This window comes from Cibotium barometz, chromosome 16 (assembly GCF_041138505.1).
Source record: "Cibotium barometz isolate CiBa-2024 chromosome 16, ASM4113850v1, whole genome shotgun sequence".
Classification (NCBI taxonomy): domain Eukaryota; kingdom Viridiplantae; phylum Streptophyta; class Polypodiopsida; order Cyatheales; family Cibotiaceae; genus Cibotium; species Cibotium barometz.
In genome coordinates this window covers 803,790-947,968 of record NC_141061.1, presented here as the reverse complement: position 1 = coordinate 947,968, position 144,179 = coordinate 803,790, and the positions used below count along the sequence as shown (strand labels likewise).

Here is a 144,179-nt window from a genome sequence, read left to right as displayed (position 1 = left end):
CCAAGAAGCCCATTTTTACCATCACCTATGTGACGTGCTAAACTAGTCAGATTAGTGAATGGTGGGTTATCTAAGGTTAATGGGTCACACACCATCAACCCATAACTCTACATGTTTCTTTTCCTAATCCCTACTTAGTGAAGAAGTGGATGCATTATCCAATGGTTGTCTTACGTAAGGACATTTGATTTTGATGCATATTCCTCTTCTACACGAATATGAAGATCTATCTTACATTTTCTTGCATTAGTAATATCTTTTAAATGAGGCATGGTTTAGACTAAGGTCAACAATGAAGGAAGGATTAGAGTAAGGTCAGCAATGAAGGAAGGATTAGAGTAAGATGAAAGGATGATTAATGAAAGACGAGGTAGTTATTGTTGAAAATGGCCTTGAAAAGGTAGTGAGGGTTACATATGATTGAGGGAACCTTTTTTGACTAAAAATGTTAATTTTTTTTAAAAAAACCCTAATTTTAGGATCCTTTATATCCACATTTTGCAAATTTGGAGAAGGGAGAGGTGTGGGACCACATATATATGCATGAGATATAATGGAAAAGGTATGGGGCTTAAAGAGGTAGTTATTTGTGTAAAAATAACTTTGAAAAGGTACTTTTGGAGGTTACATATGATTGAGGGACCCTTTTTTTATTAAACAATGTAAAAATTTAAAATTTTCAAAAAAACCCTAATTTTAGGGTCCCTCTTATACCCGCATTTTTCAAATTTGGGAAAGAGAGAGGTGTGGGACCACATTAAAAAGGCAAGTGGTCCAAGGAATCTCACACATAAAAAATAATAATAAATGAGAATGGACTCTATAAATAGTGGCAACGTTTTCAAAAAGTGAGTGGACCACCCTAGAGTAACAATAAGAGATGATCTAGGAGTTACTAGTCTAAAAAGGGACCCAAAAGAAAGGTATTCATTATCTTTTCCCCTACTATGGAGCCAAGTTTAGCATTCTAAACCCAAAAAATTAGCAACTTATGTGGACCATGCATGATTGGCCAGGCTATGGAGAGTACTCTAGTAAGTTAATTATTTTACAATTTCTTGATAAATATAATTTCACGATTTTTGTATTATTTGCATATCTCATCACAATGATTAGAATTTTTGGTAGGGCTTTCAATATCTGGTTGAAATGCATTCCCTATATGTGGGCCTAGATTAGAAGCCTAGTACTCAACATCTTTGAGGAAAGTTGTTTACAAAGGCCACAAAAAGTATCTCCCCAATAACCATGAGTTGCGAGAGAGATTTCTAGGAACGCCTCCTCGTGTGCTAATGCCAAGTGATCAGAAGAGGGCATGGGAAGTGGATCCTAGTTGTTCACCTCCTAGAATGAAGCGGCTATCCATCTTCCATCTACTCCCATACTAGAGTGATCTTATAGTCAATCATTTTCTTAACCCTACACACATATTCAAGAACATAGCCGATATACTGTGGAAAACCATCACAGGTGCTAAAGAGAGCAAGGCACAAATGGATAATCTACAAGAGGTGGATTGCATGCAACGCTTATGGGCATGGAGCATACCTGATAAGAAGGTGATTCTCCCTAGAGAACCTTGGGTCTTAACCAAAGAAGAGCAACGACATGTAAATAATTTCATCAGTGAGTTTCGTACTGCCATTGGTTGTATGCATTTCTTGAAGAGAGAATTCACAAATAATGAAGAGCTTAGTGGCTTGAAGTCTCATGACTGGCATAAAATCTTATAGTTTGTGATGCCAATAGCCATTAAGGATTACCTCACCAAGGACATAAGAGCAATAATATACAAGATTAGTGCAGTGGTATGGTGGCTCTATCAAAGAAGGAGATTAGAAGAAATACATTGGAAGCAGCTCGTATAAACTCCATTGAAGCAACTCATCTAAACTCCATTGAATAAGTTACAATGGTGGAGAAATTCTTTCCAACAAGTTTTTTGACTATTCAATTACACCTACTGGTTCATGTGGTTGATGAGATTACTATAGTAGGTGTTGTTCATAGAGCAGATGGATGTTTTTCCTTGAGAGATTTATAAAGACACTGAAAGGTTTTGTTCGTTTTGAAAGAGCTCACCCTGAGGGAAATATGGCAATGGGATGGCTTGTTCAAGAATCTCTTGTATACATAACATAATTTCTTAGTATTTCAAACCCTGATATGCCATGACTCTGGACACAAGAAGAGGATGATCGACTCATTGGGGAAGAGCCTCAAGGACAATGCCTTCACAGAATAATGGATATGGAATTGTGAGATAAGATTAATAAATTTTGCATCCTCAACTCATGTGCTATATGGAGAAATGAATTGAGAGGTATAACCTAGGAAAGAGAGAAAGAGATCGAGATAATTTGAATCTTAGAAAGAGTCAAACAATCATAGCATTTCCATACCCATATTCACTCCCTCAACTTCCAAGATTTCCTTCTAGTAAATGGTTTCAACAAACCATACGACAAGCAAAACATAGTGGCGAGATTATAAGCGATGAGGAGGAGGAGCTTGCATATGGTTCTGATTACCATGTCAATGATTTTTTATATGTACATAAGAAACCATATAAGACATAGTCTTGTATAAGTTTTCATTCTTGATACAATTTCATGATATTCTTTTGCTTACAATATCACAAATTTAGTGCACTTTGGTTATGCATTTTTCACTTTTTAGTGGAGCGAATAGATAAGAAGAGAAGCACATTTGATTGCGGTGTCAAGGCAAATATCATGCAAGAAAGTCTTTTAAGTGCAAGTGACCTGAGTGAAGTTGGCATGCTTGTATACTATGGAACAATATAAGACATTATCAAGGCTGGGCTCAAAAAGTTGTCTATGTTTATTTTTGACTCTTTTTTATGTGAAGTGGTTCAAGGTGGTGACTCAAGGATGATAAGAAACCATGCACAGAGATAAGAGCGGACTTGTTCAAGTAGACTCCACAAAGATATGGACAAACCAAAGGGACACATTTGTGCTACCAGAGCATTGTGCGTAGGTCATCTTCAAGGCGAACCCAAGACATCATAGTTGGTTGTTTGTAATCCAAATTGATGCACGAAGTAAACAAATATTTGAATTTATGAAAATATCAGATGAAGTACAGGTTGACAAACCCGAGAGATCATAGGTGATTGTTCATAATCCAAATTGACCCACGAAGTAAACAAATATTTGAAGATATGTAAATATCAGATAAAGTAGAGGTTGAGGAACCCACTCAAGAAGCACAAGAAGAAGATATTGATCCAATTGAACAACTAGAAGAAGGATCAAATGAAGGTATAGTAATTCAACAACTAGAACTTGAACCAGAAGCAAAAATAAAGGCTAATTCAGAATTCAAAGAAGAAATAGAAGAACAATTTTCAACATAACCACCTTCAATGCTTGAAATAGAAGAGGATGATATGGATGAACTACCTTCTAGTCCTACAGCAAACAAGGCTACACCCATTAATGAAGATGCAGATGGAGAGGGCTTTCTAGAAATAGACGTATTTGGAGCCATGGATCTAGCTGACGAATGAGCTATAACGTCTTATTTCTTTTTTATTTAGCAAGAAATATTTTATTTTTTTCATAGTTTTCTTGTTTGGGACTATTAATGTAATCTTTAGTAGCAGACAATTATCATAATTTCTTGTAAATATTGCTACAAATATCCTTGTATTTGGGATCATTAGTCAAAAAATGGGCATGTGGTAAAAGTTTTACAAATCAATTCTAAATTTTTTGAAGTTGGCATATTTAGAATCTACTCTTCAAGAGCTTCCCGTTAATATATAGCATGATTGGGCTCTACCAACACTACAAGAGGATGATGATGTAGCCCGTGACGTAGTGAGAAAGTAGTGAGAGAGTCCTAGTTGCATGCAAAGAGAATTTTTTTCCTAGTATGCAGCTATAGCCACACATGGCTATGTATGTGTGTATAGCTGTGCATGGCTATAGTCACGCACTGTTACAAAATCAATTCTCTCACCCGGTGCACATGCTTTCTTTGTTCTCCCAAAAACCTACCCTAAACGCGTTTATTCTCCTCCCTTCATCTTCCATAACTGAAGCACCTCAAGGACCCCAAGCATGAAATTCATGCTCTCCTCCTTCATTTATGTGTTTTTATGGTTTCATGGTGAAGGTAAGGGTTTATATTCTCTATTCTCTCCCCTTTTTTCAATTACTATGTGCATACTTAGGTTTGGTTTCTTATCTTCATCTTTTTCTTATTCTTCTCAATAGTCTTCACTTGCATAGCTCTAATTTACTTATTTTTGTGCTTTTACTTGTAGATCAGAACTTGTCTTTCAACAAAAACTCTATTTCTCAACAAACACTTAACTCCTCTAAATTAAGGTAAGAGAACTTGTCTTTCACAAACCCTTTCTTTACTTGTTTATGGTGCACTATCGGGTGCTTGGGAGAATTTTCTTATTATGTATACAATCATTTTTTAAAGCTTATGCATAAAGCTGATGAAGGCTTTATGCACGAAGCCTTTATGCATTATGGCTCTATGTATAAAGCCTTTATGCTTAAGCCTTTATGCATTATGGCTCTATGTATAAAGCCTTTATGCTTAAGCCTTATGCATATAGGCCTAAGCATAAGGTCTTAATGCATGAAGCCTTATGTAACATGCATTATGGCTTAATGTGCATGAAGCCTTTAGCATAAGGCCTTATTGAATGATTCTTTTATTCATAAGCCTATGCATAAAAGCTATGTACATATTGCATGTTGCATAAGGCTTCATGGATTAAGCTGTTATGCATTAGGCTTAGGCCTTCTACATAAATCCCTTATGCACAAAGGCTTTATGTAGGCTTTATGCATAAAGATTTGAGGCGTAAGCATTAAGCCTCTATGTATAAGGCTTAAGCATAATGCATAGAGAATCAAGAATAAGGGCTTTATGAATAAGGCTTAAGCCTTATGAATAAGGTCTTGATGCATGAAGCCTTATGTAACATGCATTATAGCTTCATGCATGAAGCCTTAAGGGCTTATTACACGAAGCCTTTATGCTTAACCTTTATGCATAAGGACTTATTGCATGAAGTCTTATGCAAAAAGGCTTTATGCATAGAGCCTTTATGCTCAAAGATTAAGCATAATGTTTAAGCCTTATGTGTAGAGGCTTAACTATTAAATCTCAATGTTCGAGGCTTAAGCATAATGTTTAAGCCTTATGCATAAAGACTGTATGCATAAATCTTTGAGGCTTATGCATTAAGCCTCTATGCTCAAGGCTTAATCATAATGTTTAAGCCTTATGCATAGAGTCTTAAGCATAAAGGCTTTATGTATGAGGTCATTAACTGTTAATCCAATTCTAGGATTAACAAGAGCTACTGCCATTATCTTACATCAAGGAGTCACAGTAGATATACCAAAGGGTCATGCATTCATGATATGAAGCAATAGTGTCCAAAGCTACAACTTGGACGAGCACCCGTAATGGTGTGACAGAGTATTTATGGCGATTCTCGCTTCAAGAGCGTCTGGTAGTAAGTTAGGATGAAGTCCTAAGTGATGTACTTCATGGATATATTATGAGAGTAGTCATTGTAATAGCATTAGGCCTCTTATGAGCCTAAAGTGCCCGATCGGCCACAGTTTAAGTGAGTGTGAATACTTATGGCCATGTATATAAGAGAATTTCTCTCATAATACAATATACTCTCCCATTGTGCACTTGAGTCTTGCTCTTGCTTGCTAATCCTCTTGCTAATCTCTCTCCCTAATGCATTCTAGCGAGTGTGTGTGAGTGAAGTGAGGTGAGAGGAGAGACGAGGACCCGTAGTGCAACACGGCGGTGTGACAACACTCGGCAAGAGACATGGTGGAATTGTTTCTCAAGGAGTTGTAGAGCTTGGAGACCTCAAGGGTTATGAGCTTGGCCATTGGAAAGATCATCACGAGGATGACAGTTTGCAGTTCACCAGGTAATCTCTTTTTGGATGTGTTTTAAGGAGGGTTAGGGTGAGCCTTAACATTTTTGGTGTCTGCCGAGGAGTCATCCCTTCGCTTTTTCCATCATTTTGTCTCTAATCTACGCATAACCCATTGCCCGTTATCTTGATTAGGGGTTTTCCATGATGAAAAAGATGTGGATTTGATGGTGATTTGTGTGAGATTTAGTGTAGAATAGCTCTCTTTTTTGTTTTTGAAAAGAATGTTTTTTACTTAATTTTTAGATTAATTTGTTATTTTTGTTATTATTTTTGTGGTTTTTCATGTTCTTAGAGCTTGCACATAGTTTGTATTAGGCATAGTTTGCAATCCATTGCATCAAATAATGCAAGAGAATGCATTTTTTAGTGAATGTTAGCTCTCTTTATTTTAAACATAGATCTAAGATCATTAATTTTAGTTTAATTGTGTGTTTTTTGTTGAAATTGTTTGGATTAGAGTGTTAGCAAGCATTAGGAGTAATTAAGAGTCTAATTAATCTCCTAATTTAGATTAATTTATACAATTCTTGATGCACATAGATTAGTTTTTCCTTGCTCTATCCAATGGTGTGCTCAATTGTATGAATTAATTAGGGATTAGGAGTTAATTAGAGTCCTTGATTAGTTTAAAAGAGGGAAAGATTAATCTTGCATTAATCCTTAATCACCTTTTTACATAACTCATTAAGGCTAATGAGCATTCAATGAGAAGATGCTCATGAGTTGTTAATTTGTCCATTTTGGGGGTCATTTATGAAGGGTGTAAGGTGTGTCATTTAAAGGGTTGACTTTTTTTAATCCACTTATCTTTTTTGGGAAAATGCCCATACCCCTTTCATTCTAAATTCAAAAAATATTCCCCCCAAAAAGGGAAATTCGTATTTCCCACTAGACTCCAAAAAATAAAAATAAAAAAAATCCGACGTCTGACAATTCACGTCTTAGACTCTTACGTCTGCTAATTCAAGTCTTAGACTTTCACGTCTGATAATTCACGTCTTCTCACTCACGTCTTAGACTTTCACATCTTAAACTCTCATGTCTTAGACTTTCACATCCTGGACTTTCACGTCATTTTCATGCCTAGTAACTCAGCACTAACATACTATACATTCACAAATTAACATACTAACACTAAATTACTAACAAAAAAAAAACTGTAATTTCTCATTTAGGCACTCCGACATGGCCACGATGGAAGGATGGCTTGGGGTCACACCAGGACTAAACCCAATGGCTGACATCTTCGAGCTATTGAGACCCATGCCACAAATTCACCTCCCAATGCCATTGGCCATGCCTATAACAAGCGTGTCATCGGGTTTTACACCCCCTATGACTTCAATCCTACCAGGCTTTGGCCCTTTGCCTAACATTCCCGCAAGTCCTATAAGTACCAACCCTTTCCTGGATCCCCACACCTTGGACATACTGACTAGCCTAGGAAGGGGGTGGCCCAAGGACTCAGTGAGTCTCTTCCAACAAGAGCACTCACATACGGCCTCAATGATTCATACAGAAATACGTCGGTACAAATTTCTAAGATTTTGGGCAAGTACAACGGAACAAGATACCCTGTTCAATTCATTCAAAGGTTTGAACAGAGATGTGAAGCCTTTGGAAATCCCAACTGCCCCACTAAGGTACATGCATTGAACTTATGCTTAGAGGGAAAAGCTAGTCGGCGATGGTTCATCGCATTGATGCCAACGATCAAGACCAACTTCAAAACCTTGAAATCAGCCTTTATACCTAGCTTTTCCAGACAAGGTGATCGGTGGAGTGTAACAACAGAACTTTATTCAATTAAATGCTAACCCAATGAATCCATTAGAGATTTTATCCTTTGGATAAAACTCTTGGACTCACATTGTGAGTCATGGAAAAAATTAAACGATTCTCAATTGAAGCAATGTTTCATGATGGGCTTGAAGAATAACAGCTTACACAACTTGATCATTGTATCCAATCTGAAAACATTCGATCAATGTTGTAAAGAGGCAATACGTTTAGATGACAACATGCTAGAAGATGATCATGCTACGAGATGTTCCTCATCTAAACCAGGTGAAGCAATGGCAAAAGAAATATCGATCTCGGAATTAACATTCCCCGAATTCTATGCAGCCTTGCTTAAAACATCACAGCAGACATCTATAAGACATGATGAAAACCTTCAAAACCAAACATCCTTAATGCTTAGGAGCAAAATGCTTTGTGTTGAATGCAATCACTACGACCATCCCAATCCTCATTGTGCATACAAGGCACCTGTTTTTCTATACTGCATGTATTGTAAAACCTTTGATCTTGATACTAAAAAGGGTTGTTGCAAGATCAGGGTGTCCAGTTTTATCCAGTTTATGCTAGATTAGGACAATGCTTGGAGAACAAATTTTGGGAGGCAAGGTACTTAAAATGAGATCAAGCAAATAATAGTAAAAATGCTTGCCCTAAATTAACCCAATATAACTTAAATTAATATAAATTACTCTAATTAATCAAAATTAATCAAAAATATGATGAAATGATAAACAAATAATCTTTCCATACTTAGAGTGATCCAATTTATTTTTCCATAGATGCACCATTATAAGTACACTAGTCCCTATAGGTTTTAGATGATTCACATCAAAAATGTAATTTTACTAATTAGATTATTAATATTTGCAGACCTTCTGATAGTCTGGAAGAATTTTAAAAAAGAGATCATTAAAAATCCAACCATTGGATTTGCAATTTTTACTAACCACCACATTCTACTAATGTCTCAATATCTACCCACTCTTTTGATCTACAAGATTGAGGATTTTAAGTGGTAGATATTGTGGGTATAAAAAGTGGCGTATATTATAACACTTTAAAGACTTTGAAATATTTAAAGAAAATAGACAAATATCTTAAAATTTTCTCAAAAAATCAAGCTCCATATTATGTGAAGATTTAAGGTACAAAGTGGGAATCTCATATGAGTTTATTTGTAAAAGATATTAGCATTTTATGGAATCAGTTCAAATTTGGAATAGGGTGTATACATTGACTTTGTACCTAAGAAAATGAGGACTTTTGACTATCTAATGCTTAATCAAATTATGCAAATATATTTTCAACTTTGAATATGATGTTCCAACAAAAGAACTTGCAATGAAATTCCTTCATTTACTGGGAGAGATTAGCCGTTAAAGGTAAACAAATGCCTGTTTTTTTACTGTTTACAGGGTGCCTGAGTGGACAAAATTGGGCACCCTGATCTTGAAACCACCCAAAAGTGTCCTGCTTCATCCACAATGGACTCAAAGCCTCCATCTCTTGTGCACAAAATAGAAACAGTCCAAAGGGTAGAAACTGCTTAGGAAGCAGTTAATTGGACACTTCAGTGTTTCTATTATCGTGGACCTCACAAGGTGGCAGACTGCACAGTTTGGAATACTTCCATGCCCATAGTCACTAACACCTTGCGACCAATGTGTGAACGATATGGCATTGATCACATGTTCTAAGATTGCCCAAGACGAGTTGCTTCAATGCAACTTGTCTCACAAAATACAACTCTTAATATCTTAAGTGTACAAAACAGACAATTGTCCACACAACCATTGAATGTGCTTACACATTTACAAGCCAAGGTACGACAAACAGTCCAAAAGAATGTAAAAGACAACATCTCACATTGGGTAGAAGAATATGCTTTAAAACAGAACCCAAAAGAGAAAACAAAACCTTTTAAACCCAAGAAAGACAAGGGACAAAAAACTGTCGAAACCAAGGTCGAAGTAAAAGACAGGGAAAAGGACTCTATAGAGGACATAAACCCAAAAGGGGACATAAACACAAAAGAGCCAAAAGCTATACATGATGCAGATGCATCCACCTCAAAGACCGCCACACAAGCCTCAACTCCCATATGTGTGACACATGATACAAAAAACCAAAAGAAAATTCGATCTCGTCCAATGGGTAAACATAGTGAAAAAGTGACAAACCAAAGAAAGTCAGAGAACGAAACAAGTTCTAGAACATCACTAAAGTGAGGAAGAGACAAGTTCTTACTCTTCGCTCAGTGCACCACATAGACCAATCAAGAAACTAGAACCCACACAACCACCCCAAATGGATAATAATGATCACATGACATATGCAAAATGCAAAAAACGAGCTCAAGAGTGCATGCTTAGCATGGTTGAATGTCTTACAGGGTCACCGGTTGTGGCTGAGCCTCATAATGCCAAACCCACACCAGCAACAACCAAGATACAAATTCTAGAAGAGTGCCGCTTTCCCTTTCAAGAGGAAGACATACTCTCTATACAGAAGAGTCATTTGAGACAGATTGTACAAACTATAGGCTTGAGAAAGCACATGAGGAATTCGATAATTCCCTTACAAGATTAAAACAGTCTCTCAAAACCTCATTCGAAGGAATGCTCTTCTCTCATGAATAAAGCCAGCATCATATCAACACTTGCACCCTTAATGGCTCAACCTGAGTTATACAAGGACATAAGAAACTACATAGACCAGGAATGTTAGGATTCGCAAGTTTTCAAATAGTCCTCATTAAGAAGAGGGCCAAGTGTGCCATTGTATGCATTAGGTACTCTTGAAAAAGCTGAGACCCAAACACCACAGCTCAAGCACAGCTTTATCCAACATGAGAACACAATCTCATAACCCTAGAGCTATGGAATTTGTTAGGTCAACCAACACTCACGGCCCATCCTGAAAGGATTACCTTTACACAAGACTTGAACATGCCATGTCTGGGGTACTTTGAACATACAATGTATATTGAAAAAAAATCCCTTCACTTGCAAGTTTTTTGTGGTTGAGTATGTGTTGGAAGCAGATTTGATCTTGGGACATAAATGGACTATTGTTACCAAAGCACCACTGTGCTTTGCTAGCGATAGAGTTATCATGATGGTCAACGAGACAAAAAGTTGACAATACCATACTGCGAGGAAGAGAATCCAACTTTCATGGATATCTATGATGCTGAATGCAAAAGGATACAAGCCTCTTCCACAAAAGCCCCTCTACACAAGGACCTGCCATCAACAACCAACTCTGATAAAGCCTCTACTCCTTCAACCCCATCCTCAATTACGAAGTTCGATGCCAAATTCTCGCAATCAGCAGCTATTCATGAAGAATTTCCCAGATCCCAACCATCTATCCCTAATAGGGAACTCAAAGGAAAGACCTCGGAGCCTATGCATCTTCACTCATCAACAAACTTCACCAAAAAGGAGACAACCACATGCTCAAAGGCCTCGTCATCGACAGCCACTTCACAAGAGACTCTAACCTCATCATAAAAAATGCCAATGAGTCTCAAACCTATAGCCTCAGCGCCAACCAAAGTCAAGGAGGGCCCCAAACCTTCCACATCACCCCAAAAGAAAACTCCACCACGACAACTACAATCAAGATATCTTAATAGTATTAAAATGTGGGTGGAAAAGTAGCCACTTGTAGCTCAAGGAGGCCACTATGAAGGTGCCAATCAAACTTGGGTGCCTCGACAGTCAAAACCTCTTCCTCAACGTAGCACTCGAAAGCCAAGGAAGAAGAAAAGTAATCCACAACAGCATCCACAAAAGCCTATGCAAGATATGACCTGTAGAAGGCGGTGGAGGTCCTCCAATAATACAGGTGGGTATAGTTTTGGGAAAGCTTATTTTGGCTCCACTAATGGTGGGTTTTTAATAACTTGATTAATATTCTAAGCAACTAGTAAATTAACCTAATGATGGCCTTGGGAACATAATTGGCTCTGATACCATGAAAGAAATCAAGGTGGGAAGAGATTTGAGCCATTCATAATATGAGAAATAACTTCATTGCTTTAGACATAGAAGGAATTAAATTCGAGAGTAATGATGATGATGACATTGAGTCCACTAGTAGCGGGATAGATCTTTTTGTTGATCTTACAATGGGACATATGGATCTTGAGATAGACCAATTAGCATGTATGGACTTGATGGAAGATACGACAGATGTTGGGCCAAGATCACCCTAATTCATAAATCAATTTCTTAGTTTACCAATCCTGATTTCGTCCATATTTGATTGTATCACAATACATTTTGTGCTTCTTCTTTTGTGATATTGGGATATTTTTAGCTCTCGGGAATGCCCTTGTTGAGAATTTCTAGAGTTTTTTCCCAATACACAACTATGCTCATTGTGAGACCCCCGCTCCCCCGTCCGAGGGGCGCTGGCAGCGGAAGCAACGTCTGCCTCTTGTGTGCGGGGCGGGGATCCACACTCGGGGCCTTGCCTGCAGATATTCGGACAAGAGACTAGTCCGGCGGTTCCTCCAAAACTGAGCCCAGAAAAACTTCCCTCGCCCGGAAGGCACAGGCGATTCCTCTAGGGAAAATCTTCTAAACGGGGGAATTAATCTAATGAGTCAAAGTCTTAACTAGTTAAACTGATCCGACCGAACCTGAAGTCACATGGTCAGATCAAAGAAGAGACTTGCACTTGGTCCATAGAATCATCGCTTTTTTCCTCCTTTACGAGGCACAGTCGCTGATTCCCTCCCACAGAACAAGGGTCTTCTGAGGACTTAATCTAACTAACATAACTAATCGTATCTTAATTGTTTTGCAAGAACCCCAACTGGCCCATGGATTAGCCAACCACCCGACCAATGTATTGGTGGGATTACTTTATGAAGATTTGGTTATGTTTTTCTCGGGCACCAACAAAGGAAAAGAGTTCCTAGGCCCCCTAGCCAGTTTTCAAGCAAAATTTAAAGTAGGCATACCATGTACACACCCGATATGAAATTGCCATTTATAACAGATTCGACTGTCTTTAAAACAATCCTTCAATGAAAATCATAATATTACTGATCATCATTCTCCAAAATTCTAAGTCCATTGTATTACAAAATGTGTCCTCTGGACTCTCCGATGAAGACCAGCTAGCCAACCAACGAGATCCCATATCAAAATTTGATTCAAAAAAGTCATTCTTTTTAGTCTATCCGAATCTTCCTCGACGCACGCATGGGTGTCCTAGCAACCACGAGCCTGTGCATCACCTGGTCAGAACCCTCTAGGATCCTACTTAGGTGTCCTAGCACTTCACTCAGGGACCGCTTCGTCGGTCCTCGCCCATTGTACCAGAAGCGCACCATTTTAACCGTACCAAGACTAGTCAAGACCTCAATAGGCTTTGCCGCCGCGAGCGACGTCCCTCAACGACTCCCTGCAAGCTGTTGCAACAAACCTCCTCTTAGTAAAACACATGCCAAATGCTTCCTCAAGCATTCTCACGTAAAACAGTCCTTTAAATGAAAAATAGAGGTTCTATGCAAGTAAAATTCCTAGTTTGAGATTGGTTCCACAAAACCCCTTTTTCTTTAATTCCCGATTTCATAATGAGAATCCTTGGTCTCTCATCAAGGTAATCTACCCATCATTTGACGGATTGTTCAACTAGATTCTTGGTGATTTCGGTCAAAGGAAAATAATGAGAATCCTTGGTCTCTCATCAAGGTAATCTACCCATCATTTGACGGATTGTTCAGCTAGATTCTTGGTGATTTCAGTCAAAGGAAAACTAGTTTAATTCAGCGGTAGTCTATTCTTTGTATTTAGGAACTGGAATTGGTCACGAAGTTTTTGCTTGATTTAGATCGAGAGATGGACAAGAAGGTTTATTGTCTGTCTCTCTCGTAGTCTAACCAAAATCATTCGGTGTAGTTCTAACAAGGATTTTCTCAGATAAACAACTCTACTGAACTTCTAATCATAAGAAAATTCCAACTTTGTGAATTTCATTCTTTCTTTTCCATAGTAGATTAAGAAATGATCTTATTAGAGAATATTGGGTTTTAATGAAAATACTCTTCTTTCATTTAATCTAATTTTTGGTTAAATACCAATTTGGTGATTTAACCACATTAAATATCTAAAGATATTGTTTCTACCATTTAATTTCTCAACCTTAATTCCCTAGGTGGAATTATGGTGAAAATTCCTCTTTTGTCATTAAAATTTAATTCACATCTTTCTCTACTTAAATATCATAAAAATTTTTCTTTTAATTAAATACCATTATCCATTTTTTTAAATAAGCTTAAAATTCCTCTTTTCCTCATTTAATGATTAGATTCCAATTGTCATGGGAATTCCTCTTTTATCATAAAATGAATTTATCTAAAATTTCTCTTGAAATTAAATAAAAATATGCATTATTCCAAATATACCAAGAATTCCTCTTTTTCCATTTAAATGGTTGAATTCTAAATATGATGGGAATTCCTCTTTCATCATTTAAATTTATTCATGCATAAAATAATTTTAACTAAAATTTCTCTTAAAAATTAAATAAAAATATCCATTAATTTAAATATGACAAGAATTTCACTTTTTCCATTTAAATGACATTTGGAATCCCATCATTTAGATGGGAAAAGAGAAATTTCTAGCATATAGAAATAATGGATGTTTTAATTTAGATAAATTTATTTTATGAGAAATAATTGATGGAAAAAGAGGAATTCCCATGACATTGGAATGTAAATAATTAAATGCAAAAAAGAGGAATTCCCATGGTAATTGGGATCCAAGAAATTAAATAGGAAGAAGAGGAATTTTTAGTATAATTTGATTTATGATTATTTACCAAAAGTGGAAATATGGGTAGAATTGATTTCTACAAATCCCATGAATTCTTTTATTCAAAAGAAGAATATTGAATATCATTCATTTGAGGAATTGAGAAGGAATATGTAAATAGTTGTCAGAAAAAGAATCTTTAATTAGGCCAAGCAATTGGCAAAATTTTAGAAAAAAATCCTCTTTCATCATTTAAATTTATTCATGTATAAAAATATTTTATCTAAATTTTCTCTTTAATTTTTAATAAAAATATTCATTATTTTAATATACCCAGTTTTCTCTTTCTCTATTGAAAATACATGGATCTCCATTATCATGGGAATTCCTCTTTTATCATAAAAATGAAATTACTAAAAATTTATCTTTTTCTCTAATTAACTATTTATGCATAAACATTAAAAATTAATTTTCTATGGATATGATGAGAATTATTGTTTAAGCATAGGATGACTAATCCTAGAATATGGTAGGAAGTCCTCTTTTTACATTATGCATAAAAATGTCTTATTTATCAATTTCTAAAAATTTTGCCAGAGCTCCGCTGTTATTACTGATAATTTTTAATAATTTTGAAAAGAATAAAACTTAGTAATACTATTATGATATATTAACTATAAATAGATCTAAATCCAATTTGTGGGTCTAAATCATAAGTTCATCATAATTTATGTAACATAAAAGCATTAAAAAGCCGTTTCTTTAGCCTCTAGCTTAACTAGCATAGAGTTTGATTTTAGAATTAAGAATTGCTCCATGAGAAGCATCATTTGAATAGAGAATTGGTCATAGGAATGACCATTCTTTGGGGGAGAGAGAGATATACTTAAAAAACATCCTAAATTAAGCATAATAAAATAATATTTTTGTGATTAATCATTAGAATTCATTAGAGAGCTTCATTTGCATTGAAAAACCATTCATTTGAATACTTCTCAAGCTTGAGAGGGGTTGAGAAGTGAAAACATTTAGAATATTAGAGAAAAAACCATAAAATCACATCTTACCTCTTGATTTGCTTGCTTCTCTCTCATAATCTCCCTTGACTTCTCAAGAAATGCATTGAATGGCTCCCTCCCTGCACGGCTAGGAGATCTTCACGGCATGGTGTCCCTCAACCTCGCCAGAAACCAACTCACGGGGCTCATCCCAGCGGCTCTCTCCAACCTCACCAACCTAGAATCTCTGGACCTCTCTTACAACTCTCTAGAAGGTCCCATTCCAGCTGATTTCACCAACCTCGATGATCTTGGATACTTCAATGTGTCCTACAATCCTCGCCCTTCTGGGAAAGTCCCTGTAGGACGCCATTTCTTGACATTCTCCAACGCTTCCTACATAGGAGACACCAATTTATGTGGACCTCCAATACTGCCAGCGTGTAGAGTGGAATCCTCCGCACCTCCGATTGCACAAGCTCAATGCATTGCACCGTTTCATCGAAGAGTGGATCTCGATTCCGGCTATCATTATAGCAACCTCAATCACCTTCGTTGTAACCATCATCATGATTCACTTCTCGATTTTCAAGAGGATCTGCAGAACATGCTTCTCCTTTCTTCTTACTTTAAGATGAGACTACTAGTTTATAGTCGCTTGATTGTATATTTCTTCTTGAGGATTATATATGCATATGTAGATATTCCACCAAAGTAAATCTTCTTTTTGTATATACTAATGGAAATCCACTTCATGTTGGTCTTAAGAGAGAGACACACTCTCTCCCACTTCCCCCTCCAAGACAAAAATGCAATAAATTTACTTTTGCAACATTGATCCAGGCATAATCTAGTTTAGTCTTTTGGCCTTAAGATCTCTCTCTCTCTCTCTCTCTCTCTCTCTCTCTCTCTCTCTCTCTCTCTCTCTCTCTCTCTCTCCCCCCCGGTCTCTCTTATGCAATTGTACCTAGAGACTTACACAAGTGGGTCGTAGTATGATCTAAACCATGTACCCCAAGCCATACAAAAAGAAAATAGCCATTCAATCTTCATAAAAGCCATAAAGTAATGGTGGTGTCTTCTAGGCCTTTAGCTACTGGTTTGAGTTCAGGAGTTTCCAAAGGGAGGTTTTAGATTCAAATCCTTGGGACACCATCCCCTTTCTAAAGCAGGGTTCACATGCTCTAAACCATACAAAAAGAAAATGGTCATTCAACCTTCATAAAAGCCATAAAGCAATGGTGGTGTCTTCTAGGCCTTTAGCTATTGGTTTGAGTTTGGGAGTTTCCAAAGGGAGGTTTTGGATTCAAATCCTTGGGACACCATCCCCTTTCTAAAGTAGGGTCCACATGCTTTAAGCCATACAAAAAGAAAATGATCATTCAACCTTCATAAAAGCCATAAAGTACTGGTGGTGTCTTCTAGGGCTTTAGGTTCACATGCTTTAAGCCATACAAAAAGAAAATGGTCATTCAACCTTCATAAACGCCATAAAGAAATGATGTTGTCTTCTAGGCCTTTAGCTACTCGTTTGAGTTTAGGAGTTTTGAAAGGGAGGTTTTGGATTCAAATCCTTGGGACACCATCCCCTTTCTAAAGCAGGGTTCACATGCTTTAATGTGTGTTTCATGCAGGTGTGGCCGTGAGGGTTGCCATAGCCACACACCATGCATTATTCATTATTTTCCCATCCCTATCTACAAAAACATTTAACGACAACAACAATGTGCAAATGTTCAAGTCAAGAGCTTACCAGGGTAAAAATGCCTCCATGAATATATAAGCGTAGGTGGGTTGGCGATTATTCCTCCTATATAAATCTAAAATTATAAAAAAATGGGGAGAATGTTTTCAAAAAAAGCCCTAAAATATCCAAAATTGTGCGAATATTTTCCAAAACCCTTCAAAACGGCCAAATTTGGGCGAATGTTTTAAGATATGTGGCAAATGTTTTTATGAAAAACCCCCCCAAAGATAGCCAATTGGTGAAGATTAGCCCCTCTTTTTTTGCCTTGGAGCTTACCTTAGCCTTGCCGAAGCATATGTCATTGGGCCTTGCTTTCTTCCAACCATAAATGCCACTTTCCAATGTGGGTGGAGTAGCTTGTTATCGTGTCCTCACTCAATTGTCACACCAGAATGCTCCTTGTTGATGGGGTCAAGGCACTACTACATGATGCCTATGTTTCGACAACGGTTTTCGACGGCTGTGTGACATCTGAATAAGCGTTTATAATAGGGTCTATACAACGTGACCAGGCATGGAAACTAAGCGTGGAAAAACAATGATTCTCTTGTAGTGCCTTCTTCTAGCCCTTGCTCTTGATGTAGTTTGACATGTAGTGAAACTTGATCTTGCTGGCCCACACCAATCTTTGCTTCATCTCTGCCTATTTCCATGTTTTCATATATTTGTTTACTACATAGTGCCACTTGGATTACAAATCAACATCTTAGATCTCTTGGGTCCTCCTTAAAGATTATTTGCTCACAATGCTCTGGTAGTACAAATGTGTCTTTTTGGTCTATCCATATCTTTGTGGAGTCCACTTGAACTAATCCGGATTTGTCTCTTCATATGGTTGCATATGCTCCTGTTGTGAGACTACCTTGAACCACTTAACATCAAAGATAAACATATGAAACTTTCTAAAGCCAACCTTGATGATATCTGGGATGGTTTCAAAGTAATGGAGCATGTTCACATCCATATTTGAATCACTTGCACTAGTCTCGCTTTCCTGCATAAAATTTGCTTTAACACCACAATCGAATGTTGTTCTCTTCTTATCGATACGCTCCACTCAAAAATGGCGTCCATATGACTACAGTGCTATAAATTTTTGATACTAAAAGAAAATAACACATCATTAGATTATAGAGAAGTTGTAAACAATATTTAGAAAACATGTGAACATATTGAGGCTTAGAATGAATGAAATCACCTACACGGTAGTCACAACCATATGCAGGCTTCTCTTCCTCATCCGTAATAACTTCATTACAAAGTTGTAAGGTTTGTTGGAGCCATCTACTTGATGGAAATTCTAGAAGTATAGCAAGCAATTGAGGGTATGGTTGGCAAGCCATAGTCCGACTCCTTTGAAAAGCTTGACGAGCTCGATTCCTTTCGTTCTTGGCCTCTCCATACCGCTCGATACACTTTTGCATACTCTTTGATTTTAAGATGCGAAATTTATTGATCTTCTCATAAGGCCATAGCCATGCTTCTCTCAATCCCTTGTCCTTGTGGTTATTCTCCAACTACCCTATTATCCTCTTCCGTTGACCACAGTTTAGGCATTTCAGGGTCTACGGTACTAAGAAACTCTATGATGTACACGAGGGATTCTTGCACAAGCCATCCCATTGCCATACTTTCCTCTGGGTGAGCTCTTTGACGAACAAATCTTTTTACCGTCTTCATGAACCTCTCCAAAAAGAACATCCAATGTGAATGGACGACCCCTGCCCACAACCACCCCATCCACAACATGAACTAGGAGATGCATTTGTATGGTTAAGATGTTTGTTGGAGGAAATTTCTCCACTAATGTAATTGCTTTAGTATGGCATTTAAGCGGGCTACTTCTAAAGTGTCTTTTCTTATCTCCTTCAATGAACTCCAATGGACCACGGTGCCAATCTTGTATATTGTATCCCTTATGTTATCGGTGAGGCAACCTTTTATGGCCACAAACAAGACAAATTGCAAGAACTTGTGCCAATCATGTGATTTTAAGTCAGAGAGCTTGTTATCCTAGACGCCCCCTTTAGGCAATGCATACATCCAGACGGAGTATAAAACTCCTAAATGCACTTCTTAACCTAAGCTTTATCTTCTTTTGTCAATACCCACAAGGAGCTTTAGGTAATAGCAACTTACCATCACCTCTGGTTCGGGGCCATAAGTGTCGCATACAATCACTTATTTGTAAATCCTCCCTTTGGCCCTTGTTCTTTGTGACCCCATTAATAGTCTTCCAAAGCACTATGGCTATATTTTTAAAAATATGCATAGGGTCAAGCAAATGGTTAATTAGAAGACCTTCCCAATATGGTAGTCGGTAAAATATGGACAGCCGCTTCATTCCAGGGGTGGAGACCCTTTGTTGTCCTCCCATGCTCTCTTCCAATCGCTTGCCTTTAGTGTAGGAGGAGGTCGACCCAAATAGCTTTCACACAGCTCATGGTCCTCTGGTAGATACTTCTTGTGACCCTCATACACCATCTTTCTCAAGCCTCTTGAATGATGAGAATCTAGTCTAGGTCCACACAAAGGGCATACATTGTATCCAGAGATTGATAGTCCTGTATTAAAACAAATAATATTACAAAACCATCCACATATATATCAATAGCTATTACATAATAACAAAATAGCTTACCACTACATTCTCCGTAGCCTGGCCAATCATGCATAGTCCACATTAGTATTCCTTGTAATGAGAACTCCCTTTGTCCAAACCTCTTTGACATGTCATGAACATCAATTCCTTCCAACTTTGTAGCTCCTCTATCAGCGGGGCTAAGTACACATCCATGTTGGCCACCTTGTACTTCCCAGGGACTATTAATGAGAGAAAAAGATGTCCCTTCTTTATTGCTAACCACGGTGGAAGAATGTAGTTCACAAGAAAAACTGGCCATGTACTCCATGTTGAACTTTTAAGACCAAACGGCGGGCTCACACCATCCAGGTGAATATTACAAGATTCCTCATTAAATTTTGGCCACTTCTCTTCAATGTGTCTCCATGCAGGGCAATCAGCGGGGCACACGCATAACATCGTCCGTGGATCTAGTGGTTCGATGCCAAGACATCATAGATGCCATGGATTTACACTTGAACATGGTTTGAATTTGTGGAATGATAGGAAAATGCCTAAGTACTTTTGTAGGAATCCTTTCTCCTATCAGCATTCTCCACACTATGGACATTGTGCAATGCTTGCATGCTCGTGCCGATAAAGCACACAATCATTTGGACAAGCGCGGTAGGAATTGTAGTCCATTCTAATGAATTGTAATATGGGTTTTGCATGCGTACGGTCCGCATGCATCTCATTGCCTTCTGGCAATATTTGATCTCTCAATGACCTGTCATATTAAAAATGATGATTTAAAAAAGGTAAAAGAAAGAGATTAAAAATGGAAAGGGTGATAAGTACTTACGCAACAAGTTATGATATGCTAGTATCGGACCATCCAAATATTGATGCAAGTTTAGTATTACGAGACATGTACACAAAATAGATATACGTGTACCATGATACAGAGGCATATACGAGCCAGTCTACACAACTCTTGCTCTTCTCTTGAGGCCTGATCCATACGTCGATGGACACCGCCCATCTCTTGTGTTGTTTCTTGCTCGATATCTCCTGTGTCATGTAGGGTGTCTATCATGTCATCCATGTCTTGCTCCGAATACGTCAGAGAGTCCACCATAGTTTCTTCTTCACCACCATGAGGCTGATTAGTACTTGCTTATGTCGTTATCCTTCTAGTACGATGAAGGTCCAAGTAATCGATTTGTTGCTCATTTTGAGGACACACATTTGCAACACCAAGTAATGCATTTAGATGCTCAACTAGAAATATACCGTTTTTCTTTACATGGTCATTGCAAATTCTTCGTCGTCTCGAGAGATTTGGTACTTGCACCTGATTGCAAGGGCACAAGCATTTCTCCTCTACGTTTGGGTGTACGCCCGTGTTTGTAGTGTTCACACCATCCATGACTGTAAATTTGTGTTTTTTGGGAGAGGAGGAATGGCCCTTTATATATTAGGCCATAGTCTAGTCAACCAAAGTTTAAATTCTAATGGGAAATGTGTCGGGGCAGGAAATTTCAAAGCTTATAAACATTTTCACAATATAATATCTTTCGTCGTCAGAAAATATGTCTTAAAAATAGTTAAAAATGACATCAGTAATAATTTGGACACGTATTTCGACGCATTTATTGACTTTTTTAGCACCGTCTATACTGACACTTCTACCGACGAAATCTCTGACGCATATTCTGACACTAGAAAAAATAATAGAGCTGAAACGCGAACTTTGTTTTTCTCATTTTTGGGTTCCCTTCTCTTATGCGCGGTGAGTTAATCACCCATCCCCCCCTATTTGCATTTGCTCTCTCTCTCTCTCCTACATCCCTACACTCTCCTACTCTAGCATTTTGCTTCCTTCCTAATTTTTGGCAAATTAAATGTTCTAATCTCTTTTTTTGGGGTTTTTTTTGCAGGTTGCATATCTTCAACCCCCCGATGAGCTTTTGTTGGTTTTCCTCTCTCTCTCTCTCTCTCTCTCTCTCTCTCTCTCTCTCTCTGTCTCTCTCTCTCTGCTACATATCCGCACTCTCCTATGTTTCCATCTTTCTTTCTTTCATGTTTTCTTATTTTTGAAGGTTTTTTTTGTGTTCTAATTTTTATTTTTTGGTTTTTTTTGCAGGTTGTATATCACTACTATCTATCCCTAATCTCTTAGAGGTAAGCCCCTTTTTTCTCTCCTTAATAATATCTTCATATTATTTTGATTTTGTGCTTTTAAAATGAAGTTGATTAGTGTGTTGATTAATCCTAATCATAACTTGCATATCCACCATATTCATGCACATATGCAGATGGAAGACCATACATATATCTTAAAAATCACTCTCGGAATTATCCCCAACCAACTGTCCCACCTCCTCTGTGCGATCCCCGTCCCCACCGCGCAACGGATTCTGGGTGCTAGCAGCGGAAGTAGCACTTCTTGCGCGGGGCAGGGTCCCACACTCGGGGCCTCGCCCACGGATATCCGGACAAGAGACTAATCCGTCAGTTTTTCCAAAACCGAACCCGAAAAAACTTCCTTTGCCCGGAAAGCACGGGCGATTCCACCAGGATAACTTTTTCCTAACGTAGTCAAAAGCCTTAACTAACTCAACTGATCTGACTGAACTCATAAGTTCCATAGTCAGATCAAGGGACAAATTGCACTTGGATCATAGAGACCAATGCTTTTTTCCTCATCGAGAGGCACAGCCGTTGATTCTTTTTCCATAGAACAATTTTTGTCCGGGATTTACTTCATCTATCGAACTAAACAGAAATTGAGTCTCGATTTACGGAACCATCAGTCCAGCCTAACCCCATCCAGTCCCATGGGTTAGCCAACCACTGTAGTGATGGGATCCAATTAGGAATTTGGTTAGGTTTTGTCCCAGGTACCAGGGAAAAGAGTTCCCATGCCCCCTAGCCGGATGTTCATGCAAACATAAAACTAGTCACACCACTTACACACCCAATATGAAATTACCTTTTTCTCAGTATCAGCTATCTTTAAAACAATCCTTTAATGAAACCATTGTGTCACTAATCACAATCCTCAAAATCTCTTATTTCCAATCATTCCTTCATCGGTGTACTTATGGCATCATTGGCAACCAGAACGCTCCCACCTGTTCACTCAGGGGTCTTTTCCATAGTTCCTAGCTCATAGTACCCGGCAATATAATCACTTATAAAAATCAAGACGGAATCTTCGTTGAAGATCAGCAAGATCAACCAACAGATCCATATAAAAGAGCCATGGACTCATCCGTTTGAGGACCAGCAAGGTCAATCAACCAGATCCATGCCCCGTTTCAGAAAACAACTCTTACTCCTTGTTCTAAATATCTTCCTCGACGCACGTGTGGGTATCTTCGGCAACCCAGAGCCTTAGCACCGTATGGTCAGCACCCTCTAGGATCCTTCGCAGGTCACCTAGCGCTTCACTCATAGGCCGCTTCCTTGGTCCCTCATCCACCATACCGGAAGCTCACCATTTAAATCGAATCGAGGCTGGTCAAGACCTTGGCCGACCTTGCTACGCGAGACGTCCTCCGTTGACTCTCTGTCAGCTATTGCAACTTTATTAGGTAGGTCTCCACGACCACATTCTTAAGACAGTCAAAATGCTTTCCCAGCATTCTTGACATAAAACAGTCATTTACAAATAGTTCACAAATACAGTTTCTATAATGAACTCACATCTTTCTAGATTGTTCCACATCAATCCATACTACTTAACCCAAATCCAAATCATATGTATATCCATTCTTGACCAGATACATCATTTTTCCATCCCATCACATCAGATTCATTCACTTCACATAACATCCATTCCTATCTTTCTTAATTTACATTACTACTCATCACATCCATTTCTCATTACATCTCATTCGTTCACATCTTATATTATTCATTCACATTCTGATTCATATGACATCTCATCTCATCCATTCGCTCATATCGACTTTATATCCATTCACATACATATTTGCATTCATTATTCCATATACACATCCACATTCACATCTACATCCATACATCCATTTTCACATCCACATTCATACATCCACATCCACATCCACATTCATACATCCACATCCACATCCACATCCATATCTACATCCATACATCCATTTTCACATCTACATTCATACATCTACATCCACATCCATACATCCACATCCACATCCACATTCATATATCCATATCTATATCCATATCTACATCCATACATCCACATTCACATCTACATCCATACATCCACATCCACATTCACATCCATACATCCACATCCATATCTACATCCATACATCCACATTCACATCTACATCCATACATCCATTTTCACATTCATACATCCACATCCACATCCACATCCACATTCACATCCATACATCTATATCATACATTCACATCCGCGTTCACATTCATACATCCACATCCATACATCCACATCCACATTCATATCCATACATCTATATCATACATTCACATCCGCGTTCATACATCCACATCCATACATCCATATCCACATTCCACATTCATACATCTCCATCTATTCCTCGTTCATTTTCATCTATCTGATTCGTTTCACATCCTCATATCTATTTATAGAATACAAGAGAATTCTTATTTTTGATATAATATTTCTTTACGCATCTATTTATGCATAAATTCCATTTTAAGAAAAATAACACTTTCAAAATAAAAATCAATCTTTTATGCATCTTCCTATGCATAAATTCATTTTAAATAAGAATGACACTTTTGGATTAAAATAAATTCTTTATGCATCTTTCCATGCATAAATCCAATTTAGTAGGAATTACACTTTTAGAATAAAAGAATTTCTCTTATGCATCTAATTTATGCATAAAATCCATTTATGATGAAAATCACACTTTTAATATAAAAAAATTATCTTCTATGCACCCGTTTATGCATAAAAATCATTTATGATGAAAATCACACTTTTAATATAAAAAAATATCTTCTATGCATATGTTTATGCATAAAAATCTTTTATGATAAAAATCACACTTTTAATATATAAAAAATATCTTCTATGCATATGTTTATGCATAAAAATCTTTTATGATGAAAATCACACTTTTAATATAAAAAATATCTTCTATGCATATGTTTATGCATAAAAATCTTTTATGATGAAAATCACACTTTTAATATAAAAACAATATCTTCTATGCATATGTTTATGCATAAAAATCTTTTATGATGAAAATCACACTTTTAATATATAAAAAATATCTTCTATGCATATGTTTATGCATAAAAATCTTTTATGATGAAAAACACACTTTTAATATAAAAAATATATCTTCTATGCATATGTTTATGCATAAAAATCATTTATGATGAAAATCACACTTTTAATATAAAAAAATATCTTCTATGCATATGTTTATGCATAAAAATCATTTATGATAAAAATCACACTTTTAATATAAAAAAATATCTTCTATGCATATGTTTATGCATAAAAATCTTTTATGATAAAAATCACACTTTTAATATTAAAAAATATCTTCTATGCACCCATTTATGCATAAAAATTATTTATGATAAAAATCACACTTTTATAATAAAAAATAATCTTTTATGCATACTTTATGCATGAAAATCAAATATGATAAAAGTAACACTTTTATGATAAAAGTAACACTTTTATAATAAAAAATAATCTTTTATGCACCCATTTATGCATAAAAATCAATTATGATAAAAGTAACACTTTTACAATAAAAAAATAATCTTTTATGCATACTTTATGCATGAAAATCAAATATGATAAAAGCAACACTTTTATAAAAAAATAATCTTTTATGCATACTTTATGCATGAAAATCAATTATAAATGAAAGTAATACTTTTATAACAAAACTAAATTTCTTTTATACAAATAATCAAAATGCATCTTCTATGCATGAAAATGACACTTTAGGATATAGAAATCATAAGGATTACTCTTTTAGAATAATGAAAGATAATACTTATTTCCAAATTTTTAAAAAAATTTGCCATAACCTCCTTTGTATGGCTGACCATTTTTCAATTTTAAGTCTCTAAAATTAATTAGAAATGCATCAAGAGTATTTAAATCATTCTAAAGTAACATTTTTCTACTTATTTAAGAGAAACATTATGAAAAACTTGATTTTATTCATTAATCATTCACCTAGGATAAAGAATGGTTGGATTTACTAGAGAAGAGAGGGGAATGCCTTTTGCAATGAGGCATAACATCATTTGCAATGTAGAGAAGACAAAAATCATAAAAAACCATAAAAACCATAAAATAAATGAAAAAGAGAAGAATCTCCAACTTACATTGATAATTTGAGAGCTTTCCTTTGGCTTGATGGTTTGAGGGTTCTACTCTTGTTTGGAAACAAGAGTAGCCACCAATCTTTTGGAAGAGGGAAGGTCAAAAACTAATGAATTATGAGTAAAATTCAGTGTTTTGGCACTTGGGAGAGGCAGGGTAACAGTGCAAAACACTATTGAACTTCAACAAAGCGGGAGGATTCTATTTATAGGAAAAAGTGAGCCTCTAACCAAGCAAACTGATTCTAGAATTTTCTGGATCAGTTTGGTCAATTTTTGACCATTTTTAGCTCACTTTTTGGATCTAGTTGAAACAGGAGAGAGGAGAGATAAAAATATCTCATTATTTGGGAGTTTAAAACTCATTCAAGCATGTGAAATAGGCGCCTCCTTCATGAGGGGAATTCCCCCATACTGAGGTGTCAAAAATGCATCATTTCACCTAAATATCTCTCTTTTTTAACTCTTAACCATGTCCTTAGTCAACTCTTCATCTTATGTGAGTATTTACTCATTTTTGGGAGATTTTCCTTTTATTCTTCTATTTATATCCTCCCTACATTTGGATGAATCTTATTGGTCCATAGGAACCTTAATTTAAAATTTCGAAAAAATCTTCACTCCCAGGATAATGCCTCTTGAACAGATTATACTTAATTTCTAATGCACCTTCTGAAAATCTTTTTGAACTTCTGTTTCAGGGGAACTTATTTTAATAAGATGAGATATTTTTCTATCCAAAAATATTTAAAAATTGAATTACCACTCTCTAGAAGATTTTCTCTCTCTAGGCCAAAATTGATAGAAACAAGATCTTTTATATTTCTAAAGAGGGATTTGACTATAGGGGAAGATATTGGACATCATGAGGACCTGGGGGAGGAATCTTACATTCTACCCCTTTTAAAAAACGCGAGATGTCCTTATCTCGCAGGTGGAGTATGATCTTTTTCATCTTCTTCTTCTTCTTCAATCACTTCCAATGTTACTGCTTTGGAAGTGGACGGCCGATTTGGGAACAACTCTCTTTGACTTCCCCTATTCTGAGGTGGAGATCTTGCATTACTTTGGATTGAGAGTGCAGGTTGGATAGAGGGTCTACCTCTGGGATTTCCCTGATTTTGGCGGATAGAACCCTGATTACTCTGGAAGGAAGGGGCTGGAGTCTGGAATCTTGACCCATGATTTCCCTGCCCTGAAAACCTTGATCCAAAAGGAGTTGAGCAATCCATACTGCGATGTCCAAATCCTTGACAGTTATAGCATTTCACTCTCTTGTTCAAGGGTGGAACTTCTGAAGTTGAAATCCAGGGAATTGAGTCTCGAGAAAAGGACATTTCTTCCATTCTGGAACTTCCCATATCCTGGGTTTCACCCTGATATCTCTCAGGCAGAGGAAGGTTAGAATCACCTTCTTGGAATAAAAACCTTTTGAAAAGTGATGGTGCTGGCTTTGGCGGGACTTCGACCCTGATCAAAAGTTAACAGTAGTAATCTGGCAGCACAATCCACTAATCTCATAGTGATTGGTTGAAGTCATTAACATCATTCTAGCTACGAACATTATCACAAGGACTCGTCCCATTCATCCTCATTGTGGTTTTCTTGGCTTATTACATTTCAACCAAATTTCAGGAATCATCATTTTTCAATCAGAATCCAAATCAATTCATCAGTTCACAACCAGAATTTAAAAATCATATCAATCACATTCGAATTCATCACCTGGATAGCATTAATGCTTATAATTTCAAGTCTTAGATTTACTCGTATATACTGCCAGTCAAGAGCTACAGTTATACCCTCGGTATATACGGGTAGTCATGGTTCTTGGAACTATAAGGTAAATACCATCATGTCTAGGCCTCAAGCAAGTCAGGGATTCCATACAATTACGGTACTTCCATCTGAAGACCCAATTACCAATTTACGAATTTCAGTTTGAATATCAAATTGTATGAATTTTATTACACAATTACAACCTTTTAGTGCTTCTTGATAAATTTTTGACATAATTGGCTTCTCGATTGATCCTCATTAGCCAAATAGCTTTGATACCAACTGTGAGATCCCTGTCCCCACCGCGCAACGGATTTTGTGTGCTAGCAGCGAACGAAAGTAGCACTTCTTGCGCGGGGCAGGGTCCCACACTCGGGGCCTCGCCCACGGATATCCAGACAAGAGACTAATCCGTCGGTTTTTCCAAAACCGAACTCGGAAAAACTTCCTTTGCCCGGAAAGCACGGGCGATTCCACCAGGATAACTTTTCCCTAACGTAGTCAAAAGCCTTAACTAACTCAACTGATCTGACCGAACTCGTAAGTTCCATAGTCAGATCAAGGGACAAATTGCACTTGGATCATAGAGACCAACGCTTTTTTCCTCATCGAGAGGCATAGCCGTTGTTTCTTTTTCCATAGAACAATTTTTGTCCGAGATTTACTTCATCTATCGAACTAAACAGAAATTGAGTCTCAATTTACAGATCCATCAGTCCAACCTAACCCCATCCAGTCCCATGGGTTAGCCAACCACCCAACCACTATAGTGATGGGATCCAATTAGGAATTTGGTTAGGTTTTATCCCGGGTAGTACCAAGGAAAAGAGTTCCCAGGTCCCCTAGCTATTTCATAGAGAAATTATGAATCAATCCATAATTGGATAATGATCTAATTAGTGGTCATTCTAATCATACTAATAATATTAAGCTTCATTCTCTCAATCAAATTGAGAATTATCAGTAATAGTAGCGGAGCTATGGTAAAATTTTTGTAAAATAAACACATAAAACATTTTTTATTCATAATATGAAAAGAGGACTTCCTACCATATTCTAGGAATTATCATCCTAGATTAATTGAATAATTCTCATTTGAATCATGAAGAAATTTATTTTTTATAATTATGCATAATTAGTAAATTATAAAAAGAGAAATTTTTTGTAATTTATTTTTATGTTAAAAGAGTAATCCCCAAGACATTGGAAATCCATGTATTCCAATGATTTAGAGAATAAAATTGGAATGCTAAAATAATGTATAATTTATGAAAGATTTTAGTTAAATTTATCTTTTTGTATAGATAAACTTTTATGATGAAAGAGGAATTCCCACCATATTGAAATTCAAATATTTAAATTTAAGGAAATTATAATTCCTAGTGCAAAGAAATTAATGAAGATTTTTATTTAATTTTTAAGAGAAATTATAGTTAAATCTATCTTTCTATATAGATAAATTTTTATGATGAAAGAGGAATTCCCACCATATTGGAATCCAATTAATTAAATGAAGAAAGTGTAATTCCTATTGCAAAGGAATTAATAGATATTTTTATTTAAATTTTAAGAGAAAAAATTAATTAAATTTATCTTTTTGCGTAGATAAGTTTACATGATAAAAGAGGAATTCCTACGATATTGGAATTCAAATGTTTAGATGAGAAAAGTCGAATTTTTAGCTTAAAGGAATTAATGGTTATTTTTATGTAATTTTTAAGATAAATTTTAATAGATTTAATTTAGGAAAAAAAGGAATTCCCATGATAATTGGATTGCACTCATTGAAATGAGAAAAAGAAGGATTTCAAGTTTATTCAAAAAAAATAGGTATTGATATTTTAGTTAAAAGATGAATTTCCATGATAATTGAGAAAAGATGGATTTGAATTAAGTTCTAATGTCAAAAGATGAATTTCCATCATAATTCTATCTAATGAATTAAGGTTGAGAATTTACGTCGAAAAAAGAAAATCTTGGATAAATGAATTGGTAAAATCACTAAATGGATATTTTTCCAAAAACTAGATGTTTAGTTGAAAGTAATCCTGGTAGAACTAAACTGAATGAATTTAGTTAGACTACGTGAGGTCGGACAGTAAACCTAATTGTCCTTCTCTCGAACTAAATCAGACAAAAACTTTGTGACCAATTCCAGTTACTAAATCCAAAAATTAGACTACCGGAACTAATCTAGTGTTTCCCTGACCAATCTCACCAAGAATCTAGTTGGATAAATGGATAAAATGACGAGTAGATTACCCTCATGAGAGATCAAGGATCCTCATTATTGAAACTGAGAATTATTGGAAAAAGGGTCTTTGGAACCAATCTCAAACTGGAATCTCACTTGCATTGGAAACTCTGTTTTTCATTCAAAGGACTGTTTTACACCAGAATGCTGTGGAGGAAGCATTTGGCTTATGTTTTTCTAAAGGAGGTTTGTTGGGAATAGCTGGTGGGGAGTCGTCAAGGGACGTCGCCCGCGGCAAAGCCTGCCGAGGTCTTGACCAGCCTCGGTAGTACGGTTAAAATGGTGCGCTTCCGGTACAATGGGTGAGGGCCGACGAAACGGTCTCCCTGAGTGAAGTGCTAGGACACCTAAGGAGGATCAGGTAGAGGGTTCTGATGACTAGGCGATGCACGGGCTTGCGGTTGCTAGGACACCCAGGCGTACGTCGAGGAAGATATCTGATGAACAAAAAGGAAAGGTTTTTGGGAACAAAAATTTGATACTGGATCTCGTTGGTTGGCCAGTTGGTCTTCAACGAAGAGTTCAGATGATGCATTTTTGTAATACAATGGACTTGGAATTTTGGAAAATGATGATCGAAAATATTATGATTTTATTCAAGGATTGTCTTAAAGCTAGTCAAATCTGTTATAAATGGCAATTTCATATTGGGTGTGTATGTGGTGTGCCTATTTGATTTTTGTATGAATCGCTGGCTAGGGGGCCTAGGAACTCTTTTCCTCGGTACCCAGGCAGAAACCCAATCAAATCTTTATAAAGGAATCCCACCAATTCAGTGGTCGGGTGGTTGGCTAACCCATGGGCCGGATGGGGTTAGGCTGGATCAGAGGATTCTTGAGAAACAACTAGATATTATTAGTTACATTAATCAGTTTAAATCGTGAGAAGACCTTGTTCTGTGTGGAAAGGGATCATCGGTTGTGCCTCGAAAATGAGGAAAAAAACGGTGATTCCATGGACCAAGTGCAAGTCTCTTCTTGATCTGACCATGTGACTTCAGGCTTGGTCAGATCAGTTTAATTTAGTCAAGACTTGACTCGTTAGAGTAATCTCCTAGTTAAAAGATTTTTCACCTTCCTAGCAGAATTGCCCGTGCCTTCCGGGCGAGGGGAGTCTTCCGGGCCCGGTCTCGGAGGGACCGCCCGCCCCCCAGGCTAGCCTCTCGTCCCTCCCGGACATCCGCGGGCAAGGCCCCGAGTGTGCAGGACCCCCGCCCCACGCGAGAGGCCGACGCCGCTTCCGTCGCCCCGGCAGGAGCCCCGGAGAGCGGGCGGGCAGGAACCTCACAGCTGGTATCAGAGCATTGTTGAAAGCTAATAATGATAAACAAATTCTTATCAGAAATCGATAGTAAACACTCAGAAAAAGCATTTTTTATAATGTATTTTCATTCCGTAAGCTTCTTTAATGAAGAATTTTTAGTCAAAGAAATTGTTTTTATAGATGGAAGTTCCCTATTTATCTGGTATTCCCGACCTCACCCAGTCTCAAGATATGACTACATTCGCCTTCGAGCATCTCATCTCTTCCGCTTCAACTCGAACAAGCCAAGCAAGACTCGCACGGCATTTCGAGGATTTATATTTTCCTGACCCAGCGGAGAGACGACAGCATAAGTGGTTTGCAGGGTAGTATGTCCACGCCTCTTGCGACCGGCATGCTGAGGCAGAACCTCTCATTGGCAATGATTCTATTAAAGCTGAAAATGGTGCGTAGTGTCGTTCTATATCATTCAATGCCTCGAAATTTTAGACTTTCATGTGCCAAGTCTACAGACTCCTTAGTTACTTTATTCCTAAGGAGAAGATAATAGCTCCCTTGTCATTAAGTGAACGTTTGTATCAGGGGGGCGACATGGCTATGGCCCAGTATCGTTGTCTTATGCATCTCCCGAGGAGATTTTGAATTCTGGAGCCGAGCTGCTCTATGTACATATTGCAACTTTTATATAAATAAAGAAATGTTTTCTAGAGAAAAATTCCCTGTTGTATAAACTGTGATTGTTTATGGACGAACTGTTAAAAAAAATCTGTTATCAGACATATGTCATAGATCTCCAATAAGATCATTGTCTTGTTTAAGAAATTGTTTTCCAAACCTCTTAAGTCTTAGGATCTCATGGACGATATCAAAATAAAAATTTAATAATATATATTTTTGGCAGAATCATGAGACGAGGAAACCGTGGCCATCAGCCAGACCCTCTCTCTGAAGATGATGAGCTTGATCCTAATGTTTGCAAGGCTCTTCATAGGACTCAGCCAGGACCCTTCAAAGGAGAAGGGGAGAACCTGGGCGAGGCCGTTGAGAAATGGGTGGAAGCCATGGAAGAATATTTTGACATCACAAGCTACAATGAGCGGAGCAAAATGGCTCTTACCAGGCTGAAAATAGTGGAAATAGCCAAGGTGGCATGGAGGAACCACTGTGACACCAACCGTCTGGACAGAAATACTCAGTCCTGGAACGACCTTAAAACCTATTTGAGAAAGAGATTTTGTCCCCCTAGATTTTTGAAAACCAAAATGTATGAATTCTTAGAGCTAAAGCAGAGGAGCAAAACCATCGAGGAATATCACCAGGCCTTTGCTCTTCTACTCAAATATTCACCACCTCTAGATAAAGAGCAACTCATGGCCAGGTTCATTCGGGGAATGAACGAACCCTTGGATACACTGGTCAAAAATGCCAAGCAAGTGTCCATGACAGAAGCTATCAAAATGGTGAAGGACTTTGCTAAAGCCTTCATCGTAAAAGTCCCGCCAAAGCTAGCTCCCTCATCCTTCAAGAGCGATTTCAGACACCGGGAAGTTCTTCCAACTTTCCGCCTCCAAAGAGACGCCGAAAAGTTCTTCCAACTTTCTGCCTCCAAAGAGACACCAAGGTCCTAACCAAAATGTGGAGACGGGAAGCTTCAGAAATGAAGGAAGACCTTTCCCCCGAAGTTCATTCTCAGGAACTCCGGCTCTCTCTAGAATGCAAAAGGAAGACCTTCGAAGCAAGAACAGATGCTTCGGATGTCAGGGACTTGGGCACCAGCTCAAGGATTGCCCATCTCCTTCTGTGGGCCAGCAAAGCCAGGGTCCCAGAGTTCCGAGACAGACTCCTTCATATCAGTCCAATCAGGATCCCCAGTGCCAAAATCAGGGTAACCCCAAAAGAGTGCCAGCTCAGCCTGCAACCTCCATGCAAAGCAGTCTCCGAACTCCCTCCCAAAATTGGAATAACCAAAGAGAGAGAGTTCCACCTCAGACTGCAACAGCCAGAGCAGTCACCATAGCTGAGGAAGTGGAGGAAGAGAAAGGATAGATATATGCAGCAATTGAGCATCAGGGGAATAACCGTCTCAATTCTCAGTCGCCAGACTGCAACAGAGTACCAAGGTAAGAAATTCAAGCTTTTGATTGATTCAGGCAGTACTCATTCTTTTATTTCCCCAGGATGTCTGCTCAAATTAGTCCTAAATCAAAAATCAGGGAAACCTATGCAAGTGGAATTAGCCAGTGGGAAGATTCTTTTCACTCACCTTAAGACTGACCTTATTCAGTTTATCTTAGCTGGGAATGTAACAAAGTGCCAGTTCAGAGTCCTACCCCTGGGAATATATGACGGAATCCTTGGAATGGATTGGCTCCAAAAGAATGAGGCTGACATTCATTGTCACAAAGGAACCATCTCTTTCCTAGACCTTCACGGGAATAAAGTTCAAGAAATTGGAATTTCTGGATCCCCAGTGCTACAATTAGTCAAGGCTTCCAAATTATTAAAAGGGCTCAGAAAAAGGCAAGCTGTGTATGTCGTTAAAATGAATCCGCTAGACATAAAATGCAAGGCTAAAGGACCAGAGTGGTTAAGTGAGTATGCATATGTATTTCCTGAAGAGCTGACTGAGATGCCTCCATCTCGTGAAGTAGATCATGAGATCGAATTAACCCCCGAAGCTCAGCCAGTAGCCCAGCGTGCATACAAAATGCCAGTCCCTGAAGCCATAGAACTTAAGGAGCAGTTAAGACAACTGTTAGAGAAGGGATTTGTCAGACCTAGTGTCTCACCTTGGGGGGGCGCCCGTTCTCTTTCAAAAGAAGAAAGATGGAACGTTAAGACTCTGTATTGACTACAGAGGACTGAATCAATTAACAATTAAGAATAAGTATCCTATTCCTAGGATTGATGAACATCTGGATCAGTTAGTTTACAAAGATAGATCTCAAATCCGGGTACTACCAGATCAGAATCAAGGAGCAAGACATCCCAAAGACAAATGTGTGAGTTTGATTGTGAATGAATCCAATCAACTCTTTTGAATTAATGAGGGTGACCCTAGTTGGTTGTGAGTGAGTCCAACTAGCTGTGACACGTGTGAGACGTGTGGTATACTTTGTGAATACGTGTGATGCGTATGAAAACATTGTGAGTGAATCCAATGTACGAGTTTGATTATGAGTGAATCCAATCAACTCTTTTAAATTAATGAAGGTGACCCTAGTTGGTTGTGAGTGAGTTCAACCAGTGCCTGGCACGAGGAGCTAGAAGCTTCATGTGGCTCCCCCCTTCCTCTCATTAGCTTCTTTTCCACCCACCCACCTTTTGTGAGAGAGAACAACCATGAAGGCTAAAGGAAGCTCTACCTTCACCCCCTAACAAAAGAGCATTTCGGTGAGACAACAAACTGGGGATACGACAAACAACCCAATGCATCCACATGGGAAGTTGCATTTTGTGGCTCTATGACAAAGAGATACTTGATTCACCAAGGCACCACGTATGCTTGCCTACCCAAAATCACCCCAAGAAGTTGCCTGCTTACGCATGCGGTCGCTTGCCCCCGAAATCATTTTGCATGTCCACCTTCCACTGAAGGGGACACAACCCGAGAGTTCTCATCCCGATAGTCATGACATTATTATCCTTGACAATCGATTGTGCATTACATTTTTATGTGCTCTTTGAGGTCTTCTTTTGTGTGCTCTTTGAGATCTTCTTCTTTTGGACCTCTATTTCTAGTTCATTAACCTTTTTAGGGACCACTATAGCCTTTGTTGGGGCTTGCACCTTAGGCTCTTTAGCTACTTGCTTTGAGGTTGAAGCTTCATATTTCTTCTTATTTGTAGCCTTGGATGTTCCCTTGGCTATTGCCTTGGTCTTGGCTTGGAGCCTTGTAATAGCATTAAGGGTGACTGTATGAATAAGTCTTCCTTGTACATGCAACAAGTTAAGGCTCATCGAAGTGGTTGATGCTTCTACCATTAGGGTAATTCACTACTCTGTCTGGAAATACTTGAAAGCATGTTTGAATCCACCCTTATAACATGTGCCTCCCTAAGGAATAACATTAGGTTTTGGCATTGGATTCAGGGATAGAGTTGGAGTACTTGGTGTGACAACTTGAAGTTTCAAAAATGCGTCTACCAACGTGTGTATATTGGCATCTAAATTCGCGTGTATACTTACATGTGTCACACATGTCACAGTTAGTTGGATTCACTCACAAACAAATTAATCACATTTGGGTCACCCAAGATATTCTTTTCGCTTATTGGATCACCCAATAATAAATTAATTATCATAACATTCCCTCTTGTTCAAGTTGCACAACTGACCTCAATTTAGCAAGTGAAGGGAGTCAGAATGTAAATTCATCACAGATAGAATCCCTCTCAACACTAGATTGTGATAAGTTATCCGTCGCCCAACCACAGATAAATATCACTTAGATCATCCGTCTCTCGGACATCAAAAGAGTATCCTTTACATACACCAATACGAGTATCTTTCACAAACACTAACATGAGTATCTTTCAGAAACACCAACACAAGTATCTGTCACAGACACGTAGTTAACCTTATTTGAAATAGAAAAGAGAATAATTTGAAGAAAGTGTATTAAATGAGGTGTTAAAGTTTAAAGGTTGAATGTGAAATAACAATAAGTTACATACACAGTCCTTCTGCATATAGTGGCCCGACAGAGGGGTTCACTTTCATCTTGGGATTTGTGGAGATTTTTACTTTCTTTTTCACTTCTCTGATTGATTTGCTCCCTGTGCCAATTGTGTTTGATCTTGTCTTGTTGGAGCCATGATCTTTCCAACAGCATTAGGTATGACGCCTCATTTTCCATTTGGAAAACGAGAAAACTGATTGGGAATTCATATCCAACGATTTGAATGTGTTATCCTCGGACTAATCCTAGGGGCTGGACTTTGCATTAACATGCCATCTTCACAACAAAAGGAACATGGTCATATTTTGTGAGGCCGAGTTCCTTCGCTCTAGATTCTCACATTATGTTTACTCTTGAGCCTCCATCTAGTATGAGCATACACATTCATATGCTGCCCATGGTGACTCTTTATGATTGTCTCTGTGTTCAGACCTTGGAGTTTCCATATCAGCAGACAATTTTGTTTAATGCACTTCATTGCGTTTTTTAAGTTTCCCCATAAATTCTAAATCAACATTCATTAAAAGACAAGGAAAACTCGCGTTTTTTATTTTGTCACTTTTAAATGCATAAAACATAAAAAGTTTAATTTAAATTTAAATTTTCGGATAGGCTAGCAACACTACAAGACAGCAGAAAAGCCTCGTTGCTTGCAATTATAGTGGTGTCAAATGAGAGTGGTAAATCAAAATTCTAGAGAGTGGTAAATCAAAATTGGGATATTTTTAGATAGATAAATTCTTCAAATATCAAAAAAATATTTCCCTGAAACAGAAAAGCAAAATAGATTTTCCAAGGTGCAATTGGAATTAATTAAAATTGATTGAGAAGACCTTAGCCTAAGGGTCCAGATTTTTGAAAATTTTTTGATTATGGTCCAATTAAGGTTCCTATGGACCAATAAGATTAATCCAAGTGTTGCGCGACAAGATAAATCTAAAGAATAAAAAAAATACCCAAAAATGAGTAAATGCCCACATAAGATGAAGAGTTGACCAAGTACTAGGTTTATTAGTTAAAAATTATGGTGTATTAATTAAAAAAATGAGATATTTTGGAGTAATCATTCATTTTTGACACATGTGTAAGGAAAAGGGTGACCTTCAAGGAGGTGCCTATTTCACATGCTTGGATGAGTTTAAAACTCAAAATAATAGGATATTTTTATTTCTCCTCTCTCCTAAATCAAACCAAATCAAAAAGGGAGCCAAACTGGTCCAAAACTTGTCCAAACTCAGCCAAACTGAAGCTGGAAAATTCTAGAACTCAGTTGGACTCAGTTAGTGGCCTCCCTCTCCTATAAATAGACCCTCATTCCTTTGTATTATTATATGTGAACTAAACTATGCCGGTATTACTCTAAACTAAGCTTAATTTCTATTATCCTCTAAAACCCTCTACAAAATTGAAGAGATTGGAGCTTTTCTCTCTCTTCAATCTTCCTTGGTGACTCCTACGACATACCAAACCAATTGATTGGTTGGGGGCCTCTACAGTGACTAAAGAATCAAGAATTTTAGGAGGTAAAGAGTGGATTATGGTCTTTCTTCTATAATTTCTAAATGTTTCTTTCTTCTCAACCCCTCTCAAGCTTGAGAAGCTTTAATTTGAATGGCTTTTGAATATTATTGAAATGTTTTAATGTATTGTAATAAAGAAACACATAAATTTTCATTTATACTTAATTTTAATGGTTTTTAAGCATCTCTCTCTCCCCCCAAAGAAAGGTCATTCCTATGACCTATTCTCAATCCAAATGAAGCTTCTCATGAAGCATTTCTCTAATCCAAAAGTAATTTTTATGCTTGTTTAATTGGAGGCCAAAATAATGGCTTTTTAATGCTTTTATGATATTTATTTCATATAGAAATTATGAATCAATCCATAATTGTATAATGATCCAATTAGTGGTCATTCTAATCATACTAATAATATTAAACTTCATTCTCTCAATTAAATTGAGAATTATCAATAATAGTAGCGGAGCTATGGTAAAATTTCTGTAAAATAAACACATAAAACATTTTTATTCATAATATGAAAAGAGGACTTCCTACCATATTCTAGGAATTATCATCCTAGATTAATTGAATGATTCTCATTGTAATCATGAAGAAATTTATTTTTTATGATTATGCATAATTAGTAAATTAAGAAAAGAGAAATTTTTTGTAATTTATTTTTATGTTAAAAGAGTAATCCCCAAGACATTGGAAATCGATGTATTCCAATGATTTAGAGAATAAAATTGGAATGCTAAAATAATGTATAATTTATGAAAGATTTTAGTTAAATTTATCTTTTTGTATAGATAAACTTTTATGATGAAAGAGGAATTCCCACCATATTGAAATTCAAATATTTAAATAAGGGAAGTATAATTCCTAGTGCAAAGGAATTAATGAAGATTTTTATTTAATTTTTAAGAAAAATTATAGTTAAATTTATCTTTTTATATAGATAAATTTTTATGATGAAAGTGGAATTCCCACCATATTGGAATCCAATTAATTAAATGAAGAAAGTGTAATTCCTAGTGCAAAGGAATTAATGGAGATTTTTATTTAAATTTTAAGAGAAAAATTTAATTAAATTTATCTTTTTGCATAGATAAGAAAAATCTCCTAAAATTTTATCTTTTTGCATAGTTTAAATGATAAAAGAGGAATTTCTACTATATTGGAATTCAAATGTTTAGATGAGAAAAGTGGAATTTTTAGCTTAAAGGAATTAATGGTTATTTTTATGTAATTTTTAAGAAAAATTTTAATAGATTTAATTTAGGGAAAAGAGGAATTCCCATGATAATTGGATTGCACTCATTGAAATGAGAAAAAGAAGGATTTCAAGTTTAATCAAAAAAAATAGGTATTGATATTTTAGTTAAAAGATGGATTTCCATGATAATTGAGAAAAGATGGATTTGAATTAAATTCTAATGTCAAAAGATGAATTTCCATCATAATTCTACCTAATGAATTAAGGTTGAGAATTTATGCGAGAAAAAGAAAATCTTGGATAATTGAATTGGTAAAATCACTAAATGGATATTTTTCCAAAAACTAGATGTTTAGTTGAAAGTAATCCTGGTAGAGCTAAACTGAATGAATTTAGTTAGACTACGTGAGGTCGGACAATAAACCTAATTGTCCGTCTCTCGAACTAAATCAAACAAAAACTTCGTGACCAATTCCAGTTACTAAATCCAAAGAATAGACTACCGGAACTAATCTAGTTTTTCCCTGACCAATCTCACCAAGAATCTAGTTGGATAAATGGATAAAATGACGAGTAGATTACCCTCATGAGAGATCAAGGATCCTCATTATTGAAACTGGGAATTATTGGAAAAAGGGTCTTTGGAACCAATCTCAAACCGGAATCTCACTTGCATTGGAAACTCTATTTTTCATTCAAAGGATTGTTTTACGCCAGAATGCTGGAGGAAGCATTTGGCTTATGTTTTTCTAAAGGAGGCTCATTGGAACAGCTCGCGGGGGGAGTCATCAAGGGACGTCGCCCACGGCAAAGCCTAACGAGGTCTTGACCAGCCTCGATACGGTTAAAATGGTGCACTTTCGGTACGATGGGCGAGGGCTGACGAAGCGATCTCCCTAAGTGAAGTGCAAGGACACCTAAGAAGGATCCTAGAGGGTTATGACCAGGCGATGCACAGGCTCGCGGTTGCTAGGACACCCAGGCATACGTCGAGGAAGATATCTAATGAACAAAAAGGAAAGGTTTTTGGAAACAAAAATTTGATACTGGATCTCATTGTTGGTTGGCTAGGTGGTCTTCAAAACGGAGAGTTCAGATGATGCATTTTTGTAATACAATGGACTTGGAATTTTGGAAAATGATGATCGAAAATATTATGATTTTATTCAAGGATTGTCTTAAGGCCAGTCGAATCTGTTATAAATGGCAATTTCATATTGGGTGTGTATGTGGTGTGCCTATTTGATTTTTGTATGAATCGCCAGCTAGGGGGCCTAGGAACTCTTTTCCTCGGTACCCGGGCAAAAACTCAATCAAATCTTTATAAAGGAATCCCACCAATTCAGTGGTTAGGTGGTTGGCTAACCCATGGGCCGGATGGGCTGGATCAGAGGATTCCTGAGAAACAACTAGATACGATTAGTTACGTTAATCAGTTTAAATCCTTAGAAGACCTTGTTCTGTGGGAAGGGATCATCGACTGTGCCTCAAAAATGAGGAAAAAAGCGGTGATTCCATGGACCAAGTGCAAGTCTCTTCTTGATTTGACCATGTGACTTCAGGCTTGGTTAGATCAGTTTAATTTAGTCAAGACTTGACTCGTTAAAGTAATCTCCTAGTTAAAAGATTTTTCACCTTCCTGGCAGAATCACTCGTGCCTTCTAGGCAAGGGGAGTCTTCCGGGCCCGGTCTCGGAGGGACCGCCCCCATAGTCACTGAGACTTTGCAACCCATGTGTGAATGATGTGACACTGACCAGATATTCCAAGATTTTCCAAGGCAAGTTTCTACAATGCAACTTCTCACAAAATACAACTCTTAATATCTTAAGTGTACAAACTCTATACAAAACAAGTAATTGTCCACAGTACCCTTGAATGTGCTTACACACTTATAAGCCAAGCCATGAGAGACAGTAAAAAAGAATGCAAAAGATAACACTTCAAAATGGGTAGAAGAACATGCCTTAAAGCAAAAACCAAAAGAGAAAACAAAACCTTCTAAACCCAAGAAAAGCAAGGAACAACAAACTATCAAAACCAAGGTTGAAAAAGAGTTCTAGTACGTCACTTATTGAGGATAAAACAAGTTTTGATTCATCACTGTTAGTTTGGAACCGTGAGACTGCAGGGTGTGAAACCTGTGAGACTATTATTCCGTGATCTCGTTAAACCCGTGAAATAGTTTGTCCATGAGATAGGTTAAAGCCGTGAGATGGGCTAACATCATGAAAGTGCAGGGTGTGAAACCCGTGAGTGAGTTTGGAATCGTGAGACTGCAGGGTGTGAAACCCGTGAGACTATTATTCCGTGAATTGGTTAAACAAGTGAAATAGTTTGTCCCTGAGATAGGTTAAAGCCATGAGATGGGCTAAAACCGTCAAAGTGTAGGGTGTGAATCCCGTGAGTTAGTTTGGAACCGTGAGACTGCAGGGTGTGAAACTTGGAGACTGTTAGTGCATGTATCCTATTTTTTTGTATTTTTTGAGAGTTAATTGGTGAGTGTAGGTTTATGTCGTGTTTAGGGAAAAGGAACAAAACACTAGTATATGCAGCAATCAGACTTCATGAAAACGTAGAACCGTGAGTGCAAGGTGCAAGTTACAAATGTGATTGTGAGGTTTTGTGAAATGATGAGAATATAGGTTTATGCAGACAAGGGAAGCAAATACACACACATGCACAATTAAATAAATTCGTGTACTTGTATGACTTTCCTATCATGCACTTTTGATTATGTTAAAAAAGGAAAGAAACGTAAAAACAGAAAGAAAACGCGAAGGCAAGGCACAAGCTCCCACCTTAACTCGGATATGTCAATTGCGCAGGCAGATGATCCGGCCGTCGAAAAGCGAGTGCGTGTGGAGATGCAAGCTCGGGGATATCACATGATGCATAATGACAAATGAAGAATGCATAAAAAAGGAAAGAATTTCGATTTTATGGCACTTCCATCGGACTGGGCAGCTGCCTTAATGAAGTATGCCACATGGCCTCCCATGATTGGTCGAAGAAAAAGTGATCGTTTCATGGCGTGAACCATTTAGAACCAGTTCACGACGTGAAAACAGGTTCGTATAGAGTGCATGCAAGGTTGATACTGTATATTTCTTTCATGCACAAACACTCGATTATGTAATCAAATGTTGGTTGAATGAAGTGAATGATCGTGTTTCATTTTAAACCATTTTTACCTTGTATCCACTTTTGAGTAATGGATACCTTTTTACTTCGTTTTTGTTTATTTCCATGGAAACCAAGGTAGTACTTTGACACTTCTGGACATTTGTTGTTACAATCGTTTTAACTCCATGCGAGAATGCTTGATCTTTCCTTCCATCCAACTGAAGAGTGCCTCTTCTAAATCTTGTTGATTGTGATTTGTCTCTGTCTCCATTTGTTGCACCTTTTCTTTTTCCTTCTCATCAATACCATTGCCCAACTCCTCTATTTTGGTGGGTGCAATTGGTGGGTTTGCTATCTTTAATTCATCTTGTTGAATTGGTTTCTTTCTTCACACCAATGTTTGTGCATTCCTAGCATTTGTTTTAGCCAAGATTTGGCTTTAGTTGCTCTTACTATTCCTTTCTTTGTTTTTGCAACAACGATGGACTTTGGGTGGGATTTGGGCACCCATATTGTTGTATTGCCCTGGTAATAGCCTTGTGTCGCTAGCAATTCTCTTCGAATTCATTGCTTACGAGTGCCTTGTGGATTGCGGCTTCGTTTGGAATACTGCCGGCTAACATTTGAAGGCCATCTTTGTCCCTTGTCTGTAATTTGAACTTTTTTTCCCAATTCTTTAATTACTGCCTTTGCATCAATATATAGCTGGTTTCCAAGTTGATCCTTAGGCACCCACTGCTGAGTACCTGGTGACTTTGGCTATTTTTTGTGTATGGATTGTGGGGTCAATGTCTTCTTTGGTACGTGAGCTGCTGTGTTACCATCCTTGGCGTTTCCATACCATCAATCATAGCTTGCTTCCCTTTGTTTATTGGGCTCCATAGGGCACGATAATAACATTGTTGCCCTTGTCCACTTGTACCGTTCTCTTATTGGCACAAATCCAAGATCGTCTCAGGATCATTTCTTCCTCCATAGATCCTGCAGGTATCATAAACACCTTTCCAACCAAAAGATTATTTCTGATGAAAACATTAACATTTAGAGATCCCTCAGATTTCGTAGTTGACAAGTGCACACTTTGTACTTGTGCATTGGTGGCATCAAGGTGTGGTTTTGTCTAGAGCTACCCATGTCTCATAAGAGATCAGATTATGACGATCCTCTATCTATTAATGCAATGCTCGTCGTATGACTTTAGTTGTAGTAGAGACTTTCACCCTAAGTCATGTTGGCTCAATGTCCAATTCATCCTCATCAAGGAGGGCTAGTGAAGCCATGTTCGTGCATGCAATACTCTCTTTTAGAGTATCTGTTTGGCCTTGGCCTCTGTTGCCTTAGCTTCTTCCTGATCTTGCTTTTTTTTTTCTTTTGCTAGCTCCTTCCGTTGTTTAAAAAGATGCTCTTGCACGAGAATCTCTTGGGTCAGTGGTCCATAATATTTTTAAAGCTTGCTTCCATTGATGTAACCCTCCATTTGTACACCCTCAATTGTTTCAATTCTAACTCCGACCCTTGAGGTGTGATTTCGGACACTCGAAAAGGTCCTAATCCTCTGTACTTGAGTTTCTTTTTTCTGGTGCTTCCCACACCATACATGAGGACAAGGTTCCCTATTTCTAGTTCATTTTGTTTCAAGTTATTGTCAAACCAACGTTTTCTTCATAATTTTTCAACCATAAGACCATGTGATGCAATTAGTTGGGTTTCATCAAGTTTCTCTAAATCAACTAGCCTTTCGGCTAATGCATTCTCAATCAATCGTTCTTGCACCACAATTCTCAGGCTAGGAACTAGGTCTCTATAGGCATTACTGCTTCAACACCATAAGCTAGATGGAAGGGAGTATATCCTGTCACTACCTTATATGATGTTCGATATGCCCATAAAGCTGCCGTTAGCTTATGTTCCCAATCCGTTCAACTTGCTTGTAATGTTTTTGTCAAGATAGTACACAAAATCTTGTTTGTACTCTCCGCTTGACAATTAGCCCGTGGGATAATAAGGGGATGACTTCTGGTGGACTACAAGGAATCCAGCAAGTAAGTGATCAATCACCTCATTAATGAAATGTGAACCACGATCACTGACTAATTCTAATGGATAGCCGAATCTCTAAATGATTTGTTCATATATAAGAACTTAGCTGTTGTTCGTGCATTAGCTCGCTTAGAGGCTCTGACCTCTGCCCATTTCGTGAAATAGATGCACAATTGGACAAAATCAATTTCCCATTTCTCAAAAGGTTGTCTTACAATAACGGGGGTAAGTGGCATCCTATCCCTTTGTGACGGAATAATGTAGGCCACCATAATCCTACTTGCAAATCGCTAACACTCTTTGCAACTTTTAATAAATTCCATGGCATCCCCGAATAATGTAGGCCACCATAATCCTACTTGAAGCACCTTGCGAGCTGTATTTTCCCCAGTGAAATGTCCTCCAGCTATCCCTGATGTGAGTGTGCCTCATCTAATATTGTGTTTGTGACAAATTCGTCTTCCCGCACACATCTCCTTAAGACATTATCCTTACCCAGCTTGTATAGCTCTCCAGCGATTAATTGATAAGGTGCAGCCAGCTTAACAAGCTGACGCATTTTATCCTTGTTCAAGGGTCATTCTTGCAGAAAACCATAAGCTAGATAATCTGATACTCCTTCACTCCATTCGGGCACCATGTCTAGTTTGAACAAACGAGCATCTGGGAGGTCATCTCAACACCAGTTTTCGGTTCCCCATTTGGAATTCTCGACCTATGATTGGCCAACACATGCTGTGTTCCCTTTCTTACCAGACCATGAAGTTGAATTCCAATAGTAATAACAACCAATGTGTGATTCTTCTTGTGGTACAAGGCTTGTTCACCAAGTATAATAAGGCATGATGGTCCACAAAGAATACGCATTTGTTAGCCAATAGGTAATGTCAATACTTTTTGATAGCCTAAACCATGGCCAACCCTTCTCGTTCTGTGGTGGTATAATTCACCTCTGCATCATTCAATGGGCCACTAGTGAAGCAGACTGTGTAGTCTAGTTTAAACTCACCAGGCTGTGCCAATACGCATCCAATAGTAAAGTTCAAGGCATCGATATGCACATGAAATATAAGGTCCTAGCAGTTAGGTGGTCTCAAAATTGGCGCATTGGTCAGTGCTTACTTCAATCTATCATATGCTTCCTGGTATTCTTCAGTCCATTCAAAGATAATGAGTAGCTTATATAATGATCTGGCAATTTCAGCATAAAATATTATGAAGCGGCGATAATACCCAACGTGGCCCATAAATCTCTGCACACCTTTGTAATTAATGGGTGGGGGCAATTCCCAGAACAACCTGACTTTGCCTTCACATCAGTGGAGATACCATTCTTAGAAATAATGTGTCCCAATAATATCACACCGTGCTTGACCCAAAATTGGCTCTTTAAAGGGTTTAAGGATATACGATACAATCGACATCGCTCAAATACTTTTCTCAAGCAAGCCAAATGGTCTGTTCATCGAGAGTGTGCACACAGATCATTAATGAATACCTCCAACCACTTTTGCAAGTAGTCTTTCAAGGCTATGCACATTCATCGTTGGAATATTACTGGGGCCTTGGTGAGAACAAAAGGCATGACTTTGTAAGCAAATGTCCCCCACATTGTATTGAAAGTTGTCTTATGCTGATCTTCGGGCGCTATAGACACCTGATTGTAACCTGAAAATCCATCTAAGAAGATGTAAGCTTCTTCACCAGCTACTCTCTCCAAAAAATGTTCCATATAAGGCAATGGATAATGGTCCTTCCTAGTAGCTGCATTGACTTTTTTGAGATTGACACAAAACCTAAGTTTCCTATTCTTCTTTGGCACTATTACAATTGGTGACAATCGATCCATATGTTCTATCTCATAGATGAAGTCCGCAGTAATGAGTTTATCAATTTCCTCCTTTATAGTTGCTACATATTTAGGATTCATCTGGTATGGTTTTTGCTTGGTTGGTCTTGATCCGTCCATGATTGGGATCGTGTGTTGCACCAATTTAGGTGGTACACCCTTCATCTCTTTGTAGTTCCACGCGAAACAATCCTTAAAGTCCTTAAGGAGAGTAACCATCTCCTTTTCTTTAGAGCCAAAGTCAAGTCCTTAGCGATATAAACAAGTTTGGTTTTCTCCCCTGGCTCTACAATATCAACTTCCTTGACTTCAGCTAGGCCATCGTACGATGTGGATAAACCATTTTCCTTAACCCTTTTTGTCGTCAATCGGACCACTTTTCTTTCGTCAATTGTGTATGTTTTGAAATGGTCCAGCATTGAAAGTGGGTCTGGTTTATTTGTACCCTCACTTTTTATTTTAGCCATCACCTTCTTAGCCTCGCGTCGCTCGCCTTCCATCAAAGCTTTGTTTCATTTTTGGCACCCAACTTTCGTAAGCTTAGGCGTTTTCGGTTCTCGAAGGGTGACTTCCTCTCTATGTTTCCCTTCAAGGGATATCTTGCTCAATTCCTCACCCCAATTCTTAGAAAACTCGTCGTGTACCTTAATAGCTTCAAGGTATCTCAGCCGCCGCCGTCGCTGGGCATCCGTGGGTTTTCTTCTCATAGTAGGGCCTTTCGTCGAGCGATATACCATTTCTTCTTCCACCATCTTCTAAGGCGTCGGGAACTAGTATGGCCTTGTGATCCAATCCCTTCCATGCTTGAAACTTCCTCCTCTTCAATGGGTTGCCAATTGACCGTACAGACAGAGGTAGTGAGAATAATCCCATATTCAACATATTGGGTTCCTCGGGGTTGCATCAAATCTATGGTAGCTAGCATATGCATCTAGTTTTCATTGAAATCTGGAGGAGGAAGTGATGCATACATTTCCACTTCCTCTTCCTTTTTTTAAGCTTCCACCATGGGCTGGTATATTTGTACGGATGTGGGTTGCTCAGTTATGATCGAATCATTAGCAAAACAATTACCTTTCCATGGGGTGTGCTTTCCATGTTCGCAGATCTATCTTTAGAATTTGTGAGTCCCTTCGAACATACACATGGTCTAATGCCCAATTGTGCACCAATTTGGATTCCCTCATGAAGGGTCTCCCCAATATTATGTCATATGAGTCTTGTTGGCGGGCAGAAAGTCCATTACCCCATAAATGTATGATGGTAGCGGAACGTAAAGAGTTTAAGTCGCACATTCTCTAAAAGCCCAATGGGTCTTGAAGATGTTATGCCTGCCATTTTAACAATAAGATCTGCTCTTTTCAAATCGGGTTTTCCCCAATTTTCCTAACATCATTTTGTGATGATGCTGGCTCCCGCCCCACCATCTAGGATAGCCACTGCTTAGTATCCGTTATGATGAATTAGGATTGTAGCATTAGTGTCGTCACTTTCATAAATGGTAACGCCCCAATTGATTAACCAATATTTTGACGAATCTAGGCATTCTTTCCCTTGCATGTTTTAAGTTTCTTTCTGCTAGAGATGACGGAATCTCCTCTGCAGTGTCTACTAGCTTTAGTCCCACCCTCTACCCAGTCTTTTATATCTTCCCACAATGTTGGTAAAATGCGTAGCAGTTGTCCCAATGGAATTTACACGGAAGTGGACAGTACAGCTGCGAGACTGCCTATGTCTCTGGGCTCCCTGACAAGTGAGGGTTCCTTCCATATGCGCATCTCATATCCATACATGAGGGTTCCTTCCATATGTGCATCTCATATCCATCCCTAGGGAATGAATGAATGGACTCATCCTACGCAACCTCCTCAAACATTCTTGACATAAGGTTTCCTTGAGATCCCTCTTCCGACTCTTCTAGAATTGGAGTAGGTACGTCCAATTCTCTTTCCCTTGTCAGTTTGTTTCTTGGATACATTGTATCCCTGGCCCAGTTAGCTTATAATTTGGCTTTGTTTCTTGGATACATTGTATCCCTGGCCCAGCTAGCTTGTAATTTGGCTTTGTGATGTCATTGACACTCTTCTACTAGGGCCTTGGCTTCTTCAAGCTTTCTTATCTCTTCTTCAGCATTTGGGTATTCACCAATTCCTTTAGGGATTGATGGTTTTTCTCCTTGCCTCTTGGTTAGGCTCATTTGGTTTTAGCGCTTGATCACTCTCTTCTCTTAATTGAGTGGATCCATGTCGATAGTATCTTCTTCAGAGCCATCCTGAATTGTGACCCTCGTGTCACCTTTACGCACTTTTTTCACCCTCCTTCTCCTGGAAATTCTAGAAGTGGTGGCATCTGTTGGGTTATTTCCTTTGTCCCCTAGTCGTGTCAGGACATTCAATGGCATGATGTTTCTAGGTTGCACACTTATGGTCCGGATGGTGACCTAGTTAGAAGTGGAAGCAGAACCACTTGCGCGGTATGGGCAATCTTTGATCAAATGATCAATCCCACATTTAGTACAAGTAAGTACTGGCATGTCATTAGGTGGTGTAGTTAATTATTGAGTTTGATGTGTATGAACCACATTCTTGTTAGGACATTCAGCTATTTAATGAGGTCCACCGCAACCAAAACATTGTAATGGCCCCCTCCTCATGTTTGCGTTTATGTCCTTACCTTTCTACTATACCGTGGTTTGAAACATAGGTACTGGCGTGTATAAGACATAAAATTCTAGTGCAATCTTTGCAGCTTCCTCATAGTAATCACCATTGATTTCTACCTCACACATCATTTCAATATCCTCTCATGGCTCCTCAATCAGTATACCTGGTTAATTTTAGCCTGTGGTAGTTGTGGTGGTAGACTCAAGTGGCTCCAGAGGTGACATGTCCTATATTCGAAACATCCCCCTAGGTAAATCGGAAGGGCTTGGCTCTCCAGCAACTACAATAATTTGCACGAGTGGTGTTTGTAAAGGCAGTGGTGCTCTAGGTGCCGGCAACTATACTACGGTAGTGGAATGATTGATCATTTGCTCAATGTCCTTCTTGGTGTACAGGCAGTCCTCTACTTCACCAGTTTCCCTCGGTAGGTTATCCCCTTCATCTTGGGTCATGATCCCTTCCTCCGCTCTTGGCTCTTCATTAATGGGCTCTACCTTTGGAATGTCTCCCTCCGTCCTGCCCATAACTATTTCTGGTTCTTTGCCACGTGATTTAAATAGATTCACATTTCTCATTTCCTTTTGTTTAGCCCTAGTAGTCCTTTGAGTATCGAGCTCTTGTTTAGCCCTAGTAGTCCTTCGAGTATCGAGCTCTTGTTTCCTTAAGCTCAATTCTCGTTGTTTTTATTCTACTTCAATTCTTTTCAAATCTAATTCCACTTCCTCTGAGGTTGGGAAGAATACTTGACCTGTCCTGGCTGCTGCGATTTCCAAGTCTCTTCTCATTCTAGGGGTGCCAGTGTTAGACAGCCTAGAACTTGAAGGATGGGTTAGTAATTCTTACCTTGGACCAAGTCTAGCGTTGGTTGATGGACCTATGCCCACAGATTGGGCTTCCTCATCGTTGCTCATTTGGAGATCGAAATATCTCTAAGCTATATCAATGATACCACTAGATCTTATAGGGGAGGGTGGTTTCTCCTCTTCCCCAAACCCAGAGAATCATGGCCCTTCTTCCATGGATTCTTCACTACTTGTCTCTCGACTGTGGTTAGATTTCTTAAGACACTCAATTGAGTGCTCACTGAGATGAGTAGCCCGAACCAACACTCTTTTGATAGGAAGATTTTGGGTGATTTTATGCACTGTCGTCGGGAGTGAGGTTGTCTCCGATGAGCTTTACAAACCTCAAGTGCATGTGAATGGGATTTGATAAGCTAATTTGCTACCCCAATTAACTTTTGGTAAGGTACTATCGATCTAATTTTCTTTGTTTTTTGTGGCCGTGAGACTGCAAATAACAGTTCACGGCATGGGATGTCAGAGAATCGTTCACATCGTGAAATGGTAAGTAGTTCACGTCGTGAACTAATTTCTGTATTCTCACGTGCTTCAATAATTAATTTGGTCTCACAAATCAATGTTTTCTTGATCAAATTTTACTGGTTTCAATGTGCTCAATTAAGGCACTTCCTTAGCCTTTATCTAACAATACTAGGTTCGTGAACTAGATCTGGTTACGTCATGAAACTGTAGAAACAGTTCACATTGTGAATTGGAAACCGTTCATGTCGTGAGATTCTATGTAGTTCTTGCACCAGGAGAGAGGAGAGATGAAATATCTTGATTAAATTGAATTAAAAAACCCAAACAATGATGAAGAAAAAGGTGCCTACCTCAAGTGGATTTCCCATCTTACTGAGGTGTCAAAAATGCATCATTTCACCTAAATATCTCATTTTTTTACATAATATGCCTTAATTTTTAACTATCTCTTCTCTATTAATCAGAGGTTAACATTGGATTAAAAAAACTAATCATAATCAATGATATTAATTATGATTAAAGTTTAATCAAATTATACCAACTAAGAGGTGTTCACATGGGCGAGAGAAGAAATAGAAGAAAAAATTAGAATTGAGAGGCGAAGAGGGTCCCACGCACACGCGAGAGCATTTCATACATCAACATGCTGCCCCCTACTGCATCTCAGCAAAAAATCGGTAGAAATTTGATAGCATACTCGCGGAAAAACCCGCAAAAATGTATAAAAAATATATTTTTAACCATAAAAATGCTCAAAAAATTTATAAAAAATTAAGAAAAATTTCCTAAAAATTATAAAAATTCAGGAAATCCATTCTACCAGAAATATCTGTAATAAAATATGTGGTATCTTGGTAAAAATTTCCATTAATGCTTATTTTAAACCACAAAAATAGAAAAAATTTTGCATTAAACTCACGAAATTTCCCCACAACATCGATTCGTCCATTGAATAGTAGTAACACGTGTTCCAACTGCCATATCGACGATCCACGTGCAAAATCATCAAAACAAATCAACAAAGTAATATTTTTATTTAGTAAATATTAAAATTTACTTTAAAAAATACCAAAAATTACAATAAGAAAGAAAAAATAACAACAATAACTAGAGATTGCTCTGCTACCCCTGTTAAAACCCTAAGATCTCTCTAAATAATTGTTATACATAAACATGCATAAATCAAGCAGGCATAAACTCATCCACCTGACCACCCCCGAGCCCAAGGGATGCACACATGAATTATAATGAAGTACATCACACCTTTACCTTGATATCCCATATCATCAAGAGGTATAACTCCAATCCAGTAGCATGTAACTATAGTGTGAAATGGTAGGTGAGTAGTTATGATCCTCTACACAAGAGAGCATAACATAACCTAGCCTCAAGATAGCATCAAGAGACCATAGTCTAAGCCCCCCTTGAGTGTGCCCCATGCCCCTATTATATAGGAGGGCCCTCAAGTGACTCTTGACTCTCCATTTCCCATGTGTGACCCTTGGATGCCTAACCCTAACCTTAACCCTTAAGGTTAGTCCTAACCCATGCTCCACTAGAGCTTGTTCCCATGCTCCCATGCTCACAAGCCTAATGTGGGTTAGCCTCCTAGTATATGCACTCATAATGTGCATATAACAGTTAGGCCATTTTCTCACAACCAAGTTTACTCAGTAGAACAATCTAAGTTATCAACCTCAGGAAGAGGCGCATACTTTGACTCTTATGGATATTACTGAGAAGAGCAACACCTGGTACACAAGAGAATCGAGGAGAGGGTGTTCATGCCTGTACTCGAGAGGAGCTTTTCTACTTATAGCTAATTTGGGCTCACTTCAAGCTACTCAAACAAATTGGTGAGAACTCTACTCTGTGCCTATTATGTGTTATTTGTTGAGTGTCAACAACTTTCTAGACCCTAAAGTAGCTATGCGGTGCTAATGGAAACGAATGCCGTAATAAGACTCTTGCAAAAGTAAGATTAGCAAGCACTGTGGTGAGCACGGTTTTGTGATAGCTCATATATCCTCTTGCACTCTAGTTTTTTTTCTAGGTAGCTATTACAAATCTATAAGGTTTTCTCACTCATTGGAAGTTGAGATATATATGATTGCAAGGAGGAAGTTGCAAGGAGGAAGTTGAGATATATACGATTGCAAGGAGGAAGTTGTTATGTTCTACTAAGAGCATTTTTGTAGTTGGGAGGCACTCCAAAGTAAGTTGTTGCTTGCTAAAAGTATTATTAATAGGATCTACTGCCTGAACAATTAGAGCTGCTCCAATATGCCATGCTTTTCAAACCATTATTGGCATGTTGTGTATTTGCTACTACAAATAGAAAGATAAGAGATTGGGTAAGTGCAAATTGCAAGGCTATGGCTATGAGCCTTCTCTCTCTCTCTCTCTCTCTCTCTCTCTCTCTCTCTCTCTCTCTCTCTCTCTCTCTCTCTCTCTCTCTCCAGAGCCTCTTCAATCAACTCAAGATTTCTCTACCATGGAGACAGGGTACTCTCTCAAGCCTTTAGAGACTTGAAGTTGATCACTATGAGTCTTTCCTTTATTAGGTATTTATCTAGATGCGACATCACTATAGAAAGAAGATGATAAAGAATCATAGTCTTTTTGAAAGTCATTTGAATGGTGATTCCATCATCACCTTTCCCTATGTGACTGAGTTTTCTAGTCTTCTTCATCTGCCATTCCTTTGGCATGCATTTCCTTCTAAATTGTAATGATTACTACTACTTCTTTTGCGTGACTCTAGAGTTGGCTTAGTCTAATGACTATATTTAATGGAATCATTACTTACCAATTCGGATTAGTTTAGACACCGAAGTAGTAGATGCTATCAATGGGAAATCTTTGTATAGGTGTTGTTAAAGGGAAATCTTTGTATAGGTACTTAATACCACAACCATTCCATGGGAAATCTTTGTATAGGTGTTGTCAATGGGAAATCTTTGTAGAGGTGGTCAATACCATCTTTGTATAGGTGTTGTCAAAGGGCAATCTTTGTATAGATGGTCAATACGAGTGTTCGGGTTTACTGTTGAGTTCTCTACAAAAAAAGCATGAGGATCAGGCATTCATTTTGGCCTTTGCATTGTGTGTCTTTCTTTTGGCCATATAGAAAACAAGGACTTGGCCTGAATATTTGTCTTGAACAAGATAATGGCTCAATCCTAGTTACTCATAAAACTCCATGCTTTTGGGTTCATTTGACTTTGTGTCAAGCACCTCTTGTGTTGTAAGTTCATCAATTCTCAACTCGCTAATCATGGTTCCTTCCTTTTTAGGTTAGGGTGCTTTTTAGGTTAGGATGCCTTTTTCAAAGATAAAGTCTAAAAGGAGACTTCTGAGAATGCACTTGTTGGTTAGTTGCTTATGGCATTGCTTGAAAAGGTTATGCCTAGACTTGTAGGGTTGTTCATGATTTTTTTCCCCTTTAATCACAAGAGAAATCCTAAGAGGAAACTTGATAATAATGCATCATCATCAAGGTTTTCTCACTCATTGGATCTTTGGTTGAGATATTGGGTCTCCAAGAAATGTAATCTCAAATCTATTCTCTTCCTTTTGCTTCTTTTTGCTTAAGGGCATATTAAGCTTTGAGCAACAGGAGTCCATCTGGCTACACCTGGAGCAAAATTGAATGTGAAAGTAGACTTAAGCATGTAAAAATCAACCTTTTCATTTGGATTGAGAGATTTGAATGATTGTTCGGCCTTGACATCAAGACATAATCCAAAAGCTCTTATTTTGAGATGTTTAATCATCTTTATGCTTGAAAGACTCTAGCTTCTTGTACAACTTGTATGGCTTCCCCACTTCCATTTTGTGTGACATCCTAAGCATACTTTCTATGTATTCACTTGGTGGCACAAAGCATTTGGAGTTACACAAGCATAAATAATTGGAGTTCCATGTTGTGTCCTATTTGGTAGTGTTTGTTAGTTGGATCCGTGTATCCCATAAAATTGTATTTAAAGAGGTGGAATATGGCCTCTTGTATATAGAAAGCCTCTAGCTTCTTGTGCAACTTGTATGGCTACCCCCCTTTTCCATTTTGTGTGCCATCCTAAGCACAAGTTTCGCGTATTCTCTTGGTGAAAAAAACATTCAGAGTTGCACGAGCACAAACAATTGGAGTTGCATAGGTAGGAGCTTTCTAGTCCACCCTCCATAGTCCACGGGAGGGTGGACTAGGGAATGTGGAGAGTTTCAGGTGCCTTGAGAGGGGGCACTGATAGTGGAAGCACCCAGGTGTAGATACATCAAAGAATTGATGGGTGAACACAAAAGGTTTTATAAAGAGGAGTTACTAAAATTTGAGGGGGCCACACAAAAGGTGAGATACTTACAATTAAGAGGGAGAGGCTTAAGGTTGAGGAGTGTTAATCCCAACAAAGATTAACAATTATGCTCCTCAAATTGAGGACATTAATAAGTGTTATGCAAAGGCACTATAAAAGTTGTAACACTATGAGATATTGGCCACCCAAGGCCTTAGTTAGTAAGGTTTGGGCGCCCAAGTGTGAATAAGGGCCAATTGTATATAAGGTATTTTCTCATAATGAATGGACACAATCCCCCTTTGTGCTATTAGAGTTCTTGCTTTTGTCTTGAGAGAGAGAGTGAGAGAGAGTACTCTAGCACATGTGCCTTCTATATACTTGTATGCTTGTGTGGAGAAGTGAGAGAGAGCGATTGCCTTGTGTGGTGGTGTGAGAGACTCTACGGTGACAGCGTGTAGGTGAAAAGGATTGGATCTTCTCAAGTGAGCTTGGAGACCTTAAGGGACACGAGCTCGAAGCATTGGTAAGTTCCCTACGATAGTTGTGTTCTATTGCTTCTTCCAAAGGTGAATGCATAGAGTTCCTTCTTGGAGGTGTAGTAGCCCATAACATTTTTGGCACCGCTGTGCCGGGGAAACACCTTTGTTTCTTCTATCCTCTTTGAGTTTCAACTCCCATTAGACAAGTTTCATCATTGCCTTTGCATTTTGGTAGTGCATTGTGTATGGAGGAATGAATGGATAAGGTTTGAGTGGAAGTAAAGGTTTGTGAGAAATTGGTCGTTTTGTTGTGTGGGTGTGAAAATCACAAAAAAGGAGCCATTGGTTGTGTTTTGAACTCGCATTACATTCCTTATGTCTAGCACAATCATTTTGAAGCATCTAGATAGGTAATTTGCACCCAAACTCCTCTATGTCAACACAGGAACTTTACACGTGAAAGTGCAAGAAAACAGTTCACGATGTGAACTACTTCTTGCTATCTCACGGCGTGAACTGCTCCCACAATCAGCGCCACAATCAGCGTCGCAAATCACGAGATTACCTTGTTAAAAATAGGTCATATTATCCTGACGACACAACGGGTCCCACAAAATTGTAATATGTGAACTAGCAAAAATATATTTTTTGACCCAAAAAATTAAAAAATTTATTAAAATTATAAATTTCATTGGATTTGAGAATTGTCGAGCGAAATTGGAAATTTCGTGAACGATGGGATTCTCACGAAATTGGAAATTTTGGTGAACGATGGGATTCTCATGAAAAAATAGAAATTTTCTAGAAATAATTTTAGACATCTTGGAAATTGGTATTTTTAAAATATCAATGGTATTTTGGCAAATCTAATTGCTTTTTTTTTTTTGAAAAAATATAGGTTTGGAATGCCATAAGATAGGTTTGATGGAATTTTAAATTATGAGGCCTTATAAAATTAGAAAAAAAATAGAAAAAAATCATGGTAGTTCTTTTTTTGGAGAATTTAATATTTTCGAGGGTTATTTAATGTTGAAGTACATTTTCTCGTGCTGACATTAGATAGATGCAGGTTATTCACATATTATTACGATTATACCTCGTATTAGTAGATATTTCTATTTAGATTAATTCTGAACGATATTTTCATGATTTTTTACCATTGTTTAGCCATTCTTTTTGGACATGTTCCTTACTTTCTTCAATGATGGCTAGAATCTGTGTTCAAAGTGTGTCTCACCTTTGACACTTTTCCATGATAATTTATTTTGCACTTGTTTAAGTGTGGTCTGTGCTTAATTTCTTAAGCCTAAGACAAATTCTATCATGGGTTAGTTGATCTGTTTGTTTTGGTGGATCTGATTGGATGTTTTCCAAGTTTTATTTGGACTCATCAAGTTCTGCCTAGATCACTTGTGTCTAGGGGTTTTTAATGAGTGCTACACAAATGTGTTTCACTTTTTCACTTGGAGTTTTGTTTGAACAACACCACATTCATATACTCCGGAGGATTGATAAGTTGGCCACCAATTTTAATACTTCTTTTGGCATGATTAATGACCATTAGATGGCATGCATTGATTTTTATGATCAACTATGATTTTCATGGATTCGAGGAGCTTCTATGCTTTTATCCATGGTTTTATAAGGATCTTTTGATCTTTTGGATAATTTCATGTGCTTTGAGGGTAGCATTTGTCTTCATTTTTTACACGTAATTTTGGATTGTGTTCCTTGTACTCTTGTACATATTCCAACTTGGATACCTAGTTGCTTATGTATCTAGGTGAGTTATTTTTCTACCCTAGCTTTATTGTGTTTATTGGGTATTTATCATTAGAAAGGCGCCAATAATTCAAATTCTTTTCTAATGATGTACTCGGAAAGAGTTATTCCTTGATGTAGTCTCAGGTATATAGAGACAGGTTTTAGTATGTGAAAGTCTGGGATAAGGCCATCTTATTCCTTTTATATAGGATTTTATTCATATTGCCTAGACGGCATACTAGGGAGTTTCAAATTGGTAAGGTATGTATGGGTGGTATCATGGTGGTATGGGACGCTAGAGATCCCTCACATATATTATCTTATGGGATAATTTGGACTCAGGATTGTTACTTTGCTTACATTACTTGGCATGTTGACCTCAACATTCAAAGACAATCTCATTTTTTGAATTCACTTGAACTTGTAGTGTAGGCATTCTCTAGATAAACTTCTTTTATCCATAGCCTGCATGTATTGATGAGTGTAATCTCGTCGGCATATTCATTTGTTGAAACCTCTTTCTTTAGAGTTCAACAAGTTTATCTTGTTGTATTCGGATTAAGGAAATTTGGATTCTTCCTTTGTTGGCATTAGTTCCGTCCTCTAGGTGATTTATACAATCCACCTGATAGGTTTATGGATGGACATATGTGACTCATCGAGACGTTGATGACTCTCTATGTTGATATGGGTAACTCGGGACGCCGATAATTCCATGAGCAGATGTGGGGTACATCGGGCCGCTGATGGATACCTGGTTCCTACTGTTATAATGTCATGTTTTCCTACTTTATTTCGAATGGTTCACAACAACGGAGGAAACTACTTTGAGTATGAATTCCTCTGATCATCCGTAGTCTGATGGGCAAACAGAGTGTATAAATCAGATTGTAGAGGATATGCTTCATGCATATGTCTTTGGAAAAGCATCAAATTGGAAAAAATATCTTCCAATGATGGAATTTGCCTATAACAGTTTTAAACATAGGCTATTGGTTTTAGTCCATTCGTGCTTATGTATGGGTATCAACCTAGGGCACCTATTGATGTCGGTCTTAAGGACATCGAGGGATTTCTTGCGTGATATGCAGGAAATGCTGACCAAAGCTCGAGATTCTATCAGGAGTGCTCAGGATAGGGCACGGTACTATGCTGATAGAGGATGCTCAACTTGGTCTTTTGAATCAGGAGCGTTGGTTTATTTAAAAGTTCCTAAAGATTTTCAGACTTTGTTTTAAGGAAAATGCTAGATATTGTGGTCCATTTCGATTTATACATCGGATTGGCATGGTTGCGTATGAACTAAAACTACCTCCAATTGTTAGAGTTTATCCAATCTTTCATATCAATAGATTGAAAGGGAAACTGGGAGGTGAGGATAACACAGTTACTCCTCCTCAAGAACTCGTTGAAGTCAAAGAATTATCCTATGTTCCACATGAACCTGATAAGGTACTTGAATTCAGGGAAAGGGAACTTTGTAGTTGACTAATCCCTGAGATTAAAATTAGGTGGAAAGATAGGGAAATAGAGGATTCGACTTGGGAGTCGGTTGATATTGTTCAGTGCAGTTCTTCTTCTTTTCATTGCAAGAGTGCAATGTTTTGAGAGAGGGAAAATATGTTATATGCACATTATGAGTGCATATACTAGGAGGCTAACCCACATTAGGCTTGTGAGCATGGGAGCATGTAAACAAGCTCTAGTGGAGCATGGGTTAGGACTAACCTTAAGGGTTAAGGTTAGGGTCAGGCATCCAAGGGTCACACATGGGAAATGGAGAGTCAAGAGTCACTTGAGGGCCCTCCTATATAATAGGGGCATGGGGCACACTCAAGGGGGGCTTAGGCTATGGTCTCTTGATGTTATCTTGAGGCTAGGTTATGTCATGCTCTCTTGTGTAGAGGATCATAACTACTCACCTACCATTTCACACTATAGCTACATGCTACTGGATTGGAGTTATACCTCTTGATGGTATGGGACATCAAGGTAAGGTATGATGTACTTCATTATAATTCATGTGTGCATCCCTTGGGCTCGGGGGTGGTCGAGTGGATGAGTTTATGTATGATTTATGCATGTTTATGCTTAACAATTATCTAGAGAGATCTTAGGGTTTTAACACTAACTTGGTACGAAGACAAATCATGATTGTAGGACCTCTAGGGCCCCCTCCACAAGCAATTAAAAAATAATAGAGAAATATGCTAGCATCTCAAATTTTTGTAAAAGGTTTTAGGAGTCAAGACTCCATATTTTAACAAAAAAATATACGGTGATCTTCTTCTTTAGGCATGTTTGATTCTAGTCATGCATGTGATGAACTCTCTCTCTCTCTCTCTCTCTCTCTCTCTCTCTCTCTCTCTCTCTCTAGTGCTTAAATGCTCTCCTCACTACTAATGTTCATGTTGCAAAATCGGGTCTTAATGTCTATGGTGCTTGCGTTATGGTTTTGCCGTCTACTTGTTGCTAGGCTTGCTCTCTTAGCATTGGGATGATGCAATTCCCTCTCTCTAGTTGTCATGCTATAGTGTAAGTACCTAGCAACCCCCCCTCCCCCTCATGAGTCCTCGTCACATTAGGATTTCAGATCTTAAGTGGGAGGTTGTAAGAAAACATGATGCATCTCTCTCTCTCTCTCTCTCTCTCTCTCTCTCTCTCTCTCTCTCTCTCTTCTCTCAAATCACATCCAATTTCATCATAGATCACATGTAACAGCTTTTTAGTCTCATAGACTGTGCGCTTTTGCCGCACAGGTCGTAGCTGGGGACTTGCCGGACACCGTATGCGAGCCACGAATGGCTGCAAGCATACAACCAGGAAGGCAAGCTCAAAACAGAATGCAAAAGGTGTGTCACTCACCGCTTAACTGCCGCCTTGAAGGATTCCCGCGTCGCAGCCGTGAAGGAGGAGCCGCCGTCGCCGCTCTACCGCCTCTCCGCCACCGCCGTGCCGCTACACAGTGCTCGATCGCTCTCTCACTCACTCTCTCTCTCTCTCACAAACGCAGGAGAAGGAAACCAAAGAGATAAGGCAAGAGCACTCTTGTATTCACAACACATGAGAATGAGGATTTTAGGGTTACATTTGACTCATATAGGTGACTTGGCCGTTCACACTTGGGCGCCCATACATGGCCGGCCGACCCTAACCCTTATCCTACTGATATCCAAGGTGCGCCTCTCATCGGCGATCACCCAATCCCTTCATCCTTAACATATGGTGCCGACAAGCCCGGCCCATGACTCAGAATATTTAAATTCATGACGTAAAATATAGTATGTCGCAATGTCCGCCATGGGTTAACATACCCCCCTTCCTGATGTAGATTCCGTCCTCGGAAGCTATGGTATGGTAAGCTCGAGAGGGTTGTTGTGGTAGACCGTCTGCAAAACAGGGAAGTAGAGTGAAGGTATGCTGGAATTCAAAAGATATAAAGTGTATAAATTCAAGCGTGTGAGACCACAATGGATGTTGCTATTAGAACTTAGTTTAAGGGTACATGAGTGAGCTAGTGTAGCAAATTAATAGGAGTTTAAAATTATTGAAAGGAATTCAAGAGTTAGCAAGGTGTCAAAGGTTAATCAAGGTTTATAACTGGCCTAAGTCAAGGAAAATAACCAAGCTTAATAAATAAACAGATGACCATACTGTGTCTACTCTAAGAACAAGTAGTTACCACGAGCCTAGGGACACAAGAAACATCATAGTTACAGGAGCCTTTTGCCTTTTTTTTTTTTTTTTTTGCACATGACAATTTTTATACACAATGGCGACCTTCCTAAGGCAAAACTAACATCGATCCTGGTACCATGTTTAACACAAGGCATTATCCAGGAATCTATTAGCTCACTTTAGGCAAGGCTACCCCCTACCAACCAAGGCATCGGTTTGGAGTAGAATACTCCTCGCCTACCAAGTATCAATAAGGCGATAGGCCAACATTAAAGCACATCATAGACTTGTATCGCCATTTATTGTAGGCTTTTTTTTTTTTTAAAGTTTGTTTTGATCTTCGCTCCTAAACTAAAATGTGTTCTTACATCTTTTCGACAAGGGGTAAAATCTATGTCCTAGAGGTCAACACACACACAGCCAGGTGTTCAAACATTAAGATGGTTTGACCCTAGACCTAAGACAATCGTATTCCAAGGTTAACTAAAGACGTCATGCTGCCTAGGAATATTTCCAATAAAGTTAAGCTCATTAATGATTTACACTAGCATGCAAGCAACTTCAAAAACTAAGTAGTACATTGATAATTTCCATGTGGTCATGCATTATAGTTTATGCAATTGATTGAACAGTAAAAACGAAAGAGAGTGGGTATGGAAGAATTACACCTGTAATTGGAGATCTCCTTGATTTGACGAGACAGCTTGCAATTTGATGTAGATATATTTTGATAAACGTTGCGGCAGTCTCTGGACTTGGAAGCGAACCCACCTCAAACTTTTTAACCTGTACAATCAACTAACAAGCACTATACCTCGAGAGGCACATGAGTGTGAAAATTCAAGACTCGTTTAAAGAATCTAAACTAGAAAAAACTTGAAAACACTAACCTACCTACCAGTCACCACACTACTACTGAGGATACGGTAAGAGGATGTTGTAGAGTCCTGGCTCTAGCCCTAAGGCTAAGCCTCTATCCGCATCATCCAAATAAATAAAATCAACCTCAGTAGTGCCATGAGTTTCATCCGTCCATTCATCATTGTCAGATATTTCCTTTTCATTTTCCCATCCACATAGACTCATCAAGAATGTAACGATGCGAGGATAGTCATCTTGTGGAAAAGGAAAGCATTGGGCTATCGGGGATATGTCCTCTACGGAGTAGGGGTCAGTCATGGTTAATAGGCGAATTAGCCATTCTAATTCCTCAACATTCTCCTCTCTGGCTAATACATCTATATGATCCCATTCAGTTTCAATTACAGGATAGCACATGTGAAATATCTGAGAAAGATACAGATGATACCTCTCATCAAAGGCGGGAGTGGATGAAGTGTATGATGATCGTGCATCTGCCATATCTGCAAACACAGATATAGCATCAGTAGGTTTGTGAGACAGGTCAATCTAGTTCTTGATTGTATACGGATATTTATCCTCTTTTTGTGCTCTTGCTCTTTTTACTATTTTTTGTTTTTCTTTTCTTTGTTTTGTTTTTTTTTGTTTTTTATAATGTATGAAGCTATATATATACATCCCCTTGAATTTGGCAATTACATGGTCAGGGGAGAAGGTTAAGGAGGAAGCATTAGAATGTCGAGCGTGAGTACATGCTCCCCCTTTCCTTGGGTAGATCATATTATTTGCAATGATGTTGCAGCCTCTTGGAACCAATTTGTCCAGCGGGTCATAGGTTGTGATGTGGGCAGATAGCTTTTTATGACCCTTGTGGCCACATCCAATTGCAGAGATGGTAGTGTACGCTCCCATTGACGAATGGAGAAAATAGTTTCCATCGATACTATTACAAGGGGAGATGTAGGCTCATCGGTTTTTTGTTGGGTGTTGACAAGAGTAGGTGTAGAGCATGTAGAAACTTCTATATGAGTTTGTGCCTGGCATGAGGAGCTAGAAGCTTCATGTGGCTCCCCCCTTCCTGAGCTAGGTGGTAATGATCGATATCGTTTGGGAATCCAAACTAACTCTGGAAGTGGTGCGGAGCACTCTGTTACCTTTCCCTTACCACGGTCTTGAATTGTCATTGGGGTGGCAACAATTGGTTTGCAAGGTTTTACAGGTGATGTAGAGGGATTCACCTTATGTTTAGGGACCCAAATCTGGTCATTCCCCTCGTAGTACCCTTGGGCTACTAATAATTTTTTAGGGATCCATCGCGATGTTACATTGCCCTTTCTCGGGTAGGTAGCTGCTTTCCTCTTACGAGGCTTCTTGGTGGCTGAACGAGATTGAGCAGGGGAAGTAGCTATTAACGAAGCTTTGGGGACCCATTTGTATGTACTCTTTGGCATAGTAAGTAAAGCTTTAGGGACCACCTTGCCTGTTTCCACTCTTGGCATTGAAGCGTTAGAGGGGTGGCCAACAATCGAAGATGGTTTTGCCACTGGACTTTGTGATTTTTCGTTATCTAATATTTGAGTGGATGACTTAGGTGCGGGATTTTGAGCGGTCAGACCTAGTGTTGGTTCTTGCGTTGTGACTTGTCTGGTTGCCCAATCGATATTGCACTTGGTGGCCATCATCCATTTGCGCCCTAAGATTACAGTCCCTCCCATGGTACCAGTAGGCATAACCAAAAAGCTTTGAATTATGGTTCCCTTGTCATAGGCAACCGGAGTGTGCAGAATTCCTGATACAGGGGTTTTCTTCTTGTTGATTCCTTGAACTTGGATAGAACTCTTGGTTACAGGTGGTTTTCCCAGTTGACACCACACGCCATATGATAGCAAATTATGTTGAGCTCCTGTATCCAATAATGCATTATACAGCACCTCCCCGTAAGGACTCTGTAACTCAATTGGGTATCTTAGAGGTGGGTCAGATTCTAGTGCATCCTCCTCTGCTTCCTCGAAAAATACTTGCGTAATTCCCAAGTTGGCTTCTCGTTGTCGCCTAGCACGCTGTTGACGTTCTTTGGCTTCGACTCTCGCTTGTATCTTTTTAAGCTCAGCTTGTTCTTTAGCTGCCTTCTTTTGATGGATTGCATGTAACTCCTCCTGGCTTAGGGGGTCATAGTATCTTTTGAATTTACTCCCATTAAGGAATCCAATGGTTTCAACTCCGTCGAGAGTCTCCACTCTGATGGTACCTTGCGGGGTAATTTCACATACTCTATATGGTCCCTTACCAGCATATTTGAGCTTCTTCTTTTCGTTTCGCACTCCATACATCAGGACTTTATCCCCAACCTTGATGTCCTTTTCCTTTAGATGGCGATCAAACCATTTTTTCCTCCTATCCTTCTCCACAAGGGCATTGTATACAGCCAATTGTCTTTCTTCATTTAGCCGCTCAAGGATATACAGACGTTCTGCTAAGGGATTACCATCCCAACCCTCTTGAGTAGCAACACGAAGACTTGGAATGACAAATTCCCACGGCATGACTGCTTCTTGGCCATATACCATTTTGAATGGTGTACAATTAATAGCCACTTTGTATGCAGTACGATAGGCCCATAAAGCTGTCGTAAGCTTTAGATCCCAATCCGTGCGATGAGCTTCAACTGTCTTTGTCAAAACAGAGATTAAAGTCTTGTTGGTACTCTCGGCTTGGCCATTCGCTTGCGGATAGTAAGGAGTAGATTTATGATGGGATATCATGAAATTTGTTGTGAGCTCCTTAATCACTTCATTTATAAAATGCGTACCATTGTCGCTCACAAGTTCAAAAGGACAACCGAATCGTGTGATTATATTTTCAAAGAGGAACTTGGCTGTTGTCCTTGCATCTGCCTTACGTGTCGCTTTCGCTTCAGCCCATTTGGTCATATAGTCAGTGGCCACAATAATATAGCGAGATTGTGTGTTTCGGGCCGCTGGACTAATTGGACCTACAAAGTCTAAACCCCACTTTTCAAATGGTTGGTTTACTTTGATCGGATGTAGGGGCATCTGATCTTTCCTCTGCGGTTTCTTGTATCGTTGGCATTCATCGCAACCCTTCACAAAGAGTGATGCATCTTGGAACATAGTGGGCCACCAATACCCTGATTGTAAGATCTTTCGCGCAGTTAAGTCTCCTGAGAAGTGACCACCGGCTACGCCCATATGTGCCTCTTGTAAAATGTATAGATACTCATCCTCTCGGGCACAACGCCTAAGAACGTCATCCTTTCCTCTTTTATAAAGAGTCCCGGCTATCAGGCAATAGGGTTCGCATTCTTTGATCAGCTTTCGAGCTAGATCTTTACGAAGCTCCTTGGGTGGAAAGCCATTAACCAAAAAGTTAACAATCTTCTCACTCCATTCAGGCATTGTCTCCACCATGAACAGGGAAGTGTCAGGTAAGTCATCATCAACCCCTGTAGGAGCCTCACCATTGGGTATGCGAGACAAATGATCAGCCATAACATGTTTCTTACCAGGTCTCACAACAACCGTGAAATCAAACTCAAGAAGAATCAATAGCCATCGTGTGATTCTTCCTGTGGAGCATGGTTTGTTTACCAGATACAACAATGCTTGATGATCCACATAGAAAACAAACTTAGTGGCAAGGAGGTAATAACGAAATTTCCTTACTGCATATATCATTGCCAACCCTTCTCGCTCCGTAGTGGTGTAGTTCATCTCAGCATCGTTCAACTGGCGACTGGCAAAGCTAATGGGGTAGTCTAGCTTGTGTTCTCCAGGTTGAGTTAACACACACCCAATAGCAAAGTTTGATGCATCAATATGCACATGGAAGAGTAAATCCCAGTTAGGCATTCTCAAGATTGGAGCACTCGCCAAGGCCTTCTTTAATAGCTCATAGGCACGGTCACATTCTTCGGTCCAAATAAACTCGATGAGAAGCTTATACAATGGTCGAGCTATCTCGGCGAAGAAGAGAATAAACCTTCGATAATAACCAACGTGGCCCATAAAGCGTTGGACTCCCTTGTAGTTGGTGGGTGGGGGTAATTCCAGAATGACCTTGATTTTACTCTCATCAGTGGAAATCCCATTTTTGGACACTATATGCCCTAAGATAACTCCGTGTTTAACCCAGAATTGGCATTTGAAAGGATTCAAGGAGATGCGATATAATCTACACCTTTCAAATATTTTTCGTAAACACATCAAGTGCTCGTCCCAAGAGGAATGAACACAAAGATCATCTAAGAAAGCTTCACAGAAGTCCCTTAGATATTCCTTAAAGGCCGTGTTTATCAATCGTTGGAATGTTGCAGGTGCATTGGTCAGGCCAAAAGCCATGACGCGAAAGGCAAACACTCCAAACTACGTGATAAATGCTGTTTTAGCTTGGTCCTCGTCTGCAATTGTGATCTGATTGTAACCCGAGTACCCATCTAAAAAGCTATATGCCTCCTTGCCTGCCACTCTTTCAAGCACATGTTCAGAATATGGCAAGGGGTAATGATCCCTTCTGGTGGCTGCATTAACCTTTTTGAGATCAACGCACACTCTGAGTTTCCCATTCTTCTTTGGCACGATGACTATCGGAGAAACCCATTCTGAGTGCTCAATTGGGTATATGAATCCACATTTTACCAGCTTTTCAATTTCCTCTTGTACAATCTTTGCGTACTTAGGATTCATTGGGTAGGGACGTTGCTGGACTGGTTTAGCAGTGCTAATCATTGGAATCGTGTGTTGCACCACCGAGGGTGGAACACCCTTCATATCATGATATGTCCAAGCAAATATGTCCTTGAATTCTTTAAGAAGCTTCGTAAGTGCAGCTTCTTCTGCCTTGGTGAGGTCTTGAGCAATATAAACTGGTTTAGACTCCTCACCCGGATCTGCTAGGTCTATCTCCTTAACTACCGCAGGGCCATCGTAGACACCGCTACTCCCATTGGTAGGCGTTCGTTGGGCTTTTGTGTAGACTACTTTACGTTCCCCTGTGGTGAATGATTTGAAATGCCCGGGTGCGGGGTGTAAGTCTACTGGTTCTTGTTGTGCCAGACTTTTTTCTTTCAATTCCGCTTCCTTTTGTTGTTGAGCCAACTCTTGGTTTTGCCGCCTTCTTGCAGTACGACTTAGTTTCGGCTTCTCTTCGATTTCTAATTGGGCGACGTCATGAGGTTGCGGAATACACCACATGACACTTTGGAGGTATTGTCCCCAATTATCCGCTATCTTCCGATGAGCATCAATGGCTCCTACATAACTAAGCCATTCTGCAGTGGATCTTTCCTTGTTTATTGCAGTTCGTACATTAGCTCGATAGCGTTGGCGCTTATGTCTCGTTTTCTTCTTACCAAGTTTTTGATTTTTGTTTCTATCCGATTCGGACTCACTTGGTCGATCTTCACTTTCGGATGAACTGCAGGAGGCCACTGTCCTAGGCCTTGAGCACCTTGCTTCCACATTTGGGTGAATATTTGATTCATTTTCTCCATCAGGCTCAGGGTCAGTTTCTTCTTGAGATTCATACTCAGAGTTGCATTGGTCAGAGTCTTCGCTACTTTCAGTGTCGGTGGAGTTTGCCACGTTCTCGCCATCAGGAGTCATGTGCATAACACCTATCATGTTTATTGGCACTAACGGTGGCATATCTTGCCCCTCAGGTGTTACCCAACTTGTGCCTCTATTTCCCCATGTGTCTATGGTTGCCGCTAGGTGTACCCAATCCACGTTATCCGACTCAGTCATACCCGGTAGGACATCCATGTAAGGAGAATCTTTTCCATCATCAGTCTCTTTTTTGCATGTATAGCAATACCTTAATGGGACGGAGTGAATAGTGGTATCTGATCGATTATCAATGATAACCTTGCTTCCTAAAGGATGCGCACGACCATTCTCAAGATCAACTCGAATGACAGAGTCCTGGAATTGTAGATAGACATGGTTTTTCGACCAGTCATGCACCATTTGTGCTTCCCTCATGAAAGGACGTCCTAAGATCATTTGATATGACATAGGATGCTTGGAGAAATCCATTACAATGAAGGTATGTTTTACCTTGTATCCCAGGACCTTGATCTTGAGGTCCCTTAACATTCCAATAGGTTTGGCTATGGTTCCGTTTGCCATCTTAACCACTATGTTTGTGACTTCGAGGTGAGGCCTTCCCATAGATTCCCAACAGTTTTTAGTCACAATGCTCACTCCAGCACCACCATCAAGGATTCCCTTTAGAGTTAATCCCTTGGTAGTAATGGGGAGGGTGGCATTAGATTCGTCACCTTCAAAGTACTGTCCCAACTTGTTCACAGGTATTTCAACGACCGAATCTTCATCTAGGTTGGGTTGTAGATCCCAATGCTCCCCTTCATCTTGAAGCGTGTCGGGTCTATCAATATTTGCAAATTGTGGTAGCCCCGCCTTTAGTTCTCCATTGAGAAATGCCCGAAGAGCTAAGAATAGCTCAGGATCTCCGTATAATTTGGATATGATCGTGGTTCTGATCTCAGAGGACATGAAATCCATTAGCTTAGACACATTCAACGGTACTTTTCGAGACATCGCCCCTTGACTAGGGACTGGTGAAGATGGAATCACTTTCTCTTCGATGGGGTCAGGCATTCCCTCACTAAACATTCTTTCCAGCAAGAAGGGTGTTTGCCCACTTCCGGATGTTCTATCCTCACTTTCTTCTCGAATGATACTCGGTATAGCTAACGGTTTATGGTTCCTGTGAGGCTGAACTTGCGTAGGAAACACTGTGTCTGGAATTTTGATTTTTCTCGGGTTTGGCTCCAGTTCTCTTTGTGTTTCTTCCACCAAACCCCTTAAGTGTTGCACTTGTTCAATCTCCTCAACTGGGTTTGGGTAAGTTCCAATCTTTTTCTTGAGGGTTTTTGGCCCACGTGGCTTGTCTTGGGGAGTCTCAGTCAGCTTGGGTGGTCGAGAGGGCATTAACTGACTTGGTTGTGGGGCCGAGGAAGTTTCCTTCTGTTTCCCCTTATTTTTGTACTCGCTTGATTCTCCTTCATTGAGCTCCCGAGTGGGTTCCTCCCTTAAGGTAGTGGCTTTGGTCCCCATGGTTTCTATTGAATCGGAATCATCTTCAGGATCATTCATATACACGGGGTCGTCTCCTGTCCCTATGTTAGTCTTTGAACTAGGCTTGGAGCTCGTGGCATTAAGCGATCTCTTCCGCCGTGTTTTCTTTTTCTTTGCCTGAGCGATTGATGCAGTATCCCTTTCTTCAAGAATGTAGTTTTGATTTTGAAGCATTGACCGTGTAACTACATTCGCGGGTACAACGGGTGTGGTTCTTCGTGCTTGGTTGGTGACCTCAACCAAATTCAATGGCGTAATCTTGGGTGCATTAGGATTATGTGGACATTGAGCGATCAAATGATCTATGCCACAACGATTACATGTAAGTACCGGCATTCCCGATGTGCTCCCTTGATTTGGTTGCATCTGAGTAGCGATCTTTTGTAACCTATTAGGGCACTCCGCTACACGATGCGGTCCACCACACTCGTAACATTGAAGAGGTGGTCTCCTCGCCATGGTATTAAGGTTTTGCCCTCTTGTGGCAAGAGCAGCCGCTTGATATACAGGCTTGACTTGCCCGAAATGATCCTCCATGTAGTACTGGGGAATCATTTCAAACGTATCAATCCCGTATGGAGCAGTGGGGTCTATCTCCTCTTCATAATCTCCACATGCACTATGTGACTCACAACCCATCTGGTTTACAGGGGTAATCCTTGGATGTGGAGGTTGTGGTCCTAGCACTGGCGGTGGTAACGGCACAGACTGGACTACATTCGGATTCCTTGGAACTATGTGCTGTGACGGTTGCTCGATAGGTTGTGCAGGCATTAGCGCGGGTACTTGAGGTGTGTTTGACCAAGCTAGTGGTGCCTGGTTTGCCAATATTCGCTTAAGTGTTAGGCAATCTTTAGATTGATGGCCATACTTACCACATGCATTGCAATTCCCATTGAATTTGACTCTAAATGTGGGACATTCACTCGTGCTATGTGGTCCTAAGCACACCGAACACCATTGTTGCTCTCTCCTTGGGTACATATGGCTATTCTGAGGAGCTCGATTACCCCTAAAGTATTCTTGGAGAGCCTTAGTAAGGTCGGTCACAGACATTTTAGATATCTTGGGCTCCTTGGCAATAGGTTTTACCGTCATTGGCTCGTGCCCAGATACTTGCGAACTAACAGATTTTGTTTCTGAAGACACCTTTTTACCTGCAATCATCAAGTTGTCTTCTAACTGGATTGCATTGGCAGTGACTGCTTCCCACGTTGTAAGACCTCTAATGACTAGGCCATTGTAAATGTCCTCGTGGCGCAATCCTCGGATGAATCTATCGAGGAGTTGGTTGTTATTGAAGCGTTCATCGGGAGTGCATCGAGAATTTAGATGTTTCAATCGACTTATAAAGTCTCTCACTGACTCCCCTTCCTCGCGTTCAGCTTTTTGGAGTTGAGATGCTACCCCCCAAAGCACACCCTCGCGTATGTATTCTTTCAAGAACAATCTCTTGAGAGTGGGGTAGTGAGTGCGCTCTTCAACCCTTAAGGTTCGATACCAATCTCCGGCCTTCCCACTCAAGGTTAAGCCTAAGGCTTTACACTTGTGCAGCTCATTGTGCTCTTCCAAGGAATCACACACGTGTTCAAAGACTTCAATGTGCTTCCTAACATCCTCGTTACCACTGAAGTTTTGAGTGAGCTTAGCCACTTGTACTGCCTTGCTTCTAGGTTCTCTCTCAGGCATACCCCGCATGTTTTCTGCAATGGATCGTCCGATCGTCTGAGCAAATGCTGCGAGATCACCTAAGTGAGCAGGCATAGTTGGTGGAGGCACTTCTGGGATAGACTGGCTGATAGGAGTTGGCGTTGGTCTGAGTAAGTTGGCAAATGACGTAGGATATGATATGTGGCTAGGCCTAGCTCCCCTTGGATAATGGTTATGATAAGGCAGTCTTGGAGCATACGCCATCGGCATACTAGGAGGCGTAGGAGCTACATGAGCATGAGTAGCAATAGGTACATAAGGCCGATAGGCACTGCCACGCACTGTTGTAGGTACTGTTCCACTAGGTAGTGGTGTCGTACTAACTACAGTGGTAACAGGTGCGCTTTCTGTCATGCTCATCATTGGGGTAGGCATTGCGGATTCCTTAATGGAAAGTTGAGCCAAGGTTGGAAAACTAAAGTTACTACTCGTGGGCTCAACCTACATTGAGACTCCAGGCGAAACAACATATGAAGGGTCTATGGGACTCACCGAGGGAGTCTCCAAATTGTGATAGGGTTGGTTGTTTGGCCTTGCCCGTATCCAAAAACCTCATAGGGCCAGTGGAAACTAGGTCCACTCCCCTATTTTGCCTCTCAATTTGGATAATTCTATGAATCACCTCACATATCATGTGTTGTTGCTCCTCTAGATTAGTGGCACTAGATGTAGATCGTAGGACTTCTAACCAACCTACATGGTATGTGTAACCCGTGTATAGGTCCGTTAGAGTCTCTGTGTGTAGATCATATTCCCAATTTTCATTGAGAAATATCCCATCTAGACTTGGTGTGCCAAACGGTTCTCTTGAAGTGGACGCAATGTCACTTCTTATGGATTGGCTTCTAGGGACCTCTACTTTAGGAAGAGCATCGGAATGTGGTAGCTCAGTAGGGCCCTCATTAAACGAAGTGGGTAGAATATCCACATGGACACTCTTTGGGAGGGTAGGGTCCACATAAGATGTGAATGGCGAATCTACTACCCCTCCTTCCTCATTTACTTCGCTTGTCGCATGCTCAGAGCGTGTAGCTCTACTAAAGGTCTCTATTAAACGACTAAACATGCTAGATCCGGGCTGTGGGGCCCACACTGGCATGTTTTGGCTTGTCTCCTCAGGGTTCTTGGTAGGGTGCCCTTCCATGGCTTCTGAGTCGGAGGATGAGTCACTATCCACTATTCGTGGATCTTGGGTTGCACTCCCTTGGGTTCCAGCCGAAGGCCAAGATGCCAACGTGGAGGGATGGTGTGAGCCTGCGTAGACTGAAACGCTTTCTAGTGGCTCAGACTCCAGCACCCGACCAGAGCGTAGATGCATGTGACGTGGGTACCCTACGTGCGTTGGTAACTACCCTTGAAACTCACACAAGTGGTTTCTTAGGTGTTTCGCACCCCGTTTTTACTTGTTTTTGTGTTGTTTTTAACCCGTTTTTGACCCCCTTACCTACGGTCGAACTTGGACTAGGGCGTGTGATAGCTCGAAACGAGCGTATCGTTTAAAGGGTCCTAGTGTGCTTTACAGCACCGTGTTCGCCTATCTAGAGCTCCTGTAGTCCTCAAAACAGTCCGTTTCCTTTGGGGAAAAGGGCAAAAGCCTATTTGCTTGTGGAGGAAAGGGTGAGGGCTTTATCCCACATGCTCACTTTACTCCTTGGGGAGTGGGCTACATATAGGGCACAACTTCCCATAAGCTCTCACTTGAGAGAAAGCTATGGAGGCTCACTCTCCTATATATATATATCAAAAGACCGAGGCCGAGGCCGAGGCCGGGGTCGTGGGTCAATTGGGGTTCTTTCTTTTCAAAAATTTTTTCTCCAATTAGAAAATCTTTCCTCTCCACATGTTCGGTTCTTTCTTTGAAAATAAAATTTAATTTTTTGTTTTTTATTTTTTATAATTTTTTTTATTTTTTATTTTCTGTTTTTTTTGTGAGATAAGTTTTCTAGGGTTTCCTTAGGGTTCAGCCTTGGTCGCGGTGCAGTTCGCACACACAGCACAGATCTGGGGATTCAGAAATCCCTCTCACACGCGGAAACCAGATAACAGAATGCACGCCCACACGCGGAGCGGAAAAATAACAAAAAGAAACAGAAATGCAGAAGACAACTTGCAGAAACAGAGATTGAAAACCACAGAAACACCACAACAGCAACACAGACGCCTTTCCTACAGTAGTGTAAATTAAACTTCACGCAGCAGCAGCCGAGCTGCAAACTGGAGCTTGGTGCAGGGCAACTCCCCGGCAGCGGCGCCAAAAATGTGCGCTTTTGCCGCACAGGTCGTAGCTGGGGACTTGCCGGACACCGTATGCGAGCCACGAATGGCTGCAAGCATACAACCAGGAAGGCAAGCTCAAAACAGAATGCAAAAGGTGTGTCACTCACCGCTTAACTGCCGCCTTGAAGGATTCCCGCGTCGCAGCCGTGAAGGAGGAGCCGCCGTCGCCGCTCTACTGCCTCTCCGCCACCGCCGTGCCGCTACACAGTGCTCGATCGCTCTCTCACTCACTCTCTCTCTCTCTCACAAACGCAGGAGAAGGAAACCAAAGAGATAAGGCAAGAGCACTCTTGTATTCACAACACATGAGAATGAGGATTTTAGGGTTACATTTGACTCATATAGGTGACTTGGCCGTTCACACTTGGGCGCCCATACATGGCCGGCCGACCCTAACCCTTATCCTACTGATATCCAAGGTGCGCCTCTCATCGGCGATCACCCAATCCCTTCATCCTTAACATATGGTGCCGACAAGCCCGACCCATGACTCAGAATATTTAAATTAATGACGTAAAATATAGTATGTCGCAATGTCCGCCATGGGTTAACATAGACCCTATGGTACCCTTTGGGTCTTTCGTAGACATTAATAACACACACACACACACACACACACACACACATCTCAATGCTACAGGTATAGTACGAAGGCTATGTTGTTGGAGCAATCTCTTTATCTCTATGTTGAGGGGAGGGGAGCCTTTAGTTTTGTATTTGCAAGTGCATCTAAGTGTAATTTCAGTACCATCAATTGGTTCTTGTGTGTAGATGAGTGGATTTTGATAATGGTTTACGAGCTTAGCAGTATGAAATTAGAACTATGAAAATAAAACTTTGACACACTCATTTTCAAATGGTTTGAACTCTATTTTCTCCTAGGTTGATCACTATTTACTTTATGAACAAGTGCCATTTTTTTGGGCTTCCCTTTATGTAAATATCGATCCATAATAGCTGAGATAGCACTTGTTGCTAAAGCAACAAGTTTGTGGGTGATTGGCTACACCTCAACATCTCTTGTGGGCTAGTGGGCGGAATCGAACCTAGGTTTATTGGTTCCCTTTATGTAAGTATCGATTCGTAATACCCAAGATGGCCCTTGTTACCGAAGCAACAAGTTTGCAGGTGATTGGCTACACTTCAACATCTCTTGCGGGCCAGAAAGTGGAATAGAAGTCAGGTTTGTTGGTCCCTTTATGTAAGTATAGATCCGTAATAGCGAAGATGGCATAAGAGAAATATAGTACATAAACAAGAAACTATTGGACAATAGCATGGAAATAAAACAACTTCCGTTTGAAATTGCCAGGTTGGTTGTACTTTTGATGCTAGCCGTTCAGCTGACACACTGGAAGTGCCAGGAGTTAGCCGCCGGTAGCTAACATACCTTTATAATTTTAGGCAGATTCACATTAATGAACCGCACGTAGATGTAATAAGGCATACGTGCTGATTCGAATCTTCGATGTAAACACTATATATACATGTGCATTGTAACACAATCACACAATTGCTTGCTAGTTTTACTTTTGTGGAAATTGGTCCTTACACATTTTAATGTGAGGTTCGAACTATGTCACACGTTCCAAAAAGTGGAGGTTACTTCCGTGGTGGAAAAAGCAAAAAAAAAAAGAAAAAAAGAAATCAACTCGACTAAAAATTCAAGGACCTGACCTGCCAGTGTCTGGCCCCCCCGGCACACTAGTTGCAGAGCTAGCTACGTAGCTTACGGATAGATCTGTTCACTTTTCCCTAACTTTTATCTAAACTTATCTCTGATGGGTTCCAACAACGATGGCGAGATCTCGTCAGTCAGCGCGAGGAGCAAGGAAGACGAGCCAAAGGTTAGTCTGTATTTTCATGTTTGCTCTCTTTGCCCTTTCAGGTCTTCTCTGCAAAATTCGTGGAATTTCGCCCCTTAGCTTGCTTCCCTTCTCAGTTTTCTCTTTAGATCAGGTTGGAAGATGTATTTCAGGTGCCCATTAACTGATTTTTCTTGTTTCATCATGAAGATCTGGTCCATGATTAGCAACTGCCCTTTTTTTTTTTCTTTGGCTTTCATTTGAGGTTCCTCAGCTCATTTTAGACGCCTAGAATTGAGCTTTGAGGCTCTCATTTATTGCCTGCTTCTGATTTGGCATTCCCATCTTTGCCCCCTCCCAAAAGCAGCAGGCACCATCCACACACCTCACAGTGGGCCACGTCTGGTCCCACACACGGGTCGTTAGGCCATGTCTGGGCCCACACCCCGCCAAAAAAAGAAAAAAAGAAAAAAAAAAGAAAACCACATGGGCCCGGATCCAGGCTACCTGCAATCCCAGCCTGGGCCCTGGCACTTTGGGTTTAAAACCATCCAGAGGGGGCTCAGATTTTACAAGCATTAAACATCATTAAGTTTTCAGCATGGCGGCATTGCAAATGTATGCAATCCTGAAATAGGAGAAATGAAACAGATTCACAACACCATGTCATAGTGCCGCATCACTCTACCCAAGCACTCTCGAGCAAAGTTAGTGCTATATGTATTGAAATATTACAAAACCTCTGCCACTATCCTATATGAAGTTTTGATACTCAACATAAAATGTTGATGCAATCATGGTCACAGATCCATAGACATAAGATGGAAGGGTCAGATTTCTTCAAAACCTTTTTTCAAAATTTTGGACAACCCTATCCTTCTGTAGATATACACTGCCAATTTCTATACCTCTTCGAAAGGTGTTATTTTTGAAGTTTCTTGCCTCTTCGAAAGGTGTTATTTTTGACGTTTCTTGTGAAAGGATTACCCCTCTCTTCGAGGTGTATTGCAACCTTTGGATTTGAGGCTAGGTTGGCTGAGATTGTCCATTGGTTGGACAGCCTCACTGAGATGGCCCACTGCTTGGACAGCCTCAACGGCCTCCAAAGATAGAGAAAGGCTTGTCTGAGTGTTGCGCCTCCACTCTGTGTGTGGTACTCTATGGTTATGTGTTCTTTCATGGTATCAGAGCCTTGTTGGCTCTTGCTCGGCATTGGGCTTCACATCCAGGGGGGTGTTGGAACGAATTCTTGCCCTTCTGCTCCTCACGCTACCATGTGGCGGTGTAATATCCTACATAGTGGGTTGGGGTCTAATTGACTCCTCTAAATAGGGCTAAATAGCCCTTCATCACACAATTTGCTATGTTTTCGAATGCTGTGAGAATATTCTGAGTGGTCGAATCAATTCTTTACATCATTATATTCATCTTGTCACTCAATTTTGATGGTGGTGGTGATTGTTGGATTTTCTCCTGTGTTGTCTCTTCTGTTGGTTCTTCTCTGAGAGGGGATAATCCTCTTATGATTAGCTTTTTGCCTATGTCTTTGAGTTGTTGCTTCTTCTTCTCCTTTTGTTGTTTGTTTGCTTGGGCCACATGAGAACTTGTATTATCAATCGTCAATGCATCCAATGTACAACTCTTTGCTTCTCATATTTGCTGAGAAAGTTTGATAAAACATTTTGCAAGATTGACCGGTGGGGGGGGGGGGGACCTGGCCGGTTGTTGGCCTTTGTTCGCGTGCTGTGCCTCCACTTTGCACGTGGTACTCTCAGGTTTTCTTTGTTCATATGGTACCAAAAGGTGGCTTATGCTTGTACATGGCTGAGGCTTGTGGTCAGCCCATAAGGGTTGATCCATGGCCCTTCTACATGATGCTTTACTGATTCTATGAATGAATGATGACTGAATGACTGAATTCTTTGCTGATTTTATGAGTTATGCTTATATATGAATATGGGATGCCAGTTGGCCAGCTGATTCTCTGTCGGCCTGATGCTTGGACAAAACCTGGCTTAATTACTGAATTAAATGCTGATTATATCTCTGGTTTCTGCCCACACATGCTGCCCTTTTTGTAGCCCATGGCCGACTGCAGTATGGAGCATTGGCTGCCAGCTGACAGCACCTTGTGAACCCATGAGGTGGGTGATGATGCATATGATGGTGCTGTGCTACTTATGATGATGATGCTGTAGACCATGCTGAGGGTTATGTTGATGTGCTGCTGATGCTACTGAAGATGATGCTTATACTACTGCTAATGATTCTTAGGATACTGACTAAGATATTGACTGATCAGGGATTTAGAATGTTCATGCTGAAGATTAAGCCATGGCACGGGCCTGCATGTGACATATTAATGCATGCCCGCAAAATAAATTGAGATCTATCACTCATCCCCTCTGGGGTGGAGGACTAGACCGCTAGTCTGGGTGGTGGGTGTTAGAATTTTATGTGCATCTCTAGTGTGGGATCTGGACCGTATATTGACAGACATGTATTTTCCCAGCTTTACTAGGTCGTGGGCTGCTGTCAGCCAGCTCTTGACCTCCCTATATAAAGGGCCTCTCTCCCACTTGTTGTAATCAATTCATTCCCAGCGCATCTTGTGTAATGCCCATCTGCTAGCTGCTTCAACCCCTTGTAATCTCATGCCATGACAATAGAACTTGATCATTGCCTACTCTCTCTGACTCTCTCTACTTTGTCTATATGTTGATCTTCCGCCTGAGCATACTTTCACATGATATCAGACATCTAGGTCTTGGCTCTCCACCTCTCGGCGACCCCTTCCCTCCCTCATCTGTGTTTTTTAGAGCAAGAAGTGCTGCTGTGTTTTTCAACAGGTGGCTGCATTTTTCTTCTCCGAAGTGTCTTCCACATCAGCGCTTCTTCTCTGGGGCTGCCCCTGCTACAAAGCTTCTGGCTAGGCGTCAAGGGGCAAGCTACAAGTGGCTGCGTTTTCTTCTGGAGGCTGTGTTTTCTGCTGTATTGCCCCTTCTTCATCAAGTGTTTTCTCTGCTGGTGTTCTTGTCTTGCGTTTTCCTCGCAGAGTCCAGGTGCAATCTAGGGGGGGTTGTGTTGGTGATTGGTGGGCTGTTTTACAGCTTGGACAACAGTGAAAGGCGATTTCTTTGCATGTGGTGCAGCCTGATGTCATGTGCATGTTTGCCCATGGACATATCTTGATGCTAGTCTAGAAGGGGCAGCCAGAAAAAGATGATAAGAACTAGAATTTAGGAGCATGAGGTGCAGTAGTGGCCAGCGTTGGACTTGGAGAAGGACCTAGGTACCAGAAGTCCTGTCGGCTGCAAGGAAAGCTGTCGGCTATATAGGAGGGGCACAAGTCGTGAGGCGAAGTTGCATTTATTGCCCAGGCAGCTGGCCGACCAGCAGTCGGCCAGCACTTCCTTTGTCCAAAGGCCTATAAATAGGCACATGTGCTCATTGTTGGACTCATTGACTCCCCTTTTGGGTGTGGGTCAAGTACTAGGAGTATTTTGGTGTATTCCACCTTTTATGAAAGGCAGCCTATGGCTGTAGATGTAGGGTACCTTTTTGTACCATATGAATATACTGAATTTCCAGCTCTCTCTCTCTCTCTCTCTCTCTCCCTTCTATCTGTGTTTTTGCATCAGCATGTTCTAAGTGGTGTTTAGGGCTGAAAGAAGACCCCCAGACCTTCCGCGTGTTACATTGGTATCAGAGCATCAGGCTCAGCAAAGCTAAACACTAATTCAGTCCCATATGATGGTGTACAAGTCCAAGGTACATGAAAGTGCACGGGTACGAAGCCCAAGGCAAGGAACACAAGATCGGGAAGAGCTCCCAGGAGGTTTGTTGGTGGTGTTCCACAAAGCCAGAGGAGGGGATGGCAGTCCTGTGAGCCAGATAGGTTCTCGGGCAACGGTCCCAAGGGAGGATTATCCTCCAAGGGGTGATGTGAGAGTGCGAGACTCATTTCTTAGGAATGAAGACCAAGACAATGTTCAGAGTCAGGGCAGGAACGGATTGGGGACTGGATGGAACAGATGCATAGATCTTATTCAGAGTCAGAGTGGTGTTGGAGACCGGGCCAGGTTTTCAGTGAAAGGGGTTGCCAGAGATGGATGGATGACAGAGGGACTCAGGGAACAGAGGGAGATGATGACAATCATCCAAGAACAGGTTGGAATCCCGTCATCAAGTTTAGTAGAGGGGGATGTCATGTGCATGTTTGCCCATGGACATATCCTGATGCTAGTGTAGAAGGGGCAGCCAAAAAAAGATGATAAGAACCAGAATTTAGGAGCATGAGGTGTAGTAGTGGCTAGCGTTGGACTTGGAGAAGGACCTAGGAGACCAATCATGCGCAGAAGAGCAAGATGGATGCTGTCGGTTGTACTAGAAGTCTTGTCGGTTGCAAGGAAAGTTGTCGGCTACAGGAGGGGCACAAGTCGTGAGGCGAAGTTGCATTTATTGCCCAGTCGGCAAGCACTTCCTTTGTCCAAAGGCCTATAAATAGGCGCATGTGCTCATTGTTGGACTCATTCACTCCCCCTTTGGGTGTGGGTCAAGTACTAGGAGTATTTTGGTGTATTCCACCTTTTATGAAAGGCAGCCTATGGCTGTAGATGTAGGGTACCTTTTTGTACCATATGAATATACTGAATTTCCAGCTCTCTCTCTCTCTCTACTCTCCCTTCTGTCTGCGTTTTTGCATCAGCATGTTGTAAGTGGTGTTTAGGGCTGAAAGAAGACCCCCGAGCTTCCGCGTGTTACACCTGACAAGTGGGTTCGACAGTTCCTCTTCCTCCCCGGCTTTCCTCCCTTCTCGTTGGGTGTTTTCCAGAGGTTTTATGTGGACGGTTTTGCTGCTGTCCAGCCCTTTCTTTCCTCAGTTTTCTGAGGGGTCTGATTGGTCCTCGTGCTCTTATCCGTTGGATGTGCTTGAGAGAAGTCTTGGAGTGTTGAGATTCGAGGTTTTCAGGTGGTTTTCTTGCAGTAGTGGTGTTTCTTTTGCTGTGGATATGGCTCCCCCGTGCATGACAAAGGAGGACAAGCTTGTTGGGGCAAATTTGGTCGCGAGAGCTTTGCGATGCGAGGTCACTACCAGTCTTTTAGATTTTGATGACCTAAGTTCCCTCCTATTGGAAGAGGAATCAGTCTTCATGGCACAGGGTAAGTTAAAGGTTTTGTCTCGTGATTCGGATCATGCCTTAGCATCAGTGCTGAAGAAGATTTGGAGTCGTTGCTACTCGTGTGGGAAGAAAGGACATTTATCTAAGGATTGCTTGTCCAAGAAGAAGGACAAGGGCAAGGGCAAGGGCAAGTCTTCATCCTACAAGAAGGGCAAAGACAGGACACATGACAGTGATTCAGATGCTTCTATTGACTCATCTAGGGCTTCCAGGGCGCTTCTGGCTCAAGAGAACCAGGATGGTGTTGTTCTCTAGTTATACAGATAGGTTTCCCCTGTGTGCTTCTAGCCAGAGGAGGTTTGTGGGCGGGAGAGGGGGCTGTCAGCAGCTCCTCATTTCTGGTGCATGGGACACATGTTGGAGTTCCAAGCATAATAATCTGCCAGGTAAAGGTCAATTTTGATAGCTATGGATCGGTTGTGTTCCAGATTCATTGCTTGGTGTAGCAGAAGCTATGGACTGGATGTGTTCCAAGTTCATTATTCAAGGTTCCGAGACGTGATGTGTTCACAGTCCATTGTTGGGGTGAATGGAGTTCACTGCACACCTGCGTGGGAATTCGGAGCCAAGCATATTTCTTTATTGTTCAGGGTGGCATTGTGTTTTGAAGAGATAGGGCGGTAGGTGCATCTTCCGCGGTGTATTCAGTATTCGGCCAGGACTGGGGTGTCCATGGTTGCATCTTCTTCATCAGTTTCTTTGGACTTTTGGATACTATGAGCTATAGAGGGGGTGTTAGAATTTTATGTGCATCTCCAATGTGGGATTTAGACCGTATATTGGTAGACATGTATTTTTCAACTTTACTCAGTTGTGGGTTGCTACCGGTTAGCTTCATGGCAGTCGGCCAACTCTTGACCCCCCTCTACAAAGGGCCTCTCTCCCACTTGTAATCAACTCATTCTTAGAGCATTTTGTGTAACGCCCATCTGCCGGCTGCTTCAACCCTTGTAATGATAATAGAACTTGATCATTGCCTACTCTCTTCCTCTCTCTTACTCTCTCTACTTTGTCTATATGTTGATTGCTTTTGCTTGTGCATACTTTCACAATGGGCTTTGATGTGGAGGATGCATGACGACTGAAGAAATCTATAATATGACTCTTTGGGAAAGTACCATGTCAGGTTTGCTTCTCGGTATGTTCTCAGTAATGCATCCCGAGCTCTAGTAAGTACATGCCTAAGCATCACACTGATCATCAAATTGCATCACCTGTGCGAGTGGACCTAACCCCTCGTGGACGAGGGAGTGGAATGTGAGCCATATCTCATACTAGAATGGGGTGGATATCCATGACACAGCACCTCCTGTGAATGTAAACACATAACCGGTAGTAGACTTCCGGTTATCTGGATGACCGGCATAATCCAAATCCGTGTAACCATGCACTAATGCATCCTGTTTGCGAAAGCAAATGCACATATCCTGTGTGCCCTTCAGGTATCTCATGACACCTTTCACTGCTTCCCAATGCTTCTTGCCAGGTTTGGCCACGTATCTAGAAACCACTCCCACTGCAAATGCAATGTCCGGCCTAGTAGCAACCATGGCATACATGAGACTGCCACAAGCTGAAGCATACGGAATCTTGGCCATATCAGCCCTGTCACTATCCGACTGTGGGCTGTCCATAGCACTGAGTTTCACATATGGAGGCAAAGGAGTACTAGTCTTCTTCCCCCCGTCCATATTGAACCTCTGCAAAACTTTGCCAATGTATTCCTTCTGAGACAAATACAACACATGTTGATTTCTGTCCTGAAGCATCCGCATACCCAAAATGTGATTTGCATCACCTAAATCCTTCATATCAAAGGTTTGATGCAGCCTCTTCTTCAAGGCATCCATCTCTTTACGAGATTTCCCGGCAATCAACATATCATCAACATACAAGATGAGGATCAATAGACTGCCATCCAAAGCTTTCTTGGTGTATAAGCAGTGATCTATGTCACTTCTCTTGAAATTCTGGGATTTCATGAATGTATCAAATTTATGATACCATTCCCTTGGTGCCTGTTTGAGCCCATAAAGACTCTTTTTCAGCTTGCATACAAGCTTCTCCTTTCCATTCACTGCATAACCCTTTGGCTGTTGCATATATATCTCCTCATGGAGATCACCGTGAAGAAAAGCAGTCTTCACATCCATCTGAATCAAGTCCAGATCATCATGAGCAACCAAAGCTAATACAGCTCTAAGTGTGGTCATTTTGACCACTGGAGAGAAGATCTCATCAAAGTCCACACCATATTCCTGCTTGAAGCCCTTAGCCACCAACCTGGCTTTGTATCTTGGCTTTGCATCTGGTGCAACTTTGAGCTTGTAAACCCATTTGCAAGGCAAAACCTTCTTGCCTGTAGGCAAATGCACCAACTTCCATGTTCCATTTTTGTGCAGAGAATCCATCTCTGACTTCATAGCACGCTCCCAAAGAGCCTTGTCTACCCTCTGTAAAGCCTCCTTATAATATGAGGGCTCCCCACAGTCAGTGAGCATCAAGTAGTCAACCCCTGGAACAAACCTGTCAGGGGCTCTGGAGGGTCTTGTGGACCTCCGTACCCAATGACCATCATTTGCAGGTTGCTGTCCAGCCTGCATATCACCTATTGGTGGCTCCTGTTCCATGCCATAAGGCTGAAAAATCATGCCCGGTATTTCCTCTAACTGTGGTATATCCAAAGGGATATCTTCTGCCATCTCTGGCTGTCCATTTGGACCACTTTCAGCACCATTTAAGGGCTGGTTTTGCTGCTGTAATGGCTGATTTACAGCCCTTGGTTGTTGTCCATGATGTCCATCATCATCAAAGATGACTCTGCCAGGCTCCTGTTGCCTTGCAGGCTCCTTATACATGCATGTTTCATCAAAAATGACATCATTGCTGCGTATAATCTTTCTATTCACGGGATCCCAAAGTCTATACTCCATTTCACCTCTGTCACCATATCCTAGGAATATGCATTTGTGAGACTTAGGATCAAGTTTGGTGCGCATTTCCCTGCGTATGTGCACGTACGCAACGCAACCAAACACTCTCAAGTGCTTGTACGACGGAGGCTTCCCTGTCCTTACTTCCTCTGGCACTTTCCCACCAAGCCTCGTGTTAGGTGACCTGTTTATAAGGTGAACGGCTGTCATAACAGCTTTAGCCCAAAAACCATGAGGTAATGCAGCATGTGACAACATAGAACGGACCTTCTCTTGAATGGTCCTGTTCATCCTCTCTACTGTCCCGTTTTGTGGAGGATCATAAGGAGTAGAGAGCTCCCTCTTGATGCCTTTAGCATCACAAAAGTCCTGAAACTGTTTGGACATATACTCTCCACCATTGTCGGAACGCAAAGCCTTCAGTGTTTTGCCAGTTTGATTCTCAACATGAGCAACAAACTTCTGAAACACTGAGAATGTATCACTCTTCAAACGAAGAGGATAAACCCACACCTTGCGTGTGGCATCATCTATAAAAGACACAAAATATTTTGCCCCTCCCAAAGACAGCTGAGGCATCTCACATACATCCGTATGCACAAGCTCTAACTGAGCATCTTTCTGTCCAAGAGCTTTCTTGTGGGGGCACTGGAGTTGCCTGCCATATATACAATGCTCACAAAACTGAAAACTTGAAAACTTTAGAGAAGGCAAGTAACCCAAACGAGACAATTGCTCCATTCCTTTGACACTCATGTGTCCCAACCGGCTATGCCACAGAGATTTCCGGCAGCTCGGTTGCATTTACATTAGCATGGTGACAAACACCTGCATGCATGAAGTAAAGAGTGTCCACCTTAGAGCCTCTGGCAACAACCAGTGAGCCCTTACTAATCTTCCACTTTCCACGACCAAATGTGGTAACATAATCAGCATCATCAAGCTGTCCAGTAGAAAGCAGGTTCTTCTTGATCTCAGGCACATGCCTGACATCATGGAGCATAAGCTGTGAGCCATCTGAAAACACAAGCCTCACGTCACCTCTGCCAAGAATCTTGCATGCATGGTTATCACCCAAATAAACTACTCCTTCATTGCCAGCAGTATACCTGACAAACAAGTCTCTGCAACCTGTGACATGAAAGGAGGCACCTGAATCAATGATCCATGAGTGCATACCATGACCATCTCTTGTAAGAAGTGAACGGGCATCAAGTGAAGACGTGAAGAGGACCTCATCCTCACTGTCACCTGCATGTGACACATTGATTTCTTCAATCTTGACTCCACTTTTGCCCTTTGGCTTTAGATCTTTGGCTTCATCTTTGTCTTTGTCTTTGCCTTTTCCCTTTTCCTTTTGATCATTTTTCCATTTGTAGCATTGCTTTGTGATGTGTCCCTTCTTGCCACAATAATGGCATTCCAAGTCCTTTTTGGAGCGGGACTCGCTCCTTCCCCGTTCTTGGCTTTTACCCCTTTGCTAGGATCTCCCACGTGTATTCATTGCATTGGACTTTCCAACAGAATTGTTCTTCCTGTTCATCTCTTCTTGAAGAAGAGCACCCTCAACATCTGCATATGACAGCATAGCATTCGAATTACTTGTGGCTGTCCTGAAAGTGTCCCAACTCTCTGGCAAAGTGCATAAGAGAAAAGTGGCTTTGAACTCATCGTCTATTGCCAACTTTTGATTAATAACTTGGCTGACAATACCATTAAACTCATTTAGATGGGCTGTCATAGACGCCCCTTCCTTCATTTGAAGACCTATGAGTTTCTTCAACCAATACACTTTGCTTGAGGCACTTTGCTTGAGGCACTTTGCTGAGCATACAAGTCCTGCAATCTCTGCCACATTCCCCAAGCTATCTTCTCTTCACGAATGCTGAAAAGTAAAGAGTCTGACACAGACAACATGATAGTAGATCTTGCCAGCTCATCCATATCTTCCCACTCTTCAGTAGTAAGAGAAGCGGGCATTACACCCCTTTCTTTGATAGGCTTGTGCTGCTTCTTCTGGAGCAACACATTATAGCACTGGGTTTGCCAAATATCATAGTTATGTGAGCCTTCAAGCTTCTTGATGTGAAGCAATGAAGAGCTCTCACCTGTGGTTGCCATAGCAATATGCAACCTGTCAATGCCTGACTCCCTGCAAGTGTGCAAACACTGCACCAAAAGCACACAAAGTGCTCACAGTTGTTCTCCCAAGCTTTATCTCCCACTGCGGAAGCACAAATGCAACTCTACTCCCACTGTATGTGATGAAATCACCAAAATCTGGTTGCTGCAGATTTAGGACAGCACCTTAAATGTGCTCTATTGCCCTTCCAAAGTACTGTACAACAGTACCAAGTGCTCACCAATGATGTACCAAACCTGTACCGACAAGTACAGCAGCTGAAATTGAGATTTTTGCTCACTCAAATCAATGTGCAGCCATGCCAAAACTTGTACAAAGCTGTACCAAATCTGTACCAGCAGGTACAATAGCAATAAATGCTCCACTGGCTGTCCAAATGAGTGAAAATCAGACTTTTACAGTCCCGAACACTGCATACAACAGTCCCGAACAGAAATTGGGCAAAAGCCCCTTGACTGCAAGCTGATTTCTGAGGATTCAAGGCATAAAAGTCTTGCCTGCTGTTTTGCCAAGCTCAACAAGCATAAAATCTTGAAAAGCCCCTTGATTTAAGATCAATTTCTGATCATACATGGTACATTAACGCACATGAAGGCATCCAGAGTCTTCACAGTGCTTCCCCCTGGCCACATATACATCCAGTACATAAAAACCCCTTGATTTATAGGCACATTGAGTGCTTGACAGGCATCAACACATTGCCCAAAGCATCAAATGCGAGTGCCTGCATGCAAATCAATCCAATCGGCACAAAAGCCCCTTGATTTGCACTGCAATTTGCTGCAATTTTGCCCGAATGTGCGATTTCTCACATCATACAGCATGTATGAATGCTTAATTGCACAAATACATCAAAAGCCCCAAATTTTGACATCCAATTTCCTGCAAATTGATCCTGATTGTGACCAATGTCATCCAATTTTGCCAATTTCGCTCAAAATTTGAGCAATTTGGCACCTGTACCGTACCTGCTCAATTGCAAATCCCAAAAGAAATTGAAGCAAATACCTTGTAATTTCTGATTTTTTGTTGCAGGAAAAGGGGGTGATGATGCTGCTGCTGTATTAGTGCAAGTGAAGGACTCCTTTGCAGCAGCCCGTGCGGCTATTGAAGCAGTACCACATTAGGCATACATGCTCACGAGAGCATTGCTTGCACAATGTTTCCCTGCAGCAGTCCTTGCGGGAGTGAGAAGCAGCGCTGTCCAACACAATGGCGTTCTGCAACCGTCTGCAGCCTCCCAAAACAGCGCCCGTGAGCATACGATGTCACGCCTTTGGAATAGGCAGCGCACTTGGCTTACGTGGCCACTTGAGCAGCGCCCGGCTATTGTCGTACCTCAATTGGCATACATACTCATCACGAGAGCATTGCAAAGCACATATCGTGCCTCTGTTGCACCTGAGAGACAGCACCGCACTGTGCTTATTTGTCCATTAGAGCATTTCCAAGCTCAATGTCAACCAGCAGCAACCCCGCCTTGCTCACAAGAGCACCGCTGAAGTCGAGTCTTGATGGTGTCAATGGGATACAAGATTGTTTCTATCACAACGCCTGCAATTGAAATTTTTTTTTTACGTTGATGGAGAAGTCATACGATGGTTGGTCGCTGCCATGGCCAGCAAGCTAGCTCTGATACCAGTTGAATGGGAGAGAGCATTAGGGTTAGAGTTTCATGTGGGAGACATACACAGAGAGAAGAAGGGAGAGAGAGAGAGAGAGAGAGTTGTGGGGATAAGCCAACTCACCAAGTGTTGAGTGTGTGACTCCCCTATTACACATGTATATTGCACTAGTACACATAGTGCACTTAGTACATTAAAAGTACTAAGTGTACTATGTACTATAACTTATGGGCTAGTACACACTATAAGGGTGGGCATAATGCCTTTACCCCAACATTCTTGTGTTAATCTCATATCAATTTTCTGCATATATCAATTTTTGTCCCTCATATTAATGATGTCTTGTACAATCTTTGATCCACCTTGAGTATGTTTTGATCAATCTTCATAGCTTAGTTATCATATCCAAGATTTGGTATTAGAGCTTGACTCAATTAGGTTTAGTTTATTAGCAAAAATCCTAATTAATTTCTTAATCACCATAGCCAGTTTTTTTCTGTTTGAACCACTTGCTGTAGTTTGCTTCCGTGCTTGCACCTGAGTGGATCAAACCCTAATATTTTGACATGGCCTTGTTGCTTTGCTCCCACGCTTGCTACAACTCGAAGCTCACTCGCTAATTTCAACACAACGCAGCGAATTTGTCATCGCCATCAGCGCAGGTCGATTTTTGTTTAGCGCAGCAATTCGCCGCCGTCCGTAGAAATTGAGTCAATTGCTCTGAGGTGATGCAAGTCTATTATGTGAAGATTCAGCACACAAAATTTGGAGGCATATGGTACATTGTAGTAGCTGCACGCATCGTTTTTCTAGTCGCCCCTTTTCTGTAGTTTCTGCTCCTTCCACATGGTGATACCTATTTTGATTTATATTGATGATATTTTTACTATTTGGGCTTAAATCATCTATGTGAGCAAGTATTCAACATTAATCATCATATTTCATCATCATGAGTTCCAAATTCCCCGACAAATTCAACGGAACTGGGTTCCATACCTGGCAAATCAAGGTGAAGGGCTACCTTATGAAGAAAAATCTGTGGAGTATGGTCAAGCCGCTTACTGAAGATGAAGCTGATATTTCTGCTGCAGTTACAAGAGCTACAACGGCTGCACTTCAAGCAAAAGATGAACAAGCACTTGGTATTATCATTACTGCTTTAGAAGATGATTTTATTCATTATATTGATGATGTTGAGTCAGCTATGGAAGCTTGGGAATTATTAGAACGTACTTTTGGTGCAAAGGCAAAGCATTCCAAGATCAGTTTGAAGATGCAACTCTTTGATCTAACCATGGAGAGCAATGAAAATTTAGCAGCTTTGATTAACAGGTTGAAAAGCTTAATGACAGAGTTGGTTTATGTTAAATCTCCTGTTCCTGAAGAAGATGCTATTGCTGTTCTGCTTAAAAGCTTACCTTCAAGCTTTAGACCTTCAAGCTTTAGACAAATTGTGACGGTACTTAAAGAGAAGGAGCCAGTCCCTTCTTTGAAAAGTATCATAAATTCTTTGCAAGAAGAAGACAAGAAGATTACAAAGGATGTGATAGATCCTTATGCATATGCTATTACTACGACATCGGCAAAGAAGAAGTGTACTATTTGTGGTCGTACAAATCATCTTACTAAGGATTGTTTCTCCAAACATCCTTGTGAGTATTGTGGAAAGACGAATCATCCATCCTCAAAGTGCTACCAAAAAGATCAAAAGCAAGCAAAGGCACATGTGGTTGAAGAAGTCAACCAACAGGAAGAAACAAATCTTTGTTCTAGTCTCAGTATAAAAGATGTAGATGATGAGTATGCTTTTTAGATTATGTCCTGTATGTGGTTGAGTCAAGACTTATGTTGTTCCAACTTGACGAGTTGTAGAGGAGAGTACACTACCCTATGTTGTTGTTAAGGGGGGACTCTTATTCATTGTGTCAAGGAGGTTTGTTAGACTTGATTCATGTTTTGTAAGAAGTTGGTCTTAAGGGGGGATTGTTGGATAAATGTAATCCCAACTCCTTAGTCCAATTTAAATGTGGTTGATAGGCCAGTGGTCAGTGGTTGGTGTGTAAAGCCTACAAATGGTTGGTGCATGTTGTTCATGCAACTCATGCAACTAAAAATAGGGTAGAGGAGTCTCTAAATAAGGTACAAGTCGTGATCAAGTGATTATGTAAGTTTGGTTCATGTCTAATCATAATTAGTATCTTCTTGTGTTAATTTCATATCAATTTTCTGCATATACCAATTTTTGTCCCTCATATTAATGATGTCTTGTACAATCTTTGATCCACCTTGAGTATGTTTTGATCAATCTTCATAGCATAGTTATCATATCCAACACATGATCCTTCCACTTGATCTTGTATTTCGTGATAAGCGTATTACGCAATCTTCTTTCACGAAATCCAAGAATCTTTTCAGGTTCGTGTGGAACAAATGTCATGTCCTCGACATTTGTGATTTCTTGAGGAGTAACTAACTGGTCTGTTCCACCCAGTACTACCGTAAGTCTACTAACATGAAATACAGGATGAACTTTCACATGAGAAGGCAAATCCAATTCATATGCAACTGAACCAATCCTTCATGTAATACAAAATGGTCCACAGTATCTAGGGGATAATTTCGGAGATCGACCTGTCCGTAAAGTCTCGAAATCTTTCGGAACTCGCAAATACACCATCGTTCCTGTAGAGAACTCTCTGGGTGAACGATGTCTATTAGAATAAAATCTGTCTCGGTCTTGAGCACTTCTAATAGATTCCTTTGCAACTTGTAACATTTCTTGCATATCTTGCAAAAAATTACGTGCTGCGTCATGCTGAAGTCCTGAGAATCCCACTGTAACAGGTGATCTAGGTTGAAAACCGTACATAAGCATGAAAGGACTAAAACCTGTACTTGTATGCTTAGTACTGTTATATGCAAATTCTAACATAGGAAGATAATTCTCCCATGAACTCTGTCTTTTGGATACATATGCTCGAAGCATATCCTCCAAAATCTGATTCACTCTTTTAGTTTGGCCATCATATTTAGGATGATATAAGGAACTCAAATTCAAAGTTGTTTCCAACTTCTCAAAAACAAGTTTCCAAAAATCACTCGTAAACTTAGAGTCCCTATCACTGACTATGTCGTGCGGTAACCCGTACAGTCTAAACAATTGCTCGATAAACTACCGTGCTAATTGTGTAGCTGTAATAGTCTTCCGGGTCGGAAAAAATCTAGCCATTTTTGTCAAGCGATCTACCACAACCCAAATAGAATCGTGGCCTTGATAAAACAGCAAGCTTCTTGAACACATACCTTTCTTCGACCTCATCTTCTCTACCTACCGACTTGCTCGTTCACGAGGCACGCTCTAATACCACTGTTAAATCCCAACCGGATCTCCTCGTAGAACGCTCCTGGTTCGAGACTCGAAACTTGCAAACAAACAAATAAACAAGAAGGGGGTGCAGGCCTGACTCACCTCCCAACCACGACAGTCGTGGGCAAGCCCATAGTCTTGGCTGTCCCCACCGAGCCACGAGCTGAGCTAACTAGGTTGATGTACCGACCAATCTCTACCTCGTGACGTCCCATACCGCCACGAAGCTACCCTCGCGGGCCTCGAGATTGCTGTCGGCCTTGGCTGCGTAGAGCAGGTGCACGTCTGCACTAGATCCAGGCTACAGACCATAGAGCTCTCACAAATCTCGCGAGACTCTATATGACTAATGACTAACCTTGGCCACCCTTTTATAGGCTCTTGGTCGGTCATCGGGCATCCACACTTGGGCGCCCGCCCGTCCATACTTGGGTGCCCACCCGTTAGTCTATCCCTAACTCAGCTCGCCAATCAGCCTGCCTAGCTCCAAGCTTCCCCAAACCTCGAAACAAGTCTTGTGTGCGTATAGCACACGATAGATACACACTGTGCACATGACACTAAAGAAGTGGGAGCATCCGGCGGACGGTAATACTACGGTCTGGAAAAAACACCTAGGCCTCCACCATGTCGGGGGAGACATTGCATCAAGAAGAAAGCGAGCAGAAAGTTATGGAGGCACAAAGCTTTCAAAGCAACACACCAAAAGAAGTATGCTTCCGTGAAGCACATAAGAGCTCTTGTGAACAATGATGGAGGAAATAAATTCATTGAAGATGCAGCTTGCCACCACAGAAAAAGAGAATCCCAAAGAAGGCCTCTCAGATCTGGCACAAATGTTCTCGGTCCGGAGGAACAAAGAAGAAAAGATGACGAAAGCAAGAAGAAAAGGCGAAGAAGACAAAATAAAGCAGAACAGAGACGTGCGGAGGAACAAAGGGATAAGGAAGTCACACGCAAATATGAGGAAGACTAGCGTCGTCGAGAAGAAGCCGACCGAGAGTTCAAGGTAAGACTCAACTTGGAGGCTATGCAAATCGAGCATTAACAGATGATGGCACAGATTCTTGCATCCCTCCGAAGATGGCTCCAAATACCTCGTCCACACTACCGTCCCTACCGCCACCGTCATACGAACCTCTCCAAACTTTAGTAAGTATGATGGTAAGTGTGATCATGTTGCTGCTACTCAATTCATTCATCAATGTGAAGCACATTTTGCTTTAGCTAAATTTACAGATCCACAAGACAAAGTCCATGTGGTAGCACCCGAACTCACTGGGGAAGTTGTGACTTGGTGGCAGCATTGGTCACAACTTCACACAGACCTTTTCTTAGGCCAATTCCAATTTGATTGGGCTACTTTCGTGGCTGACCTCAAGGCCTGTTTTCTTCCACTGGAGTATATGACCAATCTTGAGGACGAGTTTTACAAACTCACTCAGGGTGGTTCCCTTGTTTTGACCTATTCCAACAAGGTCATTATCATGGCCCAACAATTGGGTATATCGGAAGAAGACAAGCTAAAACAGTTCATTAGAAGAGGTTTAGACAAACATTAGGTACCCAGTTAGGATTTTTGAGCCTCAGACTTATGCACGGGCACTGACCCTAGCTCAGAATCAGGAATTGATGCTGAACGGAGGTAAGCCCAAGCAAGTACAATCTAATCCTAAGCCCCAGCAACAATTATCTACCCATCAGTTATCCACCCAGGGTAAAGGGGGCTTAGAAAAGCAAAGACCAAAAGGACCAAAAGAAAAATTCTTAGGGTCAATCGGGCAATAAGAAAGATTCTACGTCCAAGAAGACTCTTGAGGAAAAAGCTAAGGAGGGCATCAATGGAGGTTACTTCCAGCCGAATGAACAAACATGGTACAAGGCAGAGAGCCGTTGTTTCTTCTGCCACACTGTGAGCCACGGGAAGAAAGATTGTACTAAGTTTTAGGCTGAAAAGTTTGCCAAGGCATCCACTTCCATAGTAGCAAGCGTAGCAGTCCCATCCACACCTCCATCATCAGCCTCTAATGCCATTCAGCTATTACCCGCTTTGAATTCAGTGCTACCAGTGGTATTTGATGATAAGCAGGAGGGTGAGGCTGAGGGACAGAAGAAGGCTCTCATCCGTGCCTATGGTACTGCAAGGGGACAACAATCCATTGTCCTCTTCGACATGGTAGTTTTGAGGATGCCATCTCCCCGGAGTTGGAAAACAAGATGAGCTGTACCTTGGTTTCTTATCATTTATGTTGGTCTAGGAGGGGAGCTGCAACCACAGAGTTAGGGTTTGGTACAATAGCACACTCACATGCATAGTGAAGTAGGTACACAGAGTACACTCAAGATGATGGTGAGAGATGCAAAGGATATGATTGCATTTGTCACGATTGTGACTAACTCTCTTAATCTCTCCTTAATTACTCCTTAATCTCTTATTAACTGAAAGGACACCTGTGAGGGTCACACCCTTACACATGGGTCACTATCAAAGGACATGTCTATTTTTTAAAAGACACACCCCTAAGTCCAAAGGACATAACCGTTGACTCAAGAGTCACACCCCTTCCCAGGGATGTGTCTCTTCACTTATACCCTTTCGGCCTCTATTTAAGAAAGGCCCCTGTCTCAATGCAAACAACTCTCAATCTTTCTTGCAGCATTTGTCTTATGTTTATTAATTAAGTCTTAATCATGTTAATAAAGCTATAAAAGCTAGTGGTATCAGAGCAAAATTTTTTCCTACCCGTGGGTTGTGAAGCCCTCACCCTCTCCGCGGCACTCCCTCGTCCACCCCTCTTCTCGGTGTTGTATAAGCGGCGCACCTTTTTCCTCCAGTCGGCTACGCGATCCAGGCCGTCACCTTTACACCATCAAAAACACAAAATTTTATTACATCATATTGACACGTGGGTCTCTCTCTAATCTTAAAAAAAAAACAAACCATAAACTTACCTTACGGGCTTCTACGAAACGACGCCACCCTTGCGGCCGTTTTCAGCCACGCGCTCGCCGTCGCGTGCCTTGGTCTCCTGCGCGCCAGCTTGCCGCCGCCTCCCTTCCTCGAAAGCAGCCTTCTTCATTGCTAGGCTTCTGCGGTCTATGTTGGTGTTTGGACCAGCCACGTGTAGTTGGTGTTTTCCGTGGCTTGACGGCTACTACCTTGGTGCTTCTTCTCCAGCAATACTATTTATTATGGCAACCTCCTTCAGGTGTGATTTTTCCATTTTCTTGGGTATACACATTTCACATAATGTGGAGTATTAACATATCAGCAACCCGCCATTTCATTCTTTTGCGGGCTCTCCACTCGTCCGGGGCCAATACCCCTTTTTACGGGATCAAAAGCACCTATCCGATCACGTGGACACACACTACCCTCTTCTCCGACGGCTTATGGCAGAGGAAACCTATGACTTCAGTTATTTACAGGATACACCCTCTCAGTCCATAGTGCCCTCTCCTACCCGTGTTTCTCCACCAGTCTCAGCCCCTGTTCCAGTGAGTGTGCCCCCCTTTTTCCAGCCCACTCATTACCGCATTCAGATAGCCACACCGACTTCTCACCTCCGAGAATTCGACGTATGGGTGATCCGTGTTCGTACTTCTGCACAGGATCTGGATCATTATTGTTTTATACTCAGGCGTCATCCTTATCTGGGCGCTATCCTCCCCGAGTGTAGCATCATTTTTCATGAATATTGTACTTATTCTGAGGATATTCATCCATCTTCATTCATGGTGCGCCCCTCTACACTGGAGTATACACCCTTGACACCAGTAGCTGTCCCTACCCCTGTACCTTCTTCTCCAGTAGCAGACTCTCGTGCGAGCCCAGTCCCAGATGATCGCCCTTACTATACTGGATGGTCTATAGCCGCTTCACCAGTACATAGCCTCTCCTCTCGGGATTTCCAGATGCCGCACCCTCCGGCCGATGGTTCTTACTAGAGTCCAACGGCGTCATCAACAGCAAAAACCCCCAGAGCCTCATCACCCTGAAGCCTCTACATCAACATCTCCTCTCATGGCAGAACCTGTTGACATACCAGCCCCTCCGGAATGGCAGTTAGCTTTGCAGCAACTTCAACAGCAGTTCCAACAGCAACTCCAGGAGTCTATGGCATAAGGCGACGACCTTAAAACTCTTTATCGTCTTTTACAAGCCAGTAAAACAAAGAAATTGGAAATTAAACCCCCTGATTCTTATGGTGGTCAGCGCAATAAGCGCATCTTAGACCAATGGCTCTACAAACTGCAGTTATACTTTGAAACCATGACCCTTTCTGACTCCAAAAAGGTGATTTTTGCGGTATCCCTCCTCAAAGACACTGCTTTATTATTGTGCAACGACGACAGCACGTTGGAAAAACGGTTACAACGTGGGAAAAATTCGAGCGGGTCCTCCGTAAGCAGTTCATACCTGCCAATGCGGATTTCCAAGCCCGTACTCGCTTACGCCATTTGGACCAAACTGGTTCCTTGGCCTCTTATATCTCCCAGTTCACCAACTTGATACTGGAGATTGATTCTTTGTCCCCAGCGGACGAACTTCATGCCTTCGTTGAAGGGCTTAACCCCACAATGCGTGCCGATGTTCAGAAATATAACCCTGTCGATCTTGCCGATGCCATACGATATGCCGAGCGCGTTGCAGACATTAATTCTCGAAATCCGGCCTCTTCTGGTCCAGCTAATGACTTTCAGAAAGCCAATGGATCTCGTATGAGCCGAGATAGTCGCAGAGAGTCATCTGGCTCTTCTTCCTCCCGGCCTAATCCCCAATGGAATAATTCTCAACACCCTCGCCGATCAGAAGGATCGTCCTCTTTTCGGTTCCGACGTTCTCATTCCTTCCAACCACGCAATTCGGATCGTGGAGGGGACCAAAGACGTGACCAATCTCGCAATCCTCGTCCTTCTACTGTTCCTTCTGGACGGGATTAACAAAAGACGGAATTGTGCACAATTTGTAATGGACCTCATCGTTGGTTTGAGTGCCCCAAAAGACCAACCCATCAACAGAATTCTAATGCTGAACCCCCCACTTCTGAGGAGAAACCCCTAGTTGTTGACAAAGGAAAGCGTGCAGTTAATCACCATGCTATTGCACATACTTCAGTAATTACCGCTACTGCTACAGCACAAATTGCCTCTTCACCGTTGCCTCAGTGGTCTATTCAGGTTTTGGTTCTTCAAGGTTCTATTTCCAGTCACCCTATTCAGGTGCTCATTGACAGTGGGTGTTCTCATAATTTTGTGGGAACCACCTTGACTCAGAGATAGAAGATTCAGACTTCTCCAAGTACTGTTGTTTATGAAGTAGAGCTTGCCGATGGTTCCACATCCTCGTGTAACACCATTGCCAAACACCTCTCCTTTCGAATTTAGCACTATCGTGACAAATTGGATTTCCAAGTCATGAATTTGGCACATTATGATATGATCCTTGGTCAAGAATGGTTGTATCAATATGATCCCCTGATCAGTTTCCGGAACCATTCTATACAATTTGCTCAAAATGGTATGCTTGTGGCTCTCGAAGGAATCGGAGACCAACCTTCTACACCAACCCTTTCAGCTCTTTAAGTGAAACGGTGGGTCCGCAAGAGTGGTTGTTCCTCAGCAATTTTAATGGTCTATTCAGCCAACGACCCTCCCGAGGACATAGATACAAAGGTGATGTATCTCAGGCAACCTTTCTTTGCTCCATACTTGGATCTTTTTCTTCAGGAGCTTCCTGCGGTTCTCCCACCTCGTCGACCAGTCGACCATGCTATTGATATTCTTCCTGGCAGTGCTCCACCTACTCGTGCTCCATATCGAGTTTCTTTTACGGAATCTGAGGAGATACAGCGACAACTTACTGAACTTTTGGAGAAACGACATATTCGACCAAGTAAAAGGCCTTTTGGAGCTCCAGTACTTTTGGTGAAAAAGAAGGATAAGTCTATGCGTCTTTGCATCGACTATCGTGCCCTTAATAAGTTAACTATCAAGAATAAGTATCCTCTTCCACGCATTGATGAATTGTTTGATCAATTGCTCCATGCAAAGGTCTTCTCCAAAATTGATCTTAAGTCTGGATATCATCAAATTCGCATTCGCGAAGGTGATGAATATAAGACAGCTTTTCGCACAAAATATGGTCATTACGAGTACCTGGTCATGCCATTCGGGTTAACCAATGCCCCTGCAACATTTATGAGTCTGATGAATGATCTTTTTCGTCCTTTTGTGGACAAGTTCGTCATTATTTATCTTGACAACATTCTGGTGTTCAGTCGTAATATGGAAGACCACAAGGCACATCTTAAGATTGTTTTCCAGGTGCTTCGAGACAATGCTCTTTATATTAATCCAAGCAAAAGTGAATTCTTCAAGACATCCTTGGAATACCTTGGCCATGTTGTTTCAGCAGACGGTATTTCCGTGGATCCAAAGAAAATATAGGTTATTGTCAATTGGCCAACTCCCACAAACATCCATGATGTTCGTTCTTTTTTGGGACTTGCCAACTTCTATCACACAAAGGTTCATCGATTTTCCGAAATAGCTGCTCCTCTCACCGAACTTCTAAAGTCCGCTCCTGCATTCCAATGGTCTGAAGCCGCAACACAAGCTTTTGAAAATTTAAAGACAGCTTTGACAACAACTCTTTGAAGGAAATGAAGGGTTAGGGTTAGGGTTTACACAAGTTCAAGCAGGCGTGGAAACCAAGATGCAGAGAGAACACGACTTTAGTATGCTTGATTGATAAAAAGTGAAGTACAATAGCCACATGATAGTGACCCTAAAGATAAGTGTTCACATGTTCGGCCATAAATGTGCCGGGTGGACCAAAACACTTATAAACTGCATATAAGTGAAACTGAGCTAAACTGGGGGAAAAAACCTCCACTAACTGAAGTAAAAAATGCCCTAGTAATCTACTGATGATCACTAGCACTCCTCTGGGTGCATACACAGCATAAAACCGAACAAACCCCCCTTGAGTGATATGTGATCACTGTACATCATCCACCAAAAGGAAACAAATTCAAAGCATTGCGGAATGCTTCAAACTTCGGACGTGGTAATGCCTTGGTGAAGATGTCTGCCACATTCTGATCTGTAGGACAGTAGATCAGACTGATATCTCCTGCTTGGAGTCTCTCCCGAACAAAATGATAGTGAATCTCAATGTGTTTCGTGCGAGCATGAAACACAGGATTCCTGGCCACAGCAATGGCACTCTGACTATCAGTATAGATAGGTGTAGGCTCCTCCACTGAAATATCCATATCAGTCATGAGATGACGCAGCCAAACACACTCAACAGTAGTAGTGTATGCTGCTCTGTACTCTGCCTCACAAGACGAAGTGGCCACTGTGGTCTGTTTCTTGCTTAGCCAAGAAATGCATGAAGAGCCAAGAAAGAAACAATTTCCACTAGTGGAATGTCTGGTATCAAAATCACCAGCCCAATCTGAATCACTGTAAGCGTGTAACTGCATGTCACCCCCCTCAGGATAAAGCAATCCAAGAGACAAGGTACCCTGCAAATAACGGAATACACGCTTCACAGCTTGCCAATGTGACAACCGTGGGCTGTGCATGAATCTGCTCAACTGAGAGACTGCATACTGAATATCTGGCCTTGTATTACACAAGTAAATGAGGCACCCAACAGCCTGAGCATATGTAGTGGCATCAAAGGAAACACTGTCATCTTGTAGTGACAGTTTCATCCCAGGCTCCATAGGAGTACTAATAGGCTTGCAATCCTGAAATTTAAACTTCTCCAGAAGTTTAGCAACATAGCGTGATTGCAACAACCCAATGCCTCTGTTATCCTGCACAAACTGTATGCCCAAATAGTAATGTACAAGGCCCAAGTCAGACATGTCAAATGTCTGTTGCAGTATCTCCTTAAAAGCTGCAATTTTGTCATCATTTGATCCCATGAGCAAGAGATCATCCACATAAAGACTGATGACCAGCAGATCTGTCTCTTCTTTCTTTACATACAGAGTGGCCTCTGATGGACTGTTCACAAATCCCTGAGTGAGTAGAAAAGCATCAATTTTTGCATACCAAGCTCGTGGAGCTTGTTTCAAACCATACAAGGCCTTTTTCAGCTTGCAAACTTTCCCCTCATGACCATGTTCTGCAAAACCCATGGGCTGAAATACATAAACTTCCTCCTCGAGGTCCCCATGTAGAAATGCAGTCTTTATGTCCAACTGGTGAACAACCCAACCACGATGTGCAGCCAATGCAATGACACACCTAAGTGTCGACATACGGGATGTAGGAGCAAATGTCTCCTCATAATCAATGCCCTTCTTCTGTGCATAGCCCTTTGCAACTAGACGGGCTTTGTACCTGTCAATGGATCCATCTGCATGTCTTTTCAACTTATAGACCCATTTAGTACCAATTGCTTTCTTGCCTTTGGGCAGATCAACCAAATCCCATGTTTGATTCTTTTTAATAGAATCAAGCTCATCCTGCATGGCTTTGTTCCAATGCACATTATCTCGTGCATCCACAAACGAATCAGGCTCATCATCATCCTGTAAACTGGCTGCCATAACCAGATTCAAATCCATGATGTGTGCATGCTCATTGGTCCTTGTTTCCCTACGAGTACGACCAGCAAGAGGACCCTCTAAATGGCTGTCCTGTAATGTCCTCAAATACCATCTAGGTATATGTCTGACCTGTGGTGCCTGCTGTCCCATATTTGGTTCAGCTTCTGGCTCATTTGGCTGCTGAATTTCTGCACCACCTACATCATTTGCTGGCTGTCCTGTACCCTCATGAGTTGGATCACCAACTGTGGAATGAAACTCCATGGGTAGTAGACCTTCAAACACATCATTTTCAGCCTGATTTGCCTCATAACCAGCCATGGATATTTCTGATTTTTCATCAAAAATCACATCCCGACTAGTGAATATCTTCCTGGATAGTGGGTCATATAACCTGTAGCCCTTGCTCTCACGGCTATACCCAACAAAAATGCATTTTGTGGCTTTATCATCCAGCTTCCTCCTCAACTCTTTGGGTATGTGTGCATATGCAAGACACCCAAAGATACGAAAATGCGATACAGAAGGCTTGCGGCCATGCCAAGCCTCAAAAGGAGTAATAGAAACCAATGCCTTTGTGGGACATCGATTCAAAATATGACAAGCACACATTACTGCTTCCACCCAAAAGATATGTGGTAGCCTTTTTGCCTTTAACATACATCTGGCCATCTCCATGAGTGACCGATTCTTCCTTTCTGCAACCCCATTCTGCTGTGGAGTGTAAGGAGTAGTATACTGATGTTTTATACCTCTACTCCCAAGAAAGGAATTCAGCATATGTGACATATATTCCCCCCCTCGGTCAGAACGGAGAGTCTTCACCTTGCATCCTGACTCTGTCTCAGCAAGTGCTACAAAGGCCAAAAATGCATCATATACCTGTGATTTCTGTGTCAAAGGATAGACCCAGCATATACGAGAGAAGTCATCAATAAATGTTGCAAAATAAAAGCAACCACCTAATGACTTCGTCTGCATGGGACCACAAAGATCACTATGTATAAGTTGCAACTTTGTAGTTGCTCTTAGAGCTTGATCACGTGGGAAGGAAAACCTGTGCATTTTTCCCAAAATACATCCTTCACAAATGTGATCTGGAGGCTTCTCCATGAGAGGTAGATCTGTAAACATATTATGTCGCTGCATAAGCATAAGACTACCAAAATTTACATGCCCCATGCGAGCATGCCATAACTCCGCATCAACCATAGCTGGAGTAAGAGTGAATGCATGATAAGCAGACTGATCCACTGGCTGAAATGCATCCAACTGATAAAGTCCATGACATAATGTACCAGTAAGCATCAAGGTCAAGGCATTAGCTTTGTCTCTGACCATGCATTTATCATCATCAAAGTGGACTTGCATTCCACAATGTGCTAAAGAAGAAATGGACAACAAATTCTTCTTTATCCCTGGTACATATAAGGCATTTGTAAGGCGGAGAATGGAGCCATCAATGGCTGTGAGCTGAATCTCCCCAATGCCACGAACTGGATATGAAGCATTGTTGGCACACTGAACAGTTTTGCCAACAGGGGCAGGGCCAACATGACTAAACAAATCCCTGCGAGATGTGATATGCTTTGAGGCACCACTATCAAAATACCAAGTACATGCATGCTCTGTCAAACTGAGTGCCTATGAAGACCAAGAGGCATCATAGCTGCATGTATAAAAACAGTAATCCCTGTCCTCAACAAAAGAAGCAGTCTCTGGAGGAGCTTTAGAAGCATCATTAACAGACATCCCAGCTTCCTTTGCCTTCTCTTTGGCAATCCTCTTCCTACATTCCGTGATGTAGTGACCTGGCTTCTTACAGTAATGACATTTGCCCTTCTTCTTGGGCTGTCCATCACTTTTCTTGGTATCCTGTGAAGAACCACCATCACCTGAATTTTGATTTGCACTCTTTGGCTGAGTTTTTCCTTTCCCCTTTTGACCTGTAGTAAATGCTTGTTCAGCATTTGTGTTCATATTCATATTCTTCCTCATTTGCTCCTCTTGTAGTAAGAGAGCAACAAGTTCCTGATATTTGAGGGGTTCAACAGCATTCCTCATGCTGAGGTTCAAAGAGGTATGAAAAACCAAGTAAGATCTTGGCAAAGAGTGCAAGATGGTGGACACAAGCTCTGTCTCAGGAATAATCTCATCCACATTGATGAGTTGTTCTCTCAAATCCTGCAGCTTGTTTAAGTGGCTAGACATATCATCTCCTTCATTCATTTTCTGATTTTCCAGCTCTCTTTTCAAAAATGAGATCCTAGCCTCATTACGAGCAGCATACATCTGCTCCAAAGTCACCCATGCATTCTGTGAAGAGCCAGCTGAACGAATATGAGGTATAATGGACCTCTGTACTGACAATGCAATGAGTGACAAAGCTTGTGCATCCCTGGCATCCCATGTCTTTTGAGCATTTGTTCTTTGAACAGGCAATGGCTGTCCTGGAGCCTGTACCTGTTGTCCTCGTCCACGAGCACCCCCTTGGGGAGGAGTCTCTGGAGCCAATGGACCTGGACGTGGTTCATCACCACTAACAAAATCCCAAAGACCTTTTGCCACAAGCACATTTTTCAGCATAAAACTCCACAAGGAGTAGTTCGTGCCATCCAATTTGTCTTCCTTAGACAAATATGTGAATACATCACTTTGCTGTTGATTTGCCATTATGCTTTATGCACAATGTTGTACATGTTTACCAAAAAACCCAATAGCAGAAACCCTGATAACAACTGTACTCCACTGAATATAGTTCACCCAAATATGCCTGCACTCTCAATCCTCTGAATGTGCAGCTCAATGCACCAATGACTGAGTAGAGCAGCAAATGGCGTACACAATGCCAAAATGCCCCAAAAATGCCCAAATTTGCTGCACCCAAACTGTGCAAAAAACCTGTATATTTCCTTGCTAGAAAATCTGCCTGTTGTGCCTGTATATTTTCACAGAGAAAATAAAAATGCCCAAAAACTGAATTTTAATGCTTACCACTAAATGACTGAGTTGCTTGTGGTATTTCTGCAGGTACAGATCACCAAAGTGCAAGTACAGTTAATTGTACTTCACAGGACTGATGATGTGGAAGTACTGTGCAGGTAGCGCTTACTGTACGGGCAGGTACAGTACTGTGTTGGGCGAGCAGGTACACGTCAGGTACAGAATGCGCAGGTTTGTACAGTCGCCAGGTACAGTCGCTAGGTACGCAGCACTGAATGCTGCACGGTTCTCTACGCAGATGACGGTTGGCGCTGACTGTACGGAAGCAAGTCGACGCCTGTTGCAGCAGTCGACTGAGTACTCAAGGCGACTAGCGTTGACAAGAGCTGGTACTGATGCTGACAGCAGCGAACAGGTACGACAGGCTGCAGGCGGCGATTTGCTGGCGGCGCTTACTGTACGAGGCTGGTACACGTGCGCTGACAGGTAGAGAATGCTGTACGGCGCTGTCAGGTACGGAATGCTGTACGGCGCATAGTTGTAGCTGAAGGCGGCGCAGACTTGGTGTACGGGCAGCAGATGCTGAGGCTGCAGTACGGCGCACAACAATGGCAATGTACGGGCTGGGCAGAGCAAGCTTCAATGCTCTGATACCAATTGAAGGCAATGAAGGGTTAGGGTTAGGGTTTACACAAGTTCAAGCAGGTGTGGAAACCAAGATGCAGAGAGAATACGACTTCAGTATGCTTGATTGATAAAAAGTGAAGTACAATAGCCACATGATAGTGACCCTAAAGATAAGTGTTCACATGTCCGGCCATAAATGTGCCGGGTGGACCAAAACACTTATAAACTGCATATAAGTGAAACTGAGCTAAACTGGGGGAAAAAACCTCCACTAACTGAAGTAAAAAGTGCCCTAGTAATCTACTGATGATCACTAGCACTCCTCTGGGTGCATACACAGCATAAAACCCAACACTCTTGTCATGGTTATTCCAGACCCTACTCTCCCCTTTGATGTTTACACGGATGCTTCTGATATTGCCACTGGTGCCGTCTTAATGCAACAAGGACGTGGTATTGCGTTTGACCGTCATAAGCACTCTGCAATTCAAGGAAGATATCCGGTATATGACAAGGAATTTTTAGCTATTGTTCATGCCTATCGTGCATGGAAACATTATCTCCTTGGTGCGGATTCAGTGGTAAAAACAGATCATCATTCTTTGAAATATATCTTCACGCAGCCAGTTATGAGAGCTAGGCAAGCACGTTGGGTCGAATTCTTAGCCAATTTTCATATGACAATCGAGTATGTTCCTGGTCTTACCAATGTGGTTGCGGATGCCCTCAGTCGTATGCCGTCAGCTTCGGTCTTGGCTATTTCTACAGTTGACATGGATATACCTCAAAGTTTCAAGGACCGTTATTCAAAAGATCGTGATTTTGGAAATAGATTTCGAATTCTCAATTCTCAGAATGCAACTCCTTCCGACTTAAAGATTTATGGAGCATATACAATAGTGGATGGTTTATTATATTATCAGGACCGTATTTGTGTACCTCATGATACTCATGTTCGAAGAGTATTGGTGAAAGAACATCACGAGGTCACTTATGCTGCACACCCAGGCATCAACGAGACTTATCGTCTTTTGACAGCTACATACTATTGGCCTCAAATGAAGCAAGATGTTATTAAGTTTGTTACAGTGTGTCTCTCATGCCAACGTATGAAAGCTAGCACACAAGTTCCAGCTGGTCTTCTTCAATCACTTCCAGTTCCCAATGAACGCTGGGAAAGTATTAGTTTGGATTTTATCACTTCATTGCCACGTTCTTCTAAAGGCAATACACAGATTCTTGTGGTGGTTGATAGATTTTCTAAAATGGCACATTTCATCCTGTGCAAGAAAGCAGCCCAGGCTTCAGATATTGCAGTACTGTTTATACAGTATATCTTCAAACTTCATGGATTGCCAAAATCTATAGTTTCGGATCGAGATCCAAAGTTTATAGGACATTTTTGGACTTCGATATTCAAGTCTCTTGGTACAAATTTACTCTTTAGCTCTGCTTATCATCCTCAGACAGATGGACAAACGGAACGAGTTAATCAGATTCTGGAAGAAATGCTGCGACATTATGTTCAGTCTCGATTAGCTTCATGGGAAGAATATTTACCTTTGGTGGAATTTGCTTATAATAATTCTTATCATTCAGCTATTGGAACGACACCTTTTCAAGCAGCTTATGGCCATACTTCCCTTATTCCTGCCAACTTTGTTCTTCAACATAAAGTGGCTTTAGCAGACCACGTCATTCAGGAAATGCAAGATATTCTATTACAGATTAAGGATAAGATGATCAGCGTCCAAGAGCAATATCAACGCACAGCTAATAAGCGTCGTCGTCACATTGAATTTCAAGAAGGAGACTTGGTATTATTATATATTGCCCCTCATCGATACAAGACAGTGAAATCAGTTTTCCCAAAGCTTCGCCCAAGATATTATGGACCCTTTCGGGACCCACTACTACAGACTGTGGTGGACCCAAAATGGAGGTTTATGCACCATGCGCAGATAGAGGCCATTAGATACATTTAGCGAAAAGTGCTTGACGAGGCCTTTTGGACAGAGGTACAGAGCTTGACGGTGCCATTGCAGCCTATCCATGTCCTTCTCCGACTCACAGATATGGAGGCCTCTACTCTTCGATCGGTCTATCATCTCTTCATGGAGATGAAGCGCCATATTGCCGCCTGTACGACATTGACGGAGTCTCGGTGAGTGTATACTTGGATATTGTTCTTGGCTGATTATATTAATATTAAATAATATGCACATTGCAACAATATGTTTAAAGTTATATTATATAATGACTGTTGGAATGTTAGCTTGTCAATTTGTAGCCGGGGTGACATCCTGGCTATTGTAGAGCGGCGATGGACATTTATGAGCCGTCATTCATGGGATGGCTGCATTGCTTCATCCCTTCTACAAGAAGCCATAGCTGTTTAGTGAGAGCACTCTGCTCACGCAGAAAGACCGGTACATCAACATAATGTACGACGAGGATGAGCAACTTGAGGTTGATGCAGAGATGGTGAGTTTTATGAACAATCTAGGACCATCCTTTGCTAGAGCGGTGGTTTTGAGAGAGGAGGCAACGAAATTTCCTCTCACGTGGTGGTAGAGCTATGGAAGACAAGGTCTTCCAAAGCTGACTCATCTTGCTCTCCGAATCCTCTCGCAGGTACTCTTGACTCTTTCACAATTGCATCCATCTTTAAAGTTTAATTCATTAAGGGTTTTGACTCCAAAATCGTATCGTGATTCGTGATCGTAGGATTGTTCTGCTGGTGCTTGTGAGCGCAATTGGAGCGCCTACTCCTTGGTTCACACGAAGATCCGCAATCGACTTAGTACCGCTCAGCTGGAGCGATTAGTGTATTGCCGAGCGAACATGAAGCTCGTGCGAGATTATCATGCTTTGGGGACACCCAAGCAGGTATATTTAACTGTCGTACGTCTTTTGACACATTTCAATATAATTAAGTCATTTCTTGTGGTTCTGACTTGTCGGATTTTGCTTTTCCACAGGCAGATCCGACCCGTGTGAAGATGGTGCCAACCTCTACTGAGGACGACGTGGAGCAGCGTGTCAGAGACGAGCAGACAGATATTATACGACTCCTTCATAGAGAGTTGGAGAGCATCGATCGCCGTGTCACAAGGTCACGCGCACGGGCTTTGGCGATACCTTTGGGTGAGGAGGCTGCAGATTCAGAGAGCGCTAGACGGAGGAGCATCGTCGGGGGAAGCTGCCTGTTCGTACGCAGCGGACTCGGGCGAATGAGACTGTCACTCTCATTCATACTCAGAGTGAGCCAAGAGATGATGATGTAGCACATGGATCTCATGATACATCTTTCACATCATCACATGTGCCCGTGATGGCAGAGCCTGACTATGACGACGAGGGCAATGTCCTGACAGATGGGGACTTGCTCTCTTCTGGTGCATCGTCATCATCATCATCTGATGAGGAGTTTTGACTCTTAGATCACGTTTCATTGTGGAGTCTAGACTCTGGACTAGCCCTTATGGGCCTTTTGAGGACATTTCTATGATGTAGTGTTGCAGCTTGCTATGTAGTATGTGCATTGTATTCAGTTTGTTTTGATGCATTTGCAGTCTTTTAACATGGATGAGAGTCGAGACTTTTGTTGTGTAAACACTGATTCATCAGTTTATATAGAGCTAAGAGTGGTGATTGGTGATTGAAGATTGATCTCTGATTGAAAACTGGTTTTGGTATCTGATGTTTGATTTCTGAAGTAACAAGTTTTACAACGTGCGGCAAGGATTTTGTGATTACTAATCAAATGCGTATTAGCAAAGACCTTATTAGATTGTCTTGTAGGTCTCTCTCCAATTTAAAATGTATTTGGATCTTTTTATGTTTATTTTGATATGAAATGTCATATAGATTGATATTTTTTACAATGGTATGTATTTTTACGTACACAAAATTTTATCTGTACGGATTAACGTACAAATACGTACCGTACATTGCGTACAGTACGTACACATCAACCTTGTATTACACGAATGATTGGTTCAATCGCATATAAATTGGATTTACCTTCTTATGTGAAAGTTCATCCTGTATTTCATGTCAGTAGACTTAAGGAAGTACTGGGTGGAACATGCCAGTTAGTTACTCCTCAAGAACTCATAGATGTCGAGGACATGACATTTGTTTCACACGAACCTGAAAAGATTCTTGGATTTCGTGAAAGAAGATTGCGTAATACGCTTATCACGGAATACAAGATCAAGTGGAAGGATCGTGTTCAGGAGGACGCTACATGGGAGACATTGACTACTCTTCAGAGAGATTATCCTGGCTTTTTAGTGAGCTCAGGAGTGAGCTCTTAGAGGAAGGGGAGTATGTCAAGGTTGATGTGTACGTACTGTACGTAATGTACGGTACGTATTTGTACGTTGTTCCGTACAGATAAAATTTTTGTGTACGTAAAAATACGTACCATTGTAAAAAATATCAATCTATATGGTATTTCATATCAAAATAAACATAAAAAGATCCAAATACATTTTAAATTGTGAGAGAGACCTACAAGACAATCTAATAAGGTCTTTGCTAATACGCATTTGACTAGTAATCACAAAACCCTTGCCGCACGATGTAAAACTTGTTACTTCAGAAATCAAACATCAGATACCAAAATCAGTTTTCAATGAGAGATCAATCTTCAATCACCAATCACCACTCTTAGCTCTATATAAACTGATGAATCAGTGTTTACACAACAAAAGTCTCGACTCTCATCCATGTTAAAAGACTGCAAATGCATCAAAACAAACTGAATACAATGCACATACTACATAGCAAGCTGCAAATGCATCAAAACAAACTGAATACAATGCACATACTACATAGCAAGCTGCAACACTACATCATAGAAATGTCCTCAAAAGGCCCATAAGGGCTAGTCCAGAGTCTAGACTCCACAATGAAACGTGATCTAAGAGTCAAAACTCCTCATCAGATGATGATGATGACGATGTACCAGAAGAGAGCAAGTCCCCATCTGTCAGGACATTGCCCTCGTCGTCATAGTCAGGCACTGCCATCACGGGCACATGTGATGATGTGAAAGATGTATCATGAGATCCATGTGCTGCATCATCATCTCCTGACTCACTCTGAGTATGAATGAGAGTGACAGCCTCATTCGCCCGAGTCCGCTGCGTACGAACAGGCAGCTTCCCCCGACGAATGCTCCTCCGTCTAGCGCTCTCTGAATCTGCAGCCTTCTCACGCAAAGGTATCGCCAAAGCCCGTGCGCGTGACCTTGTGACACGGCGATCGATGCTCTCGAACTCTCTATGAAGGAGTCGTATAATATATGCTTGCTCGTCTCTGACACGCTGCTCCACGTCGTCCTCAGTAGAGGTTGGCACCATCTTCACACGGGTCGGATTTGCCTGTGGAAAAGCAAAATCCGACAAGTCAGAACCACAAGAAATGACTTAATTATATTGAAATGTGTCAAAAGACGTACGACAGTTAAATATACCTGCTTGGGTGTCCCCAAAGCATGATAATCTCGCACGAGCTTCATGTTCGCTCGGCAATACACTAATCGCTCCAGCTGAGCGGTACTAAGTCGATTGCGGATCTTCGTGTGAACCAAGGAGTAGGCGCTCCAATTGCGCTCACAAGCACCAGCAGAACAATCCTACGATCACGAATCACGATACGATTTTGGAGTCAAAACCCTTAATGAATTAAACTTTAAAGATGGATGCAATTGTGAAAGTGTCAAGAGTACCTGCGAGAGGATTCGGAGAGCAAGATGAGTCAGCTTTGGAAGACCTTGTCTTCCATAGCTCTGCCACCATGTGAGGAAATTTCGTCGCCCTCTCTCTCAAAACCACCGCCCTAGCAAAGGATGGTTCTAGATTGTTCATAAAACTCACCATCTCTGCATCAACCTCAAGTTGCTCATCCTCGTCGTACATTATGTTGATGTACCGGTCTTTCTGCATGAGCAGAGTGCTCTCACTAAACAGCTCTGGCTTCTTGTAGAAGGGATGAAGCAATGCAGCCATCCCATGAATGGGACGGCTCATAAATGTCCATCGCCGCTCTACAATAGCCAGGATGTCACCCCGGCTACAAATTGACAAGCCAACATTCCAATAGTCATTATATAATATAACTTTAAACATATTGTTGCAATGTGCATATTATTTAATATTAATATAATCAGCCAAGAACCATATCCAAGTGTACACTCACCGAGACTCCGTCAATGTCGTACAAGCGGCAATATGGCGCTTCATCTCCATGAAGAGATGATAGACCGGTCGAAGAGTAGAGGCCTCCATATCTGTGAGTCGGAGAAGGACATGGATAGGCTGCAATGCCACCGTCAAGCTCTGTACCTCTGTCCAAAAGGCCTCGTCAAGCACTTTCCGCTGAATGTATCTAATGGCCTCTATCTGCGCATGGTGCATAAACCTCCATTTTGGGTCCACCACAGTCTGTAGTAGTGGGTCCTGCAATCTAAAAAGCCTCTGCAAGACCAGGAACATATAAGAAAACCTGGTCTTCGAGGGTCGCACCATATCAAGTGCATTATGGCTCTTGAAGATGGCCAAAGCCTGATGTTTTTTTCGGAAAAATGTAGTAATCTTCGTGGCATCTGCAACATCAGGTTGCACCCATGGCAACTTTCCAATATCCTCCATCAGCAGGTCCAAGCAATGTGCAGCACAAGGAGTCCAAGCAATGTGAGGAAACTCTGCCTCGACCAATTCACCCATATGCTTGCAATTTGAAGCATTGTCTGTCACCACTTGGACCACATTCTCTGGCCCTTCATCCAAAATTGCCTGTCTGATGTGGTGATAAATAAACTCAGCATGATGGATTCTCCTGCCTTTCTTGCATCCATAGTCCGCAAGAAGTATGTGCCAAGACATGAGGACACCAAAATATTGATAATGTGTCGTCTACGCATATCACTCCAGCCATCAGATATGATGGTGCATCCAAAAGACTGTCATCCTGCCTTGTGACAGGTACCAATGCCTTGTCTATCAAGGCTTTCTGCTCTTCAAGCATCGTGGTACGCATTTTGTTATACTCCACCCCGGACCACGAGTCTGTGTGGCCAACCTCTGCTATGGCTCTCACCATTCTCTTCCATTGATCAGTCCTCAGTACATTGAAGGAGATGTTGCACTCCACAAGAGTGCAAGCAATCTCCATCTCAGCCACTTTTTGTCTCTCTTTCACCCACGAAAGAGATGACACACGTGAAGGCAAAGTACTCTGTCTCAGCACATGTGCATCCTCATCCTCATCACCCTCATGCATGACACGGGCCCTCTTTCTGCCCCCTGTAGGCTGGCTATCCTGTGTGGAAGAATCACCCATCTCCCCCACAAGCGCATCATGAAGTGCATCTTGAGTGTGCTGGCTGCCTCTTACCTTCTTTGAACCCTTTGTTGTTGATGAATTCTCAGCAATGAGCTTGTCTCTGATATCCTGCGGCACCTGCTTGCACCCACCACAATTGCCGGTGGTGCCAATACCTGTCAAGTGTATCACGACACGAGAAATTGTGCTCGTGAGCTCGAAGTTGCAATACTTGCACTGCCATCTATGCGTGCCAGAACCAGCTTGGGTCGGCGTATTAATAACACGGATGACATTGGTGTGCGCCTGCTAGTAGGGGTTGCATGGCTTCGGCATATTGGATCCTGGAAGCTGTGTGACACAAAGAAAGAGAGAAAGAAAGAAAGAAAGAAAGAAAGATTTTATTAACGTCTTCCAAAAGACCGAACTCGGCCTATGAGACAAATCGGAGCATACTCCAAAGGAAGAAAGAGAGAGAGCTTAGAGCATACTCCAAAGGAAGAAAGAGAGAGAGAGAGAGAGAGAGAGAGGGAGAGCTTAGAGCATACTCCAAAGGAGGAAAGAGAGAAATGAAATGATATATTAACGTCTTCAAAAGGCCAAAATGACCTATGAGACCAAAAAGGTTACAACAATTGGTGGATCTGATACAATGTCTGTGTAAGGAAAGCTAAAAACAATTAAACAAGTAACTGAAACTGAAACAACTATGAGGAAAAGTACGGTACCAGGAGCTCCTAATGGATAACATGTGGGAGGAAAACTCCAGCAACAAAGGTAAGCATCATACACATCACTATCCAAAGATGTCTCTCATCGGTCGATGGCGGATATCCTCAATGTCCTCCATGGTGAGTACTCTGACTGGACGTCTCCCATGCCGTGCTAGTATGGTCCCGATCCTCTGTTGTAGTCTCCGCCGGTGTCGAGATGGACCTCTCATCTTGGGGCGCCTGGACCGCCCCAGCTCTATAGAGAGAGAGAGAGAGGGAGAGGGACTCGGGAGGGAGCAAGAAAGAAAGAAAGAAAGAAAGAAAGATTTTATTAACGTCTTCCAAAAGACCGAACTCGGCCTATGAGACAAATCGGAGTACATGTATGGGGTATCCTCTGTCATCCCAACAAAATGAAAAAGTACTGAATAAAAAAGCTGAATCTGGGTGTGCAGGGGATGGAGCTCTATTACTAGGAGAATGCAAAGCTATATGCATGGAGTATACAATCATGATATGCAACCTAGCTAGCTCCATCCTGTACCATACTGGGGGTATAAAATGGTATACATCAGAGTACAGTACGAGACAGAGATGCATCATGAGGGACCAAGGCCATGAGCGAGAGAGAGCGTGAGAATTACTTGGTTGCAATGTGCACAGTGTGCAGAGACAAAGCGAAACAGAGCACTGCAGGCGAAATTCCGAAATAAGTCCAAATTCGTACGTTGAAGGTCAAAAAGGGGTTTTAAAAAAAATAAACGTACGGATCGATCCGTATGCGTATGGATCCGTACGCGTACGATCCGTGCGGTACTGATCGATCCGTACGTACGTACGTATGGCTGCAACCTTGGAGTATGTCATGTGCACAGTGTGTATCTACCGTGTGCTACACGCACACAAGACTAGGTTCGAGGTTTTGGGAAGCTTGGAGCTAGGCAGGTTGATTGACGAGCTGAGTTAGGGATAGACTAACGGGCGGGCATCCAAGTATGGACAGGCGGGCGCCTAAGTGTGGACGCCCGATGACTGGCCAAGAGCCTATAAAAGTGTGGCCAAGGTTAGTCATTAGGGATATAGAGTCTCGCGTGACTTGTGAGAGCGCTATGGTCAGGAGCCTGGATCTAGTGCAGACGTGCACCTGCTTCATGCAGCCGAGGCCGGCAACAGTCTGGAGACTCGCGAGGGTAGCTTCGTGGTGGTATGGGACGTCACGAGGTAGAGATTGGTCGGTACGTCCATCTAGTTAGCTCAGCTCGTGGCTCGGTGGGGAGAGCCAAGTCCTGTGGGCTTGCCCGCGGCTGTCGTGGTTGGGAGGCGAGTCAGGCTTGCACCCCCTTCTTGTTTGTTTGTTTGTAGGTTTCGAGTCTCGTACCAAGAGCGTTCTACGAGGATATCCTTGGGGGTTTTGACAATTCTCCTGTGAGTTATAAGTTGGAGTTACCACTTTCATGGGGAAAGATTCATCTGACTTTTCACATATCATGGATCAAGAAGTTTGCACAAGGAGATTCTCCCATTCCAGACTTTTGCAATTATGTTCTAGAGATTGAAGATGAGCATATGATCTTAATTCCAGAAAAGATTCTTAATGTACGACAGAAAGAAACTCGACAAAAGATTATTTCAGAATTCTTGGTACAATGGAAAGATTTGGATGATTTAGATTCAACTTGGCAAAGTGATGAAGATCTACAACAGTATCCAGAATTACTTCAAGAGTTCTTCAGTCAACAACAGTCACTTATATAACCATGGATTTTATTTTAAGTAGGAGGGAATGTCACGATTGTGACTTAATCTCTCTTAATTATCTCTAATTACTCTTAATCATTGAAAGGACACCAGTGAAGGGTCACGCCCTTTCACATGGGTCATCATCAAAGGACACGTCTCTTCAAAGGGACACATCTATTGATCAAAGGACACATCTCTACGTCCAAAGGACATAACTATTCATTCAAGAGTCACACCCTTTCGTCAGGGATGTGCCTCTTCATTTGTGCCTCTTCAGGCCCTATTTAACAAGGCCTTGCGTCTCAATGCAAACAACACTCAGCTTTCCGCTTTCTAATTGTATTTAGTTATTGTATTCAATCTTAGTTATGTCTCTTAAAGTATTAATAGACTAGGAAGTCTTCACATTGTTGCCATTGCAAAAAATCTGGTTTTTCATGCACAGACAAAGGACATTGAGGTTCATTATCATTATGTGAGAGAGAGACTTCATGCAAGTGACATCAACCTTGTCTGTTGTCCAACTTAGGACAATGTGATGGACATCTTCATGAAGGGGCTTCCGAGAGATAAGTTTGAAGCTTTCACAAGGCTTTAAGCTTATACACTTTGTGATTTGATGTGACTCCATACATTCACATTTCCATTACATGGGGAATTGTGACAGATATGCTATTGGAAATGTGTATTAGGCATTAGTATTAGTTTGGTGACATTTCCCCTAGCATTAAGTGTCACATATAGACTATGGTTTAAGTTTATATCATGACCGTTGGATCACTTGCCACATGTTAGCTTTTGGATTAATCTTGGTACTAGTTACGGCTTCATCACTTTGATCAATTGTGTACTTATCAACAAGATAGTCATGGAGCTTTTTGTAGACCTTTGTGTGTGTGCGCTTCTTTCGTTCTGTACCTGCACATTTTGCCTCTCACACAGGTGCTCCATTCCAACAGCTTTCTCTCGGTAGGAAGTGTTAATATCATGAAATTCATTGACCATAAGATCTCTCTCATCAAAAACTCTTTCAGTGCATCTAGATGTCTCTGTAGCCCCTCTACAGAATTAGGGATCAGGGCTATATCATCAGCTTATAATAAGATGAGAACAATCGCTTGGGCCAACCGTGAGGGTGTCCCTCCGAGCCTATCCACGAAGTGTGTAATCTCATCAATGTATAACCCAAACAATGTAAGGGAAAGCAGGCAGCCCTGTTCGACCTTGATAGTACTGCTAATATCTCTTGAGATGCCACCTGGTATGCCTGTACTTTGCCAACTACGGCCTCATATAAGGCCATTACCCCTCATATCATATCTGATGGACATTGAAGCTCTTGTAGCAGCTCAAAATCAGGATTGGTGGACAGAATCAAAAGCCTTGTTGAAGTCTACAAAGCAACTAACAGCCGCTGCTCCATGCCCTCCCCTCCTCAATGATAGCTTGGAGAGTGAAGATGTGGTCGAGGATAGAATAGTTCCTCCTGAAGCCTGCCTGGTTGGGGGCCCTCTGTCCGTGTCTCTCGGCTAGGAAGCTAATCTCAGACTCTATTCTTGCCCCATATATCTTGGCCATTGTGTGTTATGATGGTTCTGTAGTTGGGATCAATGGGGTTTCCTGCCTTATGGATGGGCAAGTAGTGTTGATGGCCTAGGAGGGAGGGGATCCTTGGCCCTTCACACAGGGCTCTATTAAAGAGTTCAGTAGGAATGGGAGCCAAGGTGTGGAGTTCATGTCTGGCGGTTGGAACTTGGCCTGCATTCAATGTCTACTGAAGACGATCCCTTCCTTCCGTCTCAGCACAAAAGTGATCAACACTTCTCTTCTTGCTGAAGAGTGACCAGTTTCCTACTCCAACATCAGCAATGTATTAGCAAAAGCAGTCCCGATTGTTGGCAGCCAGCTTAGTGACTTTCTTTTCTTTCCTTATGCCTACTATTAGAAATGAGGGTTAAATTTCCGTGCATCTGTTCATCATTTAGTGCTCTTAAATGGCCAATACTCTTTAATACTTGTAGTAGTAATAGTGAAGGAAGTTAGGGTTAGCCCATGCAATTGCACGATGAGGAGTGAGGCTGTGAAGCTATGGAGGATGAAAGATCTCAATCATGGAGAGAAATGAAAATGAAATGAAATGATATATTAACGTCTTCAGAAGGCCAAAATGACCTATGAGACCAAAAAGGTTACAACAATTGGTGGATCTGATACGATGTCTGTGTAAGGAAAGCTAAAAACAACTAAACAACTAATTGAAACTGAAACAACTGAGGAAAAGTACGGTACTAGGAGCTCCTAATGGATAACATCTGGGAGGAAAACTCCAGCAACAAAGGTAAGCATCATACACATCACTATCCAAAGATGTCTCTCATCGGTCGATGGCAGATATCCTCAATGTCCTCCATGGTGAGTACTCTGACTGGACGTCTCCCATGCCGTGCTAGTATGGTCCTGATCCTCTGTTGTAGAAAGAAAGAAAGAAAGAAAGCTGTATTAACGTCTACTAGAGGCTGAACTCGACCTATGAGACAAATCAATGTACAACTGTTAATGTCTTCTGGATGTCCTGAAAAAAAAGGACAAAATGAACATGAAATAACACTATGAAAGTACTGAGCTAGTGGGGAGGTGTGATGGATGGAGCACTACTGCTAGAGGCTCAGTACTATATGCGTAGGGTATACAAGAATGCAATGCAGATTTGTCTAGCTCCAATCAGTACCATAATGGGGGTGTAATATGTGATACATAGGCGATGGCCAGGCAAAAATACCTCGGAGCATGATCTTCGGGTGTGAGTGTAAGTGAGCTAGCCGCTCCTGGATATGGTGCTGATATCGAGCCCGTATCTCTATGATCTCCCTCTGATGTAGTCTGGGAGTTTGGTAGCCTGGTGCTCTCGGTCTCCGTCAGGTTCGGAGGTCCGCAGCGCGCTGACGTGTAACCCCCTCCTGTGTCAGGGTAGGCACTGGGATAGATCTCTGGAAGAAATCAATGAGCTGGAGCTGTCGCCCACCTCTCCTTGTGGTATGAGTCCGTATCAGTGTCTCTCTGTCATGTGCACGCTAGGGGCAGGCAGATTGGCGAGCTAGAGTATGATATGTTGTGGGCGCTTTTTGGTCCGCTATTGATATTGTGTGCTTTTTGGGCGTTCCTTCTCTATTTATTGGGGGGAGGGGTACCAGTTGGGCACACACCGATGGATGGAGCACAGTAGTGCAAAGCGCGTGGAGCAAGAGCACCATTGCGTAAGAGGATGACGTCCTTGGGGGACACAACCCCAGGTGGTAGAGGACACCGGATGAGGAGCATGACGCTCTAGCTCGTGGCTCGGTGGGGACGGCCAAGATTGTGAGCTTCGCTCACGGCTGTCATGGTTGGGTGGCAAGTATGCCTGCACCCAGATATGTTTCTTCCGCTTTGCCTTCTAGGGTTAGGGTTCGTTGCTTTGTCTTGCTTTTCATGGCTGTTTTCACGGAGAGATCTCGGGATTTGACAGTGGTATCAGAGCCTCTCCGAGAGAAAGATGCGAGCAGGACACCTTCGGGTGAGTTCTTTTTCTTGAGCTCAAGAGTGAGCTCTTTTGAGAAAGGGGAGTATGTCATGTGCACGCTAGGGGCAGGCAGATTGGCGAGCTAGAGTATGATATGTTGTGGGTGGACATGTGCTTTTTGGTCCACTATTGATATCGTGTGATTTTTGGGCGTCGCTTCTCTATTTATTGGGGGGAGGGGTACCAGTGGGGCACATACCGATGGATGGAGCACAGTAGTGCAAAGCGCGCGGAGCAAGAGCACCATTGCGCAAGAGGCCGACATCCTTGGGGGACAACCCCATGTGGTAGAGGACACCGGATGAGGACGATGGCAGGGCACTCACGAGAGCATGACGCTCTAGCTCGTGGTTCGGTGGGGACGGCCAAGGTTGTGAGCTTCGCTCACGACTGTCATGGTTGGGTGGTGAGTATGCCTGCACCCAGATATGTTTCTTCCGCTTTGCATTCTAGGGTTAGGGTTCGTTGCTTTGTCTTGCTTGTCATGGCTGTTTTTGCAGATTTTCCTCATGGAGAGATCTCGGGATTTGACACTCTCTGTGGCGTTGTGTCTCTAGCAAGAACTGGCCAAATCTGCGTTGGTCTACAGACTCCATGATCTGGCGGAGTGAGGGATGTCCACTGAAGATGGTGGTGTATCTCTCTCTAATTACACTATATGCTCTGCATCTGCATACATAATGTTCCTCACTCTCAACCTCCTCCTAGCATAGTCTACATATCCTCTCTGCTTTGGGGATCCGTGCTACCTGCCTCAATCTCAAGCTGGTGTGATGACACTCTGAGCTGGCCAATCGCCACTCGGGCACTGTGAGGCATGTACACATCCATGTATCCAGATCTCTGTATGAATCCATCCGCTGAGATACGCATAAACTGATCTCTGTAGTATAGCATCTTCGGCGGTAGAGGCTGATTGGGTGTAATCCAAGTCTCTTGAGTGTATCGTTGCCATAAATCTTGCCGAAGGACCCTGTTTCTCTCACTGCGAGAGAGCTGGATGTGTGGTGCATGTATATCATACTAGAAAGGTGGCAGGTGATCTTTGTCGAGACCATGCTGAGTGAGCCATTGTATCATGTGTGAATACCATGATCTCCTATCTCCACTCTTTGTGAGCGGCCTGGATGCCTCAAAAGCTGTGTGAGAGTCGATCTGATGGCATATCTTTGATCCTCTGTATGAAGCAGATCGTTTGGAAGAGGGCCTCTACTAGCATAGGAGGTGCAGCAAACTCCGTCCGGACAATGTCATGTGGGACGGAGGGTTTGCTGCGGATCATCCGTAAGAGCATGAGAATCTGAGGCCTCTCTATTTGAGACCATGTGGAGGTGGCGAGCCCAGGTGTCCATACTGCTGCAGCATACGTCAAAGCAGGGGTGACTAGTGTGTCAAACAACCACCCTTCGTGCGGGGCTCTTGGAAGTGTGCCTGGTGACACTGTCTCTCTAGCATGGCCAGAGATGCATACTCTCGTGTGAGTCTATCCCTGGCTGCCTGTGCCGTAGTAAATCTTCCTGGTGGAGTCGTAAATGTAATCCCCAGGTACACATATGAGTCTACCACCTCTACTTGTCCTCCTACTAGTGTGAAGATGGCCTGTCGTCGAACCGGCCCTGAGGTGTGGAAAATCATGGCCTTGGTTTTCCCAAGGTTCGCTGTAAGCCCCCTCTGTGTGCAGAAGTCATCGAGTGCATGGAGATGGTGCTGCAGTCCCATCCGCGACTCAGAGACCAGAATAATATCATCTGCATGTAGCATAATGTGGACTGTGGCACTTGAGATGTCTACCCCGTCCTCACCACCGTGACCAATGAAGTCAGCCACCTCATTGATGTATAGCCCCAATAGTGTAGGAGAGAGTGGGCATCCTTGCTTCACACCTATGGTGCTAGCAATAACATCAGATAGCCCCCCGACGCATCGTATGCGCCCGAGGACTTGCTCATATAAAGCATAGATGCCCCAAACCATCTCTGATGGGATCCCCAATGACTGTAAGCGCTGGAAGAGTCTCTCTCGTGGCATCGTGTCAAATGCTTTGCGGAAATCCACAAAGCAGCAGTATAATCTCTTCCCCTTCCTTCTGCTTCTGCTTCTGCTTCTGCTCTTGCTTCCCTTCCTTCTGCTTTTGCTCCCCTTTCTCCTGCTCAACCCTACCTCGAGAATGAGAGTGAAGGCTGAAGCGAATATCTCGAGATGCCATTTTTGAAAAATGGACTTCGAAAATGACGGGGCCCTCCTCAACCCTACCTTTGTAAAAGAAAAGTAATTTTTTTGGAAATTACTTTTTTTTTCTTGAAATGCGGGGGGACATTTTTTTGAAATGTGAGGAAACATTTTTTTTTAAAATGTGGGGAACATTTTTTTGAAATGTGAGGAAACATTTTTTTGAAATATCATTTTTTTAAAAGGCTCTTGTCACACGTGGGCGGCCGGCCAAGGATGACACGGCGAGCACGGCCGAACATCTTTAGGAAAAAAACGAGGGTGGGCGGATGTGGCATGTCACACCTGGCAGCTGGCCAAAGAGAGAAAGGTTGAGAGTGGTGGTGACTAAATAAAAATGGTAGAGAGAGAAAGGGGAACAACCAATCAAATGGCTCACGTAGTCCCTTGGCTGGCTTGCCCAACAAAACATGGCCCTTTGAGCGTGCCATATGATTGGTTGTTTTCATTCTGTTTGGTGTCCGTCTGCCCGCGTGTGACACCAGCCTTTAAATGATATTGGGCCTCAATGTGTGGGGCTATAGTCTCCTATTACTAGATAGTGGACATGGTAATAGATAGTGGAAACCGATGTTGGGCTATAGTCTCTTACTATTGGATAGTGGACATCGTAATTAATATAGATTTTCTTTTTGTAGGAGCTATCAAATGTGTGGCCTCTTTAGTGGCTTTTACACATGTGCAGGGGTATATAACATGGAAGGACTGTTATTCTTATCCACAGTCTTGTTCTTCAAATCTACCACAGGTAGGGTCTTTACAATAATAGGGTCAAGGGAAGGAAGCCTATTGGAGACCTATGCTTGCATCTATCCTCATGAAGCCTCATACAATGGGCCAATAGGGGTCCGCCCCATATATTGGGTCCACCTCATATCATGCATCGAAGGTAATGGGCCCACCTCATATAATGGGTCCACTTTATACAATGGGTCCACCCCATACAATGGGCGCATCTCATATAATGGGTCCACCTCATATAATGGATCCACCTAATACAATGGACGCACCTCATCTAATGGATCCAACCCATGTGATGGCATTTGGATGAGATTGTATGTCAAAATACGAGGTCTCACAAGATCCACTACCTATACAAATGAGCCAGTGAGGGAGGTGGAAATAACAAATATGTACTCATCCAATGAAGCACCTTTTGTCATAGATATCCATGTGAAGAAAAATGGTCACAATATTGTCCTTGCTCTCCGATTCTTTTCATTGCTTTCAACTACTAGGCAAGTGCCTCGCTTTCTAATTTAAGGTTCTCTTCAAGCTCGCTTTGTTTTGTCTATTGTTGTTCTTATCCTCCGATTCTTTTCTTGCTTTCAAGTACTGGGCAAATGCCTCGCTTTCTAATTTAAGGTTCTCTTCAAGCTCAAGGACACGATAGGGTGGACTCATCAGCAGAGACATGTCTCTTATAAGAGGTGAACTATAAGATACATGTCCCTAAATGGATCCACTGCTTATTTATAGACATTCACTGTAGCTTTCCAATAACTCGCATGGAAGAGCAGACAAAAAACATGGACGCCACGACAATTAGGAAGCATGGAAGAAGCCAACTTTTCCATCTTTAGAATGATGATGAAACTTCGCATCTGTGACCACCCTTATAGAATTGATCCACCCTTGATGGAATAAGTCCATCCTTATATAATGAGTGGACCCATATGTATAGATGGTGGACCCACATATATACGTAGTGGAGACATATGTCTAGGTAGTGGACTCATTTGTATAGGTAGTGGTTCTTGTGAGACCTCCTTGTATTTTGACATGCAATCGCATCCAAATGCCATTGTATGGAGTGGATCCATTAGATGAGGTGTATAGGATTGACCATCCATAAACGCATTGTATAAGGGATTGACCATTCGTATAAAGAGATGGACCCATTAGATGGGGTTATACAATCTGTAAACGCATTGTATAAGGGATTACGTATAAAGGGATGGACCCATTAGATGGGGTTATACGATCCGTAAACGCGTTGTATAAGGGATTGACCATTTGTATAAAGGGATGGACCCATTGTATGGGGTGGATCTATTAGATGAAGTGCGCCTATTGTATGGGGTGCATCCATTATATGAGGTGGACTCATTGTATGGAGTGGACCCATTACCTGGAATGGACTCATTATATCGTAAACGCATATGAGCTTCGCGTGGTATGGAACTTGAAATAAATACTGCAATTTGGGTGTAAAGGTAACAGTATGAGGTATGCAATGCTATTCCAGGCTTCCAGTCTTATATAAACTACAATCTTAAGTATAATGTATATAAAGTGATGCATGCGTAATATGTATACCAAGCTGCATAAAAACCTCTGAATGTTGTGTTTTGGGTCCTTTCTTATCTGCAACCCAAATTTCTTATGTACATATAATCGCTTAAAGTAGAGCTTGTAAACCTATATGTATCTTTGTAGACCCACCAAGCAAACAATATTACAAGTGATGTATACTGGCATAGAGAGTAAATAAAATTTATGAAAATGCTGATTTAGATGGTGTTGAGTTTTCGATGTGCGAGAATCCGGAGGTTGTCTCTTGCATAAGTAATAACACTAGCTATCAAAGTTCATAGTGCTAATATTTTAGAGGCTAGCGCTACAGTCAAAAACTTTGACTTATTTGCAACCCAAATTTCACAGCTCTATTTTGAATAGTAGCACTCTATTTGTGCTACTGTTATATTTGAATAGCCTACTATGTTATGTAAACTACTATGCTTTGTAAACTATAAATCTATGTGCTCATGTATGTAAACCCTCAAGCATAACACTAGCTATCAAAGTTCATGTTGCTAATATTTGAGAGGCTGGCGCTACAGACAAAAACTTTGACTTATTTGCAACCTAAATTTCATAGCTCTATACTAGCAACCCTACTTGGATAGTAGCACTTTATTTAATCCCATGAACTTTTATTATACTTTCTTTACACTTTTATGCAGATACCTACACATACTCCCATACACTATTTATACTCCACATACATTTTTGTTTATATTTGGACATTTGGATGAAGTTCCGAGAATCTTAGACACTTCTTTTACACTTCTCCACTTTATATACATTATATATACACTTTCTTACAAACTAGATTTTGCGGCTTTCTATACCTTCATCTTTGCATTGCCATAGCCAAGAACCCAATGTTTCATGCTCCGATGAAACACATCGAAGTTCAGTACCTCTATGTTCGTGAGTGGATTTCTACTGGTGATCTTTGATTGGAGTATTGTCCCACTACGGACAATACTCCACTATGGACAATGTTACGGACATCTTCACCAAGACGGGTTCCTCAGAGGCTTTTGGCTACTCATCTTCGTGCCTTCTCGGTTTTCTTAGCATCCGGTGCTGAGAGCGGAGAAAGACTAGATCCACTATCTAGTATGTGCCTAGTGTCTTGTATGTGCCTAAGAGCTTGGATTCCATTTAAACTAGACCCTTAATAAACCATTAGGCCGATTGCTTCACCAACCCTCATTAATGTCCGTTTAAATATCTTGTGTAGATCTCTGTGTAGATTTGATGACGTGAAATTTGAAGGGGAGGATGGGATCGAAACGGACAAAAAGGGGGCGCGAGAAGGAAATGGAGGCCGAGCAAGCAGAAACCGAGCAAGCAGAAACTAGTAAGAAAATGGAGGCCGAGCAAGCAGAAACCGAGCTAGCAGAAACTAGTAAGAAAATGGAGGAGCTCGTTTTGACTAAGGCTGAGGAGCTCGTTCTGACCATTGCTGACAAGGTCGGTCAGTCCATTTGCTGACAGGGTCGGTCAGTCCTTTGCTGAGAGTGTCGGTCTGATGGGTGAGAAGCTCGGTCAGATGATGGGTGAGAAGCTCGTCTTTACTGAGAGTGTCGGTCAGATGTGTGAGAAGCTCGGTCAGATGGGTGAGAAGCTCGGTCAGATGGGTGAGAAGCTTGAGAGGTCTTTCAGTCATTCTTAGTCCTTTGCTGAGAGTGTCGGTTTGATGGGTGAGAAGCTCGGTCAGATGGGTGAGAAGCTTGAGAGGTCTTTCAGTCATTGCGGAGAGTGTCGGTCTGATGGGTGAGAAGCTCGGTCAGATGATGGGTGAGAAGCTCGGTCAGATGGCTGAGAAGTTTGAGAGGTCTTTCAGTCATTCTCAAGTTTATATGCAGGACTTGTCATAAAGCTTTAGCAGTCGAGGAGAACTTAGCGACGCTGCCTTTGGAAAGAAAATTCGAAGTGAAATGATTTTGAAAGAAATCTTACCAAAGTCTTTGTCACCCAGGGATGCTAATAAGGTGTTGCAGAATTGAAAAAATCCAGTGGCAAAGAGGTTTTCTCAATCAGAGTTTAAAGAGTGGATGAAACAAGTCAATGAGAGGAAGTGCAGATTTCAAGTTCTTTTCACAAGTGATGAGACTGAAGCAGACCAAGGATGGAGAAAGTGTGACTTCACATTGGTCACCAAGGGTGATCCAAATGTCGCTATCAACACTGTTGCTGTGCTTAGTCTACAATCAGCAGAGGGCGTGTTTAACTCAGACAAGGAGATAGGAATTAGTATACGCAGGGCAGAACAATCATAAAATCTTCGAGCCATGATAGAGAGTTTTGTGTTGCAGGTGTCACAAATGGCATTAAGGTACAATGGTATTTAGCGGAACGTCGTTTTGGTGTCCGGCTCTTTGTTTATTATAGTACCATTGAAGACAACTTTAGGAAGAGCCTTTCTGCATTTCTCACAAGCGCCTCCAAGGACCTTTATTTTAACAAAATGGAACCTATGCATGTTGATGGGAAGGAATTGGTTTTTAACCACTGTTTAGGATTTGGTGCAACAAGTAAGATGTACTCTTGTTATTATGATGGCGAGCTTGCTGCTGCAAAATTGTACAGCAGCAATCATACTTCATGTGTTGAAGTTGATGTACTTAACCGTCTTAAGGATGTATCTAACATTCCGACTGTGCTTGCCAGTACTAAGGAAGTACTGGTATTGAAACCAGTTGGTGAAAGTTTGACAGTTGTGAAAGTTTTAAGGGCTTGTACTATAAAGTCTTCTTTTACTGTTATAAGGCTTGACTGTTGCTTCTTGAAACTGGTGATTTTATTGTTTTGAAGGCTTCTTTTACCGTTTTAAGGCTCGACTGTTGCTTCTTGGAACTGGTGTGTGTCTAATGCCAGTTCCAAGAAGAGCCTTAAAACGGTAAAAGAAGCCTTCAAAACAATAAAATCACCAGTTCCAAGAAGCAACAGTCAAGCCTTATAACAGTAAAAGAAGACTTTATAGTACAAGCCCTTAAAACTTTCACAATTGTCGAACTTTCACCAACTGGTTTCAATATCAGTACTTCCTTAGTATTGGCAAGCACAGTCGGAATGTTAGATACATCCTTAAGACGGTTAAGTACATCAACTTCAACACATGAAGTATCAACTTCAACACATGAAGTATGATTGCTGCTGTACAATTTTGCAGCAGCAAGCTCGCCATCATAATAACAAGAGTACATCTTACTTGTTGCACCAAATCCTAAACAGTGGTTAAAAACCAATTCCTTCCCATCAACATGCATAGGTTCCATTTTGTTAAAATAAAGGTCCTTGGAGGCGCTTGTGAGAAATGCAGAAAGGCTCTTCCTAAAGTTGTCTTCAATGGTACTATAATAAACAAAGAGCCGGACACCAAAACGACGTTCCACTAAATACCATTGTACCTTAATGCCATTTGTGACACCTGCAACACAAAACTCTCTATCATGGCTCGAAGATTTTATGATTGTTCTGCCCTGCGTATACTAATTCTTATCTCCTTCTCTAAGTTAAACACGCCCTCTGCTGATTGTAGACTAAGCACAGCAACAGTGTTGATAGCGACATTTGGATCACCCTTGGTGACCAATGTGAAGTCACACTTTCTCCATCCTTGGTCTGCTTCAGTCTCATCACCTGTGAAAAGAATTTGGAATCTGCACTTTCTCTCATAAACTTGTTTCATCCACTCTTTAAACTCTGATTGAGAAAATCTCTTTGCCACCGGATTTTTCCAATTCTGCAACACCTTATTAGCATCCCTGGGTGACAAAGACTTTGGTAAGATTTCTTTCAAAATCATTTCACTTCGAATTTTCTTTCCAAAGGCAGCGTCGCTAAGTTCTTCTCGACTGCTAAAGCTTTGTGACTAGTCCTGCATATAAACTTGAGACCTCTCAAACTTCTCATCCATCTGACCGAGCTTCTCAGCCATCTGACCGAGCTTCTCACCTATCATCTGACCGAGCTTCTCACCCATCAGACCGACACTCTCAGCAAAAGGACTGAGAATGACTGAAAGACCTCTCAAGCTTCTCACCCATCTGACCGAGCTTCTCACCCATCAGACCGACACTCTCAGCAACGGACTGAGAATGACTGAAAGACCTCTCAAGCTTCTCACCCATCTGACCGAGCTTCTCACCCGTCTGACCGACACTCTCAGCAAAGGCGAGCTTCTCACCCATCATCTGACCGAGCTTCTCACCCATCAGACCGACACTGTCAGGAAAGAACTGATCGACCCTGTCAGCAATGGACTGACCGACCCTGTCAGCAATGGTCAGAATGAGCTTCTCAGCCTTGGTCAGAACGAGCTCCTCCATTTTCTTACTAGTTTCTGCTAGCTCGGTTTCTGCTTGCTCAGCCTCCATTTTCTTACTAGTTTCTGCTTGCTCGGTTTCTACTTGCTCGGCCTCCATTTCCTTCTCTCGCTTCCTTTTTGTCCGTTTCGATCCCATCCTTCCCTGTAAATTCCGCCCATCAAATCTACACAGAGATCTACACAGGATGATTAATCGGACATTAATGAGGGTTGGTGAAGTATAATCGGCCTAATGGTTTATTAAGGGTCTAGTTTAAATGGAATCCAAGCCCTTAGGCACATACAAGACACTAGGCACATACAAGATAGTGGGTCTAGTCTTTCTCCGCTCTCAGCACCAGATGCTAAGAAAACCGAGAAGGCACGAAGATGAGTAGCCAAAAGCCTCTGAGGAACCCGTCTTGGTGAAGATGTCCGTAACATTGTCCGTAGTGGAGTATTGTCCGTAGTGGGACAATACTCCAATCAAAGATCACCAGTAGAAATCCACTCACGAACATAGAGGTACTGAACTTCGATGTGTTTCATCGGAGCATGAAACATTGGGTTCTTGGCTATGGCAATGCAAAGATGAAGGTATAGAAAGCCGCAAAACCTAGTTTGTAAGAAAGTGTATATATAATGTATACAAAGTGGAGAAGTGTAAAAGAAGTGTCTAAGATTCTCGGAACTTCATCCAAATGTCCAAATATAAACAAAAATGTATGTGGAATATAAATAGTGTATGGGAGTATGTGTAGGTATCTGCATAAAAGTGTAAAGAAAGTTAATAAAAGTTCATGGGATTAAATAAAGTGCTACTATCCAAGTAGGGTTGCTAGTATAGAGCTATGAAATTTGGGTTGCAAATAAGTCAAAGTTTTTGTCTGTAGCGCTAGTCTCTAAAATATTAACATGAACTTTGATAGCTAGTGTTATGCTTGAGGGTTCACATACATGAGCACATAGATTTATAGTTCACATAGCATAGTAGTTTACATAACATAGTAGGCTATTCAAATAATAGTAGCACAAATAGAGTGCTACTATTCAAAATAGAGCTGTGAAATTTGGGTTGCAAATAAGTCAAAGTTTTTGTCTGTAGCGCTAGCCTCTGAAATATTAGCACTATGAACTTTGATAGCTAGTGTTATTACTTATGCAAGAGACAACCTCAGGATTCTCGCATATCGAAAACTCATCACCATCTAAATCAGCATTTTCATAAATTTTATATACTCCCTATGCTAGTATACATCACTTGTAATATTGTTTGCTTGGTGGGTCTACAAAGATACATATAGGTTTACAAGCTCTACTTTAAGTGATTATATGTACATAAGAAATTTGGGTTGCAGATAAGAAAGGACCCAAAACACAACATTCAAAGGTTTTTATGCAGCTTGGTATACATATTACGCATACATCACTTTATATACATTATACTTAAGATTGTAGTTTATATAAGACTGGAAGCCTGGAATAGCATTGCATACCTCATACTGTTACCTTTACACCTAAATTGCAGTATTTATTTCAAGTTCCATGCCACACGAAGCTCATATGCGTTTACGGTATAATGAGTCCATTCGAGGTAATGGGTCCACTCCATACAATGAGTCCACCTCATATAATGGATGCACCCCATACAATGGGCGCACTTCATGTAATAGATCCACCCCATACAATGGGTCCATCCCTTTATACGAATGGTCAATCCCTTATACAATGCGTTTACGGATCGTATAACCCCATCTAATGGGTCCATCCCTTTATACGAATGGTCAATCCCTTATACAATGCGTTTATGGATGGTCAATCCTATACACCTCATCTAATGGATCCACTCCATACAATGGCATTTGGATGCAATTGCATGTCAAAATACAAGGAGGTCTCACAAGAACCACTACCTATATAAATGAGTCCACTACCTGGACATATGTCTCCACTACGTATATTTGTGGGTCCACCATCTATACATATGGGTCCACTCATTATATAAGGATGGACTTATTCCATCAAGGGTGGATACATTCTATAAGGGGTGGTCACAGATGCCAAGTTCCATCATCATTCTAAAGATGGAAAAGTTGGCTTCTTCCATGCTTTGTTCCTAATTGTCGTGGCGTCCATGTTTTTTGCCTGCTCTTTTTAATGCGAGTTATTGGAAAGCTACAATGAATGTCTATAAATAAGGAGTGGATCCATTTAGGGACATGTATCTTATAGTTCACCTCTTATAAGAGAGATGTCTCTGTTGATGAGTCCACCCTATCGTGTCCTTGAGCTTGAAGAGAACCTTAAATTAGAAAGCGAGGCATTTGCCCAGTACTTGAAAGCAAGAAAAGAATCGGAGGATAAGAACAACAATAGACAAAACAAAGCGAGCTTGAAGAGAACCTTAAATTAGAAAGCGAGGCACTTGCCTAGTAGTTGAAAGCAATGAAAAGAATCGGAGAGCAAGGACAATATTGTGACCATTTTTCTTCACATGGATATCTATGACAAAAGGTGCTTCATTGGATGAGTACATATTTGTTATTTCCACCTCCCTCACCATAAACCTCTTCCCATTTGTATAGGTAGTGGCTCATTTGTATAGGTAGTGGATCTTGTGAGACCTCGTATTTTGACATACAATCTCATCCAAATGCCATCACATGGGGTGGATCCATTAGATGAGGTGTGTCCATTGTATTGGGTGGATCCATTATATGAGGTGGACCCATTATATGAGATGCGCCCATTGTATGGGGTGGACCCATTGTATAAAGTGGACCCATTATATGAGGTGGGCCCATTACCTTCGTTGCATGATATGAGGTGGACCCAATATATGGGGCGGACCCCTATTGGCCCATTGTATGAGGCTTCATGAGGATAGATGCAAGCATAGGTCTCCAATAGGCTTCCTTCCCGTGACCCTATTATTGCAAAGACCCTACCTGTGGTAGATTTGAAGAACAAGACTGTGGATAAGAATACCAGTCCTTCCATGTCATATACCCCTGCACATGTGTAAAAGCCACTAAAGAGGCCACACATTTGATAGCTCCTACAAAAAGAAAATCTATACTAATTACGATGTCCACTATCCAATAGTAAGAGACTATAGCCCAACATCGGTTTCCACTATCTATTACCATGTCCACTATCTAGTAATAGGAGACTATAGCCCCACACATTGAGGCCCAATATCATTTAAAGGCTGGTGTCACACGCGGGCAGACGGACACCAAACAGAATGAAAACAACCAATCATATGGCACGCTCAAAGGGCCATGTTTTGTTGGGCAAGCTAGCCAAGGGACTAGGTGAGCCATTTGATTGGTTGTTCCCCTTTCTCTCTCTACCATTTTTATTTAGTCACCACCACTCTCAACCTTTCTCTCTTTGGCCAGCTGCCTGGTGTGACATGGCACATCCGCCCACCCTCGTTTTTTTCCTAAAGATGCCCGGGCATGCTTGCCATGTCATCCTTGGCCGGCCGCCCAAGTGTGACAAGGGCCTTTAAAAAAATGATATTTCAAAAAAATGTTTCCTCACATTTCAAAAAAATGTTCCCCACATTTCAAAAAAAAATGTTTCCTCACATTTCAAAAAAATGTTCCTCCACATCTCAAAAAAATGTTTCCTAACATTTCAAAAAAATGTTCCCCCACATTTCAAGGAAAAAAAAAGTAATTTCCAAAAAAATTACTTTTCTTTTACAAAGGTAGGGTTGAGGAGGGCCCCGTCATTTTCAAAGTCCATGTTTCAAAAATGGCATCTCGAGATATTCACTCCAGCCTTCACTCTCATTCTCGAGGTAGGGTTGAGAACTATGAGAGGTGGAGATCTCCGTCTCTTCCATGATGACACTCGACACATCTAGAGGCTTGCGAATCTCAGTAGAAGGCGTTAAGGTAAGAGGCTCTACAATTTCTGAGACTCACTTTTGTGCATTTTGGTTCAAGCTCCTCTTGGGTTTTCGTAACTAAATCACCAAAGTCTTGGAGTTGCTCAATCTCCTTTTGAGGGTCACGATAAGAGTTAAGTTTTGTCATGTGTGATCTAGTTTTAGGAATTGCATGATCCCATGGGGTCTCCTTCCCCGTGCTTTTGGTTTTGGAGGGTATTTCCCCACCTTGTTCAGAATCTACCCTTGTTTCCAAGGATTCTGAGTCCTCATCTAGGTCCCTAATAAAGGCTGGCTCTTAAGGCATCCCAAGATTTGTCTTTTTGGTTTTCTTTATTTTCCCATTCTTAACTGGATTTTTTCTTTTGTTTTTCTACTTGTTCTTAGATTCTGTTACCGAGGCCACATATCATTGCTTGAGAACATGTTGGTTTTGGGCTTATATCAGCAGGTGATGGGCTTGGCACTACAGTCTTTTTCAGGTAGTCCTTAATCCAATGATCTATGTCACAACGGTCAAGTGGCCGTTGGTATGTTTGAGAGTACTGCTTGGTTGAGATGAGGAAACTTTAGAGGGAATTTCGAAACTCGATGGGGACCTTGACAGTGGTAACATTGAAGAGGCATTCTTCTAGCTGTGGCATTAATGTCCTGGCCCCTGCCCATCACAACAAGTTGGTAGGGGAGCAAAAGTAGAAGGAAGGGAAGCAGGAGCAGAAGCAGAAGCAGAAGCAGAAGCAGAAGAGATGTCATATGCATGCCTCTTACGGCGTGTGAGGGTCCTCATCTGTCGGCTCGCCTGTCTCTGTGTAATGGTCTCTAGTGCTCTCTGGGCACGGAGGTGTCTATATAGCTCTCTGCACTCATCATCATACCACCGATTCTGGGGCATGCTCCCATATCTATCTGTGTGTGCAATGTGTGTATGATGGGGGAAGCTACGGGTGGCGGCCGTATGTAGTAGAGATGACAGCTGGGTGGTGAGTGTGTCTAGAGGTGACAGGGGATTCATCTGGAGTAGCCCATCATATACATGATGCTCATATATGTCTGCCAAGTCATGGGTGAAGTAGAAAGTTGTATGCGATGCTTGTATGGGCGGTGTGGAGCTCGCCAATGACAGTAAGAGGTACGTGTGATCCGCACCGATAGGACGGGGGGATGGTGAAAGATGTCATTGCCTGTGTGGTCTCCATGGACCCCATGATGTAGTCCACTGTGCTACCCCCCGTGATCGTGGAAAGCATGTCAGTGCTCCTGAATCCTGCCACAGTCTCATCCCGTTATAAATAACGAGATGGTGTCGCGCTCCCAGCTCAAGTAAGTGATGATTGTTGGGGTAAAGGCATTATGCCCACCCTTGTAGTGTGTACAAGCCCATAAGTTTTATAGTACATAGTACACTTAGTACTTTTAATGTACTAAGTGCACTATGTGTACTAGTGCAAATATACATGTGTGATAGGGGAGTCACACACTCATACAGTGAGTTGACTTATCCCCACATATGTCTCTCTCTCTCTCTCTCTCTCTCTCTCTCTCTCTCTCTCTCCCTTCTTCTTTGTGTGTGTCTCCCACATGAAACCCTAACTCTCTCCCTTCAACTGGTATCAGAGCTCGTAGGTTGAGGATTGGTGTGTTGCTTCTGCTGAAGCTTCAAGGCACGATTGGAGCTGTTGATCCTGAGGAACTGCCGTCTGCCGTTTGCTGTCCTTCAACCCCTGCGTGTGCTGTACAGACCTGCGTGTGGGGTCGCCTGGATGTGCTGCGTGTGCAGAACTGGCCACGAATTCCAGCAAGCCGTTGGGCGTCAGCGCCTGGCCACAAGAGGAAGTCTCGTGTAGCGCTGGCCACTAGGCGGAGGCGGCGGCAACAAACAAGGCCTGGCCACCGCAAGGCGTTGCACGCGCTGCGACACGCCACCATAGAGCGTCTGCCGGCACGTTTACGTGTCCCGTAAAGCTCCCGCCGCCCACACGCAGCCCCTTAGGACAAAGCTCGTTCACACCTGCACGACTCTCCAGCCGGGGTCTTGAAGGTCACTTTGTACGCCTGCACCTTTCCCATGCTGCTGCCCGCAGGCTTCAGCCCGAAGGCCAGATTCACATTGGAGAAAGGCTTGGCCACAGAGACGCCGCCGGCCAGTCTTCCATTCAAAGCCACAGTTGCGAATGAGGTGGACGCACAGACAGCTTGGGCGGCCATAGCTAGAAAACTAGGAGGAGGCAGCGGCAGAATCTAGACTCAAGCTCGTCCGGCGACATCTACTGCACCAATACAGCAGTTTTCAGACAGCAGCAGCATCAACTCCTTCACGAGTCAGCAAATTTGACGCCCCCCCCCCCCTTTTCTGCAACAGAAATCAGCTGATTTCAGAGGTATTTGCCTTCAATTTTGGGATTTACTTGTCCATTTTCATCAATTGAGCAGGTACAGGTCCAAATGGCTCAGATTTTGAGCAAAATTGGCAAAATTGGGTGACATTGGTCACATTCCGGGTCAATTTGCAGGAAATTGGGTGTCAAAATTTGGGGCTTTTGATGTAATTGTGCCATTGGGCATTCATACATGCTGTATGATGTGAGCAATCTCACATTTGGGGCAAAATTGCAGGAAATTGGAGTGCAAATCAAAGGGCTTTTGTGCCAATTGGGTTGATTTGCATGCAGGCACTGGCATTTGATGCTTTGGGCAATGTGTTGATGCCTGTCAAGCACTCAATGTGCCAGTAAATCAAGGGGCTTTTATGTATTGGATGTATATGTGGCCAAGGGGAAGTATTGTGAAGACTCTGGATGCCTTCATGTGCATTAATGTACCATTCATGATCAGAAATTGATCTTGAATCAAGGGGCTTTTCAAGATTTTGTGCTTGTTGAGCTTGGCAAAGCAGCAGGGAAGACTTTTATGCCTTGAACCCTCAGAAATCCACTTGCAGTCAAGGGGCTTTTGCTCAATTTCTGTCCGGGACTGTTGTATGCAGTGGTGGGGACTGTCAAGGTCTGATTTTCACTCATTTGGACAGCCAGGAGAGCATTTATTGCTACTGTACTTGTTGGTACAGATTTGGTACAACTTTGTACAAGTTTTGGCATGGCTGTACATTGATTTGAGTGAGGAAAAGTTTCATTTTCAGCTGTTGTACTTGCCGGTACAGATTTGGTACATCATTGGTGAGCACTTAGTATTGTTGTACAGTACTTTGGAAGGGCAACAGAGCACAGTTAAGGTGCTGTCATAAATCTGCAGCAACCAGATTTTGGTGATTTTATCACATTCAGTGGGAGGAGAGTTGCATTCGTGCTTCCGCAGTGGGAGATAAACTTTGGGAGAACAACTGTGAGCACTTTGTGTGCTTTGGTGCAGTGTTTGCACATCTTGTAGGGAGTCAGGCATTGACAAAGGTTGCATATTGCTATGGCAACCACAGGTGAGAGCTCTTCATTGCTTCACATCAAGAAGCTTGAAGGCTCACATAATTATGACATTTGGCAAACCCAGTGCTATAATGTGTTGCTCCAGAAGAAGCAGCACAAGCCCATCAAAGAAAGGGGTGTAATGCCCGCTTCTCTTACTGCTGAAGAATGGGAAGATATGGATGAGCTGGCAAGATCCACCATCATGTTGTCTGTGTCAGACACTTTACTTTTCAGCATACGTGAAGAGAAGACAGCTTGGGGAATGTGGCAAAGATTGCAGGACTTGTATGCCCAGCAAAGTGCCGCAAGCAAAGTGTATTGGTTGAAGAAACTCATAGGTCTTCAAATGAAGGAAGGGGCGTCTATGACAGCCCATCTAAATGAGTTTAATGGTGTTGTCAGCCAGGTCATCAATCAAAAGTTGGCAATGGACGATGAGTTCAAAGCCACCTTTCTCTTATGCACTTTGCCAGAGAGTTGGGACACATTCAGGACAGCCACTAGCAATTCAAATGCTATGCTGTCATATGCAGATGTGGAGGGTGCTCTCCTTCAAGAGGAGATGAACAGGAAGAACAACTCTGTTGGAAAGTCCAATGCAATGAATGCACGTGGGAGATCCCAGCAAAGGGGTAAAAGCCAAGAACGGGGAAGAAGCAAGTCCCGCTCCAAAAAGGACTTGGAATGCCATTATTGTGGCAAGAAGGGACATTTCAAAAAGCAATGCTACAAATGGAAGAATGATCAAAAGGAAAAGAGCAAAGGAAAAGACAAAGACAAAGATGAAGCCAAAGATGCAAAGTCAAAGGGCAAAAGTGGAGTCAAGATTGAAGAAGTCAATGTGTCACATGCAGGTGACAGTGAGGATGAAGTCCTATTCACGTCTTCACTTGATGCCCATTCACTTCTTGCAGGAGATGGTCATGGTATGCACTCATGGATCATTGATTCAGGTGCCTCCTTTCATGTCACAGGTTGCAGAGACTTGTTTGTCAGGTATACTGCTGGCAATGAAGGAGTAGTTTATTTGGGTGACAACCATGCATGCCAGATTCTTGGCAGAGGTGATGTGAGGCTTGTGTTTTCAGATGGCTCACAGCTTATGCTCCATGATGTTAGGCATGTGCCTGAGATAAAAAAGAACCTGCTTTCTACTGGACAGCTTGATGATGCTGATTATGTTACCACATTTGGTCGTGGAAAGTGGAAGATTAGTAAGGGCTCACTGGTTGTTGCCAGAGGCTCTAAGGTGGACACTCTTTACTTCATGCATGCTTGTGTTTGTCACCATGTTAATGTAAATGCAACCGAGCTGCCGGAAATCTCTATGTGGCATAGCCGGTTGGGACACATGAGTGTCAAAGGAATGGAGCAATTGTCTCGTTTTGGTTACTTGCCTTCTCTAAAGTTCTCAAGTTTTCAGTTTTGTGAGCATTGTATATATGGCAGGCAACTCCAGTGCCCCCACAAGAAAGCTCTTGGACAGAAAGATGCTCAGTTAGAGCTTGTGCATACAGATGTATGTGAGATGCCTCAGCTTTCTTTGAGAGGGGCAAAATATTTTGTGTCTTTTATTGATGATGCCACACGCAAGGTGTGGGTTTATCCTCTTCGTTTGAAGAGTGATACATTCTCAGTGTTTGTAAAGTTTGTTGCTCATGTTGAGAATCAAACAGGCAAAACACTGAAGGCTTTGTGTTCCGACAATGGTGGAGAGTATATGTCCAAACAATTTTAGGACTTTTGTGATGCTAAAGGCATCAAGAGAGAGCTCTCTACTCCTTATGATCCTCCACAAAACGGGACAGCAGAGAGGATGAACAGGACCATTCAGGAGAAGGTCCGTTCTATGTTGTCACATGCTGCGTTACCTCATGGTTTTTGGGCTGAATGTGTTATGACAGCCGTTCATCTTATAAACAGGTCACCTAACACGAGGCTTGGTGGGAAAGTGCCAGAGGAAGTATGGACAGGGAAGCCTCCGTCATACAAGCACTTGAGAGTGTTTGGTTGCGTTGCGTACGTGCACATACGCAGGGAAATACGCACCAAACTTGATCCTAAGTCTCACAAATGCATATTCCTAGGATATGGTGACAGAGGTGAAATGGGGTATAGACTTTGGGATCCAGTGAATAGAAAGATTATACGCAGCAATGATGTCATTTTTGATGAAACATGCATGTATAAGGAGCCTGCAAGGCAACAGGAGCCAACCTGCAAATGATGGTCATTGGGTACGGAGGTCCACAAGACCCTCCAGACCCCCTGACAAGTTTGTTCCAGGGGTTGACTACTTGATGCTCACTGATTGTGGGGAGCCCTCATGTTATAAGGAGGCTTTACAGAGGGCAGACAAGGCTCTTTGGGAGCGTGCTATGAAGTCAGAGATGGATTCTCTGCACAAAAATGGAACATTGAAGTTGGTGCATTTGCCTACAGGCAAGAAGGTTTTGCTATGCAAGTGGGTTTACAGGCTCAAAGTTGCACCTGATGCAAAGCCAGGTTAGTGGCTAAGGGCTTCAAGCAGGAATATGGTGTGGACTTTGATGAGATCTTCTCTCCAGTGGTCAAAATGACCACACTTAGAGTTGTATTAGCTTTGGTTGCTCATGATGATCTGGATTTGATTCAGATGGATGTGAAGACTGCTTTTCTTCACGGTAATCTCCATGAGGAGATATATATGCAACAGCCAGAGGGTTATGCAGTAAATGGAAAGGAGAAGCTTGTATGCAAGCTAAAAAGGAGTCTTTATGGGCTCAAACAGGCACCAAGGGAATGGTATCATAAATTTGATACATTCATGAAATCCCAGGATTTCAGAAGTGACATAGATCACTGCTTATACACCAAGAAAGCTTTGGATGGTAGTCTATTGATCCTCATCTTGTATGTTGATGATATGTTGATTGCCGGGAAATCTCGTAAAGAGATGGATGCCTTGAAGAAGAGGCTGCATCAGACCTTTGATATGAAGGATTTGGGTGATGCAAATCACATTTTGGGTATGCGGATACTTCGGGACAGAAATCAGCATGTGTTGTATTTGTCTCAGAAGGAATACATTGGCAAAGTTTTGTAGAGGTTCAATATGGATGGGGGGAAGAAGACTAGTACTCCTTTGCCTCCATATGTGAAACTCAGTGCTATGGACAGCCCACAGTTAGATAGTGGCAGGGCTGATATGGCCAAGATTCCGTATGCTTCAGCTTGTGGCAGTCTCATGTATGCCATGGTTGCTACCAGGCCGAACATTGCATTTGTAGTGGGAGTGGTTTCTAGATACATGGCCAACCCTGGCAAGAAGCATTGGGAAGCAGTGAAAGGTGTCATGAGATACCTGAAGGGCACACAGGATATGTGCATATGCTTTGGCAAACAGGATGCATTAGTGCATGGTTGCACGGATTCGGATTATGCCGGTCATCCAGATAACCGGAAGTCTACTACCGGTTATGTGTTTACATTCACAGGAGGTGTTGTGTCATGGATATCCAGGATGCAGAAGTGCACTGCCTTATCTACTACAGAGGCCGAGTATATTGCAGCCACAGAGGCTTGCAAGGAGGCATTATGGCTATCTCGGTTAGTGGTTGATTTGGGTTATACAGGGGATATTCCATTGTTGCATTGTGACAGTCAGAGTGCCATCCAGTTGGCAAAGAACCCTGTCTTTCATGCAAAGACGAAGCATGTGGATGTGAAGTATCACTTCATCAGAGAGGTGATAGAGAACAAGCAAATTCAGCTTGTCAAGATTTATACGGATGACAACCCGGCTGATCTGTTGACAAAGAGTTTGCCTCTAGAGCGATTTGCTCATTGCAGACACTTGATGGGCATTGGATGAGGCCAGTTTCAGCCTTGATATGGCCTTGTATATTATCATGTACATGCTGTTTTTTCTTTTCCTTCATTTAAGGGCATTTTGCCTTTAAGTGGGAGGTTGTTGGGGTAAAGGCATTATGCCCACCCTTGTAGTGTGTACAAGCCCATAAGTTTTATAGTACATAGTACACTTAGTACTTTTAATGTACTAAGTGCACTATGTGTACTAGTGCAAATATACATGTGTGATAGGGGAGTCACACACTCATACAGTGAGTTGACTTATCCCCACATATGTCTCTCTCTCTCTCTCTCTCTCTCTCCCTTCTTCTCTGTGTGTGTCTCCCACATGAAACCCTAACTCTCTCCCTTCAATGACCATATCTGGTGTTATCCGGCCCCATGTCCTTTGACACCGAGAGATGTGATAAACACGAGAGAGGCTGTGAAGCTATGGAATATGAAATATCTCGATCATGGGTAGTGTGATAAACACGAGGGAGAGCAAGAGAAGCTAACATTGATTGATTGTGTAGAAGCTTACACTAAGGACATGCTCTTGTAGGTTGTAAGCCTTATCTTTTGACTCAAGGGAAGCGTGCACACATACTAGACAAGTGACACATGGCACACTTATCTTATCCACACCCAACAGTGGATAAGATAAGCCAAGTACATGCTTTTGTAGGTTGTAAGCCTTATCTTTTGACTGAAGAGAAGCGCACACACATACTAGACACATGGCACACTTATCTTATCCTCACCCAAGGGTGGGTTCACACACACTAACACACTTAGCCCTAGCCCTTTTAGGGGCTGTTCACACACAGACCCAAGTGGGTACACAAACAGGGGTACACATACATGATGGGTACACACACACAGATGGATATGCACATACGAGATTCCGAATCCGAACAATTAGTACGCCACATGCATCTATGCTGGGGATGATACATGTTACAGAACTGATACTCGTGAAAGGCACCATTAAACTCATTCACATAGGGTGCAATATCAACTCTGGCCTATGATACTTGGCAAGGCTGCTTCAAATTATCAGATTCATTTATCAATGACCCGGTAAAAAGTAACTTCATGGAGCTTCTCAATAACAGATAAAAAGGAACATCGGTGAGCTGGTTGAGTATCTCAGGTACCTTCTTATTTAGGTGCATGCATGCGTGCTTGCAAGCATTGTCACAGGTGTGTTTTCTTTCATTATGGCTGAACCCCTTGCTAGTTACTAACCGTGCTTGGATATTCTGGCAGGCCCATACGTTCTTAATCCCACCGCATATCATTGCCGAGGCTATGTCCTCCATCCATGAAAACCTAGACTTGAGATGGTCAGGTCCCATCACACCCACGGAGATGAGATATGTTGAGCAGTATGTGCAAGCAAGGTATCCAGAATACTATGGTGGGTTAATTGGAGCAGTTGAGAAAGACAACCTACCGCCAGGTTTTACAATTCAAAAAGAGGATGGAGAAAATTCAGATAGAAGGTCGCCAAGATTCGGATCTGGAAATAGAGAAATTTCACCCTCTTTTGGGCGCGTTCCGACAGATTTAAGGAAAACCCAGCTAGAGGAAAACTCACTCTTGCAAGAGATGCTAAAGAAGAGAGCATGTTCTCCTGACACCTCGGTGTCAGTCCCAGAGATGCATGCTAGGAACCGGGTTTTGAAGCAATGTGGTGTCAATGAAGATGACTACATTGTTGTCTTTGCATCTGAAGTCAAGGAAGCTATGAAGCTAGTTGGGCAAAGTTACCCTTTCCTCAGGTACACCTTGTACATGAGTGTTTTAGAGGAAGAAGTGGAATGCATAAAAGAATTCGCGACATACAAGGAAGCAAAGGTTATTCAGGCCCAACCAAGCTGGTTGGACCTAAGAATCGCAGGGTCACAATTGTCTCAGCATTTCCGAAGGAAGAGCAAGCACACACCAAAGGGCTTGTTTGCTTACCCAGCAGTTATAGGAGGCACTAGAAACTCTTTACACTGGGTTTCAGAGGCACAGCGAAACCTCTGGCATGTATTACTAGATTCCACAGGGCTTACGCTTGGGGAAGATGAGCTTAACCTAACCCTACATAAACCCGACTTTGTGCTGTGCATTCTTCCTAAAGCTCCCCAACATGCAACCAAGGTCACCTGTCTATTAATCCGAAAAAGCTCTTTTGTAATTGCATGTAGCTGAAGCTGGAGAGATCCCTCTCCCTTTGCTGGTAGGGAAATCAGTGAAATGAAAAACACTCATGTACTCTAGAGTGATGAAGTACTAACCAGAACCAATGGTTTAGATTGGGGTGGAGCTCAAGGTGGCCCCCACAACACCGTACATGTTCTAGCTGCCTTGTGAGTTGCAACTGTATTGGCCATGTAAAATGTGATTGTTGATCTTTTCTCTACAAAGCTTGGAATTTAACTTTTCCTTATGGTTTCTATTGGGGTGGTGGGCTTTTTCTTTTTTTCTTGCCTTTGGGGGAGGGCAACAGCAAGTTTTAGGGTGAGGAATATGCAGGATATGCATGAATCTCTAGATGCTTTCTCTTCAGGTGTACAATATTCTCTTACAACTCAAAGGACATATTAAACTTTCATAGGCGGCTTACAGAACAGGGCCTTAAATGTGTATAAATTCTCAAGCTACACATATTAAACTTTCTAGGCGGCTTACAGAACAGGGTTGCTCAGTCAGGCACGACTTCATCATGGACATGCAATCTTTTTCAAGTCCCATCCAGTGGGCTGGGAATGTTCTGTATCCAGCTGTAGTGAGGCTTAAGCTTAAGTCTGACCGCCAGGAAATGGACATGCAGTCTTCTCCAAGTCCCATCCAATGGGCTGGGAATGTTTTGTATCCACCTGTAGTGAGCCTTTTAACCTAAAGTTACTTTGTTTTTATGCCATCCATGTGAGACTAGAAGAGAGGTAGGCATTTGTTTTTGGTTCTGTGTTGGCCCAAGATCCTTGTGATGCCGTCTTTCACTGTCTGTAGGCACTTTTTATCCGCCCATAGGTGATGCCACTGAGGAAGCACTTTGTGGGGTTTTGAACCCAAGACCTCCTGGTCCTCCTTCACCACTTGGGCTATCACCTCATTGGCAAGTAAGCTTTTGTTTTATCATGGATATGCTATCCAAGTTCAATTAAGGGGTCTTGTAGAAGACACAGGGCAACAATAACAATTATGCGACTCAGTGTGCACACCTTTTTATTTTTGAGTTATGCAGTGTGGGTAATCGACTTTGAGTATCTTGATTAGGGTGTAACATAAACTGCTGCACATTATGCATGGACAGGGGCTTTGGTGGCAGTATTGCCTATCCATACCTATTGTGCTGGCTGAGAAGGCCCACACCAAGGGTCAGTGCATGTGCAAAAAGTATATAACAAGTTCCAAGGGCTTTGAAGCTGTGTGAAGAATATTGAGCCTCATGAGCACCTGTAAAACGTTCCAATTGGGTGGTTGAGAAGGTGATGAAAATCAATGTCCTCATGTTCCACCTGTCGATAAGTGCTAACAGTCAATCTCCTCATGCACCACCATTAGTTTTCGTTGAGAATCTAAGGCAACTGCTGGAAAAGATCTCCCCAACATTCTAGTCTGCTCAGCACAAATCTATTTTTCATGGTCAAAGGATGCATGTTCGATTGTAGTTGACATGCCATGAGATGTGTGCATTGATGATAAGGGCACATGCTCATGGAGTGTCTTGCAAGGATAAAACTTTGCACAGGGTTGGTCTAGGCACACATATGTGAAGGGATAATCATTATCAGGAGGCAAAATGCATATGAGAATGAGCATGCTGTGGGAACCAAAAGCAACAAAAAGCCAATGTTGGGCAAAGTTGGACACATGATGGAAATGTGAGTGTTGAAGACTTGCGCTAGGAAAATTTAGTAGCAAATCAACATGGATTATAACATACATTATTGGATTTTGAAGACTATCACCTCTACTAAAGATGGTTGACTATACATTCTTGCATTATTGTGGCTGGATTTTGAAGAGCACTTCTACTTATGATGGGTCAGTTGCTAACTTGCCATGTTGTTGCTGTAAACTCTTGTGCAACTTCACGACAACAGGTTCTTGAACCAAAGGAAGACATCACCGTGCAATATGTTTTTGACTTGAAATGACATCTGCACCCGTGTTCTTGAATTTTAATATTATACTCTACACATACATACACATGCTATTTAGCTCTTAGCAATGCTTCTTAATCTTAGATTATAGGAGTTTTTTTTCTGGCTTGCCTTGCAAACAACTTTGTTCTCTTTGTTCAACATTAAAACATGAAGGCATCACAATCAGCATTTTGTGTCAGAAATGCAATGAAAATCCGTGGAAGGCCTTACTTAAAGCCCAGACACATTGAATTGTAACAATGAAATTTCCAGCTTTTCCATACCTTGCCTTAACACGGCCCCAAGCATCTCTACATCATGTAAAATCCTAGGCAAACAGGTAGACAATAACCCCAAAGGAATGCCTTATTGGACAAAAGGGCAATCAAGGCAAAAGCAACAAAGGAGAAACACACTTTCCCAAGACTCTAGCAACTACGTGTAAAGCAATGACTCTTTACCATCTCTCTTAAAAAAACTAGAGTGTAGAACCTGAAGTAAGAATACTCATCCCAAGACCCAGAGTACTAGAAAAGACCTCTGTAAGAAACCCAAGGCATAGCTCTCCAAGCAAGCTATCCTCAACAAACCCTCCAAACCCAAAATCCACAAACACCTATAAGAGACACCAAAGAAAAGCCCTAAACAAATTCCCTTTCCGTGAATCTTCCCATAATCCATTCTCCCATTGGAAAAGGGGGAGCCCACAATGGGGGAATGGTTGACCCAAGTCCATCATCTCCTTTTTTTTTGGGAATAGTAAGTATATATAATATTAACAAAGGCAGACCTTTACAAAAAGTTCACTTCTCTTAGATACATCAAACTCATCAGCTAGAGGGGTCCTTATCCATACTAAAGTCTTCCAAATTGCAATTAAGTAGCTTGCAGATAAAATCCCAGCTATCATCCTCCCAAGACTGATCCAAGAGTTATGATAACCTAACTGCATACAGGCGATTATCATGGCTTCAGAAGTACATCCATTGGGAGACTGCTTCTCCAAAACTTGCCCACCTACCCAGATCTTCACAACTCGTCTTGTTCCCAGAGGGTTCGAAAAAGCCACAAAGGTGTAGATAGGTTGCTTCTCCTTTAGGTACCATCTTCTTGTCTTTGGCCCAAACTTAGGCAGCTTTGCTCTCACATCATATCCTGAATATCCTTGCATAATGTCAATAGTTAGGAAACCTAGTATGTACAAGAGTCTGCTAGTCTGTGGAGCAGATCATCTAATCCTAGCTTGCAGGGATTGGATTAATTGAAATATATTAGCATCATTTAGTTTATTAACATAATTTATTGACAAACACGTATGAATACTTTTATACATTAGCTCTAGGGCATCTACCCCAATGTTCACCTCTTTTTGAAAGACTATATTATTCCTGGAAATCCAGAGCTCCCACAAACAATAGAATCTTGTGATATTAAATACTAAATTTATTGCTCTCTCTCACCATTAGTCAATGTTGCAAGAACGCAATCTCCCCAAAATCCTTGAACCCCTAGATTGTTAGATACCCATTTTCCAATTCTACCCCATACCCTCTGATAGCGGGACATTCCCAGAAGGCATGTCTCCCATCCTCCAGAGCAGTTCTACACCTGGTGCAGCATCCATAAGTGAAGTTTCTTTGTAAGAGCTTGAGTCCTAGAGGTAAGTCCAACATGCATACCCAAGTCCATCATCTCCTCACGGCATGGTTCAATGGAGCTGAAGTGATATTGACTTGCAAATTATTCTCCTCCATGGAATTTGGGTGCTGTTGAATCAGATTTTCAGCAGAATGCTCGAGTGATGGGCGAGCTGTTCCTTTCTAAAAAGGGAGTTGATTTTGTGGCTGAGAACCATCCTCCAACGACCCTGGAACATGAAGAAAGGTACAAAACACAAAAACACACACACACACACACCCCATCTCCCCAACCACCACCAACACCACACCCAACAAAGTAGAGTGGAAGCAAATCACTTTAGTTGAGCCATCGAGACCAAGCAAATCGCTTTTCTAACCATATTTGATTAGAGACCATATAATCTCAAAGTCTAAAAGGGTGTAATCCTCAACCAGCAAGTTAATTGACATGGATTAACAATACAATATCAACCAGTAGGATGCTTTACTGAAAATCATGCAGTAACGGGAAAATATGCATTTATTTCTTTCTTCTGACAAATATGCCAAATAGTAAACATACCACCAAGGATATACGTCGCTGATGGGAAGCTTACATTGCCATGTAAATCATCCAGCCTTTAACCAATCTCAACTTTTCCCTTCCATCAGAGATATGGACAAGCTTTATGGCTTGTTTTGAAGAGCCCTGATTTATAAACGAATCCCCTAATAAATCCCCTATGTTGAGTTAAATGCAAGTCAAAAGTCCAACAAGGCAACCCAAAGCTTTAAGAGAGCCCCAATTTATAGTCAAAGTTGAGACCCCTAATGAATGTTAGTCAAAAGTCAACAAGCCAATGGTGCCATTGATGTAAGAAGCAACCATGAGACTTGCTCATGTATGCAAGAGGACAGTCTTTGGCAAAAGGATTAAGCATTGCCTAATTAAAGAATGGGTTTCTAAAACGTGTATACTTTATAAAAGGCGATAATAACGAGATCAAACACATTGGTTTAAGGTGGATTGCAAGCCTATATTAACCAAAGACAGGTTCTCAATGCCTAAAGGCCAGAACCCAATGGCATGATGGGAAGCATTTTTGGCTTTGAGCTTTAATAAACTAATATTTGTAATATTAGATTCTCATGATGGCGGCACTATGCTATGCCCAAGGATGTGCCTAGGCCAACATTTTGGTTTAGGAGTTAGAAGAATAAAATAGACTAAGGAATAAGTGGGTTATAGGCTATGGACAAGTGTGAAACAACCATAACTTAACTTATGTATATATAAAAGTTGGTTTCTCCACACTCAAGGGACTTTGCATGCCACTTTTAACTTTGTGACTTTTCTACCCTATTTTCCCTCTTGTGGATGCTTCATGTTCTTATTGTGGTGTGCTTTCTTGGAATCTCTAGTTACATGGTACTTGTGAGTTTCTTAGTTTCCATATGAGCTCTTGTGTGTTGGTTCTAAAAGGAGAAAGCTGCGCTAAGTTGGAGGTTGAGGTTTGTGTGAGTACAAGAAGCTTCCATAGACTTCCTTTGAGTCGGTGAGATCTTGTGTGTTGGACCTACAAGGAGGAAGCTGCACCAAGTTGAAGGTTGAGGTTTGTGTGAGTGTAGGAGGTTTCCATAGAATTCCTTTGAGTCCGTGAGATCTTGTGTTGGATCTATAACGAGGGCTACTCTGATTTTTTTCTTGAGAAAAATCCACAGACTAAACACACACACACACACGCGTGCGCGCGCGCGCGCACACACACACACACGCACATAGACATACTTTTTTTGGGGTGAAAACACTGTTTATATATAATAGTAAACTGTACAGTCATAGTCACCCGAAGCGGGTGGAGCTAAGGGAACGAAGTAAAAAAACTGGGAATGTTCTTCAAACTGTCGGAGAGAAAGCTCGCCAAGATCATAGCAATCTTGAAGAGACCGGAGTAGAGCAGCACAAAAATAGGGGAAGGGATGAACAACATCACTAGAAAAGTGCAGATAATTTCTGGTAGAATAGATGGTCCAAAGAGCCCAAAATCGCACCCATGCGAAGAAATCATCATACCCCGGTAAGGCCAGGGATAATCTACCAAAAATCTAAAAAAGTTACCCAAAGCGCTGTCGAGGGAATCTATACTGTAGCAGTGCTATCAAGTGATGAAGAAGATCATGAGAATGCAATCAACTCCACAATAAGTGAGGTACGGTCTTGGGCATAAGGCGAAAACACTGACATAAAGTTGGAGCAATATGCCTTTGAGCCAGTAAAGTACCAACTGGTAGCATGCCTGTAATGCATCGCCAAAAAAATACTCGTTGCTTAAGTGGCAACTTTGACTTCCACACCTTTTTTAAAGTCAATTTCCACCAGGGCAAAGGCTTATCCAAGTGCCATAGCCTATTCCCATGTTCCACTATCCAAGGCTGAGGAATAAGCAAACGGTAGGCCTTGGAAGCAGTGAGGAGATGGAATGGGAATGATGCATGAAATGGATCTAGAAGTTCAGCTATGGCACGCTATGCCCATATGCCATTGCTTGGTGGCCCTCAGGAAAGAAAGAACCGTACCATACTCATCAACCACATCTTGTACCATACGTATTCCCAAAGTTGATAGATGATAACCCTTTCTTGGGTTATCCAGCGTGCTAAAGGCCGAGGAAAGGCTTGACTCCAATGAATGCTCTGAGATCGGAGTGAGTTCCCTGTATGTGGAGGTTTGCATGACCAGTGTGGATGAAACATAAGATCTGCTGCTGCCAAGCTGTAATCAAAGAAGTGGCATAAGGGAAACTTGGTATGTGCCCAGTAAGATGACCAAAAATGAAATCTGAGTGATCCAAAACCTAGTGACCAAAAGCATCTACTTTCATGTGTGCAGCCAACATCTTTGTCCAGGGCTACGTTTGACGGACAAAAAGTCAATAAGCAACGTGGCCTTACGTGCCAACATGTGATCGTGAATGTCGAGAATGTTCAGGCCCCCATGCATTTTTGGCGAGCACACATAAGCACGTTTGAGGAGATGAAGCCCTTCGCGATCCGATTGTGTACGCCAGAGACATGCAATGGCACGAGACATAAATGCATCAATCTCCTTACTAGTCCACGGTAACAAAGGAAGGTGAAACTGAATGTACGCCATGATGATCGACTGGACAATTCGCACAAGCGAACATGCAAAGGCCAAGTGGATAGCTTCCAGTAATCAATTTTGCATTCCAATCGAGTCAGCACCCATACCATCTCATCTTTCAAAGAAACATCCCAGCCAATCGGATATCCCAAATGCCTAACCAACTGACCGTGTTGTGGAACAATCTAACCTGGCCAAAGATTAGAATGCCAAAGATAGTGGCGGATTGATAACAACTTCCACTTTCGAAAATTGACATACAACCCAGCTGCCAGCCCATAAAGCAAAAGGGCATCCATAATCCGTTGCAAATCTGCTAGGGTATTTCTAGGGAAGAAGAAGGAGTCATCAAGCATAGGCCTGCGCCACAAAGTGAGAACCATCCGGCATCGCAATACCATGCAAGAAGCTACTATGCTGGGTAAGGTTGTCAATATATAATAGCAAGGGGTGTGAGGCAACAGCATAAAGCAGCGCACTAAGTGGGCACCCCTGACGTACTGATTTACCCAAAGTCTAAGTGTGGCAGAAGTTCCCGACCAAAAATGCGTTGAGCAGTACTCCCATGGTATAGCCAATAAATCACATTTCGCATTTTGGGTCCAAAACCCATCCGATCCATCACCCCGGCTATGAAGTCCCAGTGGACAGT

The 144,179-nt window shown here is 41.6% G+C and overlaps 2 protein-coding genes across 3 annotated transcripts; both read left to right on the top strand.

Annotated features, from left to right (window-relative positions):
- Positions 1-73,791: 73,791 nt before the first annotated feature.
- LOC147630246 (uncharacterized) lies at positions 73,792-137,057 on the top strand. Its single transcript, XM_086809960.1, has 2 exons — positions 73,792-73,935; positions 135,891-137,057. Exons 1-2 carry the CDS (start codon positions 73,870-73,872, stop codon positions 136,821-136,823), a joined length of 999 nt encoding a protein of 332 aa, XP_086666086.1. The 5' UTR covers positions 73,792-73,869; the 3' UTR covers positions 136,824-137,057.
- LOC147630247 (uncharacterized) lies at positions 103,688-104,953 on the top strand. Of its 2 annotated transcripts, XM_086809958.1 has the most exons (3): positions 103,688-103,921; positions 104,015-104,176; positions 104,269-104,953. In XM_086809958.1, the coding sequence occupies exons 2-3, from the start codon at positions 104,132-104,134 to the stop codon at positions 104,572-104,574; spliced, it is 351 nt and encodes a 116-aa protein (XP_086666084.1). In that variant the 5' UTR covers positions 103,688-103,921; positions 104,015-104,131; the 3' UTR covers positions 104,575-104,953. The 2 variants fall into 2 exon arrangements, with proteins under 2 accessions (XP_086666084.1, XP_086666085.1); XM_086809959.1 differs by lacking the exon at positions 103,688-103,921 and having other exon boundaries at positions 103,980-104,176.
- Positions 137,058-144,179: the final 7,122 nt, after the last annotated feature.

Bases quoted from the DNA above. Each gene is read 5' to 3' on its own strand.
- LOC147630246 (XM_086809960.1), top strand. From the start codon at position 73,870: ATGGGTTCCAACAACGATGGCGAGATCTCGTCAGTCAGCGCGAGGAGC. The intron at 73,936-135,890 runs GTTAGTCTGTAT...ATATTCTGGCAG, and splicing joins GCAAGGAAGACGAGCCAAAG to GCCCATACGTTCTTAATCCC.
- LOC147630247 (XM_086809958.1), top strand. From the start codon at position 104,132: ATGAAGCTCGTGCGAGATTATCATGCTTTGGGGACACCCAAGCAG. The intron at 104,177-104,268 runs GTATATTTAACT...GCTTTTCCACAG, and splicing joins CTTTGGGGACACCCAAGCAG to GCAGATCCGACCCGTGTGAA.